This window comes from Dipodomys ordii, unplaced genomic scaffold (genome assembly GCF_000151885.1).
Source record: "Dipodomys ordii isolate 6190 unplaced genomic scaffold, Dord_2.0 Scaffold3, whole genome shotgun sequence".
In the NCBI taxonomy this organism is placed as follows: Eukaryota; Metazoa; Chordata; class Mammalia; order Rodentia; family Heteromyidae; genus Dipodomys; species Dipodomys ordii.
In genome coordinates this window covers 29,870,362-30,012,228 of record NW_012267219.1, presented here as the reverse complement: position 1 = coordinate 30,012,228, position 141,867 = coordinate 29,870,362, and the positions used below count along the sequence as shown (strand labels likewise).

The following is a 141,867-nucleotide window of genomic DNA, read 5'->3' as shown; positions in this document are numbered from 1 at the left end:
CCCCCCCCCCGCCAGGTCCTCTCACTGTCTATCCCAAAGGCATGTTGCTCTACTCCTCTGGTCTATGGAAGCTCTGTATCTATGAGACCCAATGAGGCTGGGGGCCTCGTCAGTTCCACCTGTAGCTCACAGCAAGTGCTCAGTTGTTGAGCAACTGAAGAAATAGGCACGTGCCATTCACCTGGTTGAACGACATACACCACCAGTCCGTTCTACCATCTGTAGTTCATCTGTCCATCAGGACCAAGCTCAGCTCCACCTCAACTGCAGGGGCCACTCTAGCCAACTCGCCCTCTATGACCTCCATGTCAAGCTCCTCTTTAAGGACTTTCTACCTCTGCAGCTCATTTGACATGTGCCCAAACCAACACCAGTGTCCTTGCTCAGGAATCTCCAGTTGCCTTGTCTGCAATAACAGAACAGCTGCTAGCTATGTATAGTGGGGATTGCCAGCTTCCCCTAAGTGTCTTCTTTTCTTCTCTTTTTGGTTCAGTGTTGGGTGCTTTGTACATACGAGACAAGCACTAAACAAACTCACAACTCCCTTTCTCATTATAAAAACTCTGATATTTCACCAGGCCTTTATAACTCAGCTAAAAATAACAGAGGTACCTGTCCCGGCCTCCAGGCCTAGGTCTGAATTCTGAATCTAAAGGAATGAAATATAAGCAACAACTGTGAGCTTAACGTCTAGGAAAGTGTTTATAGCTTTCTCCTCCATATCCTCAGTACCACTGCCAGGAATTCAGCTGTGACTCTGGGACTCTAACAACCATGTTGAACCAGAACACGCCAAGACAGACAGTAAGCTGGAAAGGACCTGGATATCTGCCAACATCACTACATCAGCTCTTCTAGCTGCCTGCCTGTGGATTTACTCTTCACAACACAGGAGTGAACCGCCATCTTGTTTCAGCCACTATTATTTAGGTTTCACTAATATAGACAAGCTGGTATGCCACTGTAAATACCTACCCAGAAAGAAATGCATAAATAACATTGACTATACTGATATGAATAAAAGTCATTAAGTAGATCCATCTACCTACTTCTCCATTTGAGAGAAAATAAGCCATGAATGCATTATGATAGCTTAAGCAGGAGAATAAATTCTAGTATAAGTGACAACATTTTTAATGATAACAATTGCTAATTATTTCTATATATTTTGCCACAAAAAATCTTTCATATTTCCTAGGGACAGAGACTCAAGAACTTTTCCCGGGTAGGGGTGTAGGGGTGTGTGTGTGTGCGTGTGTGTGTGTGTGTGCGCATGTGTGTGTGTGCGTGTGTGTGCGTGTGTGCATGTGTGTGTGTGCGTGTGTGCATGTGTATGTGTGTGCATGTGTGTGTGCGTGTGTACATGTGTGTGCATGTGTGTGTGCGTGTGTGCATGTGTATGTATGTGTGTGCATGTGTGTGTGTGTGTGCGTGTGTGTGTGTGTGTGTGTGTGTTTGACATCCTCCATACAATAGAGTCCTACTATCTGATTGGCTGAAACAAACAGGAGTTTGTAGATCGTAACTATGTTTAGATTCACCACAAATGGTAGAAAGGGGGTGTGGGCTTAAAAGTAAGCTCCTTCACCCCCAGTAACCTTACAATATATTGTAGCCTGAGAATTTGTCCATTTTCTATCACTGGCCCTAAGAGAGAGTCTTATGTTAAGTTAAATATAAGTGTTTGACTTCCTTGCAGCCTGATATTCCCTACCCCATCCTGTCAAATTTAACTTCATTTACAGCTTTAAAAAAAAGTCACTATTTTTGAATTGTAAAATGTTAGTGCTGAATGTCCACAATAACAGAAGCTGGAGAAAGCAAAATAAAGGTATAAAAGGAGCCAAATGACATTTCTTTATACTACACTTTAATTTCTACACATTTCTTTATACTGCAAATTAATTTGAGAGCTCAAATTAATGTTCATCTAGATGTACCCCATTCAAACTTCTTCACATAATCCTCTACATTCAAGAGTTGTGTTCCATACAACAGCATTTCTTCCCATCAGCTATGAAAATCCATTCACAGTTCATGACCTTCACCAGAACATTTTGTTTAGGGCCCAGTGAGAGGTGTTACGGCATAACACAAAAATTTATTGGAAAGACCAACTCCTGTTTATTTCATAATTATGTACTTGACATTTGGAAACTCCTGCTCATTGCTAATCGCTTAATTAGGCACCCCAAAGTTCATAAAAAATCATAGGTTTAACTTCAACTTAAAAGATCTTTGAGCGCCTCTTGATACAAAAGTCTGTCAGCCACTGTACATGTAATTACATCCCTGACAATGACTGCTGACAATAACAGACCTCATTTAAAGGAGAAATCTAAACATGCAATGACCCAATTTTTTTCAACTTTGTATATCCACAGAAAGGTGTAGAACAGATGAATCAATAATAGAGGGGGAAAAGCAATCATTGACTTTACAGTCAGCAAATCATTAAATAAAGCTTGTATTAATGGAGATTTACATAAATAGTCTGAGTGGAGGGTGACCTTCAGGAAAATTGCTACTGGGACAAAGGATTTTGCAGATTCCCTCTAAGATGTTTGACAGGGGAACACCTCTGCTCTACATCTTTATTATTATAAGCTTCACGAAGATCACCAGGAACTTTTTTGGACTTTATTTATGAATTTCTTTTAACTAAAGCTAGCCATATATTTAATGAAATTTGAGAGTCTACAAACACAAAATACACAAAACACCCAAAACCATTATGTCTTGGAGTAAAAACTAGAAAACATTTTTTTGTCTTCTCTTCAGCAGTCAGGGAGAAATGAGGATGATTTTAACTGTGGAAATAAAGGTAAAGTATTACCCCAAATTAGTGTTTTCCAAAGTGAATTTAAGCTCCAGTGAATCTATATACTTCACTTAAAAACAAAAGATTTGTGGTCAAACCAATTATAAAATATAATGTTTACTATCTCCTCTCACAAACATCCACATTAACATATTAGCTGTTATTAGCTTAGTGAGGTCTCTGACAAAAACAAAAAACAATAAACCAGGTGCTAGTAGCTCACACCTGTAATGCTAGATACTCAGGGGACTGAGCTCTGAGGATCACAGTTCAAAGCCAGCCCAGGCAGGAAAGTCTGTAGGACTCTTACCTCCAATGAAACACCAAAACGGCTAGAAGTGGAGCTGTGGCACAAGTGGTAGAGCACTAGCTGTGAGCAAAAAAGCTCAGGGATGGTGCCCAGGCCCTGAGTTCAAGCCCTATTACAAACACACATACAAAACAGTAAAGTAATCTAGGTAAATGTAACTAGATACATTTTTCCCAAAGCCAACTTTTTACTTTGGGAGATCATACTCTAAGTTAATTGTATAAAAGTTAGGCTTTCACTTATCATCAAATCTTCAAGTACTGATGTATTCTGCTATTGTTAAATCACTACTGCAAGTGTGAAAATATAAGGAATAAGAGCTGAATAAAGTAAGATCTTTGATCTCTAGGATCTTACACTAAAAATAGAAAATCACACGTATAAGAATGCATCATGACAATTGATAAGCGTAGGCATCAACTGCCATAGTACACCTGAACGGAAGCCTTCTGGGCCTTTGGCGTTTCAAACTGAATCTTAAAGAACAGATCAGAGATGGAGTTGGGAAATGTAAGACACATGTCTATTAGGGTAGAGTCTTGGGGGTGAACTGTAGGCTAAATGTTGGATAGCTCGCCAGCATTTTCAAAGCTGAAGTAAGATTCAGAGCATGCTTGAAGAGTAAGGAAGAAGACATTACAAGGTAGAGCACCGAAGGCTTCAGAGAGGCAATGATTAAAGCTCTTCACAGAACGGCTTGCTTGCTACCCACAGTAAAGAAGAGCAGCCACCAGGAGTTTATCATCCCTTGCTTGGATCACAGCAATATATAATTTAAGATCTTACACAAATTTGTGATATGAAGGTTCAGAAAGCTGCACATTTTATCAGAAATGTTCACAAACTTCTAAGAGGCTGAAAAAAATGATGCTTTTGGAATAACCAAGAAGGGTGATAAATTTCTGCTTCCTTTCATAAATCCAACCGGTAAACCTGAAATAGCACCTTGTGCTCAAACACTCTAACTCCAGCTGCTCGCCGCAGAAGAGATCTGCAAAGCTGATGAGACCAATGTCACCCCTGCAACTTTTATTGGGGTTGCTTCTCACCCTCAAAAACCACACACTAATCTACATAGAAGAAAAATATTTGGGTCAAGAACATGTAGATCAAATCAAACAGAGTTGTAGAGGGAAAAAAAATGAAAAAGAAAAGTGGTAATGCCATACTCATGAAGACCAAATATGAAAACGATACAATTTGGTTATTTAAACTTAATAACGGTTGACCAAACTATGTCTTAAGTATCAAAGTTGTCTTTGCTTCCACTGGAGTTATTAGCGATCTACACATATGATTGTGAAGAGATGCAAAAGGTTGACTCAAGACAATGAGATTTGTTTCTTTTAACATTTAAAATAAAATGTAAGCAGTCAATGTCTGCAGTACCAAGATGGCTATTCTCCTATGGGGACTATTTCACTGGAATACATCATTTTAGCTATTTTAAAAAGCCTATGAACTTTCCAAATACTGAGGCACAGTATATATTCAAAACCTGCATTAATTATGTTTCATATAACAGAGATGGGTTGGCCTATTTTACTAAAGAACTAAGGGTCATTTTATTTCTTCCTAGTTTTGTTTTTTTTTTATTGTTCTTTTTTGTTTTTGCTAAGAATCTTCCTAAAATGAGTTAACCCAAATTCCTAGCCGGCAAGAACACTGTTCAGGGAACTCCTGAACTGCAAACTGCTTCTGGGCTGGGCAAATCCGAACCATGGAGAGCTTCTAAGAATTGAAGCTTCTTGGCCTGCTGCTATTCCATCTCCATCCCCATTCTGAGTCTGTGAGAGACAAGGTGAAGTTTCAGAGAGTCTTTAAAGATTATTTCTTAAACTTTTGAAAAACACCAGTGTAAATGCCCTCATGTTTCTTAATGGGTTCATAATATTGGAAGGGCCTTAAAAAAAATCTCGGAAGAATTATAGCGATAATGTAGTGACAGAGTAAAGCTAAATGGGTAGATACCCAACTCTATTTCCTTTCCTTTCTTCTCTGCCTGCCTCGTAGGTGAGTTCATGGTACTGGACTGCAGACAGAAGAGCTAGATATATTCAAGTCTGGCCCAAAAACCTTCCCAGAGAATCTTCCCATTGGTTACCTTCCCTTATTTGCTAATCAGCTTAGGGAACTATGGGATTCTAGAAGACTAACAAAGCTAGGGGCCAGACAGAGTTCACATACCTGGTTGAGTGTATGGCACTCAGCAGCAACCACCCAGACCCCCACTAGACTATGAAGTGGGCAAGAGAAGTCATTGTATTGAGATCCTAAGACACAGAATTCTATCAGCCATGAACTCATCTGATACAACGATCTTAACATTTTTAGAGGACTTTGCAGTTGATTAAGTATCCTAAGAAAGGACAAAGAGATGTATTCATATTTTAACACCTAACTAAAAAGTGTAGGACCATAGGCTAGAGTTAACCTTTAAAAGAAATACCGATATGAGCTTGTTTTATGTGTGCATGCGTGTGGGGGGGGGGGAGCTTTCTTCTTCTTAAAGTAGAATATAGGGGATTGAATCTGACTAATTGAGAGTTCCAGATAATAAGATTCCAATTTAAAAAGCTTTTAGAACAGTTACACAGATAAAAATGAAATACAGAAGCAAATAAACCTGAATTTTTCAAAGTCCAAATAGATATAAAAATAAAAGGCTGTGAAACTTTAAGACTTAATAGAATCACACAACCTGAAGAGTATTCAAAAGGTCATGATATTTATTTACTTTTGAAAAAGTCTGCAGGAAGAAATTCTACCACTGAGCTCACCATTGTCATTACTTTTGGAGGAGATTTTTGCATGTAATGTGAGGAGCACAGGGTAAGGAGCCCTGGCTCTTTCTGCTTACTAGTTGGGAAGTCCTGAATAAATTCTCTAAGCCTTTTTCCTGTCTGCACCATGGTGGTGATATTACCAACACTTCATGGGGTTGCTATGGAGTAGGGGGTTCTAAGGGAGTATAAGGCACATAGCAACTACCTAATATTTGCTTAGATCAATATTAATATCGGACTTATTCACATCATGTCTTCTTTTTCAGAACAATCAGTTACTATCTATAGAGAGAGGGGAGACTGGAGAACTTAGGAGCCATCATTAGGTGATTTTTTTTTCTCCCCAGAGAAAGATAAGCATTCTGGTGATGGCTGAATTCTACGTAGGTCAACTTGTAAAATAACTTGTGTGCTAATGTGTATGCATCTTAATCCTTTCTCTGCCAAGCATGAAGATCCTTGATCTTGGGCAAGGATCACTGGTTCTTAAAGCTCTCAGAGTTCTTACAGAGAAGAGCCAGGCAACCTGTCACGGTCTCCCAGCTCAGCAAGCACGAGCTGCCTGCCGGCGCCTTTCATATCATCACACATCTCAGAAAGGCATCGTGGACCAGAGGCTCAGAGGTAACCTGACAAGACACATCCACCTCCTTCTACCTAGCTGGCCAGAGACAGCAACGGAGCCTGCCACCTCTCCTCTTTTGATAAGCTACTGAGGAGACACAGTGTCTTCCCCAGTTTTCTAAGTTTTTAGTTTGAAAATGGAATTCAGGAACTTGTCAACTCTGACAGCTAAGCTTTAAGATTCTGTTCAAAGACAATCTGCTTGTATTTTATATAAATCCGTCTTCTGAGTTCAGAGCAGGAGGGGTTTTTGTCTCCCCTCAAAATCTTTACTATGTAGGGAATGAAAAAACTTCAGTTTTCCCTCTTTCCAATTAAACTTGGGATGCTTTCTTTGAAAAGAAAAAAAAACCATTGCAATTTGTTTCTCTTCCTATAGCAATTCTTTTCCACTCAACTGTATCTTTCAACAGACAGAACTTTGTCCTTCATTTCAAAAAAGCAAAGCCTGATACTTTTGTGTTGTATGACCTCCTTCTCATCGGCACACACTGAGAACAAAAATAGATACACGTAGGATGAATTACAAGCTAACGCTATTTAAGTGACAAGATGCATGACACTTGAAGTCTTAAAAATAATAATAAGCAAAGCCTGGGAAAGAAATCACTCCTTTCCTTAATGTTACAAGAGTCCCTCCTGGCACAGACCCCTCCGACGGTGGCTGTACTGAGAAGTAAAATTACCAGGACTCAAAAGGGACAGGTCAAAACCCTAAACATGGCAGGAAACCAAAGGTAAAACTATGATCCAATGACAGATGGCAAAGGCCTGTCAATGCCGGGGAAATTACACAGTGAAATTCATTTCTGACATTTCATTCACACAAGAATAACAGGACCCTGAAGTTAAACAATGACATTCTGAAAAGAAACACCTCCACGGATGACACCTCTTGCATAGTTCAGCCTCCAGGGCATACACCCAAACCAGATTTCATAAGGCTCAGTTGTATGTGGGAGGACAAGGTGGGGAGTAGAGGGGGGAGGACAGAGAAGTGGGGGCAGACAGAGGGAAGGAGGGAAGGGGGGCAGAAATCAGAGAAAGCAAGCAGGAGAGGGAGAGAATTGATAGCTAAGGGAGGGAGACAAGGCTAGGGTGACAGTTCATTTCTGTCTCTCCCTGAAGGACCCAAAGGCTTCACTTCACAGGTTTTCTTAAAAGTGACATTTGAAAGGTGCTTCGATCAGCCATTCATGTGGGTTCTGTTTGGCCTTTAAATGTAATATTTCAACTGAGAGTTCAAGCTGGAGGGGAGGGAGACGTTGAGAGATGTTTCCATGAGAAATAACCAAACCAGACAGTGCCTATGGTCAGGAAGACCCAGCTAAAGGCAGGCAGGAGGCACTAAAATTAACCACTCACCACCCAGGCACACAAGGCCACCTGTGCCCTTCCAGATTGTTCTATTCCTCAGATCTGGAAGGCAGCTAAGGGAAGCAGTATTGTATCTCAAAAAAAGAAAAGAAAGAAAGAAAGAAAAAGAAAGGAAAGAAAGAGAGAGAGAAAGAGAGAAAGAAAGAAAAGAAAAAACTACCTTGGGAGTGGCATGGGGGGCGAGGAGGGGTCCATTTTACAAATGCTGGAAATGAAGAAAATCTTTTTTTTTTTAATCGAGAACTCACAAAAAAAATAGAGCCCTATTTGTGTCCAGAGACGAGCAGGCTAAGCATTTGTAGCAAATTTCTGCTACTTTGCCTTCATTTCATGATCATTAATTATTATTTTCATTAAGACTAATTTCTAATTTGTTTCAAATAGCTTCAACAATGCTTTTCAATTGAGTGTCACTAAGGCACTACATTAGAAAATGGATGCCTAAACTATAAAAAGCAATCCAACTGATTTCTCACGGCATAAACATACATGCACGTGCACACGAACACACCTCCAAAAATTTTCCTTTTTTTTCTTCTTGTTTCAATTCAGAGTCACCCCCAGTGGCCCAGAACCTGCTCATGTAATACAGTCATAACTATTTCCAAAACGTGATTCAAAACAACAGCAAATTTGCAGATATTCCTCCCATACACACATACCTCACACACTACCCCACCACCACCACCACTAAACACCAGTCTGTGGAGACTCACGCTTCTTCTAGTGACTCTCAGAAACACAAAACAAAACAGGATATTTAATTTGTTTACGCTTCCAGAGCAATTTACTGAAGACAAAATAAAATATCATGGCATTTTGCAGGCATCATAAAAACCACACACACACACACACACACACACACACACACACACACACACACACACACACACACACACACACACACACACACACACACACACCCTCTTTGAGAAGTACAAGGAACCCCATGAGATTTCAGACACAAAACGTCTATTTGTGTGTCCACAGATTTTTTTAAAATTTTATTCTTTTGAGGCCAGTACCCAAGTTTGCCAGTAACTCAACAGACTCAAGCAACCCACCCACTGCCCCTACTCCAGCCTCTGAAATCAAACACGTCTGTTCACTGGATCATTTTCATTTGAGACAAGTTTTTCCAATTTAATGGAGTAGAGCACCAAGCTCAGCATCAGCCCTGAGTTTAAAAATCTGTAAAGAAAACTTCTCTGCCTGTAAGTGCTACCCTCCATGCTGTCATTAGTTTAAAATGAAGCATGAAATGAGAAGAACGTTTTGGTGGTGTTTTTTTTTCCTGAAATGAGAAGAACGTTTTGGTGGTGTTTTTTTCCCAAAGACAATACATTATTTATCTGCAGCCCTTGCCTTAGACATTTATATACAACCATCCAAAGAGGTCAAAAAGGCAGATATGATTTCCAAGATGGTAGGTCACTTTGAGGATTTTTTTTTTTCCTTTCTCAATCCCACACTTCAGGGCAACCATTGACCCCACTGCTAGTGGTGTCTCCTAAAGAACTTGTTATTTCTCTGCTTTGGAGAGAGAACACAGACAGCTGTCAGTCTCTGGATTCTCTTATGCAGTGGTGGCCTGGCTAGAGTCCATAGGGCTCAGGACAAGATTCCCCAGAATGTATGGTGCAGCTTCTGCTTGCTTTACCAGCAGCCCGCTTCTGAGTAACCACAGCCAGGACTTGAAACACACCCTCTGTTTATAAGACACCGTTTGATACATCTATGTGCCCCCACTGCCAGTTACTCCACATCAACGTAGAGTTCTTTGCAAGCAAAATTTAAAACAAAACAAAAACCCAGAGCTGGAGAATCAGGCAGAGAAAATAATAAGTTGGAGGTCAAGTTAGCAGGAACAACTCGGCATTGTAAATAGGCATTGCTACTGGAAGGGCTGCGTTCCAGTCAGGTGTTAATTGTGTGGTTAACATCATATCACTGAAGTTTCAGTCTCAGAATAGAAGTCCCACTTGGGCTGGGTGCTGGTGGCTCATGCCTGTGATCCTAACTAACTCAGAAGGCTGAGATCTAAAGATCAGGGTTCAAAGGCAGCCCAGGCAGGAATTAGAGATAAGACTCTCATCTCCAATTAACCACAGTGGAGCTGTGGCTCAAAGTGGTAGAGCACTTGCCTTGAGCAAAAGAACCCATGATAGCACCCAGGCCCTGAGTTCAAGCCTACAACCTACAGAGGGAAGGAGGGAGGGAAGGAAGGAAGGAAGGAAGGAAGGAAGGAAGGAAGGAAGGAAGGCCCATTTGGCTCCATCTCAGTACAACTGTCTGGCATCTTGAACTAGATTGTAGGTGTGCGTGTATGTTGGGGGCGGGGGGGGAACTATCCAGTGTACTGCAAAGTATTTAGCAGCACCTCCTACTTCCACTTTTGAGATGCCAATAAAGCCCCCACTCTCAAGACAAAATGTCTTGAGAAGCTTAGACTGAATCATAAAACTGCCACCTCCCTGGTTTAGGGAAGGCCAGGAAAGCTGACATACAATCCTGCAAGAGGAGAACAAGGTAGACAGGTGATCACCAGGGAGCTGGGTTACTGTGTGTAAATGGCCCAAGAGTCCTTTGTACAACTACTTAAGGATAATATTTTTTTTAAAAACCAATAAATTCTTTTTTAAAAGATTGGAGAATCATCCATTTCCACAAGAAGTCTGAAGCCCAGTATTCAGGAAACAAGAATTAAAAAAATAAAATAAAAAAGGAGTGGAAGAAGAGTTGGGAGACAGACTGTGGAAAAAGTAATCCATCAAAGCCCTGGGTTCCCAGACAGAGCGGCGGCACTCTAGCAAAGCACCATCCAGGTTAGGAGGCTGCTCTTTTCCTAGTTCTTTTTTACTCAGATTCCCCATGCTTCCCTATCTGTATTTCAAATCCCGCCAGATTATTATTTTTTTCTTCTTCTTCCAATTCTTCGTATTGATGGACTTGCAGTAATTGACATTGGAATCAGGGAAACTGATTCCAAATTGCAGAGGACACCAATGCATCGCTGTATTAATTAGTCAGCTAACTCGGTTGGTTCCAACATGGTGCTAATGAGACCAAAGACACAAATCCAATCCTCCTGCCGTATGGGCTTGGTCAACAGCCAGCTTGAAGCCCACTCCAACCAACCAACTGACAAACGAAGATGGCTACTGGTGAGAGGTGAGGGGCCATGTGTCCAGTCCACATCCCCACCACAGCAAACGACTGCATGCTCGCCAAGGTACCTGACTCAGAACCCTGACATGCCATGCTGTACCTTTTCCATCCCTCTCTCCAGCTCCTCCCCCCTCCTGTTAGGTCCCCTCTTTCCTCCTATGCATTAACATTTCTTAAAAGAGTGGAGTGGAGAAATTTATCTTCAATCTGTGCTAACTGGAAATTCCCTGATCCTGCCATCAGTAGCAAGCCTGGGCCTGTCTCTTCTGCCATGATTATTTCTGACAGCCCCCAAAGAAATCACTTAATATTCATTTCGACCTCTTTTTTGAGACGGTCTTAAAAATCAATTTCAAAATTTTTCTTCTTGATCCTGTCATTTAGCACTGAAATGGCCGAATCTGATTACTTGGGACATTAGCGTTTCTCCCTTTTCTCTCTCCAGGATGTCAGCTTCACTTTATGAGTCCATTCCAGTCTGATTTTAGCTGCCTTTCATTTTAGGTGGTTGTTTTCCACTCAGAAACATGATTTTTTTTTAAGCTATACTGGTAGAACAACTTTCAATTATCTTTCGGGAAAAATAAAGCAACAAAGAATAGGCAAAATACCTTGGCTAAGGGGGGAAAAATCAGATTCACTGGATACAAAAACAAAAAGCCTAAAGATTTAAAATCGCAGTGACTCCAAATCTTCCAGAGTGTCACTTTAAAGCTTCTAATTTGAGATAGAAAAGTAGAAACTGTAACCTCATTTTATTTATTAATAAAAAGACGTGAAAATAGCGATTCACGATCAGACACTAGAAGCAGAAAACAGACACACACACACACACACACACACACACACACACACACACACACCACCCAGAAGCAATAAAGAAAAGGTCTGCACGGGAAGGGCAGTCTTACAAAGAAAGAAAGAAAGTTATTTGTCTCTGCTGACACTCCTGAACAGTCTAGAGACTTCGGTTTCTTGCTCCTGTCACAGCCATTCTTCCTGGCTATTGTTTGGCATTGTAGATTCATTGTCCAGGTCACTCACTGGGGCAGGCAAAGACCACCAGAAGAACCCAAGCAATGGAGAGACCAAACTAAATGAACTATGTCTGGACCACTTTATTTAAAAGTCAGAAATGCTACACAGGTGACATTAAAAGAGGATTCCTACACAGTCCTCGGGCTTGAGAACCTCATCACATTTGTGTTCCTACCAGATTATTATTATTATTATCACAATGTCTTAATGGGGCTCTTCCCTCCTCCACCCCATTCCTGGTCCAGCTTATTTAGAAAGAAAATACCTGCTATCTGTTAAATCAATAAGGAAGCAAAAGCCATGTTCACAAACTGTGAGCTAGAAAAGCAATTGGGATGTTGTTAGAGTTGCTTTCTGGGACGTGGAATCTTTAGACTTCAAAGGATCACCTGAGGAGCAGAGCCCAGGATGTGAGTGAGCCCAGGCTCAAGGCAGCTTCTGAGAATGAAGCCAACTTGTAGGCACCTGCCCGCGTCCCCGCACACATGGAAGCAGGCCGACTTCGAAAAGGCGCCCGCCGAGTGCCTTGGCACAGGGTCCCTGGCACCTTGTCTGCCTGCCAACCAGGAGGCATTTCTGTGCGAGCGAATGTCCTTCCAGCCACCAGGAGGCCCTGAGGTTAAACACAACCGTACATCTTGGAGGGTATAGCAGGGCCCTGGCTGTCAGAGTCTGATTTCCTCAAGTCAGCACGGGGCTCTATTGAACTAAAATCACCCTCTGTGACCGAAGGCAAAAGACATATTGGTGAGGGTTGGGACACTCGCTGACTGTCGATAACGCATCGCACTCCATCTGCAGCGCAGTGAACACTGCTGCTCACAGGCTGCACTGGTCTGTGGAACTAGACAACCAGGAGCTGTTGTGACAAAGAAGGGAAATGCAGGAAGGGCTGAAGTTGGATTTCAATAAAAGGATCATTTTTTTTTTAGAGATTGCTGGTAGGCAGGAGAAAAGAACTTTAAAACCAATCCTGATCTAAGCCAGCCTATGAGAACACTTCACCAGTATCTGAAACCACAGTTCTCTCGGAAGTTTTGCCAGACTTCAAGCAAAGGCTGTAGGGGCGGAAAAAAAATCCAGACTTTTCAGAATGAGGCTATGATTCATTTTGTTGTTGTTGTTGTTGTACCAAAGCCCCATTTATTTTACTAAGGAATTTAGTTCTGATTTCTTGCAAATCTCATTAACTGTCGGCACTTACTCCTAATGGGATTAGAATTATGAACATCATAAACTAGATTCAACAGCCAAGACAGGAACTCTGAACTCCTGTGTCATCCGCTGGGCACGCCGCATGGGGAGGGCGGACTCAAGGGAAGATGCCACCATTCCAGGTCACCCTCACCATCTCCCACTTCCCTCCGCAAAGTCATCTTTGATAGCAATAAGATCAGTGCAATGGGAGCAAAATCAGCTCCACAACATTTCCCTGAGCAGGTGACATCAGAAGTCACCTAACAAAACCTTCCTCCAAGACAGATGGTGGAGGCTCACACCTGTCATCCTGGCTACTCAGGAGGCTGAGAATAGAAGGATCGCGATTGGAGGCTGGGATGGGCAGAAATGTTCTCCACATCCTACCTTGAAAGTAACCAGCACAATGGAAGGGAAAAGGTGAGAGAAGGAGGAGACGGAGTGACAATGTCCAGGAAGAAATGGACTGTTTGCCTGACTTTATAACTGTAGCCTCTCTGTACACCACCTCTATAAAAAAAAAACAAGTTAACAAAAGTTTTAGAGAACCACAAAAAAGTAAGGCTCAAAGGCATGGTTCAAATGCTAAAGCACCAGCCTAGCAAGTATGAGCTGAAACCCCAGTACTACCAAAACACAGAAACAAACAAAAACCAACCTTCCTCCAGAGTCCAGAGAAGCCACACACAACTCAGCCATGGGAAGAAGGCTTCTCTAGGCTTTTGTGTATTGCTCAAGGTCAGCGTTACAACATCTCTTACAGCCAACATTTCCAGATGAATGAGTGAAGCTCTACTACTCTATATTAATGGGGGCAAGGGTAATGCAAACATGTTTATATTCATACATGTCTATACATGTTCATATTCATGTACATTGAGTTTGAGCATGGGCCCTTGGTTTGCCAGGCAGGCGCTCTGCCAGTCAAGCCATTCCTTCAGCCTTTCTTGCTTCTGGTTGTTTTCTAGATAAGGCCTTCTCAGCTGGTCCTCAGACTTAGATTCTCCTCCCTAGGCCTTTTAGGTAGCCGGGCTTACAGATACAGACCACCATGCCCAGTTGGTTTGCTGACGAGGAGTTTTATTAACTTCTTGCCTGAGCCAGCTTGAACTGCAATCCTCCCAATGTCTGCCTCCCAGCAGCTAGGATTACAGGCATGCACCACCTGACCCAGGCCAGAGAATAGGTTTTGTTTTCACCATCTTTGTTCTACTGAAGCCTTTGGTGTCTTGACCCTTCCATTTCAAATACTCTGTATAAATTCACCCTCATCTGAATCCTTTTCATAATACTCTCCTCAGATACAATCTCTTATACATAAGACTACCGCCACCAAAAATCCAAAATGTGCACGATAAACTCCTTGTAAATTTGTCTCTCAGACAGGGGTCACATTTTCACTCCATGAGGAGAAGTGTTCCACAGGCCTTGTGGTGACACAGAAGAGCAAAGCACTTGGATTTCACAAATGCCTTCGGCCTGGCTCCCAGAGTCTGGTACTCTCTAACTGGTCAATAATCACAAAGGCAAGCAACTCACTAGCAGCTATTTGTGAAGGCTGTTTTTGTGTCACTAGGCTAGTTACTGTGACAGAACAAAAGAAAATGGAGTATCTCAGACACGGTTCTTTGCCACCAAAGATTTTCCACTGTCTCACTGAAGAGACAAGACTCAGACCTGGGTCAGACGATAAATCACTCTGCTAGCATTTAGTGTTTTGAATCAAAATAGAAGTGGGATAAATCAGTGGGTTCAATTCTATTTCTGCTCCACACAATACCTTGGCCTGAGTGATTATTCTTCACATTTGGCTACCACCAATTCCTAGCATCATCCCCGCCAGAATATTCTATCTCACTGGCTTCAGTCTTTACCATTTTATATGACACAAACATGAAAGTTAATCACTTTCAACACCTATCAGGTATTCGTTTCCAAATGTTTTCATGCTGATACAGAAACAAGATTCCCATACCTAAAAACTTACAGACCGATAGATGACAGATAAGACAGATGATAGATGGTAAAATAGACATTTTAAGCCATCTTAAATACTTACAGTCTCTGTCACACCTTGTGTCCAGTTTCTTTGTGTGCAATAAGTTACCTAGGAAAAGAAAAGAAAAGAAATAAGTAGCAAGAAAAACAGCCCTGAGTGAGCAGTGAGTGAAAGCTTGAAAGAAAATATAGGGAAGAAATGTATGTAAATTGTCTGCAGGAAACCTTATTTCTCTCTCCTTGTAGATTTTTAGCCTAACACGATTCGATTTCACACTAAACACAGTGGAGAGAGCCAAGACAAAGGGGGAGGGGGAGAGAATGAATTGTTGAATGTACATTCTAGAAAGAAAATAACGTCATTCTTTTCTGAACACAATCCTGTCAACTTTCCCTCCTCTGCAGGATAAATAAAAGCATTTTAAAAATAAAATAGTCACCATAAATTTTGATGTTGCAAAAATAAATCCCCCCAGATGCTTTGTGCAGTTTCAGCTTCTAAGGCATTTATTCTGAACCTAATTCTGCACTCTGTAAGAAAACGTTATGCATTACATCGCCAAATGGTTTTCTGTGGAGAAGAGAATATACTGCACTGTTGCGGGAGACCTGGGACCTCAGATATTGTCTCTCTTGAGAATACAAAGTCAGGCAAATGAAGTTTTGATCATACTTTCAGAATTAGAGTTTCCTTTTTAAAAAACAAAAATAAACATTTAAATAAATTTCAAGGATGCTGCTTGGCTATGTTTGGAGTTGTGACTTAAAAACTAGAAAGATTGCCGGGCGCTGGTGGCTCACGCCTGTAATCCTAGCTACTCAGGAGGCTGAGCTCTGAGGATCGCGGTTCAAAGCCAGCCCAGGCAGGAGAGACCGTGAGACTCCTATCTCCAATAAACCACCAGAAAACCGGAAGTGGCGCTGTAGCTCAAGTGGTAGAGCGCTCGCCTTCAGCTGAGCTGAAGGACAGCGCCCAGGCCCAGAGTTCAAGTCCCACGACCGACAAAAAAAAAAAAAAAAAAAAAAACTAGAAAGATTTCTAAATGAACCATGTTGAGGTTAGCTTTTTTGTAATTTAAAAAGTCATCAAGTTATAAATAGTAAACAAAACAAAGAAAAACATCAAAATATATTGGGTAAAAAAAAATATTTCAAGTTTGGGAGTTTGGGTGCCAGGAAATAGTCAGGAGCTAGGGCAAAACTGAAGGAACTTGAAAAAGAAAAAAGAAAAAAAGCAACGAAAAGATTGAGACATCGATGCCCTCTGGAGGTCGATTTGGGAAATGACACAAAGTGTTTCCCAAACCGGGAACAATGACTTTCCCAAAGAAAGGAGCGCGCACTAGGAAATGCAAACAAGGCTCCTGCGGTTTCATTCACCTTCCCTTCTTTGTGCCAAACCAGTTTTCAATGAATACTAGTTTCGAATTTCCATCTGGTTTTCAAATAGATGCAAACATTTGGGTAGGTGGGATTCAAAGCTGGCATTCAGTACCTGGCTTACACTCGCGGGGATCTAACTGTGGCTCCAAACAAATTACACAGCCCCACCCGTCCAGACGCCCAGAGGACGCCAGGCCAGCAAAGGCTCGGCCCCAGCTTTCCAGAGCACCTGCCCAGTGTGGCCTCTTTCCTTTGCAGTCTGTCTTTGGATATTTGATTCCAAATACACAGAGCTAAATTTCCACCCCCCACCCAGGGCAAGGGAATACATCGTTAAAATAACAAATTAAGCCTTTGTTGAGATTTTAGAAAGAAAAATTGATACAGGTGTGTGTGTGTGTGTGTGATGCGTAATAGAAGAGGAAACATGAGTGTGTGTGTGTGTGTGTGTGTGTGTGTGATGCGTAATAGAAGAGGAAACATGTGTGTGTGTGTGTGTGTGTGTGTGTGTGTGTGTGTGTGTGTGTGATGCGTAATAGAAGAGGAAACATGAGGGTGATTGCGGGAGGCTGATCAATCCCCAGAGTGGTCTGTTCAAACCCATCCAAGCAAACTGGGCGCCAGGGCTTCTATGCCTGTCATCCTAGAACATTCCTATCAAAAAGCCCCAAGTGAAGCTGGGCCTCAAAGCCATGAGGGGGGGGGGGAAACAAAATCTCAGGGACAGCTCCCAGGTCCTGAGTTCAAGCCCTAGTACCTGCGCGTGTGCGCGCGCGTGCAGGCAAAGGGAAACGAAGGAAGGATGAATGCCGGCTGTGTGTGCGGGTGCAGGTGCGGGTCGTTCGGTGTCTTTCTGCAGCCAAGTCAGATAGTAAAGGCACCCGGTCATCTGCTGCACCGGGTAGGCGGGAGTGAGGGAGAAGTCTGGGTGTCCAAGGTTGTGAAATCTGGTCTCCCTGGTGGCTAACCTGCAGTCTGTGGCCAGGAGAGACTTGAACAGAGGCGGCTCAGCAAGAAGCAGATCTTAGCTTCCCAAGGTCTACCCCCAAGGCAACTCCGCCCCCCTCCCCCCGCGTGGACCTGGGTCGCCCTGGCGAGCTCCTACGGGCCTCGGGGTCCTCTCCTCCCTGGGGCTCCCCGGAGAGGCCCAGAGATCTCCCAGAGACCAGAAATCTCAGGCACCCTGAAACTCACAGGTCCCATCCATGGTACTTGCTGGGTTCCCCCCAGGTGTCAAAGCGAACACGAAGACCGAGTGGGCAGGGCGGAGGTCTGCGAACAGAACAGCCGCCCTCTGTTTCTGCTCCAGGGCCCGGCGCCCCTGGGCTAACCTGTGCCCCACCTGCGCGTCCGCTCCTGGACCGCTGCACCTCCGCCACAGCGCCGACAGAGGGCGCCCACGGCCAGACTCGCCACCTGTAACCCTGCAGGCCTGGGCCTTGAGTTCTTTAAGGAATCCCAAGGCCTGGGATGGGTGCGTGGTCTGATGGGCAGGGGGTCTGGGCTGCAGCCAGAGGGGCCGAGTCGCCTTCCTGAGCCTAGGGCGCCTCTGATACTAATGCGGGAGGCACAGTGGTTCCATCCGTGGCTTTCTTCATTCCTTCACGCCTGTGCTTTGTAACTGAGTGTCCATGTGGACATGAACTCTATTAACCAGGCGTTGCTTCCTGCCCCGGGTCCCCAGAGCCCGCCCAGCTTTCTTCGTATTGATAGCTAAATAGGAGTGAGATGAATGAAGGATGAGATTCAAGGACCGCCTAACTCTGGGCCCAGGGGAGAGGGGAAGGGAAGCAAGAGAAGCAACTCCGCCACCAGGGAGGCGAACACCACCAGGGTTGTTTGCCTGCCTTGGGTGAACCCTGCAGGTAACTTTCCTCCCGGGAAGGGCCTTGCAAGCGTGAGGACTGAATGAATACAAATGGAGCATCTCAGTCAGCTAAAAGAGGGCCTGCTCAGGGGTCTCCCTTCAATCCAGGCCTTCCTCGTTTAAAGCTTCCAGTGACTCATTCCTGTAATCTCAGCTACCCAGAAAGCTGCGATCTGGGGATCAGGCAGCTCAAAGCCAGACTGGGCAGGAAAGTCTGTGAGACTCTTATTGTCAGTTAGCCACTGATAATGAACACATGGATCTGGGGTTTAAGTGGTGGAACTTCAACCTTGAGGGGAAAAAAAGCTAAGGTGTGAACATAGCCCAGACCCTGAGTTCAAGTCTAATAAATGGAAAGACAAAAAAACAATCCAACAACAAAAACAACTTTCCAATGAAGGTAGTGTTCCCTAACCCCCCCCCATTTCTAGGGATATGTTAGGGGGTTCCCACTGGCTTCATAGCCCTTAAAACTTCTCTCTCAAGAGTTCTCTCTCAAAGGAGCCGAACAGAAATGACCATGTAACACAACTGTCTATAGAAACAGATGGAAATGTACTTCTCAATTTTCTCTGTAGTTACCTTAAGGTCTTAACGCTTCTGACAGCATGTATACAGCATCTATAGAGCAATAGTGTTTCCTTTCCTCACCCAGCTCAGGCTGGATTTCTTTGTCTTTCAGATGAATTTTAGAAAGATTAGTCTGCCTTCCTATGAAGCAAGTTACTAACAGATTTAGCATCTTAAAGCAGCACGCTTTTTTGGTTTCGAGTTTGTGGATCAGGTGTCCTGACGCGGACCTCTGCCCAGGGCCTCACAGAGCTGTGGTAAACGTGTTCTCTGGCCGCATCTGCATCTGGAAAGATGCCTTTGCCCTTTCCAGAACCCTCGGGCTACTAGAGGAATTCTTTGTTGTTGTTGTTGTTTTGTTTGCTGCTCTGGGCACTGTCACTGAGCTTCTTTGGCTCTAGGCTAGCTGGTGCTCTACCACTTGAGCCACAGCACCTCTTTAGAGTACTCTAATGGACTTTTCTGCCTGGGCTGGTTTTGAACCATGATCCTCAGACTTCAGTTCCCTGATTAGCTAGGATGACAGGCGTGAGCCACCAGTACCTGGCAAGAATTCAATCTCATGGTTGTCTGACCAAGGTCCTGTTGTCTTGCTAGCTGTTGACCAAGAGTCACTCTCGGTATCCAGGGGACACTCTCTGGTCCACTAAGTGGTGCCTTCCATAGATCCTCTCATACTTCCACCCTCTCTTTCAAAACTCATCTGGATTAGGTCGGGCCTGCCCAGATGTTTCCAGATGTTGGTCAATTCAAAGTATTTAAGTCTTGAAAATGATACCCCACTGGATCCACCAGGGAAAGGTTGAGCTGTCTTCGTCAGTTTGGACTGCTATAACCAATACCAGAACTGGATGACAGGAGCAAAAGTGTCTCTCACAGTTCTGAAGGTAGGTGGGAGCTGTTTGGGCTCCTGTTGAGGGCAGAGGGTCACCTTATCCCCACCTGATGGAAGAAAAGTTCATCTCTCTTACAGCTCTTCTTAGCAGGGCACTAATCCCATTCGTAAGCACTCTCCCTCCATGAACCGGTCACTTTCCAGGGCACTACCGCTGACGCCATCTCTCCATCACCCCTCCTCATCTCGGGGTGAATGCAAGCAAAGGCCATCAATGGAATTCAAAGAATGAGGGTGTTTTTAGTGAGTGCAGTGGAGGAGGGGGTCTCTGACATGGTAGCAAAGGACATCAGTTGAAGTATCAGGAGGGCACACCTGGGGCCAGGGCCTGCCCCTGCCATGCTTATTTCATGACCCTTTATTAAGACCTAGTACTGAATGTCCACTTCTGCTTCTGTAAAACAAACAAAAAAATAGTAAGATTTTCCCCCATGGTCTCCAGAAGCACTGAGAGATGTTCATGTGCCATACTTACCACAGCACCTGCATGCAAAGGGGAAGACAGCGGGGAGAAATCAAGCCCACTCAGTATGCTTAGGGGAGGAGTTGCTGCTTCTTGGTGGCATCTACTGAGTGGCACGTGGATGTAGGTTTACAGATTCCCACGAACTCCCCAGTGTGTGCTCCAGACACGCAGCTTGGAGTTGGAAAGACAAGGTCAAGCAGCCTGTGAGCACTTTGACATTCACAGAGAGAAAGGCTCTAAGTACAACACAAGTCTGTGAATGTGAGGTCTCCCCCAGCATCCTAGCCAAGACAGGGTGCTGCTCACCTCCATAACTCTTGCCCGATGCAGGACCCTCCTCCTGATGAGCAGATCTAAGGTACCTCAACTAGCACATGGAAAATCTGTCCGCAAGGCCCCTCTTTCAACGATACCAAGGAAAGATCAAATTGGATCGCTTAGAGGACCTAACGGGAGCACAGTGAGCAGCAGCACTGGTGTTAAGTCCTGCTTCTAGGACAGCACCACACGTCCTGGCTATGAGACACAAAAGTCTGTCATCCTCAGCTGCAGAGGGTCGAAGTCTAAACCGGTTTCGCTGGGCTGGAATCAAGGCCTAAGCAGGAACACACTTCTTCGCTAGCTCTGCAGAGGAATCCATTTCTTGGCCTTTTCTAGTGCTTTGCGGTGGCACTCAGCTCACAGTCCCACATCACGCCAGCTTCCTGACTTCCTACCTTCTACTCAGACCCTCCAGCTTACATTAGGCCCACCTGAATGACCTGGGACACTGTTTGTTAGCTCAAGATCCCTGACTTAATCTGCAAAGTCCCTTTTGCCAGGGAGAAAACCTAGTCGCTGGTTTCAGGGCTTAGGATACAGACATTTCAGGCCCTAACTATTTTGCAGAGTCCCTATTTCCCAGTCAGATAGCTGTGAGTCTCTCCCCCTTCCCAAAATGATTGAGGAAAACAAAAAACCAAAACAAAACTCATCTCCAGCAACTTCCCTCACCTACCTTACGAGATTAAACGCATTCTTAACGAAGTGTTGTTGAACTCTAAGTATGATTGTACCAGCTGCTACAGGTCATGGATAGAACATGTTTTGTAAGATTTGAAAACAGATCCTGTTCTTTAACAGTACTCTTGCAATGGTTCCTTCAATGTTTGCAAACATCTGTGAACATGATCACAAGCCCCTCTGTTCCTCTACCCTCCTTTCCAACTGTTCTCTAAATTGACTTGATACTGCATTTTTTTTTTGACAGTTCAGTGACAGGCACAAATGACTTTGCTGTTGCCATGGTAACCATGGCATCTGCAAACAGAGGGGAAAAATCAGGATTAAAATGAGAGGAGGAGGGAATCATTCAAATTGGGATTAATGAGTCTGCCCAAGTGAAACTGGGTGCTCACTTGCCATGTTTTAGGGGTGTCTCCATGAGAACCTCTTGGTCAGACAGCCAGGCAGCAGCAGAAGACAGCGAAATGAGTGAGAATGTCTGCTTCCTGCAAGGAGCAGTGTCTGAAAGTTTACAGAGCCTTCCACTGTCCCTTCCTTCCGCGTCTCTCCTATTTGGATTGCCTCCTTTGTTTCCATCTCCCCCTGCTCTTCCTCTTCTGAACACATTAGTTACTATGGAAACATTGGTGTGAATGTCAGAAGGCTCAGCTCAGAAATGCTTCATAAAGTCAATTTATAGACTGATCTGACATTTATCTCATGTTTGGGAAATTTAAAGAATTTGTGATATTCATGACCACAGACAGGGGTGGGTGATAAACACAGCTATCCATAGATTTGAAACTTTGTTTTAGAGACAGTGAAAAAAAAAAGTGGGTTTTGTTTTTGAGTGGAAGAATAGCAACTAAAACAGGAATCTGGTTTGGGATTTAAAATTGGATTCATTCTCCCTCAGTTCAGGAATGCGCTCCACCTTCTAAGTTTATAACGTGGACTAGCATCCCTTGGGTCAAAAAAAAAAAATGAGGGGGAGTGATAGCTAGCTTCTTAAAAAAATAAACAAGAAAACTTTAAACTGGTAATAAGACCAATGTTTTCTAAAATAACATCCATAGGGCAATAGGACACAGAGATGGTAATGCCATATTATCAGGATAAATTTTCAAAGTTACAGAATAATAGGTAATGATCCAAGCACACATATTAGGTATGAGGCCTCTCTTTCTTCTTCCCTACCCCATTTATGTATTTATTTCTCTTTTTTAATATGTATTTTTATTGTAAAGAACACTGTACAGAGGGGTTACAGTTACATGAAGGAGGTAATGAGTACATTTCCTATCCAGCATTGCTACCCCCTCCTTTGTTTTTCCCCTACCATCCCTTGCCTCCACACCTCCCCAACTCCTCCCTCCCCCCACAAAGTTGTAAAGTTCGTTTTCAACATAGTGTCTTGTACATCTCATTGTTACAATGGATCAATCTTTATTTCTCTTTTTGGTGGCAGTGGAGCTTGAACTCAAAATCGCACACTTGCCAACTGCACTTGAGCCAAGATTCCAGTCTTTCAGGCCCCATTCTCAGTCCTTTGTATGCATAAAAATCCACGTGATCCTCATGACCGACAGGTGAGGTAGGTCCAATCATTATAATCATTTTACCCTGAGGCACAGATACTAAATAAGCATCAGAAGCAAATTTCAGACCAAAGCAATCTAGCTACAAGACCTATTCTCTAGCAACAAGCACAGGTGCTTCTCTACAACAAAGCAAAATGTTACAGATAACATAGCCAGATAGAGAGCTTTGAGTTATCAGTTCTAGACTGAAAACAGCCTGGAGAAGGACATCTAGTATTGTGTCTCTGAAGACACCATCCAAACACCTTGTGAAGGCACCACTGAAGGTACCATGGGTTTCCAGTGCTTGCAGTGATGAAAAGTACAGTTGAAATCTGCCCTCAGACTCTTACACATTTTATCATTTGTAACAGAGTAAAAACATTTTAATATGTGATCAGTAGCAAAGCTACAAGTGGCTGAGAAAGTCTTGAAACCCACTCCGCTGTACCCCGCCAGAAATTTAATTACAAAGAAAAGCCAAGGTCAATTTGCAAGGCAGTATTTGTTCTGTACTGGTCCTGTTTTCTAATTTCTCTGCCAACAGGTCACTTTGGGAGAGGTTGTTTGCTTGTTTGCTTTGTGTTGTTTGTCTTGAGGAAGCCAGACCAGCTCAGTGTGTGTGATTGACCTACCTGAGCCCAGGATCAGTCAAATATCTCAAAGTCAAAGCCAATCAGAATGTCTCATCCCGCTGGCTCCAGTGACTGGTTCAGAGATAGTAGTTCACCTATTCAAAGCCAATGAAAAACCTACCACTGGACTCAAAGCAGAAACTGACACCTTGAGCACAAAGATAATGTAAGAGACTATATAAAGCCCAGCCAAACAACATTACTGAGCCCTAAGAGTCTAAAATCTGTCCATGAAACCTTCCAATTATTGAGTTAATGTCACTTTCTATTCTTCATCTTCCTTTTCTCTCTCCTCTCTCTCTCTTTCCCCCCTCCCCATCTTTTTTTTCTTTTTCCTCCTTCCTTTTTCCTCCTTATCTACCCCACCCTTTCTCCTCCGCTTTCTTCATTTTTTCCCTAATCAAAACACATTTTATCTGGGCTACAACAAACAGAAAAGGGTCAATTGGACTCAACATGAAGTAATACCCAGCATGTGTATTTGGAGAGCACCAGATCTTGTTCTCCTTGTTCGAAAACAGGTAAACAAGCCTTAGCACACATTCCAAAGTGCATATACCTCTAGACACCAAAAGTCTCTTAGCAACTCATTTGGTAACAAAACAGATATGGCCTTCCTAGACACAAAGCCACACACAGTGTTTACTTACCCCACCTACTGTCCATATTCCTATATTTTCCTGTGAAACAATCTCTGTCATTACAGGATGCTACACAGTCTTTCCCAAGAGTGTACTATAGCCAAGAGAAACAAAAAACTGATATATTTTAAAGCCCCACACAAAAGGTTTTAGATAGAAGACTGTGGACTTGCAGCTACATTGAAACTGAATGCATAAATGGATTTAATCAATAAGCTTCTAATCTTTCAGTAGCTAATGACATTATCATGAGCCACAAAATGAGAACATCTCCCCTACCAAAATCATACTGACAGCAAATTTACATTTACATGTCAGATCAAACACTACTTTCATAAACACCCAAAGTGAAAATCACTACATTTAGGACCAAAAAAAAGCAAAAGGAACCATGAGTATGGGAAACCAGCAAGGAAGAGCTACTAGAACAGAGAATCTACTGCCTGTCTGTGAAGTCACATCACATTCTACTGACTGAACACTAACTCTCAATGTGACAGGATTGCAATGCTGAGTGCTCTTGAAACTGGAATTCCATGTCCAGTGGGGGTTTATTCTAAGCCCACCTCCCTGAGTTCTCATATTAAACAGAGGCATTCAATGTCCTTTACATTTTAGTTATCTCTCCAGCAAAGAGAACTACCATACAATGCAATATCAGAAAGAATATTGGTAATTAATCCCAAATCATGCCAAAGTAGTAAACTTTGGGGTCATGAGCTATCATTTTTCTTTCTCTTATTTAGAATAGTAGTCAGTATGCATCTACTTAATTGATAAGTGGAATAAATGCCACATTGGAATACCTCTGCCATCTGACAACACCAACATATCAATGGGACAACTTCCTAAAAGAGAAAAAAGTACTAAAGAAAAACCCTGAGTTGGTGACTCCACTGATGCTTTAAAAGGCCCCCTGGCCTCCAATCAGCTATAGAAAAATAAATTGAGATTACCCTAGAGGTGCTTTTTAGTCCTTTTTTGAAAGAATAATTTGTCTGCACACGCAGAACAGGTAAAGGTGAGCAGGAAGAAGTGAGTGTGAATTATTTAAGCCACAGACTATCAAGATAGATTGATTCCAGAATTTGTAGACTTACTTGAAACTTGAAAGAAAAATAGAAAACAGAAATGAACTATGTGCCAACTATCATACTATACAAGAAATGGTACAAGCCTAAAAAAATTGTCTAACTTGAAATAGCCTGTAGGATAGTTGAAAACAGTTGAGTCCTGTCTCCCAGTTAATAAACTTTCAATGTCTACCAACTGTAAAAGCCCAGCTGGCTCCAAGTTCTCTCTCTCTGGCCAAACCCAGCACGCTGCCAAATTGCTCTACCTCTGTAGCATTTGCCCAAGTCCAGCCTATCTTTTCCACAAGACTAGTTCTTAACTGCCTCTCCTTCATTCCAGTTTCTCCTCCAATCTTCCTTGCACACAATTGCCAGGTTAATTTTTCTGAGGAGAAGCTTTCATTCCTATCATTCTGTTTCAAAACCTGTTTCCCATTACCCACAGCAGCATTTCAGAAACTTCAACTGGATGGAAGCACATTTTGCTATCTTCACACTTCCCTCCGTGTGTGTGTGTGTGTGTGTGTGTGTGTGTGAGAGAGAGAGAGAGAGAGAGAGAGAGAGTGTAATTTACTAAGGATTGAATCCAAGTCTTTGCACATACCATGCAAGCATGCTACTACCCAAGCTATGCCCTTTTATTTTGTTAATTTTGTTATGTAAGAGTCTAACTTTGCCTGGCTGAGTCTTAAATTGCAGTCCTTCTAACTCAGCCTCCCTAGCATTGGGATCATAAGCATGTATCACCATGGTCAGCCACACAGCCCTTTTTGAAAGTTCAGAATGAATGCACTGTCATCTACCTGTCTTTTGCAAAGTTAAAATTCCTTAAACTTTGGTCAACCCAGACCCTCCACTTTTTCCCCCATCCCCTTTTACGTGACAATGAATCTCAGTTGTCTTTTTTTAAGTTGTGGTAAAATAAACATAAAATAAAATTTACCATTGTAAAGTGCACATTGAATACATCCATAATGTTATACAACTGTCATTCTCTAATTCAAGTATTTTATCATTAACCCAAACCAGCAAAAATGTCAAGTGCCCTTGGTCATTAGCTACAGAGAAAACTCTGCTAACTACTTTGGAATCCTTCCCCAGTCAAGACTCCAAATGAGAACACAGTCCTGGCCCACAACCTTTGATGACACTCCTTTGAGACTTTGCACAGAAGACTCAGTAAAGCCATCCCAGACTCTTGAGCTATAGAAACTCTACAATGACAAATGTAAATGGGTTGAAGCTACTAAGTTTTGGGTAATTGTTTATACAGAAACAGAAAATGAATATAGCTTGGAGTTATTATTGTTATTGTCAGGTATTTTTTATGTTTTTGCCCAAATGACTTAAATATCATTGGAGTGACAGAATACAGTAATTAGAACAAAATGTAAATGTGTTTCTAACCAATTCACCAATCATGTAAAGTGACAACAGCCTGCTTCATGTTGACGTGCTCTACTGCACAGTAGAACAGGTAACTCTTCTATTGGTTGCTGAGATTCTTATTCTTCACAGTTTCTTTGGCTTTTAATGAACCAGTTGCTCTCAGATAAAGGAAAACACTGTTGCAGAATGTATCAGCTTTGAGGATCAGAATGCAGCCATAAAGAAACAAATAGGAAGAGCACATTAACTGCACAGCACACAATCGCACAGAAAATACTCAACTGCTTATTGTTTTTTCCGCACTGTATTCCTCTGCTGTTTGAGTCAGTATCTTCTCATATGAATGATTTCATAAAAAGAGTTGATGATCTGGCATGAAATCAGTCATTGCTTTGACTGATATAGCCAATTTATACATAATAAATACAGAGATGGAATTGAGAGCCTCTATGATCATTTAAAAATGAAAATATTATGCTTCAAGTTATACTGTTCATCTTGATTATAAAATAAATTTACAAGTGTGAGTGTGTGAGGCATATTAGTTAGATGATAAACACGTAATTTAAAAATATAAATGAAACTTTCTTTTCATCTAACTAATATGCTTCATACACATATACCATTTAAGTAGCTAACTCACCATCTATATAAAAACCTAGCAAAGATAATTAGCAATTTTTATATTGCTCACAGAAAATAGAATTCAAAATGAAATAAAGTACAGAGGAAAGAAATGCAACAGTGTATGACATAAAACTAATTCTCTGAGCATGGTACCATCGACCTCCAAAATAAAAAAGACAAGACAGTGATTCAAAAATAATTGGAAACAAATGAGATCTGTGCTTTTGTAAAGGGAAAGAAGGCTCAGCAAATGTGGGAAGTCACCACATTTATGGCTAAAATGCTGAAAATGAAGGTTTTGGGGGTTTTTCGGAGATGTCCAATCAGTAAAACCACCTAATATTTAACTAGTACTTTCTAAATTCCAGTTTGAATCCATTAATTTTAAGGCAAATTTTCATATTTTGCTTTTGGAACTTTCACTCCAAATCTTTAGATAGTTTGGACCCTACCCATTTCTTGTGCATACTACTAAACAATTTCCCAAATGCCACCACTGGCTTACTCCTTTCAGACCCGTTCTCCTCTCTGTGGTCATGGTGGTAGGAGTCGTCTTTCTTTTAATTGATTGTATCACATCCCTGCTTTAAACCCTTGGACTGGTTCTTCTTTGTCCTTAGAAGAAAACATTAGTGCCCTGGAATGCAAGGCCATTGGTGCTCTGACATAACTCACACATAGTTTCTCCCAAACTGGTTTCTGCAGGTTTTGGTTACACTATTTCAAGTCTCTTATCAAGAGGCACCTTCATCTTCCTCTTCCTTTTCACCAGGCCTATTTCTACTCATCCTTAACCCTCAGCACAGGACTTCCAGCTCCTATTTTCCCTCCTAGGACCTGCAATCCTTCTTAGGTTCCACTCTACCTCTTTGAGTTATAACTATGGTCCCCCTTTGCTGCCTCCATGACTTCCTGAATGTATTTCCATCCCCTGGCTCTTAGTATATTATTATTATTCCATTTTATATCTTCCTTTCCTGTCCACTGTGTTTGCTCTCAAGTATGATCTTAGTGTGTAGAACAAAGCAGGCAACTACTGTTCACCGAATGAATAAAGAATGAATGATTAAAAATGAAGACAAAGGATCAAAAGTGAGTTTTGTCAGAAGGAAGAGCTCTACTGAGTCACAGCTTGAGTCTTCTGGGCATGTTGCCTTGGTAGACTATCTACCAGTAACCCTGTGAGAAAACAAAGCCAGCCTTCCAGATCTAGGGTATCTTACAGACCCATCAGAATCACCTCATACCCACATTCAGAGAACAAGCAACTTGAAACAATTGTCGGGTGTATCTGCCTAACAAAGGTGAAGATGGCAACCAGCTATACAGGTCTGCATGCTCTGACAGGGAGGGCAGCGATAGTCAACATTTCTTTTCATAGATTATAAACAAACATATTCTAGGCTGGCCTAGAATTTGAAATCCTCCACTTCAGCTTCCAAAAGCTAGATCCCAGTGTGTGCCACTGTGCCTGGCAAAGATTCCTCTGCCTACAAGGCTAAGTCTAAGCCCCTACCCATATCACACAAAGATCTCCCTGCCTGGTCCACCTTCCTCCCCAGTGGTCTCTGCACAAGCTCCTTTTGTGGACCCTATTCCAGCTGTTCCCTGCTATGAAATGTAGCCAATTCCATTCTCCCTTGAAGTCGATAATTTTGTTAATGAAAGAGAATTCAATGACTATTGCATTATTTAAATATCCAGACATTCTTCAGTTTCATTTGGCAGATACAACTTCAGCGTGATGCTCATTTTTAAATGAGAAAGAAAATGTTTTATTTTTCTTGCATTCAACTAATAAAGGAGGTGTCTTTTGACATAAGATGTTCTTCAAATAAGTTTTGAAAAGTTTGATTTGAATATAAAATGAAGCTGGTTGTCTGGCTGTCAGATTTAACTTGAATAGACCCCACAATATCTACATCAAGGACATGTCAACTATCTCCAACCATTATTGTCCTTTTTCTATGTTCATAAATCTATCTTAACATTATAAAATCTGTTATTTGACATGTGTGAAGAAGGAAGAATTATGGCTAATCAAGTTTGTTGTGAATATCATAGATACCACACAAATCTACAACTCCTACATGTATTCAACATTACTGAACAACTGATAAAATTAGATACATGGAGGAGACATTAAACTTCTGTGGAGGTCAAAGCATCACCCTTGACATTGTAGATATAAACCTGGACACAAACCATCCTTATCCTATAACAAGTATAGTCCTGGTAGGAAATGAGTTTAGGGGTACAAAGAAGAGACTCTAATTCCTTTAGATCAAGAAAGAAATATGTTGGAAAAAGTGGTATGTAAGAAATACTGTGGATGTTTTATGGAGTTTGACAGGAAACAGTGAGGTGATAGCCCAGAGCCATGAAAAGACTCAGAGCCTGTGACAGGCCTACCAGGTACAGAGTATGTGGAAAAGAAATATGACAGCAAGGAAGGGGACCATGATGCCATATGGAAAGATTAGGGCCCTTTCCTTAAAAGCATAGTATTTCAATTTTTGTGAGGACAGCCCTCGTGGGAGTATACACGATGCACAGGAAGGAACAGATGAAAATAGAATGGCTTTCAAAAATCCCAGTAAGAAGCCAGGTTCCAGTTGCTCAGGAATATGGTAGAGATGAAAGACTGTAGACATTAATGCAATAGACTACAAGTCTGCACTCTAGGCCATAGTTACTTAGTTACTTACGTTCTTCCTCTCCACAACCCATTTCCACCTCCATTCAGTATTTCACAACATCACATTAGACTCGAATTTTAGATTTTTCTTTATCTACATGAGGTAATAGTTTCTTATCTACATTATGTAATAGGTTCCTCACTGTAATGGAGTAATTGCCCTTTGTTCCCTTTTTTGTGTATGAGGGATTGAACTCAGGGCCTCAACCTTACTTGGCAAGAGCTTAGCCCCTTGAGCCCCGTATCTAGACCTTGACTTTTAATTTGATCTAGGGTAGGGCAGGATGGGATAGCACTCTTAATTTTTCCCCAGCTGGCCTCCAACTGCAATCCTCCTAATCTTTGCCTCCCAAGTAGCTGGCATACACCACCTTATCTAACTTGATTTTGAGAAATGGTCTCACTGACTTTTGCCTAGGCTAACCTTAAGCTGAGATCCTTCGGTCACTACCTTCTTAGTTCCTGAGATTACAGAAATAATCTTAGTTAAAAATAGGAAATATAAAGCAATTCTAAAATCCCGCTGGCAAATGTTGAATGGGAATTACTACATGTTTTGTTTTGAGACATGATCTTCCTAGGTAGTTCAGGCTGGCATTGAACTCATAATCTTTTGCCTCAGTCTGAGTATTTCACCTTCCTTTTCTTCCTCTTCCCCTCATTCTCTTCCTTTTTGAGATACCCTCTGGGTTTCTATTCCATTATCTTTATGCAAAGCACTGGCTGCTTTTCATTTATGATCATCTCTTTTGAAAGAAGTTCCTTTCCACAATGTTTCTTTGTTCCTTCCCTAGTCATACTGCTACATTTTAAAAAAATGTCCAGTCTGCATCAAGTCCATGAAGAGCTAATGATCTACAAGGTATATTTTGCCTGTGAAATTTTCTAATTCTATCCATGGACAAGAAACCAAGGAGAATCCCTGCTTTGAGAGGGAACTCAAAAGAGGTTTTTAGCACTTCTGGGAGATAGAGACAAAATTGAAGACTCAAAGAAAAACAGACTAGCTTTTCATTAAGACAGTTCTCAGAGTTTGAAGGTGAAAAAATACCTGAAATACACAAGTTTTCTGCAGCTGATGATACTGAGAAGATAAAGATGTGTCGAATCCTCGGAGCATTTTGTTGACATTTCTTGGAGGGCTACAAGAGAGTAAGATGAACCAAAGGTCCAAGGGTCCTCAGGAAATTGACAGCTCCGCCTTGACTCACCATTTTCCTTGGTTAGATCAAGGTCTGTCCACATGCTCTGGCCAATTCAATCTGGAGAAATATATTCATCAGAAGCTTCTGATTTTATGTTCATGTTGCACTGAGTTTCTATTAATAAGTATAACCTTGGTAACCAAATTGGAAAGGTTATTCTAAAAAGAAAAAAAGGAAAAGTAATTCTAAACACTAGCAATGAAAGTCCAAGATAATAAGATTTATTCAGAATGTAAGGATGATTGTGTAAAAATGAATACAAATCTCTAAATAGATTTGAAAAAGAAAGATCTCAACAAGTGAGGAAAATCAACTGATAAAATTCAGTGTCCATTCATATTTGTAACTTTTGTGCCTTCTATACATTTTTCAATAAAGAAGTATGTTACATTCGCCTACAAAATCATGAACTTTGACCTTTTCTTTTGTTGAGTCTACAAAACTTGTTTTATATATTTCAAGGCTATTAGGTGGATGAAACTTTCAAGCTTTTATGTATTCCTGGTGAGTTGAACTTTATAACATTGTGAAATATCTTATCTCCAGCTATGTTTTTTGCTTTAAAATCTAGTTTGTTATTGGGATCACCTTTTTGCTACTTTTTGTATTGTGTATCTTTTCCTTTTTTCATTCTATAGCCTAATATTTAAAAATGTGTATCTTGTCATTATAACTACTTAGTTCTTAAAATCTTGTCTGCCAATTTTTTTAAAATTGGAATATATATTCTGATTGCCTGTAAATTTGGGTTTGAACATACTACCATATTATTTCCTATTTGTAGTAACTATTTCTTTGTTTTTAAATATATTTTAGCATAATTAAAAGTGAACTAGTAGTCATAGATTTATAGTTCAAATTTTACAAAATGAGCATACACATCCATATTCCAACTTTTTTTTTTTTAAGACAGTCATGGGGCCTGAACTCTGGGCCTGGGCACTGTCCCTCAGCTCTTCAGCTCAAGGCTAGTGCCCTACCAATTGAGCCAAAGCGCTACTTCTGGCTTTTTCTGCTTATGTGGTGCTGAAGAATACAACCCAGGGCCTCATGCATGCAAGGCAAGCACTCTACCACTGAGCCACCTTCCCAACCCCCCATATGCCAATTTTAAATGAAAAACATAAACTAGTATTCTATTCAGTATGTACGTGGATTAACAAGATTCAAGGTGATAAGTCACTTCATATTTATATTTACTATAATTATGGATGTTTTGTCTACTTTGGGATGTTTCCTGGTTAAATTTTTTCACTCTTGCCAAATTGTTATTAAAACCTTTATCTTTCTCTTTAGATAAAAATTATTTGACTACAATGAGCTTTGAGCTCAAGGCTGGTACTTGCTCCAGCCCTTCCTTGTGTTAATTTGAGATAGGATCTTGCTTCTTACCCAGGCATTTGACAGGACTGCAATCTACCTGTATTTTAAGCTTCCCACCATAGCTGGGATGACATGCATGTATCACCATGTCCACTGAGATCAAGTCTTTTCGACTTTTCTACCAAGCTGTCCTGAAATGTGGTCCATTCTCAGCCTCCCATGAAGCTATGATTTCAAGTGCTATCACCAAACTCTATGTTGAAAAAGGATCTGCCCAGGCAGGCCTCAAACTGTAATCTTCCACTCCTCAACTTCCCAAGTAGCTACAATTATAGGCACACGTCACTGTATTTTAATTCTTGTGGCTGCTTTAGAGTTTACAGTTTACATTTTTAACTTAGAGTGTAGTTTTCTTCTTTGTTCTTATGTTTATTTCCCTGCATTATGGCCAAAGGTAAAAGTTCAGTTTTCAGATTTCCTGTTTGTTGGTTTTGTTTTGTTGTTTTTTTTTTTGTCAGTTATGGGGCTTAAACTCAGGGCTTGGGCACTGTCCCTGAGCTTTTTCACTCAGGGCTAGCTCTCTACCACTTTGAGCCACAGTGCCACTTCCAGTTTTCTGGTGGTTAATTGGAGATAAGATTCTCAGATTTTCCTGCCCAGGATGGCTTCAAACCACCCTCCTTAGATCTCAGCCTCCTAAATTGTTAAGATTACAGGTGTGAGCTACTGGCACCAGGCAGATTTCCTGTTTTTTGAACATAATATTTTATTGTACGTAACTTTAAAATCCGTGACAAAAAATGTTTCATCTACACAAATAAAATTACTAACACTGTTCTATTTCTCAGACCTCTTTAATACACACATATGTACACCTGTAGTAAAGGGAAATAGGAAAATACTAAAATATAAATATATCATGTAGACAATACTAATCTGTCTTCAAAACCTGTGTGATACTGACATATAAGAAAACTTGGTACAAGTCATAATGCTTTCATAATCTGACAAGAAAGATCACAGTAACACTTTCATATGTGTTAATACAAATGTATTCTCTGAGTCATACTGGGAAAAACTCCCATTTTCATTTTTCAAAGAAATTACTAGTATGTTTAATATCTTATCCCTTTGGAAAATCTTAAAGTTAGTAAGATAAAGCTAGAGATTTCAGTTTGTTTGGGGATTTGTTGTGTTTTGTTTTTAATCTTTAGTAAATATTTTCATCCCAGAAGCCAAAATGAACAGTACAACTATATAAAAAGTACATAAGAGTAAATCTCTGGGCAAGGGACAGCAAGAACACAAGCAAAGAACAGCTCTCCTAACCTTATACCACCAAAAGCACAGATCACAATAGGTAAATATATATATCAAACTATTGATGAAGAGGTATAAACTCTTCTCATGATGAACCTCTACAAATAATCTCAAGGCAAGCAATAATATAAAATGTTTTTCATAGCACCTGAAGAAGACAAAAATGATACAGACAATAGGGCAAAATAATTCATATTTCTTGCTTGGGAAAAACAGGACAATAGTACTGTAATTTTTAGTGTCTAAAATGAAATTTTCATTGATTGTAAATTGACTTAGGGTGATTAAAACTTTATAGTATGATTTTGCCTATCATTAGTATATGAGACAATCAGCAAATATATAATATGCTCTTGTTAGGTCACATAAACACTTAAAAAGATTTTCAGATAGTTAACTAAAGCAATATAAACCAGTAATAGAGCTATCAGAAGTACAATACAGTAACATAAGTGCAAAAGGTACAATATACAATTTAACATTTCAAAAATTATCACATATACAAGTAATAAATAATAGTCATACTTGATGTTATTAACAAAATAACTACTAGCTAACTTGATTTTATTAGTCAGTGGCTTAAAAAATTGCCATTTTTAAATTACGTTCTCCATAAAAATAGAAAGCATATCAAATTTTTAAATCTTCATCTACCTAAAAAAAATTAGAAGGCAATTTGTCAATCAAAAATATAGCTGTTAAAAATGTAATTGTGCATAAGTTTTTCATGCACAATTTTCTTCTTATGAAAAGGGCACTTAAGTTTAGCACTAAAGCATTCAGAAAATAAAAATCCTGTTGACTTTTCTGTTAGGCAGATTATATATTGTACATTTTCAATATAAAAATATACATATTTTTAACAGAGATGTAATAGTGATTGGTGTATAATTCCATTACGCTTTACATGAAAAAAAAGTTTCCACCTGTAGGCCATGAAAATACTGATTCTACATAGTTCTTCGTTGCCAGAGACTTTGCAAATTACAAAATCTTGAAAGTATTCATGAATTTTCAAAAGTGGGCCCGTAGCCTTCTGTTTTCTTCTCGTAATTTTTCAATTTCAGCCACTAAACCTTCATTCACTGAATATCTTTCCAGCAAGGAGTGCATTTCATTCTATAAAAGGAGAGAAATTATTTTTAAATGACTGGATTTTCACATTTATTTGGCAAACTATGGTTTACATAGTTTCTGATATCACTTTTTTCATGCTTAATTAACTATCTGAGTTATAGTTCTTGTACTCAGCCACAAAAATTACTGGCCAAATTAATATACCTAGAAGATGATATCCACACATTTTAGAAGGCTTTTCCTTTACTTATGGGAGGCAGGCATATCTGTGAAAAGTAGCCCCAACTACCACAGGCTTAAAAGGAAGTAATCAGCTAAAATCTATTTTAATTATTAAAATTTCTGAAACGTCATACTTATGTATCTTAGTTAGATAGAGCAATTAAGTAAAATACATTGCCGTTTAATGGATTTCTTTTTTCAGATGCATACAACTGTACAATCATTTAGAACACAATGTCATGTACGTACCATCTGCATATGAAACTGTTTAATCATCTCCACTTGCAAATTCATAATGTCCCTATGGCATGCTTCTCTAAGAAAGAATATAAAATACTTGTTACAATTATAACAATGTAACCCTCATTTAAGAAACTGGCCAAGAAATGAACCCCAAGATAAGGACTCAAATGGTTTTTCTTTCTTGCTATTGTTTCTAACATATTTATAAGATGATTTCTTTGTTGGTTTGCATGTCCCTCCCCCAAGGTATAATCCATTTTCACTGTATTTGATGTTGGTATAATTTGTGGAGGGGAAGGGAAAAAACAAATTGTTTAAATAGGGATACAGGTGGACCCATTGCAACAATGAGATGTACAAGACATTATGTTGAAAAACTAACTTTACAACTTTGGGAGGGGGGAAAGGGGGGATGGGAGGGCAGGGATGGTAAGGGGAAACAAAAGAGCAGGCAACAATACTTGATAAGAAATGTACTCATTACTTTGCTCATGTAATTGTAACCCCTCTGTATGGTATTTTCACAATAAAAAAAACTTATTAATTAAAAAAAAAGAAACTGGCCAAATCTTTCACTGTTTCAAATTATTGGGTATTAGTAATTATTACAATAACAAAAACCAGTGAACCTAGCATTCATTTGCTAACTGCTAGTCATTTTTTCATATAATTTAAAATATAAGAACTCATTTGATCTCCACAATTAGGAGCAATTATTACTTTTACTTTGCCAACAACAAAAAAATTAAGCCAGAGAACAGTTAAAACTTGTCAAAGTCATACACTAAACCAATAGTGGAACTCTTGAGCTTAAAAAGCACATTTGTATAATATGTAATCTGTGGCTCATTGTCCCTTGTTATTTTGTAATTACAGAAAGGATGCCAACCTTGAGCAGCTTATATCTGAGAAATACTATGCTTTAAGTATCATAAAACATATGTTATACTTCATTGGTTTATAGTGGTATGTCCACTCTCCTGTCAATTGATACTGGAGTTGCTTTCAAGTTTTTATCCTGACCATGTTGTTCTAATCACGTATATTGCTTTAAACCACATGCACCAGTGTCCATTTATGATATATCCAGGTATACATACCTGTGTACATACCAGGTATATTTCCAAAGTAGTAGTGGGAATGGATATGTTTACCACCAAAATAAGAGCATTTCTCTTACTCTTTTACCTCAACAAGACTTGGTATTATCACACTTTTTTTTTCTTTTTTAAAATTTTATTTTATTGTAAAGATGCTTTAAAAAAAAACAGTATGTTCCTTGGTAATTGATGTGATATATAGTGTTTCACTACTTTTTCCATTCTCTAATTATGGTGTTATACATTTCTCCTCATGTTCATACATCATTCTTCTATAAAATGCCTATTCATGTCTCTTTCTCATTCATTATAAAAGTTGGTTACATAATCTGATCCCTTGCTGGTGATATGTACTAACTTTGCTAGTAGTGTCTCATAATTAGAATTCTATTAATATACTTAAATTTAACAACTCTACTATTACAGGTAAAATTTGCATCTATTTTATAGATGCTCATGATGCTCTTTACCCTTTTTTAAAAATAATACTCCTACTGTGATTTATAAATCACAGTAAAGTTTGTTACATTTTTATTCTATATATTCTATATTCTAAAACATTTTTTTGTATTTTTTTTTTAGTACTGGGGATTGAACCCAGGACATTGCAGTTGCTAGACAAGCACTTTGCTACTGAGCTACATCCTAGACCAAGAATTAATATTTTTTCAGAAGCATTAAATAGGGATCCATTCTTACCTTTTAATATAAATAATCAGATATCACAACACAATTCAATGATCATCCCATATTTTGTACAGAGATCTTCAATGTAACCCCTGTCACCCATCAAGTTTATATATACACAGAGGTTTCTTTCCTATTGGCAATTTGTATATTCTGTGCCAATGTTACATTACCTTAATTTTACTCCAAAACAAAACAATTAAATCCTAATCAAAAGACTAATAAATACCAAATAAGACACTTTACTTCAAACATTTGATGATCACTCATTGCATACAGAATACTTCAACAGGTAACTCACAAATATTGCCTGTTATATAAAAGCTATGTTGAGTTTACAAGAATCTGTCCACATTTTAATAATTTTAAAATCAGCAATGGCAACCTGTATACTATCCATCTCTGTCAGATTATCTGCTAACTGCTTTAGGTAATTGTGCCTTTTCCTGGCGCATGTACCAAAATAAGATCAACAAAATCTCATCAGGTTTTTTATGGTTTTATGGTCACTAGAACCCAGATTCATGTCATAATTACCAATGTTACATACACTAATAAAAAAGAAAAAAACTAGAAAAATATCAATTTTTCCATTATTACCTAAAGTCATCCAAGGTTTCTTGTATCATGTTCTGAATAAAACGGATTTGTACAGATGTCAGCGGAGCATTTGACCGATTGTTTCCAATGGTGTCCACTATTTTTTCTGAGAGCGAACTGGCAACTCCGGCAGTGACAGAAGATGCTATCTTTGGGTCTAAAATAAAGGACAGAGAAAATATTAATAGTCAACTTGAACTAAGAGACATCAAACATTTCAAAATAAGATTCTTTATGAGAAAACTTGAAAAACTGGCAAAGAACAGTGTTTCCGTGACATTTAGAAAAATTCTGTCTGGAATACAAATTTTAGAAACTTTCTATGACATTATTTCTAATAGTCATTTATCTATCTATATAAACTGCCAACTGCCTAATGTAATACATGTGACAGGGGGATTCATCTTGAGCATCTCTGAACCACTTTTCTTCTAAAAGATGAATGTGACAGGCTGTACCACAAACCAGATAAACAAGACTATTAAAAACCAACAGAAAGAATACAGAAGTAAAGCAGTGCTTTAGGCAAAGCATTAGCGTTTAAGCTAATGTAATAAATACATCAACAGAAAGCTTATAATGAAAAATACAGGTATTTCCATAACAGAATTGTTTCTATATGAAGAGCTCCTTTGACACCTCCTTGCCAATGAACTCTTTAAATGCAACCTTTTAAATGCAACTGAGACTCATGAATGTGGAATAAATTCTACCAGCTAAAGACTTTAAGAAGAAGAAAAAGAAAAAGATTTACAAGATCAAGTAATTAACCAATTCTTTTTAAAGGGTTCGTTATTATAATTCTATCTATACTTTATTACACAAAAGGTGATATAGTTAATTGAGATTAAATTTCATATTGTTGGATAGAAAGAGGTAGGGTCAAATTAATCTTGATGAATTTGCATTCATTGTTCCCTAGCTAAAAATGTAATCTAGAGAAGTATCTATAAACCTTCTGCAAGCCATTTTTTTGTTGTTGTTGTGGGGCTTGAACTCTGGGCCTGGGCGCTGTCCCTCAGCTTTTCAGCTTAGGCTAGCGCTCTACCACTTGAGCCATAGCGCCACTTCCAGCTTTTTCTGTTTATGTGGTGCTGAGGAATCGAACCCAGGGCCTCATGCATGTAAGGCAAGCACTCTACCACTGAGCCACCTTCCCAGCCCTAAACTTTCAACTTGAATATTTTTCAGTTTATAATCACTCTAGCCTTGAAGTTACCATAACTGGAGACTGTTTCAACTTAACAGTTTTCTCAGTCATCAGGACGTTTTTTTAATATTTCTAAAAATATTTTTATTGGGCTGGGAAGGTGCTCATTGGTAGAGCACTTGCCTTGCATGCCTGAGGCCCTGGGTTCGATTCCTCAGCACCACATAAGCAAAAAGAAAAAAAGCCGTGGCTTTTTTTTCTGTGTCTCAAGTGGTAGAGTGCTAGCCTTGAGCTGAAGAGCTGAGGGACAGCGCCCAGGCCCAGAGTTCAGGCCCCACGACAGGACCCAAAAAAATAAAAAATAAAAAAATATTTTTTTATCTTTACATTGTTGTACAAAGGCGTTACCATTCACCGATGCAGTGTATCTTGATTACTGTCACCCCTTTCACCATCCTAACCCAGGCCTCCCAACCCACCCCCCTTCCCTTACTTATCATAATTTTAGGCTATGTGTTGAATTTTTCACCATTTAAAAAGCAGTGTATCTGCGTCACCACTTCAACCCACCCCTTCCCTTATATTTCTCAATGAAGTCTTGCCTGCATTCTTCCTATTTTTCCCCTTCATTTTTCTACCACTTCCATTTTGGCCCCACCTCCCCCCCTCTTTCAAGTACCGATTTCCTGGTACTTATTTTGTTAGCTTTGACTTTGTGTTTTTAAAGAATTATACCATTTGCACTCTCCACAGAGTCTAATACACTTCAGTTAATTAGTTTGTAACCCCTTACTCACCATCCAGTGTGTTTACTTGTAGATTTTTAGGCACATTCTAACTACTACTACAGATGAGGGAAACCATGAAGCCTGTTTCTCTAGGTCTGGCTTACTTCCCTTAACTATCAGGAAGTTTTATGTACTTACCTGGAGTAGAGGAGCCATTGACTGGGGGTTCATATATTAATTGGGTTTCAATATCTTTCTCTGGCTTTTCAAATTTCTCAAGATTTCTTGTTTGGTTAGTTGATAGAGAGGTATTTATATTTCCAGGTTCAGCACCAGAGGAGATCAATCTGGCAAACTTAATATTTAAATTAACAATTACTTCAGTATATACTTTGTTTTACCTAGATTGTGCATTACAATTTTGTCTATTTTTCCCCCAGTACCATTAATAATTAGAATGCATCCATTGATAGTCATTACTTTCAAATGATAACCATTAAGGATAAGTTCAATATCATTTTCAGACATACCTGTTTGAAGGAGTCTTTAGGTTCTGGTTTTCCCAGATATGTCTTCTTAGGATCAGCTGTCAAATCATGATTTTCATTTTCTTCTTTCCCTGGTGATCCCATAAAAACATTAAGAGGACTAGAGTGTAATGCCAAAGTGCCTGAAGTAACTGGAGTTTTTCTTGGAGGAAACACTGAATTTAATTGTGGTAGAAAGTCAAGTCCTAAAAGAGGAGAAAAAAATTGCATGTAATATTTTGCATGTAGTATTTTTCAATTGTGTATACTTACTTGTAAGGACTTATCTTGATGGGAAGATTAATTTGGCAAAAAGACAGGATTTGAATTCAGAAGACTGGTTTTTCTTAGAGATACCCTGGACTTTATATATATTTTTGAACATATCTCTTGAAAGTTGATATCTGTATTTTCTGATCTGTAAAATGCGAATGATATAATTTCCCAGAGTTGTGAGGCTTAAAAATATTATATGTGCCAAGCACCAGTGGGTGGTTCACACCTGTAAATCCTAGCTACTCAGGAGAGGTTGAGATCTGAGGATCACAGTTCAAAGCCAGCTCAGGCAGGAAAATCTGTGAGACTCTTATCTACAATTAACCACCAGAAAACCCCAAGTGGAACTGTGGCTCAAGTGGTAGAGCGCTTGTCTTGAGCTAAAGAGCTCAGGGACAGCCCCCAGGCCCAGAGTTCAAGCCCCATGACTGACCAAAAAAAAAAACAAAACCTTTATTATACAAAACACAGTAAGTGTAGTCACTCTTAGTTTTTGATAACTGAAGAGTATTAATTTTGTATGTACCTATAATAAAGTATATGTTGTGGTAGGCAGCCTATAAGGTAAGTTCTAGTGATCCATGAACTTGACATCTGTACTGTGTGTATTCCCTCCCTTTGAATATGGGCTGAACCTACAGATTTATTTCTAACAGAAAACATGACAGAAGTGGTATGATGTCTCTTCCAGGACTAGGTTATAAACATACTATGGCTTCCATCTTGGATGCCCTCCCTCTCTCTCACTTAACTGCTGAGGGAAGAGCTGCTCTGTTGTCAGCTTCCCTGTGGAGATGCTCCACTGGCAAGGAACTGGTATTTCCAGCCAAAAATCAGAACAATGAGTTTGGAAACAAATTCTTGCCCAGTTGAGCCTTGAAATAGATGCAGGTCTGGCCAATATCTTGATTGAAGCATCAAACAGCTTTCAAGGCAAAGGTATCAAGCCAAGTCATGCTCAGATTCTTAACCCACAGAAATAGTGAGCTAACATATTGTTCTTTTAAGCCTCGAGGTTTTAGTGTCACTTCTTACACAGTAACAGGTAATATGGTATTAAAATTTCAGAAAAATACTTCTTAGGAGTTCTTACCTTCTCCTTTGCCTACAGATTCATCACTTCCCTTGTTAAGTACAGCATCTACAATAAAATAAGATCACGTTTAATATAGTGAAAAATAAACTTCAGCAACTTAGGCTAAACTTTAAGATCTCAGAGACTGAAGACCTTAAAAAAGAAAATATAAGTGAGATCAAAGGTTACAGCTAGTACTCATCAAAACATCCTTTTCATTGCTTCATGTACAGCAGTAAATTCAACAGATATTCAAATGGCCAATAAGCATGATTATCTTTTTTTTTTTTTTTTGGGTCCTGTCTTGGGGCCTGAACTCTGGGCCTGGGCACTGTCCCTCAGCTCTTCAGCTCAAGGCTAGCGCTCAACCACTTGAGCCACAGCGCCACTTCCGGCTTTTTTCTTTTTGCTTATGTGGTGCTGAGGAATGGAACCTAGGGCCTCGAGCATGCAAGGCAAGCGCTCTACCACTGAGCCACCTTCCCAGCCCAAGCATGATTATCTTACTAGTAGTAATATCTATCTTCATTTGTGAAATGACACAGATTTTTGAAATCATTACTTTCTTAATATTTTTATTTAAAAGAACAAAGTAAGGCACAAAAACATTACCTTTTACTGAAAGAGCCTCATCCTTGACATTGAAAGACAAATTTCTTGACAATAAAAATTAGCATTATATTTACTGTCTATGTTTTTCCTTAGTGTTAACAGGAAAAAACCTCATGGAGGACATATGCTTTTAAATTCTAACTAATCACACTTGAAAACACAGCAATAGGTATTAACTTCTCTTAAAAAGTAATAAATATATTATGATCAAAGTATATGTATATGAAAATGTCATGATGAAACCCATGTAAAATATTTAATAAAGAAAGCAACATTAGGCCAGGCACCAGTGGCTCATGCTTGTAATCCTAACTACTCAGGAGGCTGATATCTCAGGATCACTGTTCAAAGCCAGACTGGACAGGCAAGTCCATGAAACTCTTATCTCCAATTAACCATCAAAGAAGCAAGAAGTGGAGCTGGGCTCAAGTGGTAGAGAGCTATAATTAACTTTGAGCAAAGAAGTTCAGGAACAGTTTCCAGGTCCTGAGTGTAAGTCTCAGAAACAGCAAAACAAACAAACAAACAAAAAAAACACCAAAAGGATTTAGATCTAGTTTATAGACTCAAGCACTTGCCAAAAATCCCTTTATACATTCCTTAAATGCAAAAGTTGCTTGGTGGTTGATCTCACAAACCAGCCCCTCAACTCAGTGCTAACCCAGCCTTTCCACTCTCCACCCCACCACCCTTCCTCTCTTCTTAACTATTCACTTCAACTTCTCTTTACCCTGGAAAAAAAGAGAAAGGAATCTTTCCTCTTTTATTAGATGGGAGAACTTGCTCAAAATTTTAAGTAGTTATTTTCAGGCTAAGATAAGCTAGAAGACACTCAATAAGTCTGAACTATCACTTATTAATTTATTCCTCTATTATGAAATGTAAGGAATTTGAGAGAGACCAGAAATGGAGCTGAGGCAACTCCACTGAGTTCAAACCCCAGGACTGGCAAAAAAAACCCCAAAACAACAAAAAACAAAAAAACACCACCACCAACAACAAAAAAACCCACGGTGAAAAAACTATTTTAAAGTAAAAAAATGAAATCTTGTAAGATCACGAGTAGATGCAATTTAAAAACCTGCTGTTTGACATTTAGAGTCTGTCTACCTTTTCTCAACTATAAATAAAACAGCAAACACACAAATCTCTATGAGCTTCTCTGAATATTTTCTGAGGTAAATTTGTAGAAATGAAATTATCAGGCCAAAAAGTATGAATAATTTAACTTTGCTATATTAGCCTCTAGATATTTATTCATATCATTGATAATTAAGAAAATGGTATAAACATTAGGACCAAAAAAAAAAGCACAGTTAAACAATGTACTAGTTCATATACTGTAAACTACCACATATAGTGTATCCACAGTTCAAGTTGGTAAGGGTTTTTCTTAATGGCAACATCACAGGATGTGTGTTTCAGATACGTTGTACATGTGTATGTGTCTGTGTGTGTGTTACATATACATATATACCACAGCACAGATATCTAATACTTTCATACCCAGCCTAAGAGATGGGGCAATCTATCACCTATCTATTTGATATATGGCAATTAAACATTAATAATCTTAATTTTTTAACTGGCAAGACACTTTTTGCATATCAAAAATTTCAAGATTTTAGGAAGATGTATTTTGAAGTACATACCTATATTGCCTAGGAAGGTAATATTTCTTTTAAGAAACTTTTATGACAGGGAGCAGGTAGCATAACTCAGTGGCACACTAGTCTAGGCTGCAAGAGACCATGAGCTTGAACTTTACTACTTAAAAAAATGAATTTTTTATAGAAATTAAAATACTGTATTTTTAAAGCTATTTGCAATTGGAAATTACATATATATATATGTAATTTATATATATATATATACATATATATAAAATTACCAGTGAAAATTAACAGCATATTTTGGAATTGTTTGAAATATCAGGGTAAAGGAAAAGGCATTACCTAAGAGATGAGAAAATTAATAAACTGCCATGTCCAGAGCTAGTCTAAAGCCATTACTCATACCTTTTAGGTTCTAAGTGAACACACCACTGATCTGAATATACTTACCATCTCTGATAGGTGAGAACATGTCACCTAAACTACTCTTGCTAGTATCTTCAAAGCTAGAGAAGTCCTGACTTTTTCCACCATCTGTTTCCTTAGGTAAAATTTCAGTGTTTATGCTTCGTGACAAACCTTATAAGAATTAGACACAAAAATCATCATTACTATATTTAAATACATTTGATCATCAGAAGTGAAGTTGTAAAAATTAATTCAATGTCATATTAATGAATTACCCTACTACAAGCCTCAGGACAGGAAGCAGAATAAGCCAGCTGTTAAGCTAACCACCACTCTCAGGAATGAAGGTTTCTCAAAAGCAAACAGTATATTAATTCATACAGCAATACCTTTTTTAGCCACTGATAGGAAATTTCTAAAATAATGTATTTGCTTTGCTTCCCTCTTAAAATACACTGAATATAATTTACTTTTCTAACTAGTTCTTATGATCATCTATCAATGATTTTTTTCAAGTGTGCTAGGAAGAATGTGATACTTAACATCACAACAGGATTCAATTAACATTAGTTCTTTTTTTATTGTGAAAATACTGTACAGAGGGGTTACAATTACATGGGCAAGATAATGAGTACATTTCTTATCAAGCATTGTTGCCTCCTCTTTTTTTCCCCTTCCCATCCCTTCCCATACTCCCCCCACCTCTCCCCACCCAATCCTCCTCCCCCCACCAAAGCTGTAAAGTTCGTTTTCGACATAACAACTTTTACGTCTCATTGTTGCAATGGGTCCACCTGTATCTCTATTTAAATGGTTTGTTTTTTCCCTTTCCCTCCACAAATTATACCGACATCAAATACAGTGAAAGCAGGGGTTATACTATGGGGGAGGGACATACAAAGCAACAAAGAAATAATCTTATAAATGTGTTAGAAACATTCGCATGAAAGAAAAAAAACATTTGAATATAAATCTTAGGGTTCATTTCCCTAACATCAACCTAACTGACCTTTTCTGCTTGACTCAGACAAATAAGGAACCAACCCAGATGCCCCTCAGCAGATGAATGGATCAAGAAAATGTGGTATATATACACAATGGAATTCTAACATTAGTTCTTCAACATGCAAAGAATGGGTCTTTAGTCCCTTTTCTGGTTTCTTGTTTATTCCCCCTAACTGTGGGAGCTTAATATTGACTTCAGCATTTTCAGCCCCAATGACTTCACTAACTTCTATAGATTACTAGGAATAAGAAACCAAAGACATCAAACTCATAAATAGTACTACAACAGACAACACTAAAGAAGGTGATATAGTTTACTTGTTTTAGTAGTATATAGGGCATGGCTTTAGAGCATAGACTTTGTATGAGAAACTGAAGGCTCAGTAGCTTCTTGTGTCTGGCACTTAGATGGAAGTCTAGCTTCTGCATGAGTAGCATATTTCTATACTGTATTTCAAAAAGTGTTATATCTGACATCTCAGTCTCAAATGAAAACTGAAGGATCTGAGATGACAAAAAAGAATAGATTATTATAATTTGAAAAATGTCCAGGCCTGGCTAATGAAATCAACTTTTTATTAAATAAACCGCTGCTAGAAAGTTAAAACATAATCAAATCTCTAGTACCACAATCATTGCAAAGCTTTTTACACCAACAGTGAAGATGTTATAAAGAAAAAAGAGAGAATCTGAGTATATAACTGTATCTTTAGAATGTTACAAAATGGAAGTGTGGTCTCACTGAAAAATACTGCTAAAGCCTCTTAAAGTATCAGTACTGAAAATGAACACCAGCACCAAGTCCACACAGGTTCTTTGTATAACTAAATCAGGACACTTTCAGTGAAACAAATTAGATTAAAACACTTAAATAATACCAATAATTATGGTAATGATTGTGATGATACAGATAACAGTTTTATGCCATAATTTTATCACCACAAGCCTACATGTGCCAGAAACTTGTGAAATACTTTCTCTGACTTTCACAAAAATGCTACAAGTTAAATATTATCTCCAGTATACAGAAACAAAAACAACTCTTGGGTAAGGTAAGAAAACTACCCACAACTAACCTGAGATTTGAGTATAACTTATCTCAACTCTTCTAAGAGAAAACCCTGTGTGTATGCCTTTAAGAAAAGCCAAAAGCAAGTAAATGTAGCAAAACTTACACAGTAGTACATTAGTACATTTACTGAAGGATAAAAGCTTGGGAGTCTATAGGGCCATTCTTAAAACTTCTCTGTAAACTGACAATTATTCTAAAATAATGATTTGTGGAGCAAATCAAACATCATTTTGCCAGAAATTTTGGAAATCTGACAGGTTATTAATCAGTGACCCAGCAAACCCGAGTCTTTCATTCCCTAATTAATGCTGTCATCTTTAACAAGACACCTTATTAAAACTGAATAAATAACAATAGTGTTTAGACTCTACAGAAATAAATAATATTGTTTACATAGTAATAAACATTATAAATTCATTATTTAAATAACAAATCATAAAAATTATAAAAGTACTTTTGGAAATTTTCATAGTATACTTAATTCACAACTGGCTGATATTAGCCAGTTATATTTCAAAATCAACTTTTAAAAGTAAACAATAATGCTGTTTTCTCCAAGAATTCTCAAAGAATGGCTATGAGCTGGTTTTCTATAAGAATAACAAAAATATTCTAGGAAACTGATAGTGACTAGATGCATTATTTACAGTTTACTCTATTATTAAAAGTTTATTTTATTATTTAAAGATTTTTTTGCTACTTTGAAATAGTAAATTCATACTGAGGAAAAAAACCAACAAATATTTTTGTACAAATTTGTCCTAAAAATGAAAAAAGAAATGTAGACATATATTTCCATAGAGCACAAGGTTTAGAAGCACATTGGTATGCCGTGTAGACTTTAAAGAATATCTGTTACAAGTTAAAGAACAACATAACCTCTTAAGTTAAAAAAAATGTTTTCAGCAATTTACAGATCTTTGCTATGGGCCCATCATTAATAACACCTTCACTAAACAAAATGAATTTCTGTTTCAGAACTGTTTCATCAATGATTACCAGAATAAATCATTTTAGTTTAGTGAACTACTAATATGCTGCCTAATATATACCAGACACTATCCAGTACATAAAAACATTTACTTTATCACCTGACTTTCTTTGTAGTATGAAAAGGCACCATTAGTAACTTATTACTTTCCACTTATGATATCAAATCATAATTGACAGCACCAAAGTTTTCCATTCTCTACACACAATGGAAAGTCACAGTCTGCAGTATATTAGACAGAAATTATTTCTAAACCAGTATCATTCCATTTTTAAAATAATCACTATTTCTCACAACATAATTGTAGCTGAACTTTTCAAAAATGTATAGCCAAAGATAAAAGCCACTTGTGTTCAACAATATCTAATAAATACTAAATGAATCAGAGTTCTAGTTTCTTGAAAAAAGTGTTACTTATTCAGGAAGACAGAACCTCCAAATCCCATGTCTATCAGCAATGTTACCTGCTTTGCTCTGAATGGCACTTGTTCCTTTCCCCACAGCTGGTGCCACAGGCTGTGGCGGAACTGTGGCAACAGACACAGTGGCTGCTTCTCTGACAATTCCAGAGTTCTGAACCCCTCCACCAGTGCTCACATTGACGGTTCGCTTGTTCACTGCTGTGGCCTTATTTGAACAGCCTTTATTTGAACTGGACTGAAATGTAATGGAATATTTAAAGCTCAGGTTACTAATGTTTCATACACACATTAATATTTTATAGACAGACTGTTAGCTTTTTTCCCCCTTATAAATGGTATGCTTACTGGTGGATCTGAGTTTTACTTTGAACAAGAAATGTCTTATAAAACACTTATAAAGAATCTTATATGTGAAAATTGATGACCAAGAAAGTTTTAAAACTATGTATTAGATGGCTTTTTACTAAGATTAGTTAAAATGCTATCATGATTATTTCTTTGTTGCTTTGTATGTCCCTCCCCCACAGTATAACCCCTGCTTTCACTGTATTTGATGTCGGTATAATTTGTGGAGGGGAAGGGGAAAATCAAGTCGTTTAAATAAGGATACAGGTGGACCCATTGCAACAATGAAAAGTACAAGCTGTCATGTCGAAAACGAACTTTACAACTTTGGTGGTGGGGGGGGAGGATTGGGTGAGGGGGTAGGGGGGAGGCTGGGAAAGGATGTGAAGGGTAAACAAAGGAGGAGGCTGCAATGCTTGATAAGAAATGTACTCATTATCTTGCCCATGTAATTGTAACCCCTCTATAAAGTATGTTCACAATAAAAATAAATAAATAAAAAAGAAAAAAAGAAAAATGATTATGAATACAATTTTTAAACTGACAATGTGTAATATTCACATTCTAAGCTAGATTTTAAGCAAAAAATCAACAATGCTGAAAAGAATCTATCTCACCTTAGTAAGAGTAGTGGAGTACTGAAACGCTATACACTGCACAGATGTTTTGTGAGCATTGATGGTTTTCACTGGGGATTTTAGCATCCTTAAATCATACTGATATATTTTCCCACGGGAAGATCCAATAGCCAAAGTGGCTCCATCAGGCATGAAATCTACTGCAGTAAGAGGAGCCTCAGCCACCAAAGTTTTCACTAGCCTTTGGAGACAGGAATAAAATATATTACAGGAATGTTAGTGTATGAAGTCATATAGCTTTAAGGACATGTTTACACAAGTTTCTGACAACTGGGTAAATGGCATAAATATCCCAAATATTAAAGCAGAATTCAGAATTTGCCAGTTATTTTTAATACAATGATAGGTAAAGAACTTCTGAACACTATCTTATCTTTGTTTTCATTTCTATTCTACTTCATTACCAATAAGAACACCTCCGTTGAGTAATTACTAATTTGGCAGTGTATGCAATACAGTTTCTCGAGCATCAGGATGAAGGAGGTTCTGTGCATCTACTTTCCACTTAGTGACTCACTTAGGTCTCAAGAGCACTAGGACCTTTCACAGGGGAGCAGCTGTTACTCTGCTCAGAGCTGTGCCATCTCTTTACCAAAAAGCTACAGGGAACAGAGTCCACATGGCTTGATACTCAGGAAGCTAATTCACGGGGATCCTGATTTGCTGAAGCTGAGCTCTTTGCTGGTATATCTGGCATAAGAGAACAATGGCTTACTGACTATTGGGGCACCCAGTAAATTATTTCAAAAGGAAAGAGTAAAATAAGTAACAAAAACTCTACCACCATAACAAAGGTTATGACACTGGAATCCATCCCTGACAGCACTGACATTCTGTGTGAGCTTTAGATACTTCAAGACCACTCTCTTGCTGAAGAAGGAGGTAAATGGTTACAAGACTAAGCACCCTACTTGGAACAATTTTGCTCCCTGGGGATATTTGGCATGTCTGAAAACAGTATAAGCTATCACAGTGTGTGGAATGCCATTGGGATTTAGTAGACAATGGCCAGGGATGCTGCTAAATAGGCTACAATGCCCAGGGTAGGTCCCAATGGTTTCCCAGCCCAAATATACTAAGGCTAGAAATTTTGCTGTAGAAATAATTTTACACCAAATTTAAAAAATACTTTAAATATACAGATGTGCTTTTAAAAAGAAAATGAACACTAAGAATGTGAAGCATAAGAAAAACAAAGCATGTGAGACTGACATTGGTGACTCACACTCGCAATGCCAGTTACTGAGGACTGGGATTTGAAACCAGCCTCAGCAGAATCATCCATGAGACTCTTATCTCCAATTAACCACCAATAAAGCTGAAAGTGGAGGTATAGCACAAGTAGTAGAGTATCAACCTGGAGTAAAAAACACCAAATGAGAGGACGGGGCCCTGAGCTCAAGCCTAGTACAGGTACACACAGGCATGTGCATGCACATGTACTCTGTGTGTACGTGTGTGTGTGTGTGTGTGTATAATAAAATCAGGATGCTATTCCCAAACTATCATGTTTCAAATGTTTCTAAGTAATACTCGTGCCCCAACCACATTATTCTGCAGGACAATAAGAAAGAAACTTCTCTTTTTACTAGATACAAGAAGTATACAGCTCCTAGCTCCTAAGCATTAATCTCAATCTGTAAGAGTCACAAATAGTCTGTTGATAGGGAAACTACCAAATTAAGGAACAAGCACATCACACTTACTTCTTACTTGAGGTGTCATAGAGGATGATCCTTTTATCCAAGCCTATGGTTACAAACAGCAATTCATTGACAGGAGAGAAACAGATGCCGGAAGCTGGAGCTTTATGTGTGCTATCGAAATTATGGTGTGAACTCTGACTATTCACATCCCAGAGAGTTACTATTCCATTATCTGAAACACTGCCCAGTAATGATTTCTTAAACAAGGAGTACTTCAAGTGCCGAACAGACTATAAAAATAAAATAATAAATTTTATGGAATTGTAAGCATTCACAGATATACTTTATATAAATTACAAAAAGCAAATCAACTTTACATAAGATTTAGAACTTCTCTTTTTTTAAAGAGCAACAGATTTTTGCCACAAGAACCATAATATAATTTAGTGGACTATAAATCGACCCTGAAACATACAAATAGTCTATTAATTGGATATTTGTCATGATTTTTATCTTGGAGTATAACTCAAGCACACCCTTTACTGAGAAACTTGCCATACACTGAGATTGCTGGGTTAGAATATATACTGTAAATATAGAGCCTTGTCTCAGGTAACTACCTGGGAACAGACAACTACAAGGGAACACTGGGAGAAGATAATTAATGGTTCATCTTTGTTTCCTCTATTATTATAGATATTTGGATATATTTGTTTGAACTTGAGCATGTGATGATCTGGCAGTTCTAAGACCTTCAGCGTAATAAAACTGGAAGGACGAATTGGCAATGCTCTAAATGGGGATAAACTATATCCAGGCTTTCAAAGGCATCCGTCAGCCTAAGGGCAAGCTGGCCTTTCTCTAAACATTAATCACTGGGGCAACAAAGATATTCTCCCTTTCCAGTTTCTAATGGTCCAGAATAAACAAAGATCCAAGTTTAATAAACACATCTAAGATATTACTTTAGCTACCTTTGCTAAAATACTGCTTTCAAATTTTTTGATATTATAATTAATTTTCAAGTACTTTATATGCAAGTTAATTTTCCCCTGCAAACTTACTTTACTTAATTCTCAGTTTTGAAATAATATTCAACATAAACTCTAGAATAACAAAATATCTGTTATTAAAACCTCAGCTAAGATAATTACAACTATGGTCATCCATTAAATTTGATGCCTTATTTTCAAGTAAGGAGCCCAAACATGAACAAAAAGATGCTGGTTTATGCAATTTTTATTTTTGTTGAGAAAACATACATTCACTTGAATAGATAAACCTTTCTTCTGGACTACATTTAAGAAAAAATAAACTACATAAATCTTTTGTTTTTGAGCCAGGGTCTTGTTCCATAGTCCAAGCTAACCTTAAATTATTCACAACTCAGAGTGCTAAGATTACAGTAATATTTATAGAATCACGTGCTAGCCTGTTAAAAGGCCAAACAATAATTTTCAAGATTTCCTGTAGCACTAGAAGGAATGATTTATAATCCTTTACACATCTAAATTTCGATGAAATGCACAATTTCAGAAAACATTATAGCATCTGAGAAATGGTATACTGTCAAAGTTGGTAGAGATCAATCTAGAAATAGGCACAGCAAGAATGTGCCTAAAACAACTTTAAAATATAGCTACCCAGTATCTGATGGGAATACACAATACTATTACTTCTCTGGTGTCGTTGTATACACCTGTAACCTCAGCATAGGAGCAAAGGTTCCAAGGCAGGAGGATCATAAGTTTGAGGACAGCCTAGACTACCATAGCAAGCCCCTGTTGCCAAAAAATAAAAAAAGTATTCCTTTATTAACTCAAAACTTAAATTCCATATATTGTTTCAAGTTCTTGGGACCTAAATGGCAACTCATTAAGAATAGATCATCTTAAATATTCCGCTCAGAAAATCTAACTTCAGATGGAGGATCAAACCCTTTGTGATTTAGATAAATTCTTCAAAACTCTCCAAATCTAAGTGTTTTTGTTTGCCAGTCAAGACTATCTGGAAGCAGGATGCTGGTGGCTCACGCCTATAATCCTAGCTACTTAGGAGGCTGAGCTCTGAGGATCATGGCTTAAAGCATGTCAAAAACGAACTTTACAACTTTGGGGGGGAGGATTGGGGGGGAGGCTGGGAAGGGATGTGAAGGGTAAACAAAGGAGGAGGCTGCAATGCTTGATAAGAAATGTACTCATTATCTTGCCCATGTAATTGTAACCCCTCTGTACAGTATGTTCACAATAAAATAAGTAAATAAATATTGAAGAAGAAAAAAAATAATAAAGCCAGTTGAAAGCCAGCCCAGCAGGAAAGTAGTAAGACTCTCATCTCCAATGGAACCACTAGAAAACCCGAAGTGGCACTGTGGCAAGTGATAGAGCCCTAGCCTTGAGCTGAAGAGTTGAGGGACAGGGCCAGGCCCAGTTCAAGCTCCACAACAAAAACAAAAAGAAACAAGACTATCTGGAGGATTAAGTAACATTTTGCAAGATCCTGGTACACAGCAGGTATTATGCCTATCTCACAAGGGCCTAGCTTTCTTGCTCATTGTTGCTATGTACCTGTCACTTAATCATCCTATTTTTTTTCCCTGTGAAGGTACTTGGACTCAGAGCTGAGGTCCTGTCCCTTCAACTTTTCCCTCCATTGCTGGCTTTTTGGTAGTTAATCAGAGATAAGAGTTTAACGAACTTTACTTTCCTAACCAGAGGCGTGAACCACTGGGGCCTAGGTCAAACATCTTCTATAAATATTTTAAGACTCTTCAATAAACACACTAACTTCTTTAGCCCTTTGATAATATTAACAAGTTATCTTTTCTGACTTTCTACATCTATTAAATTATCATCTCTTTAGAACAGCTAGTGACTGAGAATGAACGAAGTACTGATCTATTAAATTATTTAAAATAAACCATTAATTCATTTTGGTATCAGTAGCACTTAAGTTATGATACATTTATCTTATTAAAGAATAAACTATTTCCAAGAGTTAAATAAAACTATCAAGAAGCTTATGGGGGAAAAATATTATAGCGCTATAAGAACACATGTGAGGTTCCCTTCTGGCCACATCCCCTCCAGCATCTGTTGTTATTAGAGTTCTTGATTCTAGCCATTCTAACTGGGGTGAAGTGGTATCTCAATGTTGCTTTGATTTGCATTTCTTTTATGGCTAGGGAGGTTTAACATTTCTTCATGTGTCTACTGGCCATCCTTGTTTCCTCTCCAGAGAAGTTTCTCTATAAGTCTTTAGCCCACTTATTTATTGGGCAGTTGTTTCTTTGAAGATTTGTGTTGGGGGATTTATTTTTTTGAGTTCCAGGTATATTTTAGATATGAGACCATTGTCTGTTGTATGGCTAGTGAAGATCTTCTCCCAATCCGTGGGCTTTCTATTGATCTTGCTAGCTATGTCCTTTGCCATGCAGAACTCTGCAATTTCATGCAATCCCATTTGTCCAACCTTTCTTTGATGTGTTGTGTTTCTGGGTCTCTATTAAGAAAATTTTGGCCTGTGCCAAAGAGACCTAGGGTTTTTCCTATTCCATCCTGTAATGTTTTCAGAGTGTCTGCTTTGACTGCGAGGTCTTTGATCCATTTGGAGTTGATTCTGGTGCAGGGTGATATATAGGGAACCTTACTTCATTGTTGGTGGGAGTGTAAACTTGTTCAACCACTTTGGAAAGCAGTATGGAGGTTCCTCAAAAGACTCCACATAGAGCTCCCCTATGACCCAGCAATCCCACTTTTGAGCATTTACCCAAATGTTCACAAACAAGACCACACTAAAGCTACCAGCACAACTATGTTTATTGCAGCATTATTTACCATAGCTAAGAACCAACCCAGATGTCTCTTAGTAGATGAATGAATCAAGAAAATGTGGTATATAGACACAATGGAATTCTATGCCTCCATCAGAAAGAATGACATTGCCCCATTTGTTAGGAAATGGAAAGACTTGGAATAAATTATATTAAGTGTAGTAAGCCAGGCCCAAAGAAACATAGGTCCCATGGTTTCCCTTATATGCAATAACTAGTATATGGCTGAGTCAAGCAGAAAAGGTCAGATAAGTTGATGTTAAGGAAATGAACCCCAAGATATGTATTCAAATGTTTTTTTCTTTCATGTGTTTGTTTCTAACACATTTATAGGATTATTTCTTTGTCCCTCCCCCATGGTATAACCCCTGCTTTCACTGTATTTGATGTTGTTATAATTTGTGGAGGGAAAGGGAAAAAACAAATCGTTTGAGTAGGTATACAGGCGGACCCATTGCAACAATGAGATGTACAAGTCGTTATGTCGAAAACAAACTTTACAACTTTGGTGGGGGGGGAGGAAGATTGGGTTGGGGGCAAGAGGGAGGATGGGAAGGGATAGGAAGGGGAAACAAAGAAGGAGGCTACAATGCTTGATAAGAAATGTACTCATTATTTTGCCCATGTAATTGTAACCCCCTGTACAGTATTTTCACAATAAAAAAAAGACCAAAAAAAAAAAAAAGAACACTTGTTAGTGTGAGAGTTTGTTTCTAAATATATAACTATACACTCAATCTAAGTAGGGGGGTTGGCAAACATTCTTAAAGGACTACACAGAAAATATTTCATGGTACTGTACTGAAAGAGTAGCTAAAGGTAATGCATAAATGAATAAGCATAACTGCACCAATAAAGTTTCATTTACAAAAGTAAGCAGGCTCCTAGGTATCAGTTTGTTCACCTCTACTATAGATATTTGATTTTTTTTAATCACAAAGCAAAGAAAGTTCACCTAATAATTCTATCTAATAATTTCGAAACATTTTTTATGCACCTGTATGTTTGTGTGGTTTCCACAGATTATCAACCAAAAACCTGGGATCACACTTTCCTACTGAAATAGTCATGTCCTATGAGAATGTTATAATGAAGCCCATTATTCTGTACAATTAATACACTAATAAAGTCATCATTAATATTTCCTACTGTATAACAGACAATATGTAGATGCATGATTATATCAATTTATTTCAATACTACAATGTTAGATACTGATGTTATTTCTAATTTCTAGGTAGTACACTTTTTTTCAAACTACTGATTTATGAAACAATTTGTATTTCATTGTTGTTCAAGCTTTATAAGTCTAAGCTGCAAAAATACTACATGACTATTTATCTTTCTTCTTTATTTTCTTTTGACCTATTAAGAACTTTTTACATGGTAGAGTATGCCTGGAATACAAGATTCACAGGAGGAAGAGATAAGAGGATTATAGTTTGAAATCAGCTAGAGAAAATGTTAGGCCCTATCTGAAAAAGAAGCTGGGTGTGATGGCACATTGTATCAATCCCACCAACTACAGAAGAGTAAGACTAGCCTCCAGAGCAAAGTTTTCTTGAGACCCTATCTGAAAAGCAAGCTAAAAGAAAAAGAACTGGGCCAGGCGCCAGTGGCTCATACCTTATAATCCTAGCTATTCAGGAGGCTGAGATCTGAAGATTGTGGTTCAAAGTCAGCCTGGGCAGGAAAGTCCATGATACTATCACCAGAAAACCAGAAGTGGCACTGTGGCTCAAGTGGTAAAGTGCTAACCTTCAGATGAAGAGCTCAGTGATAGTGTCCAGGCCCAGAGTTCAAGTGGAAGAGTGCTTGCCTAGCAACTACAAAGCACTAAGTTCGATCCTTGGTATTACAATTAAAACAAACACTTTAAAGATAATAAAAAGGAAAGAAAAAATTAGTACTAATTTGTTATTGTTCTAAATTGGGTAATTACTGACACTAAAGGTCACCACTACACCTGCTGGACAGCTTTTATACCTATTCTGAGTGTTGTTATTGGGAAGACATTTCTCCTAGCCAGTTAGCATTTGTTCTATGGTCTGTTCTCAGGACCCATTCACCTCCACCAAAACTCAGACCTACCCACACAAAATTATTACAGCCCTCACTCCCTCTCTGCTTTGAAGAGGAAATTTATAAGTTTCAAAATCTCATTTGGCTATTAGGTTCTCACTAGAGTTGTGAGGTCCCTGTGAACTTCCATGTCATGAATTTGCATACTTTCTTCAGTTACTGTACTGTCAGTTTACTTCAGCAGACTCAGTTGCTAAACTTTCAGAGGACCTTGATGCTGCCTTGTGGGCTAACTTGGCCTTTGTATATTTGTGTTTTGTATTATTTCCCTTTGCCAGACATTTTAAATTCTAAACCTAAATTAAGATACTGATAGAATCAGCTACTCTAGGAAAAAGTAACAGGAAAATATTAGTCATAAGACCTCCTAATAGGTAATCTTTCTTTAGATTTACAGAACTTAGACCATCTGGTACCCATTAGTTCAAATAAGAATATGAGTTAAAGAAATGGGCCTCTTTGGATTAATGATTATTTTGGTACTCACTGTTTGACTAAAAACTCAACTTTCTCAACTTGCTATATAAGCTCTTTACTTGGAATTGTTAGCCTAAGATAGGCTAACTTCATTTGGTCATCTGTTCAGCTAGTTTAATAAAGTTATTCTCTGCCTCCAACTTGCCTCTAGACTAACGTCCTGCAGCCTGTGCACATGGCAAAAGGAAGTTCCCTTAACTCCTATATGGGCATGGAGAAAAGACTCTTGGAAGCTCACATTCAGTTTCCTATGTGTTTCAGCCCATGCAACTTTTTCTCTCTTTGCTAATTTTGATCTATATATAGTCACTGGAATAAATCAGATATATAAATGACTGAACATAGACTCTTATGAGTCATCAAGTGGAGACACCCAATAATATATGTGTATGTTTAACAAATTATAAACTAGATAGCAAAACTAAAATCCCATGGACAATAACTGCAACAAAACCACACTCATAAGTGAAACACCTAGTCATGAGTCCTTCATAGAGAGAAATAAATAACAAAGAGTCTGAAACACATCTGCAAACGGGAGCCCCAAACTGCCAAAAGTATTCACAGAAAACCAGAGAGGCCAAATTCGTAAGACTTGTACAAACCAGAAAAACCTACAGCATTAGCAGGTCTGTACAAGGTCAGATGAGTTTAGTCCCAGTGAACTCCCAAACTGACCAGGCAAGTGTTTCCCTCCCAGAGTGGAGACACTGGTGGTAGTAGAAATACATCAGTAGTAGTAGAATATGGAGCACCAGAACCAAAGGAAACAAGGTTCATATTCAGGTGGAAAAGTGGAACAAGTCAAAACAGCCTCTACTTTTTGGTTTTGGTACTGATTTTTAGAACTCAGGGACCTGCCATTTAAATCACACCTAGAACCTTCATTAATTTTACTTATTTATTCATTTGGTGGTACTGAGGTTTGAACTTAAGGCCTTTGCTTACTAAATGAGCATAGAACTACTTGAACCATAATCCTAGCTCATTTTGCTTTCATTAATTTTTAGGAAGTGCCTCAATTTTGCTCAGGACCAGCCTCAAACCACAATTTTCCTACCTAAAAAAAGAAAATGAAAAGAAAAATGTAGGTACTAAGGGGACTCCGTGGTAGAGCACCTACTTGGCAAGCATAACATAAATTCTTCAACATTGACAATAAAAATACCACATTGGTGATTCAGACAAGCTTTTTAACAGTTACAAAAAAAAAACCCCTACACAAAGATTATCAAAACTTCCACTTAAGAAAACAAATGAAATACATTCTATTTAAAAATCGCAAAGAATCTCACCTCTTAACATTTTATAATGCATTTTTTTCTAAGGAATCAATAAAATATATCTACACTTTTTGATTGCTTTGTTAAAGGCAGAAGTTTGAGAAGGGCAATCTAAGTTAATTTATTTGTAAGCCCAAGCTGCTGAATGTGCCAAATAGTGACACACAATTATAACCCAAAAAGTCTGTTAGCCAGGAAGTTCTGCAGAAGCAGCAAAGCTCCTCTCCCTTGGAGAAAGGCACTGTGATCCACACAACACTAATAGCTTCAATTCAGCACAGACGTTTCAAAGTAAGATTCTAAATATATTCAGGAAATTTCATTCCTGATAAGAAATTCAGTCTGATGTAGACTCAGTGAGATGCCAAGAATTTGTCACTCTGACAAAGCAACCAAGTTGATAAATTTTAAAGACTTCACATGCTTTAGTGTTCATAGAAACAAAAATAAGGAAAACTTCAATATAATCATGGACATGTTCTACCTATTTTTTTTTCCTGAGTAACCCAGATCCTATCTAAAGTAAAATCAACCAACACAGAAATAGTAGCAGTATAGTTGAATTAAAAAATGTCAACTTTTGACAAACTAGATATTTGTTATGATGATTTAAATTTAAATGAATACTTAATGTATGTGAAATCTTAAAGGAATTCTGGGAAAATTTAGCAACTTTTTAAAATACAATTTCATGTAGCAATTTTATAATCTTTTGGTCAAAATAAGTAAGCTGTAACTTAATTGTTCACAGGAAAAAAACTAAATTAAAAAAATTTAAATTAAAAAAACCCTAAAAACTAAAATTAAAATAGACTCTAAATATTTCAATTATTTGAAGGAAAGTTTATATATATAGAATCATAAAGTGTGACTTCCCTCACTAAGATAACTGGGACAACCATCCTGATATATAGAGGCTAACTCCTATTTCCTAGTCCATGTGTGTTTATTATCCCCCTGGCACAGGGATTTGAACTCAGGCCAGGACACTTGGTCAGCTTACTTGTTCAGTTGGCTTTCTACAATTTGAACCATGCTTCCATCCTAATGTTTTACTGGTTGTTTTGGAAATGGAATCCTAGGGAATTTCCTGGCTTTGGGATTAGACTGGCTTTGAACCTAAATCATCTGTATCATAGCTTCCTGAGTAGCTAGGATTATAGAGGAAAGTCACCCTAGCATCACTTATACTATATACCATCCTTTTAATAGTATAGTTTATCAAAGAAAAATGATAATACAGTATACAAAAATTACATAAACATTTGTCTCAGGGAAAGGTAAGAAAGCTAAATAATTTGAACGTCTTTAATGTTCTCATCAGTCTAATACAAAAAAAGAAACCTGTATTTGTGAGACCAAGTTAAAACTGATAAATCAGCATGAGTGTGAGGAAACATATTATATTAAAAATATTCAAGCCAATAACCAAAGCGATTTTAATAGACTGATTTTAATAGCTCACAACAGCAGCTAACACTCTTACTAAATGATATATACTATGATATATATCAGCATCTCAGCCATAAAAAGAAATACTGCTGAAAATATTACTATTATTATTATCACTTGGCAGGTAAGAAAGGGGACAGGATTAAGAGTTAACTGACTTGATCAAGTTCATCCAGTTGGCTGAATGTTTTCCTGGTAATGTTTTCCAATGAAACATGAACTTCCCAGAAGAACTATCTGAAAAGATCCTACAGAGATGCAGACTGCCCAAACAGGAGGCAGCATATTCATGAAGATCTTAAGTTCTGGATTATCTCACCTTGAATGAGGCACAAAGCTTTAATATTAATTTACTATGTTCCAAACCAACAGATAAACCTAATTTAGTTTACCAATGCAAAGTAATCAATGAATATTACATGAAAATCAACAATGTATCAACTTATCAGTTAGTATTTTAAGGATAATTCTCTTAGTGCACAGAAGAGCTAAGAATAAATGTTGTACTTATGCACAAGGTAACAAGAGATCACAGCAAGATTTCAAGAAGCTCTGGATCATCCAGGTCTTATAATTTTATCTGTCTTGATCTAGAAAGACATCCAGAAACAAATGATGGTGGCATTCTAAAGACTGGACTTCCAAAGCAGTCCATTAAGAGTGATGGGATAAGCCAGGCAGAGGTGGCTTATGCCTCTGTAATCCTAGCTACTCAGGAGGCTGAGATCTGAGGACCATGGTTCAAAGCCAGCCTGGGCAGGAAAGTCCGTGACTCTTATCTCCAGAAAACTGGAGGTGGCGCTGTGGTTCAAGTGTTAGAGTGCTAGCCTTGAGCTGAAGAGCTCAGGGACAGTGCCCAAGCCCAGAGTGAAAGCCCCACAACCAACAACAACAAAAAAGTAATAACTGGAGCAAAATCACACAGATCAATGGAATAGAAGGCCCAAGGCCCAGAAATAAGTTCACACAGCAACAGCCATCTCCTTTTTGACAAAGACACCAAAAACATACATTATAAAAGATAGCCATGTTAACAAGTTGTGCTGAGAAACTGAGACTCTTATATCTCATCCTGTACAAAAATCAATTTAAAATGGACCAGAGATCTTAATGTAAAACCAAAACTTTGAAATGACTACAGAAAAACACAGGTGTCACATTTCATATATATGGGCATAGGCAAAGAAGACTTTTTTAGTTGGAATCCAATAACACAGGAAATAAAAGCAAAAATTGACAAATGGTTTGTACCAAAAAGTTTCTAAACAGCAAAAGAAACAAATAGAGTAGGGGGGATAGCCTACAGGATGAAAAATATTTGCTAGATATTTATCCAATGAGAAATAATATCCAGGATATATAAAGAACTCAAAAATTAAACATTAAAGTAATAAATAATCAAATAAATGAGCACATAAAAAATACACACTTTCCAATGAAGAAATACAAATAGCCAAGAAGAACATGAAGAAATACTACACATCTTTAGACATCAGGGAAATGAAAATCTGAACAACATCTGAGATTCCATCTCACCCCAGTCAGAAATGGCTTCCATCAAGAAAATAAACAACAAAGGATGGCAAGGCTGTGGAAAATGGGAGTATACTCCAAAGGACCCTTACTCATTTCTGGTGGGATTGTAATAGTACAGCCAATTTGGAAATTATGCAAATCACTGTGAAGGTGCCTCAAAAAAGTTAAAAGTAGAATTCCCACATATGATCCATCCACACCACTACTGGGTATATACTCAAAACCATCAAAGTTTTCTAGAGAGAGTCCTATATACTCATATTTATCATGGCACTATTCACTACAGCCAAATTATAGAACCAGCATTGTTGCCCATCAATGGATAAAGAAAACAAGGGAGTTTTACTTGGGCATAAAGAAGAATGAAATTATGTTATTTGATGGAAAATAAATCGAACTGGGAAACATATGGTAAGTGAAATAAACCAGTGCCACAAAAACAAGTATCACATGTTTTTTCTCATTTGTTGAAACTACAAGAAAACAAAGCAAAACAAACAACCAAGGTTATAAAAGTAAAAGAGGGGACTACAAAAAAGTAGAAAGGGAAAAGAGAAGGACAGGATGACAAAACTAACAGAGGGGGGTAAATATGGTCAGAGAACCTTATATACATGTTTGGGAATGCCATGATGATACTCCCTACTGTGTACAATTTAATACGTGGCAAAAAGAAAAAGTTACATGTAAAATGAGAATAACAAAGGATCAAAGATTGAATGAGAACAGAATCAATATCACAGTGCTTAAAACAAAACAAATGAAAGATTTCCATTAGTTTGGTTTAGCAAAATACAATGAAAACTGAAGGGTAAGAAAACATAGGGTGGTATCCCAACTAAATTTTGTTACTAAAAAGCTGGCCCAAAAAGTATAAATTTATCTGCTTCTAATATACAAAAAGAACTGATGACTAGATACAATTACTCACAAGAGTTCCTAAGACTATGGGATTAGGCTTTATGTTGTCATAACTGCTAACTCTCATGTGACTATGTAATGCTAACCCTAATACACATTAGCATCAGATAACTGGCAGAGGCTCGTCTATAGTCGTAGTAAAAGCAAACAAGCAAGAGTCAATTGAGCATTAACCCAGCTAAGAGAACTCCTTCAATATTCAAGTTTTCCCTCGCCTGTTAAGAATCACAGTGACTGCTGCACAAGTCACTCATATAACTTACAAATACATCACCTTTAGTGCTAGCACAAAACTTGAAAAAGGACTTTCTTATTATATTTTGAATATCCATTAAAATTTCCTTAAATAATACATATTAGTCAAGCAACTTCTTAAAAACTGCTTTCAAACAGTGAAGATTTCTCATATTTATGAGAATTTCTCATATTTTCAGCCAAAGTACCTACAATAAGATACAAAATTCACCATTTTTCCCCCCTCTCTCCTCTGAGGCTGAAAAGCAAGATTTCATCTTAAAAGAAGATACAAGTTACTGGAAATTTGGTAGAGAATTTCATGAGAAATTAGACAAGAATTAAGATTTCTTCAGAAACCTTTAAAAAAAAAACTGGGGAGGCAGCAGGGAGTTAAATCCAAGTTGGGCCTGAAGCTTGTTGGGTAGGGGCTATACAGCTGAGGCCTAACCAGTCCTGTTTTCCCATGCTTGTTTTTTGTCTGGGTTTTTGTTTGTTTGTTTTTGAGATATGATCTTGCTTCCTGCCCAGGTATGCACCTGCACCAAGATCACCTACTATCAGACTTCCATCAGTGCTGAAATGACAGATGATACTACTATGTGTAGCTTCTCTTCAATGAGATGGGAGTCTCAAGGGCTTTTCTGTCCAGGCTGGCCTCAAACTATGAAGTAGCTAGGATTATAGGCATGAGCCATGAGTGCCTTACTAGAAACTTGTCATGCTTTTAAGAGAAAGATTAATGGGCTAATATTTGTAAAATAACATATATAATTATCTAATTTTTAAAGTTTTTTCCAAATAACCCTGTACTAACCTGAAACATATTAATAAGCTTTGATTCATCATATACTTAAAAATTTTTAAATGCAAAATTCAATTACCTTCTGCCTAAACACTTAATTATCCCATGTCCACCAAGCAGTATTTATGAACATAAATACCTGTCTTATAGCATATATATAGTTTGAAATAACACTTCCATAATGGAAATGTCATAGAAAGATTAACACTCATAATAGGCTTACTCTATTACCAACTAGCTGCACTTTATTACATATACTTATGTTCTAGGTGAGAGATCTATTCAGTCATATAACTTGAGTTTGTATAAGCACTAAATCTAGTATATCTAGTTTAAAATGTAATAGATAACCATTAACTACAAAATTTTCAAGCAATTTAGATATAAATTAAAAATATTTTTTCAACTTAAATTCACTGTCTTAGTAATTAAAATCTTTTTTTTTTTTTTTGGTTTGTGTGCCAGACCTGGGCCCTAAACTTCTCTTGCTCAAGGCTAGTGCTCTACCATTTGAACTTTACTTCCCACTATTTTGGTAGGTAACTGGAGATAAGCATTTTATGAACTTTCCTGCCCAAGCTGGCTTCAAACAAAATCCTCATATCTCAGCTTCCTGAATAGCTAGGATTACAGGAATGAGCCACTGGCACACAGCTAAAAATCTATGTTATCAACTTTAATAAATCCATACTATACCTGGTTACTACCATGGCCAAAAGGAGTACTAGATATGTTAGTGGTTACACTGTGCAAAATAATTTCTCCACTTAGAGATCCAGAAGCAATGTAGCAATCATTCCAATTGTATGTTACACAAGTTACTTCATCTTTATGATCCTGAAAGAGAGAAATCCAATTAAGTACAGTGTGCTATAATCTCTAAACAGCCGATTTTCATCTTTTTCAATTTAATATTTTCATTAACATTGTCCTTGAATAACTTTTAAAAATTATCCCAATGAGTAAGAAACTATAATCAACACCAAATCTTGGAAACACATTTTTCATAACCATTATATTAACAGCACAAGTGCTCTGAAACAAGACAGTATGATAGGGTAATTTGCTAAATGTCTCCCAAAACTGATTCCCACTGACAACATTTATTGCACATTAACTATTAGGGGAGTGCTTGCTCTTATGAATATGATATTCACTTAGAAAAGACTTAAATGAACACAAAAATGATAGAGTGAATGTTAAGTGAGTAGTAGAGGCAAAGTGTCAGAGCAAAACAAAAAAGCCATCACGTGACCTGAGTCAAGTCTGAGAACAACATAAAGCCACACACCAACTCTAAAAAAGGGTTAAGTCCTGATACACACCAGGACTCAGGAGATTGAAGCCAAAGGATGTCAAGTTCAAGACTAACTGGAACAACTCAGAAAAGGATAACTTAGGGAAGAAGAAAAGAAATCAGACACTGCAAAATGAAGAAAAAAATAAATAAGCAAATCATGTTTGAGAGAACATATAGCAGAGGTTTATATTTGCCAAGCACCTATCAGTGCCGGATATTACTATTTAATCCTTAAAAAAAAATCCCAAGAGGCAAGGGTAATTTTGCCTATGAATTACTGAAATACATGAGGCATAGAAAAGTTAAGGAACCAGTAGTAAGGTCACAAAACTACCAAATGATAGCACCAGGAGTCAATTCTACATCAAACTCCAAAGCCTTTCTTCCCACTATACCTGACTTGCTACTCAAAAAAGAACACACTTTGAGGAGATAAAAAGTGGATTGTACAGGAGGACTGCTTCTAAATATGAAATTAGCAATGCCTAGCAGGAACACAGAAAGTTGACCAAGGTTAGGATAGTTCTCACTGATTTGGTGTCATTTTAAGATAAACTAAACTTGGTACCTAACAGTTCATATACTATCAAGAATAGTAGGTACAACTCAGGAGGCTGTGATCTCAGGATGGCGATTCAAAGCAGATCAGGCAGGAAAGTCCATGGGACTCTTATCTCCAATGAACCAACCATCAAAGAGCCAGATGTGGAACTACATCTCAAGTGGTAATAGCTATAATATTCTGCCTATAACTTTTTCTATGACCTTAAAGCATTTTCTGTACATTTTCCTGCTGATTTCTATCAAAGAAGGAATACAAATAACCAACACTTTGTACATTGATTAATCCCATTATATGGGATTATCCCCATGTGAGAGTATTCCTAAAGAATTACTATGATTTAGTAAGGGAATTAGTAAGGGAATTTAGTAAGGGAAGCTCCTAAGTGTGATAAAACTTCCCGTAGACTAGTTTCAACTTTGGAAGATGCTCCCTATTCAAAGTAGGCGCAGCTCTTCAATAACTTTCATACAAATATTTCAGAATTTAAAAGACTAAAGAATAGTAGCATCTGTACTTGCATCTCATCTTTTCCACTACTAAGTTTGACACAGTTTGACACAAACAAGTTCTTCAGGATCTATGGCTCAGTTCCTCCATCTGCCCACAGAAATAATACCACATGCTTTGCAATTATTGAGATAAATAGAATAAACATATGCTAGTACAGTGGATGACATATTGAAGAGCTCAGTAAGTTAACTGTGTTCATTAGTGATGACTTTTAAATTATTTTTCCAGTATTAGATTTTAGAGTATGCTTTATAAATAATGAACTTCCAAAGGTAGTATTTAAACCACAGTCACAGGATTACATTTCAATGTTGCAAAAAGAAAACCATTCTTCAACATACCCCTCCTTAATAAGAAGTGACTCAAGGGCTGGGAAGTTGGCTCAGTGGTAGAGCGCTTGCCTTGCAAGCCTGAGGCCTTGGTTTGGTTGCTCAGCACCATATAAGCAAAAAGAAAAAAGCCGGAAGTGGCACTGTGGCTCAAGTGGTAGAGCGCTAGCCTTGAGCTGAAGAGCTGAGGGACAGCACCCAGGCCCAGAGTTCAGGCCCCACAACCGGACCCCCCCCCAAAAAAAAAGAAGTGACTCAATAACATGAAGATATGTACCAGTAATGTCTGGTACCTGCTACAAAATACAGAAGAAATGGAGGATCAGAGAATGAATAAGAACACAGAGTACCATGGCCAAGTTTTGACTTTACTTTGAAACACAAAAGGGGTTCTTGGATGATGGTATTCAGTCCAGTAACCACAGCTGCGATTGACCTTCTGAGTTCCCATAATGCATTTAGCTGCTGCTATTTGTTATTTTGACATGTGCATTTTCAACTTCAAAGTATCTTAAAAAAATCCTTGGGATAATAACAAACCACACTTCAGAAACAAGTGAAGAAGGCAGTTCCCTCAAACAAAACTAGAAATAAGTAAAGTGCTAAACACAGAAAATAAGTAATAATGGAGGAAAAGAGACAAAAAATGTTTAGGCTAGATAGTGCCTATATTTTTCCTAATAACTCACTTAAATTCTGAAGCATTTCAAGCATTTCAAGTTTAACATAAGAGTTCAAATTCAAAATCTTTACATTCTGTAAAGATTTAAAACAAAACTACTTACCTTAAGAGATCGATGAATTCTTTTAGATTTTAAATCCCAAATATTAACAGTGCTATTTAGGCCTCCGCTTACCAAATACATAGATGAAGAATTTAAATCAACACATGTCTGCTTTTGCTATTATTAAAACAAAAACAAAAAAGGTTAGTTTCAACAGAGCCCAGAGCTATTGAGTCTTCATCTAACACTTCGTATGTGATAAATATACTAAATTATGTTATAAAGATGCTAATATTCATAATTCAAAACTCATCTCTCATCTTTCATATGGATCTACCAGCTTGCAAGAATTTCAAGATTTCAAGGATTTCAAGACTTCAAGGAATCAAGCAGGTTAGTGTTTTTCACTGAGTTAATGGCAGAAAAGGCAGAGGAAACTCCTGCAAGTCTTGACTTCCCATCAGGATTATTTGCCCTTAATAATAATAATAATAATAGAACCTCTCCCAATATCTAAAAAGTATCTTAAAGTACAATCAATCCTCAGCTCAGAAAATACTGAAGAGACAGGCTTTTAAGGAACTTGTAGTTTAGATTTCTGATTTTACAGATAGGAAAAGCCTTTCAAAAGGTAGTATTCTTAATCTGAGAAACAAAGACTAGATCTACTGTTCTTAAGTGTGCATCTTCAAAACCTTTTTCTGTTCCAAAGAGTTTTATAAGGATATAGTTGGTCCCTTCCCCCATCCTTATTGGCCTAGTCAAGATTTCTTTTAACTCTTGACCAACAGTATCAAGTATCACATATAAAAATAGCAGTATACACATTACATCAGTGTTTTGATATACTTGCTACAATTCTAATTAGGAACTAGGAACTAACTTTGGTCTAAAGCAACAAAAAAAGTTGTCACTGCTAATCAGGACAGTCTGCTAAGTACCATCAAAACAGCCTGTAAAGAAAGGGACAAGGATAGTATCCACCAAACATATTAGGTAGATATTTTAGGATGCCAACTGTCACAGCTACATTTATTCTTATGGGCTCACAACAAAACACATTTGGCTTACTCATGAAGATCATTCCTTGTCAATGTATTATTAATGTAGCTAATGAACTTAAATAATTAATAGAAGTTGCATGATTATTGTAGGAATCCAAAACCTTCAAAAACAAAAAATAAAAAGACATAATTTTCAAAATCTAAGCATAAGACCTGGTCAGACATCTAGATTTTTTTTAGTAGCCTATTATATTCACTATAATACTGCTAATATCAATCTGTCTACTTTAGAGGCAAAACATAAAATTAAAATACTACTCTAAGAATAATTTTAAAATAAGTAGGGTGGAATCTTAATTCGCCATGTGGATAAAATCTAGTTGTCTCAAAAAGTACATGAATGACGAGACTTGCATCCCACCAAAAAATAAGTTATCAATAAGCAAATATGTCACACGAAATTCCTAATAAAGGCTAAGAAACTGTTTGCAAAATGTTTTTATAAGTAAATTAAGGAATATTCAAAATCAGAACCAATTACCTTATAATTCTGAAAGATGAGAAAGAGGGCTAACAAAATCCTTATGTTCCACTTGTGAATATTAAAGTGTAAGATATGATTTATAGTACAGAGTATAAGATATTAAAACAAAAAGATCCCAGAGAGTAATTCACTAATTCTAAAACATAATGCACAAATGTGCACTTCTAAAACATAATGCATAAAAGTACACATAACAGTGATGAAGGTAGAAGAAACTGTTTTGGTACTGATAAATTGTTGGCTATCTCTGATGTCAGGATCCAGGGTGATGTGGCTACTCTGTCTCATCTTGAAAAGTACAGTCTGCTCATTAACAAGGGCATTTACGGTCTCGGTTCTACTTAGCTCCATCTGAACAGGCAGAGTGCCTCAAACTCCATTTCTACCCTGTTTAGCAGACATCTTTCCTGCCAAGGCACTATGTCTAAGCTGGAAGAGATTAAGGCTATAAAAACTCTGAAACTAAGGAAAGTACAAGCTACAAGCTATTTATACTCTTCTTTTTGTAATATGTATACCAAATTTTATTTGGGATTATTAATATATGACATCATAAAATAGCATTCATCCTTATTGTGCTTTAAATATCAACTTTATTATTTAGCTTTAATTTTTACAATTAATTTTAAAATGTTGGAACTACTTAAACATGTAATTAATATGATTTATATCATAAAATATAGGATTTTCTTTAAATTCTATCTTATTTTATTGTAAGGGTGATGTCAGAGGGGTTACAGTTACATAAGTAAGGTAATTAGTACATTTCTTGTTGTATTGTTACCCTCTCCCTTGTTTTCTGCCACTTTCCCTCCCCCTCAACTCCTCTCCCCAAGTTGTAAAGTTCATTTCCAACATAGTGTCTTGTGCATATTGCTAACTTACTCTGTTTAAAAGAGCTATCAAGGAATATATGTGAATGTAAAGATAAAGCCAATGTGATCCTGAATCATTCAGATGAATTTATAAAACAAAAGGGTAAGGAAAAAACACACCATAAGAGCTTCATGTAAAGGTCGCTCAGGCAGGCACTGTAGTCCAAAGCAGACAGAATCTGAAGTAGAGGGCTACTATCAGGGCTATCATGGTCATTTTTCTGATGGCTCTGAGCCCACAGTCCATTAAAGGCAGTTATAACATTACAGATTATATGGTCAGGCAAACATAGTAACCTAAGGCATTGCAATGCACAGAAGGTTAAAAAAAGAATAGGCAAGGTAAGCCCCTAGCAAATGAAATCCAAGTCCTCAATTGCTCCCCTACATGTCAATGTTATTTTACTTAAAACATTTCAACAAGCTGGACACTGGTGGCTCACATCTAACTACTCAGGAAGTTGAGATCCAAGGATCAAGGTTATCTCTAATTAATTACCAGAAAACCGAAAATGGAGCTGCAGCTCAAAAAAAAAAAATCTTTAAATGCCATTGTATTGCTAATAGTTTAGGCTAATAATGACTCTTGTTGGGTTTTGTTGTTGTTGTTTGGTGGCACTGGAGTTACGAACGCAAAGGCTCCTGCTTACTAGGAAAGCAGTCCATGGCTGAGCCATGCCTCCGGCCAATAATGACACTTTTAAACAACTTTACATTTAGCTACAAGCTTCCAATAAATAAGCTATGGCCACTCAAGCAAAACTAAAATTTTAAATAAAAAGGTTATATTTTAAATAAATCACTTACCCCTTCAGCAAGTTCCAAAAGTGGAACAGGTTTACATTTGCAACTTGAAACAACTATTTTGTCACCACCAGAAGATGCTGTCACTAGAAAGTTATCTAAATGAAGAGTTAGGGAGCATCAAACAATTCATGAGCACCTATAACCCTAGACTATATAATGAGAAAGCACTTATACAAGCAAACACTAAGACAAGTAAATGAATATAACTTATATGTTAGCTTTCAAAAATAGCTCCAGTTACAATTACTAATTCTCTTTCTTACCATTCTAAACAACAACTCTTCCTTCTAGCTATGTGATCCCTTGAAGGCCATTTAACTCATATAAAATAATACTTCCTTTTCTGGGTAAGTCAGAGGTCTAACTTTAACCTTTAGGAATGAGAGCATAATAAAAGCAGCATCAGTAAAAAACAGAATTTCCATGCACAAAAACTTTCAAGATACATTTAACAATCCACTGCTTCTTATTACAAACTTACACTAAGAGTCAAGCATTATATTACTCTCCCAATTTTCCCAGTTAAGAAAATGAAGATTGAAACTCTCTCATAACTTGAATATTTGTGGTAGAATGTTTTTATCTTAAATATACTAAGAATGAATATCATAATCACTATAGTAAATATAAGTATGGTTAAATTGTAAATCCTAACTGTCTATAGATTTTATCCTTATTTTAAATTATAGTCTTAGAACTATAATTATCTTATTTTACCTAAATTATACCGAGAAATGAGTAAACACAAAATAATGTATTTTAAAGGCAATGTGACTAAATATAACATAACCAAGAACAAAAGTCTGATTCTGAGTCACAAATTAAAAGATCTAGGCCAGCAAGGTCTACGTATAGGAGCCAAAAACTATAGAATACAATCTTTACTACAATGTTTGCATAGTTTGTGATAACATATTTTATGACTAGAACATGGATTGTAATTTTATTATATAATTCAAACAAAATCATATTTTACATGACTTTGCTAGTTTTATTCATATCTGAATTCCATTGAAGTCAAGCATAAAGTGCCACCTTGTATTCCAAAAATGTTTTCAGGTAATGTCCCAGGTGTTCTTGAGTTAATGGTCACCATAAAATGTGGGCCCCAAAATGTCTTTAATTAGAAGTCTCTGGTTTTTGGAACCATCAAATAAATCACCATGGTACTAATATTCACCCAGATGCCGTTCCCTTTGATGCTAACATGCGCCTCATTTTTATATTTCAGGTACATTTAAATATTGTAGTAGGCATAATACATGGGTGTCAGGTGGAAGTTTCATTACTAATTATAAAGTAATCTGTGTTCCTACCTAATTTCTGGAGAAAACAAAATCATCCCTACCAACACAGTACAACATTGTCAAACAAAAATAAACCATTTGCCTTTTTTTTTTTTTGCTTTTTCCCTCTGTTTACCACTGCTATTCCTTAAAATGGAAGAAAAGAAGATAATATAAAAAGAGTACGCTATGTACTTTTTAATTTTGGCTTTAAATTTCACCATGAGAAGGTGAAGAACACAATCTGAAGGAAGGAAATGAAGGAGGGAAGAGATAAGAAAGAGAGAGAAAAGAAGGGGAGGGAAAAAGAGAGGAGAAAAAAGGGGAGGAGGGAAAGAAAAGGGAAAGAAGGAAAGGAGTAAAGGAAGGGGAAAGCAAAAGGGAAATGAAAGGAAAAACTACAAAAAAGAAAACTATGCACACAAATTCCATCCTTGGGATCTATGATATTCGACTCCAAGTCTCTGAACCTGGGAATCTTTGTGCTTCAGTAACTAACCTCCATGGAAGAAACCAAAGCTTCATTAGGAATACAATACACACTCACTTATTTCTAGAAATCACACAAAACAATGACCTCCTAGTGACATCAGTTTGTTGATAAACCACTAATATGTATGTATGTATTAATATGTGTGTATGTATTTTGGTGCAGGTTCTGGGACCAGGGTCTGGACACTCCCTGAGCTTTGTTTTGCTCAAAGTTTGTGCTCTATCACCTAGGCCACAGTTACAGTTCCACAGTTTTTGGTGGTTAATTGGAGTTCAGAATCTCATGGATTTTCTTGCTAGGGTTGGTTTTTGAACACAGACTCTTAGATCTCAACTTCCTGAGTAGCTAAGATTATAGGTGTGAGCCACCAGCACTTGGCTATTTATTCTTAATAAATATTATTAATAATTATTTTTAAGTGCCTGGACCTTGCTACCACTTGTCTCCAGTTGAAAAGGCAAACACTCTGCCACTAAGCCTCTCCTCCAGCTCTTTTGTTTTTAGTTTTTTAAATAGAATCTCCTATTAACTTTGTCCAGGCTGGTCTCAAACTATACCCAAATCCCATTCTCCTATCTCCACCTTAGAATTGTTTCTTTTTTCTTAACAGTAACATAACGAAATTAAGCTCTAAGCATAATGAAAATCTAAACAGAAACAGAAACAACTTTACATTTTTGCCAATCTCCGTAAGACATTTTCCCTACTATGCCTTGAAGAGTCCTTTAAAAATTTAGTCACTTCATGAGTTTGAAGGGGCACTAAAATAATTTATTTTACTACTTCAATATAAAATCAAGGAATGATATAGATGCAACTTCAATAAGAAAAGTTGTACAATAACTGTATACAAGTTAAAAATATCTGTAAGGTGTTGGGCATAAAATGTTCAAATATTTTTGTTCATGAATCAGTCATATTTTAAAACTCTCCAATTTTTTTCTTTATAGGGAAGAATGTTAATACTCTGATTTTGATAAGATTGGTAAGAAATAGTGTAAGTTTCAGAAAAGCACAATTGTTGTACATCAATGATATAGAATGTTTTCTTAGAGTGATGAGAGTACTCAAACAACAGTGGGCCTCAACTGCGAGCAATTTTGGCAATTCTGGGGACATTTTTGGCTGTCCTAACTAAGGGCTATTGGCATCTAGTGGATAGAAGCCCCCAAACTTACAAGTATCCTACAATACTTAGAAAAGCTACTACAATAAAGAATTATTGGGTCCAAAATGTTAACAGTGTGAACTTGTTACAGGCTTTGCTTCCACATTTACTACATCCACACTTTGGAGCACACCAAGACAGGGAAAGTTATCAATCAGAAAAACTTATAAAAATTCAGTCTAAACAATTTTATTATTTGTTTGGGAACTGTTATAGAACACAAAGAGAACATCAGTTATGATGGATGATAGACTCTGCCTTTGAGTCATTCATGTCTAGATCATAGTCACAAATATCCAAATGTATATGCAGAACGTCATTCTAAAACCATTGGAAGTTTGCTTAAAACTCTCTGTACTATTCCATTTGGTTAGATAGTAAACTTTTGATAATACAACTAAGTCTATGGTCTTGATCTAGAGAACAGATATTTTCATTTCACAGCACAGACATTTTTTCACCAACAATAGTATTTTTAAATGACTTACACTGTAAAATTTTTTCAAAAGGGAAAAAAAAGAGTTCATTTATATGTACTGTGTTCAAAAAGAAAAAAAACATGTATTTTACTTTATTGTAGCTACACAAAATATATTTCTTATTGTGGATCATATGCATAACTTTTAATTTTACTAGTTGTAAATCATAAAAAAAAGGTAGTTAGTTAAAAAAAAAGGATACTATTGCTGCTCCAACACATTGAACTGATTCCATGTGGTGCCGTGTGAGGGTTGAAGTTATCCACCAGTGTCATAGATGAAGCATCCCATATTTTAATATCATCTCCTGATGAAGCAAATCTGAGGTTTTCCTGCATGACTGAGCCTATAAAAAGTTTACAACATATTTTAAAAGCAACAAATAGACAATTTTTAAAGTTAAAATGATGCATTTAGTCTGAAACAAGCAATTCTACTTTGATTTTTATTCCAAACATTGTACTAACCATAAAGTAGTTGAAGATTCAAAGTAGTTGAAGCTATCTAGCCCACAGATCAGATTACATACCTTAACTGACCCTTTCAATAGGCCCTCAAAGCAATTACAATATAATCAGGCCTCCTTAGCTTGTCTTCCATGACAGACTATCACATTCCTATGTAACTCTCCTACCTCTCTTCCCTGAGACAACAAATGGGACAGTGGCTTTCTTTCTGTCTCAGACAACAAGGCAAGGTTATTCTCACTTTAGTCTCTTTTTATTTGCTGTCCCCTCTGCTTTAAAATCTCTCCCCAGATTCCCCAAGGCCATCTCCTCTCATCATTCAGGTCTCAGCTCAAATGTTTCTGCTTCCAAAAGGCCTTTCCTGACTGATCACTGTGACTAAAGATCTTTAGTAATTATCCTATATTTCAACCAGCCAATTTTGTTTTTCTCATAGCATTTATTATCTGAAATTCTTACTTGTTCTCATAACAATGTCTGTCCCCTCATACCAGTCTTGAAACATTCGTAGTACATAGTAGGTACTAAAAAAATTGATAATACCACATTTTCAAGAATGACATTGCCCCATTTGTTAGGAAATGGTAAGACTTGGAAAAAATTGTATTAAGTGAAGTAAGCCAGGCCCAAAGAAACATAGGTCCCATGGTTTCCCTTATTTGCAATAACTAGTATATGTCTGAGACAAGCAGAAAAGGTCAGATAAGATGATGTTAGGAGAAATGAACCCCAAGATAAGGACACAAATGGATTTTTTCTTTTTTTGTTTCTAACATATTTATAAGGTGATTTTTTTGTTGCTTTGTATGTCCCTCCCCCACAGTACAAACCCTATTTTCACTGTATTTGATGTTGGTATAATTTGGGGAGGGGAAGGGAAAAAACAAATTGATTAAATAAGGATACAGATTGACCCACTGCAACAATGAAATGTACAAGACTCCAAGTTGAAAAACGAACTTTACAATTTGGGGAGGGGGAGGGAGTGTAGTCTAGAGATGGGAGGGCAGGGATGGTAGAGGAAAAACAAAGGAGGGGGCAACAATGCTTGATAGGAAATGTACTCATTACCTTGCCCATGTAATTGTAACCCCTCTGTATGGTATTTTCACAATTAAAAAAAATGTACTCATTACCTTGCTCATGTAATTGTAACCCCTCTGTACAGTATTTTCACAATAAAAAGTTTATTTAAAATGATAAGTTTTTGACAAACTAGCATTCCTGCAAGTTTGAATCAAGTTATGCATGTTTTCCACAAAAGCAAAATTAGCAATATGGCCAAAGATGCCATTACATTTGTATGCCAATTTTTGGTCTACGATGCCCTTATTTTTATAATTTATTTACAGTATGTTCTTTAAACACTAATTTTAACAAGGCAATTTCACAAACCAAGACAGACTAGAGCACTGCTCTGGGTAGACACTTTAAAAAGCAGCAAGTACCATGGATGATGGGTGAGAAAAAAATACATACTAAAAATACATGGACAGGAGGGCAGAGAAATACACTCCCCAAACCTGCCTATAACAGATAGCAACAAAAATAGTGGTCATGGACAGGTCCCCAAGTCATCAAAGTATCACACTGTGTTTAATATATTCAGAGGACAAATTGAAAGCATCATGCATTGTATGTTAAAGGCATAATGAATTGTCAAAACCTTTCATGGTCAAAAGACAAAAAATAGTCATATATTTATGAATAATCCAACTTTTAACAAGTAAACTCACTCATATACTTCATTATGCCCCTTTCATCAAATAGCACAGTGCTACTCAAGCAACTGTCACCTGTTGAACTGTGCACAATACTTCAATATGGTGAGTTAATTATGTGTACCAGATGCACTGTTGGTGGGCTACTCCAGAAACAAAGTTCTGGAAAGACAATCTCTAAGTCCAGAGAACACAACCGCAAGATGCTGCCTACGTGAAAATGGGATGCAGCTGGGGTTATGGGCAAATGGGCCCCAATGAAGGTGTTACCTTTGGTCATCTTACATCATTTAACTGTGCGTGGGACAGGGAAGGGGACCCATCTGCCTGTCTTGAGATCTAGGCCTGTCTAGAGAGGGGCATTACAGCCGTCCCTAAAAAGAAGGGGTCGTGCAAAGAGAACTGTCAGGATACCAGGCCATGGTTAGGGCAGAGCAGCAGCTCTGGGAGACGATCAACCACCAGCGAGCTGAAAGAGTTCTCCAACTTTCCCTGGGCAGAACGCACCGCACTGGCTTGAGACCTGCTCACCTGAGGTTACTTTTGGATCTCACGCTCGTGCACTGCCAGAGTCTGGGTGAGATTTATAAAAAGGAGCCAGACTTGTGCGGCACGGGCGAACTCTGTGCGGGAGGGGGGGCGGGGGGGGGGGTCATCGCGCGCGCGCACGCGCACACGCGCGCGCACACACACACCCCGCCCGCCAACCCGGCCTGACTGGCCGTTCCTCCGGCCGGGACGAGGCCGGCTCCACAGGCCCGCGGACCCGGAGAGACTTCCGCGCCCTGCCCAGCAACCGCCCGGAGCGCGGAGCCCCCTCGCCCCGGCCTGCCCCGTGAAGAACCCGGGAGGGTGACTGGGATTCAAGAGAGGGCTAGGAAGCGAGCGGCGGGGGCCGACTGACCCCGGAACCTCACCTCTCCGCCGCGGCACAACAGGGGGCCACGGCGCAACTGGTCCCGCGCTGGGCTTCCGGCTCCCGCCTGAACTGTTAAACTTCGGCGGCCGGAAGTACCGCCCCCGGTGACGTCACGGGCGAGGCTTTGGCCCCAGGCGGCAGCCAGGGCGGGCTAGGCGGAACCGCGAGCTGTCACTCTGGCGGGGGCGGGGCTGAGCATCTGTAAGGGAAGTTATCCCAGCTCCAGGGCAGAGACTTAGCATCTGTGGGTTCCCTCCACCCGGTCAGCTCTGCCTTCTGCCCCGGCATTCATGTGTTTGGTGTCTATTGTGTGCCAAGCACTAGGTTAGACTCTTGAGTGTACACTTTTAGCCTAGCGGGACCAGAGTAGAGTGAATGTTCTTAGTCCTTGGCCTGGTGGAGCTTAAGAAGTTAATGTTAACAAATCATAACATAAATGAAAAAGAACAGAAAAGTGGAGCAGGACTGCCAGTTCGAGCTCAGTCTAGCCTAAATAGCAACACCTTGTCTAAAAAAGAAAAAAATCAAAAGAAAAGTACAAGATGTATGAAAGCCCACCATCAGGCAAATTACCGTAGATGTGGGTTTAGGAAAGGGTTCCCCAAAAGCAGCAGCTGTGGAAAGTAGATCATACAACCTGACAACTATAAATCAGGCAACACCCACATGCTAAGTCACCCAAATACTAAGCATCTGTGGTAACCAACTTCAAACCTGTGATCTTTCAGAGAGTGCTGTAAGGTCAGGAACATCAAACTCCATCTGCTTGGGAATTCTTTTAAAGGGAATGCTTCTCAGTGTGGAAAGGCAGGTTGCTGAATTCTTGTCAAAAGTCCCTTGCTATAGGGCCGTTCTGTAGTGGAACAGACAATATTTTGCAGAGAATACTGATAAGCCATCATTTCTTGTGCTAAGTGTTAATCCTTCAACTCAAGTACACACTAGACGTGTTTCTGAGCTATAGGCAAATCCCATTATTTGTGCCGTGGGTCAGTAACTGGAAACTTAATAAATCCATATTTTTTCAAGGAGAAATTCAAGTTCTAATCAAGTTCTAGAGTATAATGGGAGCAGCAACAGGGTAAATATTATGGGCAGCAGCTGCCTTCATTGTATAGTAGGCAGTTCTTGAGGGTAAATTGATGGGATACAAATTTGGGCACAGCAAGAGTAAGGAAATGGAAGTAGGAAGAATTGGGGCAAATGAGGAAAAGAAAGCTTAAAAAGAGGAAAGACAAGTGAATCTCTGAAAATTGAAACCAGCAAGAAAGTTGAGAATAGTCTATAAGAAAAAATGAAGGCATCAAGAAAGGACTATTTCTGGGAAGTGGGGAATGTTTCATTACTCTCGAACGAGACCAAAAGCTACAAGAAATGCCAGTTGTGCTAATTATAAATGTATATGTGAACATCAAAGAGTTTCTAAGTATGTAAGGGAAATCATCAGAACTAAGGGTAGGAAAGGGGATGTAATAACCATTGTTGGAAACTTCAACAATAGCCAAAAGAAACTTAATAAGGAAGGAAAATAGGAAGGAAGGGAGATAAAGAAAAAGAAAGAAATGTAACTCTTTTTATTTACAGATAATATTGTGCAGTAGAAAATCAAAGGGAATCCAGAAAAATAGAGCTTTTATAATAATAAGTAAATTAAATAAGTAAATTTGGCAAAACTTGTATTAAATCAATATATAAAATTAGAATAGTATTTCTTTTTTTTTTTTTGTCATGGGGCTTGAACTCTGGGCCTGGGCACTTCCCTCAGTTATTCAGCTCAAGGCTAGCACTCTACCACTTGAGCCACAGCACCACTTCCGGTTTTCTGACCCTAAGATATGTATTCAAGTGTTTTTTTTTCCTTTCCTGCGATTGTTTCTAACACATGTATAAGATGATTTCTTTGTTGCTTTCTATGTCCCTCCCCCACAGTATAACCCCTGCTTTCACTGTATTTGATGTAGGTATAATTTGTGGAGGGGAAGGGGAAAAACAAATCGTTTAACTAGGGATACAGGTGGACCCATTGCAACAATGAGATGTACAAGTCTTTATGTCCAAAACGAACTTTACAACTTTGGGGGGGGAAGGGAGGGGGGAGGATGGGAAGGGATGAGAAGGGGAAACAAAGGAGGAGGCTACAATGCTTGATAAGAAATGTACTCATTATTTTGCCCATGTAATTGTAACCCCTCTGTACAGTATTTTCACAATTAAAAAAAAAAAAGAGCCTCATGGACTTTCCTGCCCCGGCTCACTTTGAACCACAATCTTCAGATCTCAGCCTCCTGAGCACCTAGGATTACAGGCATGAGCCACCAGGGCCCAGCAGTATTTCTTTTTATTGTCTTGACAATACTTGGGTTTGGACATAGAGCCCTGCAGATGCTCTACTATTTGATCTATGCTCCTTTTTGGCTTAAGTTGTTTTTCTGATAGGGTTTCACTTCAGACAACCTTTCTCCTAACATGTCTGACATATCACTGAGATTACAAATGTTTGACACCATGCCCAGCTTGTTCTTTGAGATAGGAGTCTCACTAACTTTTGCCAAGGATGGCCTTGACCCTCAACGATCACAATCTCTACCTCCCAGATATTGGTATTATAAGTGTGTTGCCACCATGCCCAGCTTTTTTTTAAAAAAATAGTGTTTTATATATTAACAATGAACAATTGAAAATAAAAATGACAATTCCATTTTAATAACCTCTAAATTTGATCAAAAATCTGTGTGATAACTAGTCATTGAAAACTATAAAACATGTCAAAGAATAAGTCAGAAACTGTTTAATATTCACTAATTCAAAGTTTCAATATTGTCAGAATGTCCATTTTTTCCAGATTAATCTGCATATCAATGTAATCTCCCAAAAAATTTAAAACACTTTTCTGGGAAACTGTATCTGATGTCAATCTAGATTCAATACAAACTATGCCCAGGTGGTAGAAACAGGTGCTTGGTGTGGGGAGAGAAGTCAGGGCAATAGTTAGTAGTGATGGAAATGTTACTGATTGTTATAGAATTTCAGGTTGGTTTCAATATATATTGGTCAAAATTCATAGAGAAGTGTATTTTATGTTTATTTTTTCTTTGTATTATTATCTTTAAGAAGATTTACAGAGGAGCTGCTATTTAATGAAGCAGCTTATGAATACATATATCTTGATCAATGTCACCCCTTTCAATATTCTCACCCATTCATTCCTGCTTCCCTCACTCTTCTTAATTTATAAGATGTACATTGGATTCTGACTGCATTCTCCTCCTTTTTTATTGATACATTTTGCATATTAAGAAAGATTCTAGAAACTAAGAGCTCTTGGTCATTAGAGAAGAAAGTGGCATCCTTCACTTATAAAAGAAAAGCAAATTAATATTTTAAAGAATTACAAACTAAACCATAACATGGTCAAATCTCAGAACACTGGCTTTGAAGAGTAGAGTTTAAATATTCTCAAAACTCAGTGGGAAAAAATGTGACAGTGTTTATTATTCCCATAATCCAAATGGCTTCCATGTTAAGGGTAACAGGAGAATGTTGATACAGTGGATCAATAAATCTCTATTTCTGAGCAAAATGTGTACTACCCTAGAATTACCTATCCATATCATTACTCAGGTTTCAGAGAACAAATTTAAAAAAAGAATGCACTAAAATGAAGGAGTAAAAAAAAAAGATGGCTTCTAGCCTGAGAGAAGTAAACCGAGTCCCCACAATGTAAAAATGTTGGTGTAGGAAAAATCCAGGATAACAGATGAGAGTAAGCTAAAGTAAAACCAATCTAAACAGCAGTTAAAACACTCCAGAGAATGTATAGTCAAGAACATTCATATGCATGCATGCACACACACACACACACACACACACACACACACACACACACTTTCTACTCTGCTACAAATAATAGCTACATAGTCATGTGCTCATGAAATACTAAACAGAATTACAATATCTTTGTATCGGGTGGATAGGAAGGTCAGAAATGCACATGTTTGTGTGTGTGTAAGTGTGTGTGTGTGTAACTGAGGTGGAAATAGGTGCTAAAAAATTAATTCCTCATCTTCTGTGGTGAAAAGTCAATAAGTAAACTCTAAAATTGGAAAAAATAGGTCATATAGAGATGGGGATGGATACCTAAAGTACATACAACTACAGAGCTTTAAAATATACCCTAAAAAAAGTAGTCCGTCACTCTTCACCATCACCACCCACTAACCACCCCTGCCAAAAGCACATTTGTCATTTTTGTTTTGACAACACACATTTGTAGACCAAATTCCTTGAAAACCATGCAGGTTACTGTAGTCATCAAGATGAACAGCATTCTAGTTCAGAAAAGTTATCAAAAGAATAAAACTTGTGATACAAATTGCCATGGTGTTTATCAGGCACTGGGAAGTCCTAATGGAGGAAGGAACTTTTCCTGGCTAAGGGTCTAAGGATAGCTTTAAATGGAAGCAACTTGACCTGTGCTCAAGAAATACAGTGGCCCCTAGGGAGGTGGAAAGTAGGAGGAGGGAATAGAGAAGGAAAGGGATGAGAAGGAGAAATAGAGGGGCTGAATATGATCAAAGCACATCTTATACATGCATGGGAATGTTATAATAAAACTTACTATGTACAATTTAATACACACCAATAAAGCCTCTAAAATCTAAAACAAAAAGATTGAAATACAGGGCTCTTCTCTTACCTGAAGAGGATACTTTTCAAGCCTTCCAGTGAATGTTTGAAACTAAGGCTAGTACTAAATCTTGTATGTCTTTGTCTTGTTTTATTCCCCTATGCATATATCCCTATAATAAAAGTTAATTCATACATTAGGCACCAAAGGATTTATGACACTAATAATCAACAGATCAAGTACAACAAAATATTGTTTTAAAAGTTATATAAGTATGAAAACAGTTATTTAAGTATGATCTTAGCCTTTCTGTCTCTCAAAGTATCTTCATGCACTTTCCTTACCCTTCTTGTGATGACATGAGCTAATACTTAAAAGCAGCACTTTACTGATGTCTTCTCTTTGGCATATTTGAATTGCCACCATCACTATTCTTGTATTTTGGGGTTATTATTAAGTAAATAAGGTTTGCTTGAACACCAAAGACTGCAATACTGCAACAGCCCATCTGGGCAACTGATACGGCTACTAAGTGACTAACGAGTGGGTAACCTATGCGGTGTGAATACACTAGACAAAGACATGATTCATCTCCCAATATGAGATTGGGCAAAACAAGATTTTTATCATGCTACTCAGACTAATGCACAATTTACAACTTATTTTTCAGGCCACATTTGACCACAGGCAAGAAGAATGTAGAAAATGGAAACATGGACAGTGGGGCCCTCAGTGAACGTTTTCAAGTACTGTTTATTAAGAGGCTTAGTGATGTGAACATCTTTATCCTCTCCCCTTCCTCAGGAAACCACTGCCCCATTGCAGTGATTGCAATGCTTTGCATCTGCTTCCCTTGTACTTCCCTGTGGCTTCCTTTAGCACCTGAGGTTTGTGCTCAGATATTACCTCCACACTCCATCAAACTCTCTCTCCTCACTTTACTTGTCTTCAAAGCACATACCATCCTAGCATTCTTCATTGAATCACTTGTTTGGTTGATTTAGTGTCTTAACTGGAATGGAAGCATTACAAGAACAGGCAGTTTGTCCTAATTGCTTCCCACTGTGTCTCCTGGTCCTTAGAACACACCATGCCATACAGTGGACATTCAGTACCTACTTGTTTGATAATTAAATGAATAGACAGTGAATATCTCCAATCCAAACCTGCAATCTGAGTCCAGGCCCACCTACCCAAGTGCTACCATCTTTCTCTGCCAAAGTATCCCCCTTCCAAAGCTCCCCAAAGCAATGCAAGGCTTCAACTCACTTATGAATTCCCCCCTCCTTCCCACAAATAACCAATTAGACAAATCACAAGACCCAGTCAATTGTATTGCTGAGTTAACCCTCAAATCTGTCCTATCTCCACCACCACTCTTATCACCTCTTACTGACTTTTCCAAGCTTCCATCCCTGCTACCAGCCTCCAAAAATCCTAACAAGACATGTGATAACATGCAAATCTGATCACATGACTACTCTTCTTAAAACTGTTCCTGTGGGATGAAGTCTAAACTCCTTGGTGTGGGCCCCAAGGCCATGCATTGCTGCCTCATGCTGATTTTCTTAGATCTTCTTTGACAGCCAAAAGAGCCTTACTGACCAAATGCACATCATGCAGCACACTGTCTAGTGACCAACCTTTCACTTTTCTGGTGCCTTGACTTACATCTTCCCTAGCTCTTAACTGGTTCTCGCCAACTGGATGAGATGAGCAGATTCTGAGAGATGTTCCTCTCTGATGGGTGCTGCCACACCACTCTGTTCCCACCTTCATTGGCTGCAAATCATGTGTCTACACATTGACTGGATTTCATGCTCCAGGAACCCAGTACTAGCCCATGAACACAAAGTCTCTGACCCTAGTTCCTAGCAGGCTATCTGACAAAGAGGACAGATCTAAGGACTGTTTAAGGAATGAATGCATGCATGCATGATTTTGCATTTGGGAATTTGTTTTTAGAAATTTAGCAGTAAAGTGGAAAATGGATTGCCAGCAGGGAGTCTTACTAGTGTGCAGCTTAGTTAAAGGCTAATTGACATATTCCAGACAAGATAAAGAGGGTCTGGACCGAGGCAGAGGCAATGGGAATGGAAATAAGGAGTCAGAATTAAGAGACTTTTGTTCTAATAAACAAAAGATACTTTAGAAAGAAATGCAGTTGATAGAACACTGCACATTTTCTGAAGGATGGCTCTGGAGTTTTAAATTTAGACAAAGGACTGGAAAGCCAGACATAGAGCTTGAGAAGCAATCAATCAACAAACGTCATGAAAGTGAGAGGAGATGATTGAAGTAGACAAAGAGGTTAGGAAAGCACAGATACAGAAATGAAAGAGAATGTTTTAACTGCCAAAGGATCAAGGGGCTGAATGCAGAGGGAAGATTTCCGTGTGAAGGATAGCGTTACTGGGAAAGTTTGCTTGAGTCTCTACTAAAGCAATAACATTTACAGGCAGTCTACACAAACTACACAGGCTAGGACAATATACAGTGTGCAACCTTCCATTTTGAAAGGACGGACTGATATTATGGGGTTTATTGGGGGAAGGTAACTAATTTCTAGAATATGTCATATCTTCACCATACATCTCTAGAGCCATACATGGCAGTGATGAGTAGAGATCCCTGAGACGCTGGAGGATTCCATTAGGATGCCTGAGCTATTAGCACAGAGACAAAAGAAACATATATTTCCTAGGTGTTTACCCTATCTGTGCAGGAAATCTTGGTTAATACCTTAAGTCTACATGTTTAGTATAATAAGTAGATAGAGTGGGCCAACAGCTCTGAACTGGGAGAGCTTAGAGTCTGTGGATGCTACATTTCCTTCTGAAGAACACTGAACAGATTGAGTTTGCTTCTCCCTTACACAGCAGGAGTGCTTTGATTCCTGACTCTAAGAGCTGGCTTGAAGGGCAGGTATTCTAGAAGGAACACTCAGAGTTATATTTGGAGATGAAGGGGGGATAATTCTGCTTCCTCTGTTAGATTAGATCCCCTTACCTTCTTTCTTCCAGACCTTGAAATATCTATTGTCTTGGTAGTTCTGTCCTAAGCCCTTCAGATTTTCAGCCCTATGCTTTTCATCCTGTGAAGAAACATCAAAACCTATGGCTTTAATAACCATTTCTGAATCAGAGATTTCACAGGCAGTCCAAGCCCAAGAAGGTTGGAATAAACAGGTTTTTTTTTTTAACAACAAATGTGGTCTTACTGCATTTTCCTGTGTTCTGCATCTCATTCAGTTGACCCATCACTAATCTAAAAGATGAAAGCAGAATCTCAAGATCAGTGTGAGGGTCCTCATTACCCAGCTTCTCTCTCCCTCCACATTCCAGCAAAGCCTAGGTCATATAAAGTGTTCTTCCTAAGTATTCTTCAAACCAGTTCTTGCTTGTCACCTTCACATGCCCTTCTCTGGCTCCAATGATAATTTATTTCCTTATGGGCCATTACTGTTGTCTTCCAGTGAATCATCTTGCCTCTGGGTCTGTCCCTTTCAAATATATGCTCCCTACTATTGCCAGACAGGTCTGACTCCTTCAAAATAAATCTAGTCACATAACTCCTCTCTCAAATGTGCTTCAATAGCCCCTCATCTCTTTAAGAATGAAATTCCACACAGCCATTTGTTTAGGTGCCAAATATTTATTAACCATTTATGAGGTTCAAAGAGCTGTGGTAGATACTGTGCTTGCAGGAAAAACCAACAAGCGTGATTTCTGCCTAAGAGGGCTACCAGTTTTACTTACTTGAATATAGGTTCGGTGGACAAAGTCATAGGACACCAGAGAGGCATCATTGATATTTTTAATGTAAAGGCTGTGATGCTGGCTTCTTCCACTTTTCAAAATCTATAGAAAAACAACATCAAATGCATGATCCAAGAGATCCCAACCCAAGGTGGGTTTGTCTTTCTTTCTTCCCTCCCTCCCTCCGTTCCTCCTTTTCTTTCTCTCTCCCTCCCTCCCTCTTTCCCTTCCTTCCTTTTTGCCTTTTTTTGAGGGGAGGGGCCTACTGCAGACCTACTCTGATTTTGTTTGAACTGAGATGAAGCTCTTCAAAAGATTAAAGGAAGATTCCTTCCCCAAAAGTGACTGTTTGCATTTCTTGAAGCTACTGATTGCTATTAACACTCAAGGAGATGTAAGCCCTGAGCTCTGCACTTCTGTATCTTGATGGAGAATACTTTGTCTATAGCCAGAGAGGTTCAGATAGCTAGGTCAGATAGCTGTCCTGTACTTTCTAAATAGGAAACAAAAGATGCTCTATATCTCTTCATTTCTAATTGTATGCCACAAGCTTTGATGCAGCATTATGGGGTCATAGTACAGAACTGCTTCCATGCATGCTCTCTACTCCAGCAAAGAGAGGTGCATTATTATGTCTACAGCTGGATTTTGAATAAAAACAGTGGAACTCATTTCAAACTTGAGAAAAGCTCAGGAACTATATCAGAGGAAATAATCCTTCACCTGATGACCTAATGGATTGTTTTTTATCTTTTGATTTCCATGAGTCTAGACACATCTTTTGTGGAGGGTAAAAAAAGGGAATGTTCTCTGAGTTGTTAATTTGACAGCTGGAAATTTCTGCTCTGGTTCATGTGGACTTTCATCACTGATTTCAGCTGCTGGGAGGGGGACTTTCTCAGAGAAACTATTTGGGAAGGCTGGTGCTTAATGGTGGCTCATGAGACAGGAAAGTCTATATTTTAAGTGCACTATTGAAATACAACCATTAAGAAGTTGTTTGGTCTATTTTCTCCTCCTTGACAAACTTTAGACTAGACAAGAGCTTTTTGGATGCTAGTAAAATTCTGTTAGAGGTAGAGTCAGTTTTAATAAACTTGCTTAGCACATATGCACTTAAGCATTTATTCACTAAAAACTTATGCAATTTTGTAAGTTCAAAAAAACAAAGCCAACCCATAACATCCTCCCTCCTACCTGGAGAACAGACATTTGTGCCCACAGTCAAGCACACACAAATGTGTTTGCTTTTCCTTCATTCAAAGTGGTTATTTTTTCTAACTATTAAGTCTATAAACTCTGTTTCTTCTTTATAAGATTCTAAAATTTTGGTTAATAGGACCAAAGTCTTATGTATCTTGTACTCCCTAATGGAGCTCGCACATAATTAACACAGATCTAGCATTTGACTTCATAAATATATGCTGAATGAATGAGCTAGCCCAAGGATGAATAAATGACACAACTAAAGAATTGAGTTACCTGTTATATGTGTACATAGCTCTTAGGCCTGTGAAGTGGCCATGAGTGGCTGACAGGTTTGGACACAATCCTTAGAGCAGGAAGGCCACATACATATCCATGAGACTTTCACAGTGCTGGCAGGTATTATAAAATGACAGGAAGAGAGGAGAGACAAGCCACAACTGGAGGCCATCTTTCCTCATGCCGCTGGTTTCTGTGCAGGACAAGGAATTTAGCAATCTTACATTATAGTCTGGTTTTCCATGTCATTTTCTTTTTGAGATACTGAGATTTGAATTTAAGGCTTGGTTCTAGCAAGGCAGGCACTTTACGACATAAGCCAGGACTGGCCCCTCTTCACCCCCAGACCCAGAAAGTGTTTTTAAATTAAGAGGACATGATCTATTTTGGTGGGGAAAAGAAGAGTGTATAAGTTTGATTTGTAACTGTTGTTGTTTTTATCAATATTGGGATTTGAACTCAAAGTCTTGAGCTTTGTAGACTTGTGCTCAACCACTTAAGCCCCCACTTCCAGCCCTTGACATATAACTTTTATGTATTTAGATATTTGCTTCATGTATATCCACATGTAGCCTGTTTTTTCAATTATGATGATATTGGAGATTTGTTTTTCTGGCTATATTGCTGGCTAAACAATTCCAACTTTTTGCACTCTTAGAAATTCTGGATGAGTATAACAAGTACACTCTCAAATTACAGCTGAGCTTATAAAGAAGAATAAAAGATCCCCAATGAAATGAAGAAAAGAAAAATCCAAGGCAGAGAGCATATAAACCAGTAGAGCAGCTTCACTGGATGAAAATTTTGGGTTTATCAATTTAGGGGCATAGGTTTCAATGCCTTGAGGCCTAGCACTACAGAGAGTTAACTGCAAATTAGAACTGAAATTCTTAAACAAAGCAGATGCTCCCAAAAGACTGTGGGAGACAGAATAATTGCTCCCTAAGAACATGCACATTCTAATCTCTAGCATCTATAACTATGTTACCTCGCAAGACAAAGTGCAAGTAAGTTTGCAGATGGAATTTAAAGGCTGCCTTATGTACTGACCAGGTCATAATGAGATTTCCTGGGTTATCCATGCAGTGCCAATGACATGACAAAGGTCTTTTTGAAAGTGAGAGGGAAAGGCAGAAGAAGTAAGAGTTGTATGACTTGAAAAGACTTGACCACCATTCCACCAGTCAAACAGCAGGTCAGAGTCAAAGTGCTAGGAAAGATAAAGGTTTGGATGCTCTCACTTGAGCTTCCAGAAGGAACTAGACTGTGATTTTAGCCCAATGGGATACATTTTGAACTTCAACCCAAGAAACTATGAGAAAAGAAATTTCCTTCCCTCCTTCCTTCCTTTCTTTCTTCCTTCCTTCCTTTTTTCCTTCCTTCCTTCCTTCCTTCCTTCCTTCCTTCCTTCCTTCTTTCCTTCCTTCCTCCCTCCCTCCCTCCTTTCTTTTCTTTTTTCTTTTCTCTCTCTCTCTCTTTCTTTCTTTCTTTCCTTCTTCCTTTCTTCCTTTCCTCCTCCTCCTACACCTTCTTCTCCTTCCTCCCTCCTTCCTGCCTCTTCCTCCTTCTTTTTCTGCTTCCTAGGCCTTACATTCTTCTTTCTCCTTTCTTCCCTCAGATTTGTGTTGTTTTACGCTAGGGTGTAGTAATTTATCAAGCAGAAATAAGAGAATAATATAGGTTTTAACCACCATAAAATAGTAGACTTGAAGACTATTCATTAACATGGGTTAAGAAGAAGCAATCTTATTTAATTATTCTGGGGTGCTAGCTAAAGTCTCCCTTGAGAATTTGTTTCCATGGTCCTATACTTTACTGCTTGTAAAGTCTGCTTCTCCCAAACAGAGAAATTATCCAAATAATTGCTCCCATGGAGAGGTTCCTAACAAATTCAAAATCTCCTTCTGGAAAGATCTACCCTGGCTTAAGCCATTCAACATTTATATAGATAAAATTCTGATATAACCTTATTCAAAATAACAATCTAACTTTAAACAAGGAGAGAGAGAGAAAGAGAGAGAGAGAGAGAGAGAGAGAGAGAGAGAGAAAGATAATCCAGATCAGGACCCTGAGAAAATCATATAAAAGAAGATTATAACAGAGAAAAGAAAACAAATATGGTGACATAATTGGCATCATAAAAGAAATAATAGAATCATAAAAACAAGACATTGAGAAAAGTACAAGTAGATTTAATAAGAAGCAAATAGATATTCTGGAAATTTAAAAATGTAGCCTTTGAAATTAATTTTTTTGGTCAGTCATGGGGCTTGATCTCTGGGCCTGGGCACTGTCCCTCAGCTCTTCGGCTCAAGGGGAGCACTTTACTACTGGAGACACAGTGCCAGTTCCTGAAATTAAAAATTCTATGAATAAGCGAAACAGTAGATGTGATAGCATTAAAAAGAAAAAAGGAGAAAAATGATAAATAATATGAGAAAGATTATAAAACAGAACGAACTCAAGAGGAAGATCTAAAACATGTATAATAAAAGTTCCCAAAGGAAAGAACAGAGTGGACAGGTCAGAAGAAATATTTGGAGAACTTCTTGAATGTAGCTTAAATCCAACAGTCATGTCAACCAAAGACAATAAAGACAATGAGATAGAACATTATCTTGACTCCCATTTATAGAATGAGTAAAGTCAATAAAACAACAAACATTGAGTAACAATTGTCATTCTTTTCTACGTTGCATTCTATTTCCTGTCAAAGTATAATTGTCAAAAATTAAAAATTATAATTAAGCCGCTGGTGGCTCACTCTTGAAATCCTAGCTATGCAGAAGGCTGAGCTCTAAGGATTGTGGTTCAAAAGTAATCCAGGCAGACACATAAACACCCATAAAAGCCAGAAGTAGAGCTGTGGCTCAAGTGGTAGAGCACTAGCCTTGAGCAAAAGAGAAAAACAAGGCTCAGGAACAATGTCCAGACCCTGAGTTCAAGCCCCAGGACAAGCATAAAAATTTATAACCCATAAAATTAATATGAATCAATGGTTTTATTCAATTCATTAATTTACTCAAAGAGGGAGGCTATAAGATGCTAAGATCTTTTAAAAGAACCATTCTAAAGGAACAAAACTAGTTGCATCCAACAGAGAAAGAAATGGCAACTTTTGGAATATTTTCTCCTCATTTATATCCTTTTAGGGTAAAATATACTCATATTATTGTTTACATTATTTGTATTAATATCAGTATTTTTTTAAATCTAACTTCTATTTTTTTTCTAACTTCTATTTGTAAAGAGACTGCTTGATGAGAAATATCAAGCAGTGGTTGTTAGAGAATCAATCACACAATGCTTATGTTGACTATTCTTAGTCATATAGGCCTTGAAACCAGGAGACTGGATCAAACAGCAGTGTAGACATGGCCATGAAGGTATTTTTCATTTTTAATATGTTTTTATTGTAGAAATACTGTACAGAGGGGTTACAGTTACATGAGTAAGGTAATGAGTACATTTCCTATTGAGCATTGTCACCCTCTCCTTTGTTTTTCCCCTACAATCCCTTCCCTCCCACCTCCCCAGCTCCTCCCCCCACCCAAGTTGTAAAATTTAGTGTCTTGTACATCTCATTGTTACAGTAGGTCAACCTGTATTCTTATTTCAGCATTAGAAAAATGTGTATTAGAAAATTAGAAAATTTTATATTCAAGATGCAGAGCACCAGAATCAAATACAGTGAAAACAGGTCTTATACCATGGGAGAAGAACATACAAGAGAAACAAAAAAATCATATAGTGCTTTTTACATTCATTAAAAGCAATAGCAGGAAAGCAAAAACCACTTGTGTCCCTATCTTGGGGTTCATTTCACTTAACATCATCTTATATGGTCATATGTACATAGCTTTTGAACTTTTCTGCTTGTCCTAAACTTATACTAGTTATTGCAAATAAGGGAAACCATGGGACCTATGGTTCTTTGGGCCTGGCTTACATAAAGGTATTTTTTAAGGTGAGATTTAGCATTTAAATCAACAGACTTTGAGTAAAATAGACTATTCTCCAGAACACAGGTCAGCCTTATTTAATCAGTTGAACACCTTACTAAAAGAAACTGCGGTCCTCGGGGAAGATGTGAGTAGGCTTGAGCTACGACATCAGCTCCTTCCTGCATCTTTGTTCTTAGTGCTCTCATCAGTTGAATTTTCTGTCTGTCTGTCTGTCTGTCTGTCTGTCTGTGTTCTATTTCTCTGGAGAAATCAAACTAATACACACACATTCAACATGTGAGACAACACTCATCACTAACATGAAAACTGAAAGAACATCAAGGATCCATTTTGCCTAGTGCCAAGTTTAAATTTTTTCTTTCACTACCCCTATAGGTATGGGTAGCGAATGGCTCCCAATAAATTCCATTTAAATCTTCATCAGCACCTCTCAAGTACAAACTGTACAACAATTTAGCTGAAAGACCTTAGTTAAATTTTTATTCAAGGAAGTGGCACTATGGCTCAAGTGGTAGATCATGCCTCGAACTAAAGAGCTCAGAGACAGCGCTCAGGCCCCAGAGTTCAAGCCCCACAACCAACAACAACAACAAAAAAATTATTCCAGAATCAGGCAAAAATCTCATTCCATAAAATAAATGCTCAGATTAGGGGAGTGGTATGGCCTGATATTAGACAGAAAAGGGCTGGAAAGGAAGAAACCAAGAATGATAAAGCAGAATAGTCATCTAAAGTTGCTTTCCAGGATGGACCAGTACAGGAAGCCAGAACAATGGAAAAATGACTGCTTGGTTAACATAAAATGAGTTTACTTCTTTTTCGTACAAGGGTTAAAGCTGAAGGAACTTCATTACTGAACTGAGCAGATCGGTCCTGTATGGGAAATGTGAGACTGCTCTTTTTTCCCCCCCTCTTTCCTTGGTTTCTTGAAAGGTCTCATAAGAAGTTTAGTTACATATGGTGCTATGGGTTACTGCATTGAGTCAGCTCCTTAATTAAGGTCCAGTGCAAAAGCATTGCCCAAACTCATGGCCTCCTGTATATAATATTTACTCAGCATACTAAATTCAGCCTTTCATTCTGCTTCTTGAGCCTTCCCACAGTCACCTTCTTTTTCTCTGTTAGGGACAGGCTCTCTCTATATATCTTAGGCTGGCTTCAAACTCATGATTCTCCTGAGTTCTGGGATTACAGAGGCCCTCACAGTAACTTCAACTAGATTTTCTATGCTTGGCATGGTAATAAGACATTTGAAGTATTTAATTAAAGGATGTATGGCTAATATATGCAAGGTACTTGCATTCAATCATAAAAAATTGACACTAATACCACAACCCGAAGAAACATTTAACAGATTACTGCCAAATTCCCAGCCCACTTTCAACCTGCAAATCTTTGTTACTCCGGTGACTTATACCCGTCACTAGCTTCCCAGATACTACCCAGCCCATCCCTAATTTGTGTACCTCTGTAGCTTCTTTTATCATAGTCTCTACACTATCACTCCAGCTAAACCTAGCCATTCTTCATCTATTTCTTCAAAAATCTACTTCAATGGGCTGAAAGCATACTTCCTTCCAAAGTGCATGCACTGAACCCTCATGGGGGTGGAAGGAGGAAACAGTGCTCTTGAGGCTAGAGCCTTCACTACTGAAAGTAGTGCCCTTACCACCAAAACCTCAGAGAGCTAGTAAACCCCTTCCACCACAAGTAGACACTGCTAAAAGATGCCCTCAATGAAGCCGAAGCAAGCCTTTACCAGATACTGAGTCTGCCTGCACTTTCATCTTGTACCTCTCAGCCTTTAAAGAACTGTGAGATTTTATAAGCCATCTACTTTTTGGTGTTGCATGATAACACTCCTCTGAGCAGACTAATATAAAAAGCCACAGTCCAATTTGCCTTTAGGTTTCCAAATAATATAATTCTTTAAATCTAGAATACGGTTCTCCACCTCCACCAGGATGTTTCTTACTTCTGTATCTGGTTATTAGTTTAAAAGTTGTCATAGGCCAGGTTTCCTAGACAACAGAGCCCAAGGCAAAGAAATCAGTGCTGATTCTGTGTGGAGGGGCAGATGAGGATAATCTGAGGGCAAGGGAGTCAGGGAGGGAGGAATTGAGCCAAGCGAGAAAGGATGCTAAATGTGGTACCACACTGGCCATGGCTTCACAATGAGCCTCAAAGACATGTTAAGTTTTCTCAGCAGATATTTGGTGGTTCAGGCTTTTCAGAGTAACTAACCATCTAGATGAACCATGTTTCCAGATGGGAAGATGGAGAAGTGGAATCTATCTGTCTCATCCCACCTAGCTGTGGTTTCCTATTGGTTAGTGTGTGGGAGGGAGTGAAGTATACTGACCTACAGATGGCCTGGCCAGGGTGAGGGCATCTGAAAGATCCCCATTTGAAGACCTGCCACTCCGAGAGCAGGCAAGTATCACGTAACAATGAAGCTTTGACCCTTACCTCACCAAATCTTTCCCTGGGCCTCACGAATGTAAGAGATGAGAAACACATAGAAGCAGCATGATGAAATTAGAAGAGTCAAGAAAGAAGACCTTGCCCTCTTCCTCACTGCAAAGTCTAGGCTTCTTTGGAGAGGGGAGAGGGGGAAGATCTTTGAAGTGGATGGAAAGTTGAACTTTTTTTTTCTTTTTTTCTTGTAAAAAAGTTGTACAGAAGAGTTACAGTTACATGAGTAGGGTAATGAATACATTTCATAGCGAACATTGTTACCTCCTCCTTTATTTTCCCCCTACCATTACTTCCCTCCCTGCCTTCCCAACTCACCCCCCATCACTGTAATGTTCGGTTTCAATATAGTGTCCTGTACATCTCATCATCACAATGGGTCAGCTTTCATCCCCATTTAAGCATTCTGCAATATCCCCTCCCCAAATTACAAAAATGTGTATACAAGGTGCAGAACTCTGGTATCAAATCCAGTGAAAGCAGGGGTTATACCATGGGGAAGAGCCTACAATAGAAACAAAAGAATCACATAGTGCATTGTAAATACATTGAAAACACTAGCAAGCAAGGGAAAAAACTCTTGTGTCCCTGTCTTGGGATATATTTTTGCTTAACATTATCTCATGTGGTTGTATGTACATGGCCTTTGACCTCTGCTTTTGGGAGACTGCAAACAAGGGAAACCATGGGACCTATGTTTCTTTGGGCCTGGCTTACTTCACTTAATATAATTTTTTCCAAGTCTTTCCAATTCCTAACAAAAGAGGCAATGTCATTCTTTCTGGCAGAGTCATAGAATTCCATTGTGTGTGTGTGTGTGTGTGTGTGTGTGTGTGTGTGTGTGTATCACATTTTCTTGATCCATTCATCTACTGAGGGGCATCTGGGTTGGTTCCATATCTTAGCTATAGTAAACAATGCTGCGATAAACATAGTTATGCTGGTAGTTTTGGTATGACCTTGTTTGTGATCAATTGGGTAAATTCCCAAAAGTGGGATTGCTGGGTCAGCAAGGAGCTCTATGTGGAGTCTTTTGAGGATCCTCCATACTGCCCTTCAGAGTGGTTGAACAAGTTTACATTCCCACCAACAGTGCAGAAGGGTTCCCTTTTGGCCACATCCCCTCTAGCATCTGTTGTTACTAGATTTCTTGATTGTAATCATTCTAGCTGGGGTGAGGTGGAATCTCAGCGTTGTCTTGATTTTCATTTCTTTTATGGCTAGAGAGGTCAAGCATTTCTTCATGTGTCTATTGGCCATTTTTATTTCTGGACAAGTGGGATTGCATGAAACTGCAGAGCTTCTACAAGGCAAAGGACATAGCTAGCAAGATCAACAGAAAGCCGACAGATTGGGAGAAGATCACTAGCCATACAATGGACAAGTGTCTCATATCTAAAATATACTTAGAACTCAAAAAACTAAATCCCCCAACAACAAATCCTCAAAGAAACAACTGTCTGATTAACAAATGGGTAATAGAGAGACTTCTCTGAAGAGGAAATAAGAACGAACTTTTGAATTAGACTGGATTGGCCCTCCAAATACTTGGAAGTGAATCTGAGCTCCCCAAATGAACCATGTACATGCTTCATGTACTGAAAGTGTCTGGAAAACAATGAAGAGGAGTGAAATATCTCCTGAGTTGAGAAGGAGAGTCAATGGAGCTTGTCCACAGGGAGCAGTAAAGACTAAAAAACAAACCGAGCCTCATGGAGGATTCAAAAGACAGAGGAATAATAAGAAAAAATGAAACATTTTTAAAAAGTTGCTGTTCAAATTTCCACTCTAACCACCAAAATGTAACTTTTTATTGCATTAATAAAACACAATTTAAAATTACATAAGTGGTTCTTTCTATTGGATGCAAGAATTTTTCTCCCAGAACCTTCTGAAGTCATGTCCTTACAAAGTAGGATGAGGCATCTGTTCATTAGAATTCACAGATATCTTTTAAATATAATTGAGAGCTAAGTTTCCATTGTCTATGGTTTGCACAGAATAGGCAATTCAAAATGGAAAGGCTAAGGTCACGTGCACTGTAGCAGCCATGTGAAAATGAAAAAGCAGCATGGAATAGGAGATTCAGTACGTACTAGGAGGTGAGTCACACCATCAAGGAAGAACAAATGTGGCTGTAATGGTATCCCAAAGCAGAATCTTTCCAGGCACCTGCTCTCTGGTTAGACTTTGAAGGTTGATTCAGGGACTCGAACGCTGTTTAGTGTATTGATAGCACCTTTGATTCTGAGCTGCTATGACTATGATTGGTTCAGTTATACATCAGCTTCCTTCCCCTGGCTCTTCCCTGACTCACCCCAAATGGGCCCCAGTAGCCATTTCTTGGCTTCACACAGAAGGCCTCTATGCTTGCCTCCTGCTACTCACAGTTCCCCCTTCCAGGCTCTTTCTTCTATTTTCCCTTTTCTATCATCTCTCCAAGAAATGAGCTGCCCTGTACCTCAGCCTGTAAAACAGTCTGCAGGAGGCTTCCATCCACCTTTTGTGTACCATGTGCAGTCAACACTGGGTCATTTTCTCAAAAGCTTCATCCTTGAGCAACACCAAGAAATGTCAGAGGATTTGTCGCTTCAGCATCACTCTCCTTCCTCTGCTACAGATTCTGAACTCATTCAGCTGAAACAAAAGATTCAAAGATAACAACCAAAAAAAAAAAAAGCAAAGCCATTTTCCTCCATCTCTCTTCCCTGTTCACTAGAGAAGCTGGTGAGGGTTACCATACCTCCACCGCATGGGATGGGTCTCTAGGCAACCTCAAAGGGGGAATAGAACAACATAGGTATTTCCCAACTAAATGTTCAAATGTTCTCTCTCTCTCTCTCTCTCTCTCTCTCTCACACACACACACACACACACACACACACACACACACTTTTGAAAGCAGAGGCTGCTAAATTCAACATTAGTTTTAAATAAGGCATTTTTTGTCTTCTTCATTTCATATCTGTCACGTGACCTGTGCTGGAACACATTTAATAAAGAGCTCTACTTTAATCATTAATTAGGATACCAATATACCAGTTGTATTGTATGCTGCTGTAACTGGCACTTGTGGAATTCAAAGAGCTTCCCCAGATTTAATTAATCTTCAGCTTTGCTAATGAAAAGCATTGCTTCTACCTGGCATGAGTTTGGGTTTCTAATCTGTTCCTAAGGTCACCTCATTTTTCTTGAAAATGTACATTTATAATTTAACACTGCAGATCTTTCACATTCCCTATTAAGCAATTATTTTGATTACTTCATTATCTTTCTTTTTTTTCCCCTAGACTATTTAGGTTGGTTTCTGCCTACCACAAGTGAAGTGTAATTCCGACATTCTCCCTCGCTCCCTTTATTAGCACGCTCTGCATTAGCAAGGGATTCATTTTCATTCCAAAGACTGAAAACAATTTCATTATCTGATAAAAATTATCTTCACATACACCATAAGAAGCAATTCTCCTCATTTATAGTCTCATTAGGCATTTCATCTACCCAATGCATCTTCCCAATACTTCTTTCCAGAAGTATTTGTCTTGTGACTCAACTAACAATATTTTGGAAATGAGGGTTCTCTTGTGGATTTTTCTCACTTTCTTTTCCCTGTTTCACTTTTAAAATTTTCCTAATGCAATCACTCCATCATCTCCTCGGTGAACCCTTGCTGCTTCGCTCTCCTCCCAAACCATTTTGTTCAGGCTTCATACTAACCTCTACCCTGCTGTTCTGTGAATTTACATTTCTGTTGCCCTTTATATAATGTGAGCATCTTCCAGACTGGAAGATGATCTTTGGGTCTTTGGATTTGGAAAATATAAATGGAGTATTAAATATCATGTACACTCCTTTTTTAAAAAAATCAGGATGTAGTTTTAACTTACTTGAAAATGTGATCCTTTTGAGAACACAGGAGAGAGAATGAGGAAGCCAAGGTAACTTGACAGTGGATCTGTTGAACACCATAAAAGCAACCCAAAGAGATGCACAGACCTGTTTGTAACAGGCAAGAAAGGAAACAGCCTCTATGGGTGCTAAAACACCTCTGAAGTTTCAGGAGGCCAGCTGAATGGCAGCTACACCACAAAGGAATATCTGGAGAATTTGGATACATTTTGTGCTTAGACAGGGTAAATCTGACCTGAAAATGGTCTGTGCAAACCAAACGCAGAATTATAACTGCTTCTTCTCACCACATTTACTAAAACTGAGAGATGCTACTGGAAAACTCCTTAGTCTAAAGGCACACTTAATATTGCTTCCTGAGCTTCATTCATTACTAGAGGAAGTGAAAAGAGCAATCAGAATACTTTATTTCACAGCACATGATTCTGTGGTGTTGAGACTACATCCATACTGTACCTCTCTGTCTGCTGCTAATTAGAGTTGTACCTATTTTTAAGGAAATAGTTCCTGAGAGGTTTTGATCATGGTACATTTAAAATGCCACTTAACTTGTAAATGGAAATATTGAGTAGGCAGGTGGCCACAGAAGTCTGGAGATAAGGAAGCAGTTTGAGTTGGAGATAAAAATTTGAAGGATTTTGACATAGAACTGTTATTGGTAAATGTAGAGAAGGGAAAAACAAATACATATCGTCAGAAGCAAAAGAGGTAGGTTTCTTTTTTTTTTCCTCCTAAAACTGGCCAATCTCTTGAGTCAGGAGACAACAAACTATGGCATGGGGAGGGGTTGCAAATCTGGCAAGTAGTGGACCTGCTTTTGTTCAGTCCTTGAGCTAAAAATGACTTGCATTTTTAAATGATGCTTGGTGGGGGAAATTCAGAGTAACGCTTCATGGCATATAAAACTTGTGTGAGAAACTGATACATTCCATTGAAACCCAGCAGACAAGCCTTTCACTCACCTGTTGCTGGTAGATGTTCTGGTGCTAAACTGGCAGAGTTGATTAGCTGCTAAAGATGCAAAGCCCAAAACAGTTCTGATCTCTCCTTTTACAGTATATAGTTGCTGATCCTAGGTGTTATATGAAATCTGAGTCCTAAAACTGGTAGGTCCACTGTGGCTGTGAGGAGGGAAGCCAGCCTGAAGAGGAAACATGGAGGAAGAGGACCACTGAGGGGACTTCTGAGAAACAGATCACAGTTCAGATGTGATTGTGAACCTTTGCTTGAATTAAACTGGAAGTTTATGCCACCTCTGGACCTGTTATCTACCTAAATTGAATTAATTCCTTTTTTGTTTTGTTTGTGTTTTGGTCGGTTGTTGGGCTTGAACTCACGGACTGGGTGCTGTCATTTCAGCTCAAGGCTAGTGCTCTACCACTTAAGCCACAGCACCACTTCCGGTTTTTCTGGTGGTTAACTGGAGATAAGAGTCTCAAGGCTGGTTTTGAACCAATCCCAGCCTCCTGAGTAGCTAGGATTAGAGATGTGAGCCACCAGCACCTGGTGAATTAATTCCTTTTATTGACTCAGTTGGAGACAGATGTTCTCTCATGCAAATTTTTTTAAATGGTGGAGAGCAGCACTGGAGTTTGATCCCAGGACCTCGCACTTGCTAGGCAGGAAGGGACTCTATTACCTGGGCCATGCCTCCAACCCAGAAAATTATGAACTAATATAGTTGTAAGATCCAGATGTACACTAATCTCTGTCATTTTCACTTCAATACACCAAAACTTGACTGAGATCTTCTACTTCATAGCCTATGAAGGTCCAAAATTATTTTCATCATTTTGTACAAATTCTTAGGTATTATTGCCATTTTCATTGCCCTATCTATACCATTATGGTTCATGCTGATTTCACCCACTCTACCTCATTGTTAGCTTATCCCCACACATAAGATTTTATAACTATTATTTTTGTAAGCTTAGTCATTTTACTCCAGGTTTGAAGGATTATCAAAAGAAATCATTTGATCTAGTATATAATTCCATGTCATTTTATGACTGTCCACTTTTTTCTTTGTATCTTTACTCTTTTTTTCTTCCATTTAATGACAAATTAAGTCTTCGTAGGATAAGTAACTGTTCCAGATTTCCTAGAATTGTTTTGATTTAGGGATAATCTTGGTACTACTGTATTATTACACACACTAGGTGTGTACTAAGTATATTTTGATGATGTTTAGGCAATAATGAAAATGCCTAACAAAGCACTTCTCAGAACACATTCCTGTCATCAGACAACATAACTGGAGGAGGAAAATGCCTGTCCTCAGGAAAACATCTTTCCAAGGTGGATCTCATCTTGTTTGTTCCCATATTTCAAGGATCAAATTTCCTATTTTCAGTCGTTCCCCAACAACTATTTTAATTATGACTTTATAATTATTTGCCCTAGTTTTCCTTTTGTTCTAGAGTTTAGATGGTTATTGGTGGACGATAGCTCTATAAACATTTACCCTGTTAATTCCCAAAGTGAGCTCTCATCATTACTAAAGAAAACAAAGCAAAACAAAACCTTTGGCTCTTTTCTAGGCAGAACTTAGCTTCCCTGAAAAAGTGAATGCAATAATTCAAAAATGTAATTGTAACTGCATTTAGCATTTGCTAGACTCTGTGCATGCTTTTTCTGTCACAAACTTACAGATGAGAAACCTGACATGCAGAGAGGTTAACCCAAGCTCACATGGGTAGGGCATCTAGGACTCCAGCTCAGATCATCCAACAGCAGAGCTCCCTCTCTTCGTCACCACAGTACACTGTATAAGTATAGGCTGACTGTTTCCTGCGAGAGATCATTTACAGGGGGTTTAAACCAGTAGCAAAGAATGACCTGAAGAACCTGTATGGTACAAATCTAGTATACTATAAAAATCACAATCCCAAATGAGTTCAAGTTACTTTCTCCCCATCAGAAATCCAGAGAACATACACCTAAGATAGTATTTCCATTTATCCTGTGTTCCTACAGAGCCATTTCTCTCTTCTCTACTTTAGAATTTGACTTGTGGCACTTCAGGCAGAACTATGTGGCTGTGGTTACCCGGCTGCTGTAGCGCTTAGTTGTATATTGTGTTCACTCTGAAGTCAGTGTCAAGATTGATCAGCCAGCTTACTTTGAGCAATTCAAAGCATGAGCCTTTGAAGTCTTGAAAAACAGTCATTTGGTATGTTGCTCCATCCACCTCAAATATATTTGAAAAGTATTTCTTAACCAGTGAAATGGGTTCCAAGAAAAAGGCTGCGCTGAAGTGTTTTTCCTCATATAAAAACGAAACTCTCAAGGTCAATAAAAAATATTTCCACCCTCCCTTGCAGCACTCATTCCTATTTTAAACTACTTCATAAAAAATGGATATTATTTCACAAAATTAAAATGGCAAATTCTTGAGCAGGAAAACGAGTATATTGTCTATGTCTCGCAACACTGTTGATCTTGTAGTATGTTACACTTGCTCCTTATCACATGCTACCCAGGAGGAGGTGGCCAAAGCCAAAGCTGTGGCTGACCTCTAGTAAGTACAAAGAATGAATAGCAACTTTAAAGAAGATTCAGCTTGCAGCTCCATCTTATTATCTTATTGTAAGGTCTGCACAGGGACACCTCCTTCCCTCTTGGCTAAATCTCCACCCAGTATCTGTTACCTAGGTAACTGGCAGGCCTGGAAGCAGTCACCTTCCCCTCCTGCTAGGTCACATCCTGGGCCATCTCTGGTCACACGCCTCCCATCTGACCTTAGCTGGGTCTTAGACCCTGAGGTCACATCCAGATCCAGTGTGGCCACACCTTTCCCCCACCTGGCCACACCTCTTCCTGTCCCTGGCTTAGATAAATCCTGGCCCAGGAGTGAGTCCCCCCACCCCTTTCCTTTTTAGCCATGCTTCTCCACCATGCATGGTCGGGGCAGCAGTTCGGTAAATAAACTTCTTTTCCTGCCTGAATAGCTTGTGGTGTTCTTTTCATGGCTACCTAAGAAACCTACCTATTTAATATACCTTACACTTATCTTCATTTGTTTCCTCGACCTAATTTTTTCCCATATACCTTTATTAATCTTATCTTTGTATGGAAGTACATTTCTAAGTACCTGAATTCCTTTTCTTGAGCAAGTCTGAATGTAACTGAAGAGTCCTGAGTCAAGTTCCTCAATTTAAAAACAAAGAACTGTAAACAAAAAAGAAAAAGGAAATAAGAACACAAAAAGCTCACCAAACAAAGAAGGTTAATAACCTTGATATTTAAGAATTTTAGAAATCATTTTTAATGTACATACAAGTAGACAAAATGAAACAAGCATGGTGGCTCACATTTGTAATCTCATTTCATTGTATATAGATTTGTCATTTCTTTACTACACAATGGAAGATAGGTGAGAGGATTATTGTTTGAGGCTATCCTAGACAAAAAGCACAAGATCTCACCTGAAAAGTAAACCTAAAAATAAAAAGGGCTGGAGGTTTGGCTCAAGTAACAGAGTGCATGTGTGAGGTCCTGAGTTCAAAAAGGTCCTGGAAAGGCAGGAAAACAGAAAAAAAAAAAAGGACCAATATTTGATGTTGGTATAATTTGTTGTGGGGAAGGAAAAAAACAAATTGTTTAAATAGTGATATAGGTGGACCCATTGCAACAATGAGATGTACAAGACATTATTTTGAAAAACGAATTTACAACTTTGGCGGGGGTAGAGGGAGTTGGGGGTAAAGGGGGGGAATGGGAAGGGATGGGAAGGGGAAACAAAGGAGGAGACAACAATGTTTGATAAGAAATGTACTCATTACCTTGCTCATGTAATTGTAACTCTCTGTACATATTTTCACAATTCAAAAAAGTATAATAAAAGAATATATAACCATTGTGTAGTAAAGAAATGACAAATCTAAATACAATGAAAAGCTGAGTACACAAAAGGAAGATTAATACACTTATTTCCTAAATATCGGCCAACTTTGCTTCTTGTTCTCAATGTGGAGACAGATAAAGATGTGTAACTAGCATGGCTGTGAGAGGTGTGCATCAGGGAGGAAGTGGTCAAGACAGGCTCTGGGACACAGAAATGCTGGGGCTGAGGTCATTAGATGTAAACTTTAAAACATTTTAAGTTAAAAAAAGATGTATATTTATTAACTATGACATATGGTTTTGAAAACTAACTATAGCATGGAATGGCTAACCCAAGCTAATTAACACATTATCTCACTACTTACTTTTTGTGTTAAGAACTTAAAAATCCATTCCTGGCAATTTTCAAAAGTCCACTGTGATGAACTACAATCTCCAATTTGTGTCATAAATCTGATAAGTACTTTTTATTTTTGTGGGTATACATGAATAGCATTGAATATAGACAAGATAGTTGCTCTCTAACTAAACATTTACATGCTTCACCTGACACCCCTCAACTACCCTATTCCCACAATACTGTAAACACTATCCTCCATACCCTTGAGATGCCATGTTTTGAGATGCATGTATATATGCCGCCATGTATTTGTTTCTCTGTGCCTGGCTTATGTCACCTAACATAATGTCTTCCAACTTCATCCATATAAAGAAGGCTGAATAGTATTCCATTGTGGATATAAATCACAGTTTTCTTGCTTATTCCTTAATGGCCGGACATTTGTTCCCACACTTGGCCATTGTGAAAAATATTGCGATGAACATGGAGTGCAGATGGCTTCTCAGCATAGTGATTCTCTTTCTGTTGGGAATTAACCCAAGATGGGACTAGGTAATCAGATCTAAGCTCTTGAAAGGAATGCCTAAATGGCCTTTCCTGTCTGCATAGTCACTGGCATACAGTGGACATTTGATGAATACTTTTTAAATAAGGAGAGGGAGGAAGAACATTTTTTTCAGGAAGCAAAGGCACAGAATAATGAATAAAATCTATCAAATGAAAAAAATCCATTACATGGACAAATACATGTTTGAATGAATGAGCTGTTTGTCAGGGAGCAATAATGTCTCTATAAAAAAAAAGATTAAATGACCAGTCTCCTAAAGACAAAATGAAAATTTCATTTTTTTCCTTCTATGGATCATTACCATATACTTTATTACAAGGAAGAACTCCAGACAATTCTTTTGGACCTAATTACATCTTGATAATTCTGATACATTTCGTGCAAACCACCAGGTCTAAATGCTCCCTACTTGAGCATATTCCTAGCCAATATGAACTGAAAAGATCCATTTTGTACCTTGAAGGGAATACAGATAGTTGGCTCAAAACTTGAGCCTGACAATTGTTTATACACCGTTTGTTTTTCCTGGATGTTGGGGAAGATTAAATAGGCTGTAGGATGCATGTCTAAATGTTAGTACTGGTTACTTTTTTTTGGGTGGGGGTCTGTCTGGTCGTGGGGCTTGAACTCTGGGCCTGGGCACTGTCCCTCTGTCCGTGGGCTAGCACCCAAGGCTAGCGCTCTACCACTTGAGCCACAGAGCCACTTTCAGCTTTTTTTGCTTATGTGGTGCTGAGGAATTGAACCCAGGGCCTCATGCATGTGAGGCAAGCACTCTACCACTGAGCCACCTTCCCAACCCAGTACCGGTTACTTTACAGTTGTAGATGTATGGCTAATTTGTATTTTCTACTTTGCATCTTTCAATATTGCATCTTTCATTATGCAGATTCTCTGCATTTGCTCCAAATTGCTTTGATAATGATGAGAAATCAAAGAATTCCTTTGAGTATTGGGGGAAAACATTAAATTAGGAAAGTTAAGAAACTAGAATTATTTAGAAAGCTATTGAGTTTTCACCGTGTGGATTGTTCAGAAGGAAGGTTTAAGGTTGTTTGTTCTTGGGCAGATCTGGCTTTAGATATTTCTCATTCTTAGGTGTTGAACATAAAATGTATATGAGCTATCTTAAATATCAAACTGAAGCAAACACAATTCATACGCAATTAATTTTGTCGTCACCAAAGTTCCAGTTGAAGATCTACTTGTAATAAAATTTCTATGCCTCTTAACCCAGCTTTTTAACTAATGAATTTAATTAAGAAGAAAACTGCTGTCAGTAAAGCTTTGTTCTTAACCATGCCTGGTTTTATGCCAAAACTATTGGTTGCCATGGAAATTTTAGTGTCAAAAGTTGCAATTCATAAGGCTCAACTGAAGTGGAAAGCAGCAATAAGAAATGAGGTTTTAGTAAAGAGAAATTTGTTAATATATATTTAAAACATTACAATTGTGGATGCTAGATGGGTTTTCTATATGAAGCTCATTTTGCATTACAAGTAGTCGTTAAAATTTCTTCATATATCTAATTCTGGAAAACCAAATAATTTAAAGTGTAATGAAGGAACTTACAATTGATAGGAATTACACCAGAAATATGCCTCAATTTAATTAAACATTATGGATTTCCTATCTTATATTAAAAATTAATATTGTCACAGATTGAGTTTTCTAAAATTAGGAATATATATATATGGTAACTTTAGTTTCAAAATGATTTTTAGTTGTCCTTAAAATCCAGAATGAATGGAACCCACTCAGTCGTAATAATGAGACCAGAGTCATACTCTCATTTAAGTGTTGTTTATTGATAAATGAGCCAATAATTGTACAGGGTTTGCTGGCCAAGAAGATGAGGAGGTAAGCAAAGTGTTGTTTTTAATTTATGACACACAGCATGCATGCAAATTAAGTAGAGAACTACACAACAAATAATCTGGCTTAAGAAAGAACATCTTCACTTACAACATGTGTAAACCAAACTTTGGTTCACACTTGTGTTATGGAAATACAATCCCTTTGTACAACCAAAGTACATTAAAAAGTTTAGTATAAACGCATTCATCCAGAAAGACTATGTCATTTTGCCTGCTTTTAAACTTTATGCAAATGCTGTCTTCCTTTATATATCCTTTTGCAATACTTCATTTTATTCTTGTTCAACTTGTTTTTGAAATGAATCTTGATTGATGTATGTCTAGTTTATGAATGTGGTTTAGTAGTCTATTGTTCATTCTTTCATAACTTCTGTATAATATCCATTCTCTATCTGACAGAGGGATATTTAGCAGGTTTTCTCTTTTCCCTTTTTTTGCAATTAGAATATTTTGCCCAAGTGTCCTTGGGCACAAGAGTAAGAGGTAGGAGCTTCTTTTGTGCAATATAATACAAATTCTGGGCTTGGAACTCAGGGTCTGGTGCTTGGTAGGCAGGCACTGTATCAATGGGCCATGCCTCTGGGTCCCCTATACCACCAGCATTTCAAATACAAAAAAAAAAAGTAAAGAATTGTTACACAGTAGCTATCTGGATCCATTGTTTTCTCTGCAACCTACATTTGGGGATACGTCCACATCTATGCCCATACAGACAATATTGATTATAAATGTTAATCTATTAATCTATTGTATATTTTACATATTGTATGTAAATTGTATAAATTTGTATATATGTTAGAATATCTTTGACGGAATTATGCATATTTGACTTAAGTTCTCCAGCTCTAATGGACACTCTAAATTCCAAAATATGGTTTAGAAACATGAGACACCAAGTCACCGATTGAAATAAACCCAAAGAATGTGGGGCAGGCTCACACACTGTGACAGTCTCGAGCTAAGGTTAGAAGACAGTTCTGTAAAAATCTCACATAAGGCTATGTGGCAAAGGGTACCATTAGAAGCCAAGTGAGCAGGGCACCCTGAAGAGCTCTAGGAGTTCAGGGAGCCTAGTCATTTGAATGGGAATGGGGAGTCTGCATGATGTTGTCAAGAAGGAAGGAAGAGAGGGAAGGAGGGAAGGAAAGGGAGAGAGGGAGGGAGGGAGGAAAGAAGAGAGGGAGGCAGGCAGAAACCACCTTTCTACTGCTCTCCTGAAAAGTATTATTTCCCAGCTCCACTTCAGTGAAGGAGATCAAGTGACCTGGGCTGAGGTGTGTGTGAACTGCCCCCACCCACATGAAATGAACTAAGACCACTGCATTTAAGCCTCTGAGTAGCTGGCAGATGGTCAATTTCTCTAGCAATATCTTGGAGATTAATAAAAAGCAAGATCTAGGAAACAGCGGGTTTCATTACTTATCACTTAGCGAGGGTCAGAGGCTCTTCTTCCCTGTCATCCTCTCTCCTCCCCTTTCCCCCCTTCTTGCCCCCTTGTTTCCCTCCTGTCATTCTGTTATAATTAACACAAACAGAAACACTACAGGCATCTGTAATAAAGCATTTGCAGATACTATATTATGCAAACAAATAAACAAACAAACAGCAGCTGAAGATTTTTAATTTGTTCTTAAAAATAACCTGAATAGACATTTCTGGAAATAAACACATCACTCATCCTGGTAGATTTTGGATTTTTGTTTTGCATTTGCTGCAGCCCAGTTCATCATTTCCACAATGCCTTGCACAGAAAGTTCCCGCTTTAACTAGTGCTATTTTAGAAAAGAAGGAGAATTTCTAGAACCATGGTTTAAAATGAGGAAATTGTGATTGCAGGTGTGGGGCAGTCTCAGTGTTTTTCTCAGGCAAAATAACACCAAGAATAGCAGCATCTGTAAAGAACTATAAATGGAGAAAAAGGTTTTAAAATGTACTATAGAACTGGGCACCAGAAGATCATGCTTGTAATCCTAGCTACTCAGGAGGCTGAGATCTGAGACTCCTGATTCAAAGCCAGCACAGACAGGTAAGTCCATGAGACTCTTACCTCCAATTAACCACTAAAAGCCCAAGATGGAGCTATGGCTCAAGTGGTAGAGTGCTAGCCCTGAGCAAAAGCAGCTCAGGGATAGCAACCAGGCCCTGAGTCCAAGCCCAACACACACACACACACACACACACACACACACACACACACTTATCTATAATAATTGGAAGGAATCTACTTTCTCCAGAGGAAACGAATATACCAGCATATATACACATCACTGCCTCTCATCATCATGATTTCTTGTGTTCTATGTTCCGGTCTGCAAGCCATTTTAACAAATCAATTCCAAGAGTAGATGATAGGCATTGTAGTCTCAGCTTGAGATGTAGGTATTTTTTAATTTTTATTTTCTCTTCACTTAAAACATCTCTCAGCATTGTAGATGAGGTTACAAGGGCAGGAGAAGCAGACTTAACAATGAGAAATACAGATTCCCCAAACAGAATTCAAATTCTGGCTCTGCCTCTGTGTTCACTGAGCTAATTACATGTGCTTGTTTTATGAGCTGTGTCCACTACTGAAGTCAGTAATACTGTGTGCACCGTAGCCAGAAGTCTGGGGAGGACACAGGGCAATAATGCCTATCATGTAATGATTCATACCATACTTTACAATGGTAGATGCTCCAGAAAGGGCCGACAATAATGACAGTAGTAAGGACAGTGGAGGAATTAATGATATCTTTGCCTTTTTTTCATGGGCTGTAGTGCCTGGGTCACACGCATTCCTCTCTCCATCTGTCCATTCCATAAATATTATCTACTCTGTGCCAGGCATTGTCATAGCATTCTACAAAACAGTACTTTATATTTACTGATGTTCAAAATAAAAAATGCAACTAATATAAACTTAACAGGAGTTAACAGGGAAGAATGGAAGGTGGACATATACAATCTTGGGAAACTACTGAATTCATTAGGCTGAAGTGTATGGCATTGGTTTTTAGTCATGTTATACTTCCAGAGCTGTGGTAAGTGTATATACAAAGCCAAGCCTGTTATTAAACTTTCTCTATTAGGAAATACAAGCCTTTCAAAGCACGCTGTATCTTAGCAGAGACATTTGCAAATCTTACTCATAGGCAAAAGGCCTTGGAAAGTTTTACTGTATCAAGGCTATCACTATCCAAATGAATTTTGTGTTTGAACCAAATTTCATATAAGGGTAATAGTCAATCAGAAAGGACTTCTTTTCCCAAAGTCACCAGTAAATGTTCCATTCTTTTGTCTCCCATTGTGACATTTGCTTTTGTAAGTCTTCTTACCTTTATTTCTCTTCCATCATATCTTGTATGCTTATCTTCCTGAAGACCAGGGCATTGTTCATTCTGCTCATTGCATTTACTTATCTACTATTTATTGACTGTCTACCAAGACAGGAACTTGTCTCTTCTCTCCTTAATCACATTTTACTGTACCCTATCATCTGTTGATTCAGCCCAAGTCTTCACTGTAGTTCCTCTTTACACAAAATCTCATTTTCTATTCTATCTGTTCACATTGTCTGTATATAGTAGGGAAGTACTTTGACCATACACCCTATGCATGTCTTCCTGCTTCCATTTAACAAAAATTGTTTTTGAAGAAAGGTCTTAATATGTAGCCCAGATGGTCTCAAACTCATGAGCATCCTGTCTCAGCCTCCCAAGTGCTAGAATTACAGGTGTACACTACCAGGTCTGGCTGTAATTCTAAAAATCTTTTTTTTCCAATACTGGAGTTTGAACTCAAGATTCTCATACTTGGGAAGCAAGCATTTTACCACTTTTTTTGGAGGGGTCCAGTTGTGGGGCCTGAACTCTGGGCCTGGGTGCTGTCCCTCAGCTCTTCAGCTCAAGGCTAGTGCTCTACCACTTGAGCCACAGCGCCACTTCTGGCTTTTTTCTTTTTGCTTATGTGGTGCTGAGGAATTGAACCCAGGGCCTCAGGCATGCAAGGCAAGCGCTCTACCACTGAGCCAACTTCCCAGCCCCCACATTTTACCACTTGAATGCTATTTTGCTTCCTTCCTGTGTAACAGGGATCATAGATATATGCTACCATTCCCACTTGCTTGTTGAGATGGTATGTCTCAATAACTTTTTACCTGGGATGTCACAAACCTTGATCCTCCTGATCTCTTCCTTCTGAGTAGCTTCCTTCTGACATACCTATCTGGCCTCACTAGATATTTTTATAACAAAGTTTTGACCACCAAAATGATTCTTATCCTTAAAGAATGTCTTACTAAAGACTTATTTCCTGGGGGCTGGCAAGGTGACTCAGCAGTAGAGTGCTTGCCTTGCATGTATGAGGCCCTGGGTTCCATTCCTCAGTACCACATAAGCAGAAAAAGCTGGAAGTGGCGCTGTGGCTCCAGTGGTAGAGCGCTAGCCTTGACCTGAATTGCTGAGGGACAGCGCCCAGACCCAGAGTTCAGGCTCTATGACCGGCAAAAAAAAAAACAAAAAACACTTATTTCCTGTGTAGAGGAAAACTCTATTTCACCTGTTCTTAGACTTTTGGATTTTGTGATGTCTACATTTACAGTATTGGGTTCCAACTTACGGTTTCTCATTTTCCCCTTTATATTATCAAGTGAGAATAAATGCCAGTACCTACCATTACTATTGTTTATTTTTAAAAAGGCTTTTAAAAGTATCAATAGGAAATTCATAATCTGAGAATAATGGTTAGAAAAACACATTTACCTCATTTAAAAAAATGCATGGGCAGCATGTGGGAAGCATTCACATATGGCTGCTAGAGCGGCTAAAGAAGGACAGTGAGAAGTGCGTGGCCCTCAACAAGGGAGGCCATTAGTGGTGGTCTTAGCCTCTCTTACTACATCAGGCCTCCTGTGAAGTACCTAACTGTACCAATTCATTCAAGTCATAGAGTAAATTTCCTCCATAGACAAGGAAATAAAGGCTGAAGAATTTAAGTCAGTTCTTTAAGGTAACAGAGCTAGCAAGTGGTGAAGTTACTATCCACACCCAGGTCCACGTGATTTATAGGCCAGTGCAATAAAATTCTGTACAATGGTGCCGCTCAGATGTATGAAATATGGAAGACCTCATTTGCTACAAGCTGAATAGGCAACTTCCAGAGTTGAAATTACCACAAGTTGAAGTTTGCTCCAGGGATTCTCAACATGACACTGTTGACATTTTGGACCGTACACAGCTGTTTGCTGCAGGGTTTATCTTGTATACTGTAGACATTTAACGGTACCTATGGCCTCTCACCAGATGCTACTAGTGCTGTCCCCACAATTACAACATTTAAAAATGTGCCTAAACGCTGTCACCTAACATCTAAGGGGAACACTGCCCACAATTGAGAACCACTAGTTTAATTCAGTCCTGCCATACAGACACATCTAAAGGCAATCCTATATACACTAACACAGATTTGAAAGGGCAGCACTGTTCACCATCATCTTTTCTGTTTGCAGCTCTGTAAATTGCTTTAATAAGCAATAACACTGTCATTTCATTCAAACACGAATTAAAATATCTCTTGAAACATTAGTTTTAAAGAACTTTAGCTTGTGAAAAAAGAATTTTATTTTGATGGTTATGAGGGGAAAGTTCCAGAAATTTACTTGAAACTAGGAAAACAATAATAATTAAATTTCTCACAAGGTTACCATGTAAATGAAATTAAGCTAGTCGAGAAATAAGTGACACTATCCAGTTGTAAAGGCTTCCTCCTGTTACAATACAACCAGTAGCAAGATCAAAAAGTCTCTCAAGATTGAATACAGCAGGCCGGGAGACTTCAAATGGAACCTGGGGGAATAAAGCACATACACATTTGTGAAATGTTGTTTCAAACTACGGACTGATGTAAAATTCTTAAAATACCAACTACAACTTTTATATAATATTTTCGTGTGTCTGTGTGTGCCAATAGCAGGGCTTGAACTCAAGGCCTGGTATTCTTGCTCAGCTTTTTCACTCATGCTGGTGCTCTACCACTTGAACCATCCACTTTCAGCTTTTTGCTGGTTAACTGAAGAAACGAGTCCTAAGAATTTGTCTGATTGAGCGGGCTTTGAACTGTGATCCTCCAATCTCAGCCTCCTAAGTAGTTAGGACTCTAGGTGTAGCGCTAGAGACCATATCATATAAGTATTTTAAATCAAATACAGTTAATTTTGTGCCTAAAGTAAGACACAAAGCTTGATAACTCTATGCAGCTGGGCACCAGTGGCTCACGCCTGTAATCCTAGCTACTCAGGAGGCTGAGATCTGAGGATCACCGTTCAAAGCCAGCCAGGGCAGGAAAGTCTGTGAGACTCTTATCTCCAATAAATCACTAGAAAACCAGAAGTGGCATTGTGGCTTAAGTGTTAAGAGTGCTCACCTTGAGCTGAAGAGCTGAGGGACAGGGCCCAAGCCCAGAGTTCAAGCCCCACTACCGACAAAAAAAAAGTCCCATATGCCATTTGATATTCTATAAAATATTAATACTTCTAAAACATAGTCTATATGTAATCTTCATACATGCTTCTAAGCATGGGGCATGGGGCTTTTGGCTCTGTTTAAACTATTGCTTTCTTTTACAGAATGGCCAGTTGACATTTTGGTCTGTGTCACCTTCCTTTTGAGTCTGCCCACAGTCACAGAAAAAACATCAATAAATTATGTGCCAAGATTTCTGTATCTGAAAAAGATGCTGAGTTGTCATGACCAAGGGGCAAGCGCTGGTGCATCCACATTTATCCTAAGCAGGCTAAAATTTAGAAAATAAGGATTACTCCTGTGGTCTTAACATTGGTTTAAATGGAGGAAAATCCATAGAGATGGAACAAAAATGATGAACAGGAAAGGAATGTTTCCCGGGGACCCACTTCATGCTGATCCAGATACTTTTATTAATGAATGCACACATGCCATGTAAAATGACCACAGTAAATTAACTCCTTTGGGGGCTGAAAATTACAGGACAAGTTTTATTAATTTCTTATCTATTTAATAAATGAACCATCCATTCTTTTTATTCCTAAAAAAGCATAAGGAACCTTCATGTGGAAGATGTTTTTGGTAACTTTTTCTTCAAATTAAAATGGCCAAATAAATAGTGCTTTCTGGAACTTCAAGCAATACAGTGGCAAGTACATAAAAAGTTAGTAACATCTCCCTTCTTTGCTCAACCCTAATGTAATCCATGTTTCCAGCCTGGTAGGATTTTTGCATGTGGTTCTTATTTTTCTTTTGTAAACAGAATAATTTCCAGTATTAACTTATTCAATTAACAACATGCAAGAGAAATCTCTTCTTAATTAATTCAGGAAGGTAGAATAACAACATAGAGTATGCAAGCATTCTAGAGTAATACAGGCAGATTCAAATTCAGACCTCACAACACACCAGCCCTTGGAAAGGCAGAATATCCTGTTTATACTTTAACTGCATCATTCATAAGCAGAAATGACAATGGTCCCTGTATCATGTTGTCCTTACAAGGACTGAATGAGTCTATTCAAATAAAATGGAGTGGTGTCTATCAAATAATAATTATATATTATGATCAATATCACTATATTTTTTTCTGTAGCTAGTCTTTTTTACCCCTAAGGTGAAAGTGTATTTTCATTCAAGGTTGAAAAATTGTCCAAACATGAAAACATGTAACATATTTAAATTAATTATATAAAACTTATTGTTTATAGTATCCCCTTTGCAAAGATCCACAAGAAATTGTACAAGTAACTAATATACATTAGTCCCAACATAATCCTGGTTGCTCATGCCCACACCCAAAGCAGATGCTCTTTTCATTTCAAACCCATGATCAGAGACCAAGAGAAAGTTTTCATTTATATAAAACAAAAATCACATGGGCCAAAAAAAGAACAAAAAGACTCATGAGATTAGTTTTCATTTGACTAATTCCAATGTGTTGATGCAACTTTTTTTTACATTTTTATAACTTACATCTGTACAAAGGGCTTTCATTGAGACACTTGCATGCATATATGCAACACATTCTACCAAATTGTCTCTCTCCATCGCACGCCCTCACTCCTTACTCCTTACAATAATCTCAACAGGCTTGGATTTTCTATTTTCTTAAAGATGTCTATCCATTGCCCCTCATCACTCTTGGGGGTATCTATTTCCCAACAGAGCCTATTTTACTTTCCTCTCATTTTCTTTTAGTGTATTTTAATTGTACAAAGGGATTTGGTATGTCAATCAACCCGAGCACATCCTTTGATGGATATATATTAGTTCATGGTCTGAACACCCCTCCTGAATTAGTGACTCATTCTCCAGAGACTTTTTTCACTTGTGTACATGCTTAGGTACAGGAGCTCTTTTGTAATAAGTCCTTAAGTTGGTGTTTTTTCTGTCGGTCATGAGGTTTGAACTCAGGGCTTGGGTGCTGTCCCTCAGTTCTTCAGCTCAAGGCTAGCACTCTACCACTTGAGCCACAGCACCACTTCCAGTTTTCTGATGGTGAATTGGAGATAAGAGTCTCATGGACTTTCCTGCCCGCACTGGCTTTGAACTGTGATCCTCAGATTTGAGCCTCATGAGTAGTTAGGATTACAGGTGTGAGCCACCTGAGCCGGGCTACCTAAAGTTGTTTTTTAGTCAAAGAGTGCCTATTTTTTACATTTTTTATTGTGAAAATACTGTACAGAGGGGTTACAATTACATGGGCAAGATAATGAGAACATTTCTTATCGAGCATTGTAGCCTCCTCTTTTGTTTCCCCTTCCCATCCCTTCCCATTCCTTCCCATCCTCCCCCACCCCACCGAATCCACCTCTCCCTTCCCCCCCTCACCAAAGTTGTAAAGTTCGTTTTCGACATAACGACTTGCACATCTCATTGTTGCAATGGGTCCACCTGTATCCCTATTTAAACAATTTGTTTTTGCCCTTCCCCTCCACAAATTATACCAACATCAAATGCAGTGAAAGCAGGGGATATACCATGGGGGAGGGACATGCGAAGCAACAAAGAAATCATCTTATAAATGTGTTAGAAACAATCGCATGAAAGAAAAAAAAAACATTTGAATATATATCTTAGGGTTCATTTCCTTAACATCAACCTAAATGTTAAAATGTAAAGGATATCAAGGTCAGATAAGTTGATATCTTTTACATTTTAACATTTATTGCCAGAATTACTTTCCCAATAGGTGGTGGCAATTAACATTTCAGCCAGAAATATATGAGGGCTTCCTCTAAACCCAAGCTGCACATTATGGATTGTTATAAACCTTGATTATTGTTATATTTGCTTTTTCATTGCCATTTTTACTTTAAAAAGGGAAACAGTTGGTGATCTAATACTGTTTTATTGATTTGTTAATAAGTTCTATGTGCTTAGCATGATTATTTTGGTTGTATCTCATCACTATTTAATGGCACTGAACATTTTGTATTTTATAGTGATGAAACATCTAATGCCCAACTCAAATTACTTTAACACATGACTTTTCAAAGCACACACACAAAAATATAATTAGTATGAAGGTATTTATATCATGTTATATCTCTCATATGTAATCCTTGCCATACTAAAGACAGGAATAGTTTTTTAATCTAAGTTAATTTTATTTAACATTAGAGTTACCTTCATGGCATAATTTATAGAAAAAACAGAGCATTTAAAGTTCTGAACCTTGTCAACGAAACTCTAGAAACAAGTGTCCATTTGTCAAAGGGTGAAGATTAATTGTTGAGTTTATTTATGGAGGTCACAAGTAGAACTTTCACATCACAAGGATGAAATAGAGTAGCTGTCACTCAGAAGCCACTAAATTGTGTTTGCCCTCAGGAGAAAACAAATTACTCTAAACTGTCCCCCCCTCCAACTTTTCTAGATACTCTGGACATTTAGATACCTTCCCTTTGGTAGACAAGCCTAGTGCTTCAGATTACATATATCTGAATCATGATAAAACACAAAATTCTATCGTTTTATTGTTGGGTACATTTTTAAGATAAATTTCTGAGTGAGTTAAAACAAGTAGAAAGCTGAGAAATTACAAGTATGAAAACAGATATACAATTTTAAAAATTAATATATTTAATATATTCATGTAACTATTACTCATATTAAGAAATTAAACATATACACAAAAGTGGGGTTACTGGTTCATTGGGCAATACTTAGTTCTAAGCCAATTCTATTAATGTTTTTTTCTTTCTTCAGAGGATTGAACTTAGGGCCTTGCCCTTGATAGGTAAGCACTCTACCATTTGAGCCATACCTGAATATCAGTTGTTTTTCTAATTTACTTTCCCTTTTAGAGAACTTCAGTTGTTCCATATCCTCACAAATTTTGATAAATTTCATCTTAAAATTTCTACCAGTCTGATGTATTTTGTGTCCAGATAGCCCGATAACTAATACATTTATAATTATGGTATAGATTTGTTTGACGAAGTTCAGGTATTTGTCCTACTTTTACTGATATATACAGCAAATTTACTGTTTTTTTTCCTAAACTAGTCCATTGCTATATGGACCCATTGCAACAATGAGATGTACCAGTTGTTATGTCGAAAAGTGAACTTTACAACTTTGGTCAGGTGGTGGTTGAGGGGGGGATGGAGGGGGGGCAGGGTGGGAGATGAGAAGGGATGGGAAACAAAGGAAAAAAATAAAAGTACCCCAAATAAATGACTATAATTGGACTGTGTTTAAGACATCACTAAGTGTGTGAAATGTAGTCATGAAGCACATATATATATACTTATATATAGATGAATATATGTGTTTATATATGTATGTGAGTATATATAGGTATATATATGTATATATATATACAACTCTTTCTATATATATGTATACACACATATATAGTGCTATTTATGCTTCTACTCCATAGATTTCTATTTCACACATTTAATGATGTCTTAAATACAATCCAATTTACAGTCTTTTATTTGGAGTACTTTTTTTAAAGAAAGTCTTATTTATGAAAGCTTTGTACTACAAAAGTCATAGTCCTTTATAAATTCCTGTAGATTTACAGTTTTATCTACCACATTTACTTCTAAATCAATTTGGGATCTTTTTTGTACATTCTGTAAGTTAAGGGTTGAGATGTGTCACTTTTCCATATAGCTACTCAAATGACCTAGGTTTGTTTATTGAAAAGATTGTTTCTTGCCAACTATACTGAAGAAGCCACCTTGGTCATAACTCATGGGACTTGTAGTTTGGGTCCCTTTCCAGACTCTATTCATATGTTTACAGACTAGATTCATTTCTGTTTGTAATTCCGTATTGTTGTCATTTCCAATAAGACTCTGAAAGCTAGAAAGTTTATGAGTCTTGGTTTTTTTTCTGACGATCACAGCCATCCTAAGTCCTTTATACATCCATGTAAATTTTCTGAAACTATTATAAATGACAGTCTTAAAATGTTCATTTCTAATTGTCCTCACTTCTGTTATACGGGTATAAAATTTACATTTACATTATAATTATATATAGCAACATTGTTAAGTGCACTTCTATATCCTAATAGTTTATCTGAAAACTATTTTGGGTTTTCTATGTCTGTGAGTTATGACAGCTTAATTTCTCCTTTTCTCACACACCTGTGCCATTTTTAAATTCTTCCTATCTTTCACTGGCTAAAAATGTCCACAAATTGTAAATTAGAGTAATGATAGACATCCTTAACTTATTATTAACTGGCTTTTCAATTCAAGGAGGAGGAGGAAAGTTTATTCATATTTGGTACTATTCTACCACAGGTGTATCTTTATCTTTACTTATATCCTACTCTATAGTTGTCAAATTTATTCCCAGCCTTTTGTAATTTTGCCAAATTATAACTACAGGGTTTTAAATTTCTATCTTTTCTTCCAAGTACTGGATGGGGCTTGAACTTAGAGCCTCAACCTCAACTAGCTTGCTTGTTAATGGTTGGCACTCTGCCACTTGACCCATGCCTCCAACTTAGCTTTTTGCTAGTTAATTGGGGATAGAGTGTCACAAACTTTTCTGCTGGGATTTCTTTGAACCATACTCCAAGTTTCAGCATTCTGCATAGCTAAGAATACAGGTATGAGCCACTGGAGCCGGTCTTAAATTTCCATTTTAAATTATTTTTCTACTAGAACTAGGAAATCACCAAAAAATGGTTAGAGTAATTTATAAAATAAAAATCGTGACAAGTATTAAAATTAAAAAGCCACTATAATCAAAACCATGAAGGCCAGTATTTTAAGTGCTAAATTCAGAAAAAAATGCTAGATTTCTCTCTTAGCAAAAGTGCATAAATGTCATAAATATTAACATACTTGAATGTGTATTGGGACATCACAGGATACATGCTTTCCCAAGATGTACAATATTTTAAAAATGAGATCTGGGTGAGGGAAGGGATGATAGGGGAAAAACAAAGAGGGGGTAACAATGCTCGATAGGAAATGTACTTATTACCTTACGAAACTGTAACCCCTCTATACACTATCTTTACAATAAAAATATATATTTAAAAAAGAATAACTTAAAAAATAAGATCTGTAGAACTTCAAATAAATTTAGAAGTCTCCAAATATATCTAAAGGACTTCGCATGTTAATGGACATCCAAATTTTTCCAGCTTCAGCTTTTGGAAGCAATATCCATAGGACATTTCTAACAAAAGTGAAATTATTGCATTTTTTCATATTAAAGTTTGTAGAAAGATATTACTTGAGGGGAGATATTAGTTCTCAATCTTCTTCCTGCTCTTCTTAAACCTCAAATTCTCCTTCTCATACTCTAGAGGGGACAATGTTCCTAGGAGTGAGTGAATAGAGTGACTAATATCAGTGATGCGGGAAATATATTAGGTTTGTTATACCATGGCCCAGAAGAGAAGCATCTGGAAATGTGGCATCAGAATTATTACTTTAAAATTCTCTTACATTGGCTCACACTGTTCTACAGTCAACCACTCATTAAACAGTGATGCCCCTCATGACTCCCACATTGAGCCACACAGAGCACCCCTTGAAGATTGAGAAAAAAATTCTCAGCTCTAGGAATGTGTTGGCTCATAGCCCTCAACTTTTAGCCCTCCCTAGGAATGGCTTTCAGCTAAAGTTTACAACCTCTTCTTGGGGAGAGGATACATCTAATTACCAATGATATGGAAATGTAAAGAAGCTGAGTCTCTAGCTTAAAGCAATACAACTCTGAAGGGCCATCCCAGTTTCAAAGCTTTTCATGAAGTTGCTGAGCCCTTTGTTGTGACTGTATTTTAGCTCAACTTCACCCTCTGCATAGCCCTGCTTCCCTCATTTTCCCAGAGATGATTAATCCAAGGGAGTATTTCCTAACCCTAATAAACTTCCTGAAAACTAAATTCAGCCTTGGAATCTGCTCTTTATGTATTTTAGTTAGCTTTCTGTCACTATAAAAAATACCTGAGGGCTGGGAAGGTGGCTCAGTGGTAGAGCGCTTGCCTTGCATGCTCAAGGCCCTGGGTTTGATTCCTCAGCACCACATAAGCAAAACAGAAAAAAAACGTAAGTGGTACTGTGGCTCAGGTGGTAGAGCACTAGCCTTGAGCTGAAGAGCTGAGGGACAGCGCCCAGGCCCAGAGTTCAGGCCCCACGACCGGACCAAAAAAAAAAAAAATACCTGAAATAATTTACAAAGAGAAAAGACTTATTTTAGCTCACAGTTTCTGAGAGTCCAGTCTATGATCAGGTGGCTCCATTGCTTTTGGTTGTGGTGCAGCAGTACATTTTATGGAAGCAGCACATGGCAGAGCAAAGCCATTTACCTCAGAATGAACAAAAGGGAAAAAATAGGAAGAAGAAGAGGCTGGACTCTACTACTCCCTTCAAATGTGTACCTCCAATGACCTAAAGACCTCCCACTTTCCCTAACCCTCCCAAAGATTCTGTCACCTACCAAATAGCGCCAGTCTGAGACCAACCTAATACCACATAGGACAATCTAGTACCACATATTACCACACTTAGGACCATATAAAATCCAAAATGTAGCACCAGAAAATGGAAGCACCAAGAAATTACAACAATGACTAGAAAACCTGAAAATGAAGGTTTCCTGACTGATAATGAATACTTACTATCAATGGTTTCATTCTTATTTCTTGGAACTAGAAGTGTCTAAAGAAACTAATAATATACTAGCTTACTTTCACATGTAGAAGAGGTCACATATATGCCACCTACTCACAATTTTAAATACTTGTACATTATAACCCATAGTTCAACAATCATTTTCTTTTCACCTTCATTATACTAGTTCATTTACAAATGGAACAGACCTCTATATAACAAACACACCAGGCTATATCCAGTTCTCATTAAATGTAGTCTCTTCCTCTCTCAGGAAAAAAGAAAAGAAAAGAAAAGAAAACTAGTTTCCTACAATATAAAAACGTCTGTCAACCATTTGCAAGTCTAAGGCTTTTTATGATATACAAAGCTTTAAAATCAGTTGCTGAAAAATAAAGGTAAAGTGAAATATAATCAGGTCTAAATACCATATTAGAATTTATATTTTCACTCTCCCTTGATAATGTGAAATGAAGTTTTATAATACATTCTATAAGCTTTTCTGTTAAGTTTTATATCCAAGGAACCATTCCCTTTACCTCTTCCTTCCAACTCCATATTAACCATCACCGGGCCTGAACTTGCATCTAACCTATCATTCATGCACCATGTATTTTATTGTTAGATTACTAGATGTATAACTCTTGCTTCCTGCTCTACTTAGAGCCTTTGATATTTTAAAGGACTTCTCTTTGCTTGGGACCCTTTATTATTCTTTGTGTGATGAAAATGCCTTTCTGGAACAAAGCAAAAGCTGTTCTCTCTGCCCAATAGGGTGTCAGCAAAGTTTCTCTTTCTTGGGCAGTCAGAGTAACCTGCATATATACAAACTAGACCTTTAGATTGTCTTGAAGAATTGTTTTCTTAACAAATTTTGTACAAAAACCTTACCTCTGTAAGGTTTCTCATCTACTTTTCATCAAGTAGAGCTCCTTGCCTGTGTTTACAGTGGCCTTTGAAGTGCTATATGTACAGAATGGGTGCCTAAGAAGGAAAGGGTTTTTTTTTAGCCAAGAGCACAAAGATCACAGAGACAGTTACTTGCTGAAACTCTGCTTTAGTTTGCATGGTGCTAGGGTTGACTGTTATGTGGTCTTCCCAACACTGAACACTATAATTCCTTATCACCACTTGGGTGGGCAACGGTTCATTTCAATTCTGACATTAACTGCCCATTCACTTCAGATACCAGTTACAAATGGGATGCCTGTAGTACTGGCTTCTTCCTCTTTGGCCAACTACAAATTTGAGGGTTCCTATGGCTATCCCTAGAACTCAGAAAGGCAGTTTATTTATGACTATCAGTTTTTATACAAACAGGAAGAGAAGCATGCATAGGGCATGGTTCACACTTGTGAGAAAAAGGAAGAGGAGCATCTTCAATGCTTCTGCAGGTGCCAATTTCTAGCACATCTGTGCCTCCACCTGGAAGCAACTCCAAATTATGGAGGTTTAATTACATAGACATAGTTGTTTTAAGTCATTAGCTATTCAGGGGCTGAGGTTATAGCTCAATCATAGAGGTGATGATGATGATGATGATGATGAAGGAAGACTCTATTCTTAGACAATCTGCCATTTGAACCAGTTCTTTGCACAACTGCTTTCTCTCTCTACTACAGCTTGATTTAATTTCTAATTTTCTTATTTGCAAAATTCTTTTTATAGTAATGTTACTTCTTTAAAATGAAATAGTAAAAGATTCATGGCATCTCACCAATATGCCCATTTGATCTCCTATTACACAAAAAAATCCTTTCTGTCATATTAAAAATTTTATTAACACAAAAATTTAGAGTGATGAAAAGATCATTTCATTCTCACCAAAGTGTGAAATTTCTTGAGCTCCAGTAGAGTTGTATGAAAGCCCTTCTCACCTTCCTAAGAGTTGGGTGTTGCTTCTGTTAGACTGGGAGAATAATATCTATTTGATGGCAGGAGAATGACCTACACTATACAAAATACAGTGGGGCCAACGGTGTCTAGTTCTTTCCATCTAGAACTTCTATGAGATCGTTCACTAGTCATTCATGATAGCAATTTTGAGGTAGGCTACTACTATACTATCTTTTCGCCTTGGAACTTCCTGTCTTCTCCACTCTAGAAAAAATAAATTCAATAAAACATTAACTTCAGACAAAGGTGATATATGATGAAAAGGTAGAAAACATGGCAGAATAACTTACATGTGAGGATGCTGGGTGAAGAATTCTATTTCTTTTCTCCTTCCGTCATCTCTTTCTCTTCTTAAGGTTATAAATCTATCCAAAATTTGCTCTCAGTGGTTCAAAATCCCATTACACATTATAGCACAAGAATTGGCACACTAACTGGTTGGTGAAAATGTGACCACCCAGACTTTATTTTGTCATTTAACATTTATAATCAATGAAAAGGTGCTGAGACAAGTAAGAAGAGATTTCAGAATAGGTGCTTAGTGAAAGTTTGGTGAATTAAGAAAAATCATATCCAAGGACTGACTGTAATTCTAGCTATTTGGGACAATTAGATCTGAGGGTAGCGGTGCAAACCTAGACTGGACAGGAAAGCATGTGAGACTCTTATCTCCAATTAACTACAAAAAATATATGGAAGTGGAGCTGTGGCTCAAGTTGTGGAGCATTACCCTTGAACATAAAAGTTCTGGGAGAATGTCCAAGTCCTGAGTTCAAGCCCTAGGAGCAGCACACCACAAGGGGGGGGGACAGGGAGGGAGGGAGAGGAAGAGAGAGGAAAGAGAGAAAGAGTGGGAGGGAGGAAGGGAGAGAGAGAGAAGTAAGGAAGGAAGGAAGGAGAGAGAGAGGGAGGGATGGGAGAGACAAAAGGAAAAGAAAACTCACAAATATTTTATATGATTTTTCTGTTGTGTGAGGAAAATTACTGGAAAAGATGAGCACAAGTAATAAAATCTTCATTTCAATGGAATCTACTTTTCATGCAGAAACTCATAAAATACAGCATTGGCAAATAACCTTTAGCTCTCTAATGGCTTTCAAAACCCCCAAACAAGTTCAAATTCAGGCCAGATTTTAATAAACTCTTTCAATATGCCCCTATTTGATTAAATTCCTTTCTCTTCTTTTTACTATTTCAGTCTTTTATTCTCTCTAGGCTGTTAAAATCGTACATCATTTCTTTAATATTGCTCCTTAAACTTGAATGAATTTAGTTACTTGTTAAACTTTTTTCCCCTCCTTTCTCTCCAGAAAGCCTTTTCTGTGATAGGAAAAGCAACAGAATTCATTGCTATCTTATCAAGGACAATCTGGATTCAAAGCTATTTACCAAAAAGGCTAACTGCCAACAACAAAAACACAATATAACACAACAAACAAAGAAATGCAGTGATTTATTTATTTATTCATTTAGGTTGTGAGGCTTGAACTCTGGGCCAGGGCTCTGTCCCTGAGCTCTTTAGCTCAAGGCTAGCTATCTACCACTTAAGCCGCAGCACCACTTCCAGTTTTGTGTTGGTTAATTGGAGATAAGAGAATCAAGGACTTTTCAGCCCTTGCCTGAGCTGGTTTTGAACCGTGATCCTCAGATCTGAGCCTAATGAGTAGCTAGGAATAGGTGTGAGCCACTGGCGGCCGGCAATGCAGTGATTTTATTTGAAGCCCAACTTTACTCAGAAATTCTATGGAAGTCCTAGTCTTTCTACAAATTTTCAAAATGTGAAACTGGAAAAGTATGAGTGTCCCAAGGATCTGAGGGATTCATTGAAGAAGCTGGAGAAAGAAGTCAGGTGTGAGGGAGAGAGTACAGAGCAGGAGAGTTTCACAGAGAACCTCAGGCTGGCCAGTGGCTGGCAGACATGACAGAAGGGAACTCAGAGGATAGGTGGGTACTAGAGGAAAGAGATGGTGAGAGAGTGAGTGGTTAGAAGTGTGTTCTGAGTTGCTGTCTGCTTGGGTGCAGATTTTGACCCTAACACTGACTAGCTCAGGGATGTTAGGCAAGTCACTTACTGTCTTCAGGCCTGAATTTTCACATGCAGAAAATGATCATAAAAGTAGCTGTCTTAACTAGAAACAGAAATCTGAAGCCACATGTTTAACTTCAGAACGTACTTAAATATTAGTTTCTTGTTGCTGCTGTAACTAATTTCCCACAAGTTTAGTGATTTACAACATGGATTTATTTTCTTATAGTCCTGCAGGTAGGAATTCTGAAATCAGTTTGACTGGGCTAATATCTTGAGGGGTGGGAAGGAGATACAGGGAGCCCCATTTTCCATCTTAAAAGCCTGAAACAGTTCACCACTCCAGTCTCAGCTTCTTCTGCAATTTGTCAAATCTCCCTCTGACTTCCTCTTACCAAGAAACTTATGATGATATTTAAGGTTTCTCCGGATAATGCAGAATAATCTAATATGCCCTAATCTAATATATCCTTAACTTATTCTAGTCACTGCAAAGTGACCATTGTTACAGAAGATAACAGATTCTGGGGATTAGATAGTGTACTTCTCTGGAGTGCTATTTTTCAGCCTACAATGTGTGATTAAATAAGATATTTATATCTTATCTTCTCAACAGAATTTGGATAACTTTAAGTTATTGTATAATTTCTATTTGAAAATCCATGGCATTCCTACAGAGACCTACGATGTCAAAATTTTTTAGCATTAACTGAAATATATATTTGCTTCTCTGTGTGCTCTGTATCACACCCATGCATATTAGGTGAGAAAGGTGAGCAGGCACTGTGAAAACCACTCCATGATAGCACTTAGAAATTACCACCCAGAATAGAAGGATGCATTTCAGAAGAAAAGCATATGACTACGATGTATCACTGCAAATCAGCAAGTGTAAATGATACCAGGATTTATGGCAGTCCCACAGAATTCTGCAGCCTAGTCTTCTGCAGTGATTTCTTTGATGGTCAAGTAGCACAGACAGCACCATTCAGAATTGTAGGAGAGGTGTCTAATCTTCACTAGATGTAAAAACAAATAAATCCTTATGGCCCTGGGATTTGGGGTTTCTTGTTAGCATGGCATAGTCTGCTCTACGCTTACTAAAAGTTCTTACATTCTGGCAAACCTGTTTCCTCCTCTTCCCCTACCACCACTACGGCATTTCTGAAGACAGGAAATTCCATCAGAGTAAGAGTTTAACTCCACTTAAAGGTCATGGCTTTGAATCTCAGCAGCAAAGTTAGAGCACAAAACGCTGTAGTTAGGTATACCCTGTAGCTGGGTTCCCTCCCGAGGGGCTCTGTGGGTTTTATCTGTGCACTTTTGACCTGAGAAACACAAATGAAAACTGGAGTTCTAACAACACTTGGCATTTCTTGATGCCTTTTCATGAGAAAGCTCACTGGGCTTAACTTCTGGCAACTAGGAAACAGAGGTTCTTTTTTAGAGCAAATGCTCTATAAAGAACTGAAGTTCGAATTTTGTTCCAGGGACTTTGTTGCTTAGAATCAAAGTGTGTTGGGCTTTGTTAGTTAGCAGCTCCCACTGCAGTAGCAAAGCAGAGGGCAGACCTTATGTGCAGAATGTGGAAAGAAAACCTGCTCATGCTGACTTCTCTATTCACGTCAGAACACACCACAAGCAGCTGCAAATCCTTCTTATAAGGCAGCCAACAATGACTGGCCATTTCTCATAGAAAAGTCTAACAGTGTGCAATTTACAGATGGTTCACAGCCATTATTCATTTAACTCTTTTTAGTATTTCTAACTAGAAAGATTAGGCATTTCTTGTTAATAAAGGGTTGTGGGGAAGAAAGGGCAAGAAAAAAGTGGGAAAAGGAGGAAGAGAAGGGAGGATAAGAAGAGTAGGAAGATGCCTTTCAGTCAGTGCTCATTTGATATATACTGTATGTCATTAAGCAAGCACTTGGGGTCACTAATTCTCATGCTGAAATCAAATGTGTCCATTTTCATGAAGGTTTTATCATCAAAAGGATAGTTTTGCCAGATGCCAGTGCTCATGATTATACTAGTTGCTAGAGAGGTTGAGATCATTGATATCATGGTTTCAAGGACAGGTTGGGTGGAAAAAGTTAGCAAGACTGCTTATTAATGAACAACTGCACGAGGTGACACATGCCTACTATCTTAGCTATGAGGAAGCCTAAATTAGGTGGATTACACCCGGGCTCATACCTTAGCAGGAAGAAGACCCTATCTCAAAACTAACGAGCAAAAATCAGGACTGGAGACCTAGTATAGTGAGAACACCTGAATGACAAATGTGAAGCCTGGAGTTAACTCCAATACCAAAAAAGAAGAAGAGGATAGTTTAATAACTCTGTGAGATAATGCTAAATAAATAAAACCGAGTCTCAAAAGGTTACACAGTGTATGATTCTTTTTATATAACATTCTTAAAATGACAAAATTAGAGAAATGTAAAACAGACTGGTAGTTTTCATGGGTTAGGGAAGAGATGATCAGAAAGGAAGTATGTCTGGCAGAGGTCTTTATGATAATAAAAATGTTTTGAATTTTGAGTGTGTCAGTGTCAAGATGCTGGCCATGATGACTAGTTTGGAATATGTCATCATTGGGGAGAATTAGGTAGAAGATATACTGAATTTCTATAATCCCTCTCACCCAAGAACTATACTCCAGCCCTTTCTGATTTGCTTCCTACAACTGCATGTTAATTTTAAAACCATGGTTGAAAATAATATTAAGATGTGTCTGTTAAATGACCATTTACTCTTTGAAAATTAACAAATTTATGATTCAGTTCACACTGTTTAAGGTTAGGAAAAATAAAGATAACCACAATGTACTGATTACCTCCCACAGAAATTGTACTGCAACTGTAGTAAATGTGTTAGAACATTGTTTCTACTGCAGTCCCATGTGAGAGTAGCTGTTAAAGAGTATAGATAAGAAACTGAAGCCTAGAGACAAATATTAACTTATTCTTGGCCAAACAACCAATAAGTAGTCGCAGCAGGAACTGATATTTTTCTGATCACTGAGATCATTGCTTCTGAGACTTTTAACACAATCTAATTGTAGGGAGCTCTTTGAGGATCAATAACTTGTTTGCAAGGGCAGACCTGGAACTAGAACTTGGGTCAAACATTCTTCCAACACACTGTTGCTACCACAAAGGATTGAGAATAGGACATACTGACATTTGCTACCTATGTTACAGGCACAATAACTGACAACTTCTAAAACAGCCTGTGTCCAAAGTAAACAAGGAAAATGGATAAATTTACACCAGCATATTCTTTGTGCATTTTATCTAAATTTAAAGAACATTTGTTAAGGGAATTTCCAAAGGCTTGCCAATTGATTCAGCTCTATGAGGCAAAATGTAAATATTTTCCTAAAATGAACTTGCTATTCTGTTGTTAAGGGTCCAGTTTTTCAAAAAGGCAAAATCATTTAGCAAACCAAATGAAGAAAATAAAACTCAATATTTCACTGTAGTCTTAGAATAGAGAAGAATGAAAAAATTTACTAATGACATTCCTATCTCTCCTCTGAACTACACAGGGTCACTAACTCTTTAGAAAATTGGTTTTTGAGGTTTCTTTTTTGTTTTTTGTCTTTTTGAGATTGATGTGCAGTTTTATCCAAAATGAAGACAGGCTTGTTTTATCAAGTAGCACACCCACACTTCTTGTTACTTTTATAGGAAATAAAATTATCTCAGGTTCATGATGATATCATGATTTAAATTACATCTAAGTATCATTATAGCCACAGACTGCACATCTCATGAAAGTGGGACTGGTACTTTGAGCACCAACAACACAAAGACTCAGTTCCTAGATGAATGAGAGTATATTTCACCTTGACACTACTGCTGGAAAATCTCAGAGAGATGAGCATTTTGGAATTGCTATAAACAACTTAGCCTTTTCTTAGCATTTTGAAGAGCACATTAATAGCCTGGCCTTTTCTTAAGGGCTTTCCTTTTTCCTCAGCCAAATTTGACAGTTAGAAGCGAACAGTGAGTGGATGGAATCAAAGTCAGTGCTTTGTTTTAAAAGCATCATGGAACTGATGTCATCTGGCATTGTCTTCAAAAGAATATAAGAATATTAAGTGGATGGCTCATGAACTTACACACAAAGGATACTCTCCACTTGAGGATGGAATTAGAATGTCTCACAGAAGAAAGATGTAGTTCTAGATGCCCATAAAATCTATTTAGACAGGCTTTGCCTAGGAGAGTAAGACAGACACACAGACATGGGTACAGAGAGACAGAGATGTAGAGATGGAGATAGGAAAGAAAACGTTTTAAAAAAAATCTTTAAGTAGTTGTACAGTAGTTGCCATTCAACAAAGCAGTTTATGAATACAATACATCTTGATCAATGTTGCCCCTTTCAACATTCTCACCCAAACCTCCCAACCCTATGCCTTCTCTCAATTAGTTTTGTAGAATATGCATTGAATTTCATAACTTCATTCTTCCCCTACCCCATCCTCTCTTCATTCATCTACCTCCACTTCCTTTGGTGTCCTCCCTTATGAATACTCAATTCTTTGTGTTTATTTTGTTGGAATGTGCATTGGCCTTCTAAGGAATTACACCAACTGAGTTCTCCCCTGCATCTACCATATTTTAGTTAATACACAAAGAAATTACATTAAGATGATTAATTTTTCATATTTCATAATATTCTGGAATAAATGAATCTTTTGCTTGATAGTGTCATTATTACCACTATAAGTTCTGTTTAAAAGAAAAGGAGAAGACAGGCACTGGTAGCTCATGCTTGTAATCCTAGCTACACAGGAGGCTAAGGATCTAAGAATCACGGTTTTAAAACCACCCAAGGCAGGAAAGTCCATGAAACTCTTATGTCTAACTAACCACCAAAAAGCTAGAAGTGGAGTTGTGATGCAAGTAGTAGATCAATATCCTTGAGCAAAAAGCTTAAAGGCAGCACCCAGGCCCTGAATTCAAGCCTCAAGACTGGCACATTTAAGGAGAATTGCTGACCAATCAAGAACAGAGAGAGAAAGACAGAGAGAGAGAGAGAGAGAGAGAGATCCCAAGACAAACAGTGAGAAAATACTATTAGCCAAAGGAAATTAAATAATCTGGCACAATCCTAAATTTTAATTTCCTTAAAAAGACAGTGGACACTGTTCCATGAAAATAGGAGAGCACATGCAACCCTACCCACATAGGTTATGTGCTTTGAGAATCACCTAGTTTATCCTCTACTGTATGAGCATAAACAATCAGCAACTCCATGACCATCACCTAATACTTTTAGGGAGGATTGCTAACCAATCATAAAAATTGCCTGAGCAGCAAACTAGAAGCAGCTTCTGCTAAGAGGAGAAACAGTTCTCAGAGTTGTGTTGCTGGATGCTGTGGCAGATTACATTTTCCCAAAATACATGCAACAACAGCTTCCAACCTACTTGCCCTTCTTATTAGACTTCTTTGTTCTTCCCACAAAGGGGTGGAGTTTATACCTAACCTTGAATCTGGGCAGATCTGAGACAAATAGGAAATAGTCATTATAGGAATTGCAAAGGTAGGACATAGTGATACAGCCTTTGACTGGTTCCCTTGGGAGAAATACAAGCCACTGTGCTTTGAAGAGGCCCAGCCAACAGCAGGAGAACCTTGGGTTGTGCTCTTGGCAGAGCCCCAGCATGTTCTAGCATCCAGCTGACATGTCAAAACCAGGCCATATCAGCCTTCAGTGGTCCCAGCCCCCAGCAGTGAATTATTCCCAGCCAATGCCCCCGATGCTAAGGAATCCAGACAAGTTGTCCCATCCTACCCTCCCCAAAACATGATGCTCATAATCCTTAAGTCAGATATAATGGTAGTCATTTTATGCCACTAAGTTTGGGATATTTTATTAGGTAACAGTAGTAATAGGAACATATAAGAATGGGAACATTAGTGATTAAAAGTGATACATACGGTCATTCCTAGTATTGCATTATCACTCCAGCCTCTTAAAAAATGTACCCAGGCTTGCTTCTCACATAAGGTTATTCTGCTTCAGCCACTTCTTGGGAAAGTTAATATATTTACAAGGTTTCATGCAACATGAACCCAGGTAATGTGTCGTAATAACAGGAACTATTTTGTTTATATATGTGCCAGGCATTACTAAGAGTTGTATATGAGTTGACTAAATCCATTCAACAACCCAATGTGAAACTGGTTGGGATAAAAATGGAATAACTGGGTAATACACTAACAAAATAAGAAATAAAGCTAGGAGCCTCTGAAGGAGGAGCTCTGATGAACATATGCCTAATAACAAAAACTATAACTAAACCTTCTTCCAGAACCACAACTTTGACAAAGGCTACCATGACTTCACACATGAAGTACCTTTGCAAGGTCATCTACTCATCAGCTACATCTTCATGCATAGACTGAAACCACTCTTGTGAATTATTTTTGTAGCCAAGAATTGTTGTTTCAAAGCAATTTAGCACAGTCCTCCTCATTTTGCAATGAAAACTTCTAATCGTGGACCACTAACATAAATTTCACGGAAGGAACATCTAAGAAGTTACCAAGTAAAGTTTATTACCTTAAGAACTATGATGAAGACAGTTATGGGAACTAAGGGGTGGATTCAATTCTCACGCTTCTGTTTCCACTCTATATAGTAATTGCTTCAGTAGATGTCTGTCCCCTGAACTGTCTGTACACTGAACTGTAGGCTTTCTTGAAGGCAGAAACTGTTTTATTACTTCTACATCCCAGTGCCTCCTTCAATTGCTGCCACTAAGAAAGCTACGTGTTTACTGTACAGATGACTGAAATTGATGGTTCCAAAGTCAATGGTAATGGCAGGGCCAGAACTGCAATCAAGGCCTATCTCTAGAAAATGTATTATGAGCCACTCATTCATTTAACATTTATTGAATACCTGCTGGGGACCATCAGACACTAGGCAAAGCACTGAGGATAAATAATAAGACCCACTCTTATTGTAGAAGACCTAATCAGCTAGTAGGGGAGATAAATATGGAAGCACACTGTTGTAACATATTTTGATTAAAACTATTAAGTTCTGAGCTATAAGCCACGGGCATAGGAGGGAAGTGATGAGGAAGCAGGAGTGTTAGGGAACACAGGTTAGATGTGTTATTCCCCATTTCTACATAGTAACTAATAAGACACTAGTATTGGTTTTTTTTCGGGGGGGGGGTCCAGTCATGGGGCCTCAACTCTGGGCCTGGGCGCTGTCCCTCAGCTCTTCAGCTCAAGGCTAGTGCTCTACCACTTGAGCCACAGCGCCACTTCCAGCTTTTTTTCTTTTTGCTTATGTGGTGCTGGGGAATCAAATCCAGGGCCTCATACATGCAAGGCAAGCGCTCTACCACTGAGCCACCTTCCCAGACTGAAACTAGTATTGTTGAACAATTGTTTCAGCTAAAATGCAGGAGTCATAAGAGATCATAAGGGGTGACAAGACAGAGGCAGTCATATGATGTAACCAATACATTAGTCATAAAGCAGCAAATGACTAAACAAAGGATGTTAACCTAGGGAAAGAATAATTATTGTAGTCACTGGCAAGTGGTTGATGTCAACATATTATCATATACATATCAAAGTTGTAAGAAAAAATAGAACATAGGCAAATTAAATTAAGCCAGATGAAAAAGAGTGTATATTCACAATGCACATAATAACATTGTAAGTAACTCAAATCTGTCATTTAGAATTTGTAGGTTAAATTGGTTCAACAGGAGCCTGAGAAACAATGGCAGATATCACACTGTTGTGGTGTTTTCTCCAAGTGAAAGAGAGGCACTTTGATGAGCTATGAGACAAATTCAGAATTGCGCTGACCCACCTCAGACTCATGAAGGCTGTCACTGTGTCACCAGTACTCTCTTCCCATGTGTCCATTTTCCTCTCACATTTACCCAATAAGTAAGTTTCTATTGGATTTCCTGTATCAAAAAAGCTGTGTGCGCTGGAGAAAAACCATGTCAAGAAGCCTAGTGCCCTAACAAATTCCTGACTTTTGTATCTCAATGTGGTTATCTTTTATTTGTCCTAACTCATCTTTCATTACCATGAAATAAAAAATCCTCAATCTCTCTCTTAGAAGAGGATGCCCTCAACCCTCCTCCCTCATTAGAGATAAACTTGCCTGTACTTCAATGGGAAACTGCCCCAGTCTCCCCTACCCTTTTCTGATAAACTCATTTGTATTCCTCTCCATCTCCATCTTCTACCTGGAATCCTAGAGGATGAAGTGTTTTTCCTGTTTCCAGTACTTTCTCATTTGTGTTGATGAGCTCTTTGTGCTCTCTACCTACCATCTCTCGGCCCAGCTTTTATGCTTATAGGCAACCTCTATTAGTCCTAATTTCTTGACATTATGACTTCTCCTATCTGATCTTCCTCCTTCTTGGACATTGCTTCCCTTGAGCTGTGTCCTACACTGTCAAACCATCGTCAGGATTAATCAGCAATGGTAAACTTTATGTTTCATCTCACCCCTCAACTCACTGTAATATCTGTCCATACTCTTATAGTAAAACACTTTCTGGGGACAGTTAGTTAAAAATGTTGAACCTGGGCTGAAGGTGGCTCAGTGGTAGATTGCTTGCTTTGCATGCTTGAGGCCCTGGGTTCAATTCCTCAGCATCACATAAACAGAAAAAGCCGGAAGTGGCACTGTGGCTCAAGTGGTAGAGTGCTAGCTTTGAGCTGAGCTGAGGGACAACACCTAGGCCCAGAGTTCAGGTCCCACTTCTGACAAAAAAAAAAAAATGTTGATCCTGGATTTAAGCAGATCTGTATTTTACTTCTGTCTCCTCCACAAAAACTTCCAGCATGCAATTAATTTTCCTGTGAATCAGTTTCTTCATCTCTAAAATAAGTATAGTAATTGTAAATAATTTTATAGTATTCTTATAGCATTATTGTAGTCACTGGCAAGTGCTAAGTACTAAGTGTATTGTGACTCAAGTGATAGAGTATCTACTTAGCAAACAAACAAAGAAAGCCTTGATCTCAAGCCCCAATAATGATGATAAAAATACATACAATATATAGAAATATATGATCATATGTTTGTATAAATTGTATATTTATAGTAATAAATTCATTGCAAAAAATTGAAAAAAACAGCAATGTCTTCATGTGCCATCATGATTGATAAATATTAACTATTATTATTGTTACTAGTAGAGGTATTTGCACTTCAATGACAATTACCATTGTTAGGTACAATGCTGAGTCTAGCTAAAATTCTAAATGAAAACAAATCTTATTAAAAATAAAGAAAAGGACTTTGAAATCTCTCTATATCATACACCTGATCTTTTGGTCTAGGATCATCTTCAAACCAGTCAGGAACCAAATTGTCCAACAAGGTCTCATACTGTTGACAAAAAAGGCTTCACAAAGCTGGCACTTTTATTTGTCTAACAATTTCGTTTGGAGGGTCAAGGTCATCAATGCCCATGTCCCATTCTAGCACTGTTAGGTTAGTCTTCCTCTCAGGACAAAGCATAGGTTCAAGTGGAAGCACCTCTGCTGGATGGGTGCGGTCATACACCACTGGCATTTTATGTTGGGATCCCATAGATTTAACAATAATTTACATTACAGACAAAGATAATGACTTGATTTTTCTTCTACTTTAAACACTTTTCAAACCAAACTTGGAAAGTAAAAATCTGACTAAAATTATTTAACCAGGAGATGAAGTTGGTCCTCACATCTACCACTGATGGGAGAGAAAACAGGAGCAAAATTTCTTGAGGGCTATCATGTGTCAAGATGTACCTACAAAGTAAAAATTGGGCAAAGAACAGAACAGACATTTCTAAGGAAGACATACAAATGTCTAATAAATACATGGAAAAAATGCTCAACATCATTAGTTGTTAAAGAAATACAAGTCAAAATCACAATAAGATACCATTTCATACCCATCAGGAGAGCTACTGTGAAAGAAAGGCAAGCATTGGAGAAATTGGAATGATTGTGCATTACTGTTAGGAGGATAAATTTGCACAGCTTTTGGGGGAATAAAGTTGGGGAAATCCTCAAAAGTTTAAAAACAGAATTACATGATCTGGTAATTCTACGTCAAGAACACCCAAAAAATTGAGAACCAGGACTCAAGTAGATACTTATACATCTGTGTTTATAGCAACATTATTTACAATAGCCAAAAGGTAAAAAAATTCAATTGTCTATTAACTGATGAGTGGATTAATGTAGAAAACAGATATAATGTGATTTTATTCAGAGTTAAAAAGGACAAAATACTTATATATGTTACAACATGGGTAAGTTTGAAAGCACTGTGCTAAATGAAATAAGTCAGGCATAAAAGGGTATTTATTTATAAGCAGTTTACCTGAGGCAAGAATAGGCAAATTCAAAGAGACAAAAGGTAGAACAGGGGTTTACCAGGAGCTGGGGATGGAAAGTAGTAATCTAATGAGTACAAAGTTTCTGTTTGGGATGTTGAGAAAGTTTTAGAGATAAATGACAGTAACAATTATGTAACATTGTGAATGGACTTGTGTAAAATTTCTAAATATACTGAACTGTACATTTTCAAGGTTAGAACTATAAATTTGTATTAGCTACATTTTACTATATAAAGTAAATATAATAATGCAGTATTTATAATAAATTAAATTTAACTAAATATACATTGTATATATCTATTCACACAATAAGCATGTGGCTATGTAAATATCACCAGATACAAAAAAGTCATAATAGAGACTCTTACATAAGTAATAAATACAACAAAGCAGACTTCATTGAGCAAGATCATTGCTCAATGAACAAAGTAAGGTACAAATGCAGGTAAAGAGGGGGGAGGTCAAAGGGAACAGAGTGCAGACAAATAGGGAGAAGAAGGATGAGTGAAGATAATCATAATGTCCATGTATATATGTGAAAATGAAGACAGGTAACTTGAAAGGATGGGTAGGATTAGGAGAGATGGGGAAACATGAGGAAAAGGGATGAGACTGGTAAGAGATGCATTGTAGTCATTATGCATGTTAAATTGAAACCCCTTTGTACAGCACTTAAAGATAATTTTTAAAGTTTTTTTCTAAAGAGTGCAGGTAAAGCAAAAAATTTAAAAATTCCAAGGCCTGTCTACATACGGAGAAAATTCTAGATATTCTCCAAATGTTAACTAAGTTTGTCCTCTGAATGACAAATTTGAGGTGATCTCAAGATGACCTTCTCTACAATTTTCTGTATTTGTTGAAATTTTACAAAGAATATTTTAACCAAAGTAATATATTATTATGAGTTCTGATTTATCACAGTTTCACATTAATTTGGGGGGGTCTTCTGTATTTGTAATTAGATGTTTTCTATCTTTTCATCTCCACAGCAAAAAAATAACACCTGTGAATGAATCTAATACAGTTTTAAAAGAGAGCTACATACCTCAGTTAGTGGTGTTTTCTCTCCATCACTCACAAATAGAGACACAATTTCAGAGCAACATTCAATAATCATGTTCTACAAGTAATAAGAAGCAAATGCATGAGGTTGGTATTATTGGCTCAATATTACATATTTCACTATAAATTATTTTGTCTAATGTTTGCATAAATTAACCTTAATCCCAGGATGTGATAAACAAGATCAGAAAGCAAAATGTGCTTTCTTTCCTTTTTCTTCCTTCATTTCCTTCTCTTTCCCTCCTTCCTTCTTTCCTTCCTTCATTCCTTCTTGCCTTTCTTCCTTCCTTCCTTTCTTCCTCCTTTTCTTTCTTTCTCTATTCCATTCTCTCTTTCATTTCTTTTCATTTTATGTTTTTTCACAGTATTGAGGTTTGAACTCGTGCCCTCCAGCTTCCTTGGCTTGTTCATTGAGCCAATGCTCTACCACTTGAGCTACAACTCAATTCTGCTTTCTGCTAGTTAATCAGTGATAGTCTTACCAATTGTTCTTTATAGGCTCTTTTTTTCAAATCTCAATCCTCCAGATTTCAACCTTCCATGTAGTTAAGGTCATAGACATGAGCCACTGGTGCCCAGATAGAAATCACAATTTGAAGAAAAACAGGTTGATGTACAACTAAATTAAATGCCAAGTCAACTGTGATCTAAACATAAATAGTTATGACATGTCATTGAATCCTAGAGGTGGGAGAGTAATTCTTGGTATGATGATTAAGAAAGACTTCCTAGAAGGCTCAAATGACCTGAGTTTTAAAAGAGTACTAGGATTTCAACTGATGGAAAATGGAGCATCCTTTGGAAAGTATGGCAATGAGAATGGTAACAATTGGCTCACGAAGTAAATGTATGACATGTCACATGAAAGTAAGGAATTTGGATTTTATTGTATAAGAAGTTGAGAGGAAGTGGAATGGGGGGAGGTAATAGTAAAGACTGTCTTTAAAAATGTATTTCTGACCACAGTTTCAAGGTAAAGTGGTTTGGCAAGAGATAAGAGGATAAGTCATCAGCCAAGAGTCCCTCAAATCATTTGGGCAAGAAATGACTTTATAGAAGTAGACAGAAGTATGCCAACTTCATGGGAGTAAAAAGGAGGGAGGTAAGAGGCCCAGCATTGATCATGTAATGCGCCATCCAGGTTTCTAGACCACTTTACTGGGTAGAAGAGAACCCATGTCCACTCATATACTTGTCTGCCTTACCTATATTTTATCTCTCTCAGTTCTTAGGACTGGTTAAACTATGTTTTTTTTCTCTATAAATGAGGTTTCAATAACATCTACGGTGGGTTATTCTCATGATTTCATCAGAAGCTATCAAACAAAATGACAGTTTATATCATTAATCATTTCACATAACAGATGAAGACAGCAATGTTACTTGATAAATGTCTTCCACTGTCGGTCTCAACATTTATCACACAGAACTTTACCTCAGCAATGCCTTATTGCTCTGGCATTATTTGAGGTAAACCTGTGAAACCTGCTGATTCAAGGTGAGGGCTGGGAGTGAGACCTGGCTACTGCAGAAAAGAAGACAGACAAGGCACAGAGCTCATCAATCCTACTCAGAAAGTAGTTGGAGGCATGCTATAATTGGTAAGGGACAGAGTGTAGAATGACCATTGTTCAGATTTTTTTGCTACTTTCCTCTTAAAAGAAACACCTATTGATTCTATGAAGGATGTTCCTCTGAGTTCAAGATAAGGCCAATTCTTGTATTTATGTTAAAATTCTTGACAATTTTTCACCTATAACACAGAAAAAAAATGCTAGCTGTTTTCTAGCCTTCAAACTCCTGCATCCTTCAGTTCTCTGTCACCTACCACTGAAGCAGGATAAACAGATGAGGAAAGAGGGAAATTACATCATTTTAAACCAATATCAAAAAAGCCAGATTCAGAAGTCAAAGCCACAAAGTAGACTGAAAAATCAGATAAGCTCCATCCAATTATACCTCCAATGTACAAGGTTGGGAGACAAAGGAGAGGCTATTTAAATCTGCTTCCTTTGAAATGGTAAAAAGCTGAGAACTCTTGATAGGTCAGATAAGACAGAAAGAATGAATGGCCTGTCTGGCAAAATGAAGTCCTGAAAAGTCAGCTGGGTTTTGGGTAAGCCTCACCCAACTTACCCACACAAAATCTTTGTCTTAGCACTAGACAGTGATTGCTAGACTGACTTGATTATGTTTATTCTGTCTGCTAGAAAAGGATAAAAGCTACAGATAAGAACTACCATTTAGTCTTTAACTCCTATTTTTTACATGAGTGGGCAATGTTTCTTTTTTCTCTCTTCTTTAACTGTTATACTAAAATAAATCCTTGCTAAAACTTTTCCCTTCTAAAACTCATTTTTTGTGAGACACCCTGAAATATGTTTCATGAGGGGATCTCAAGGACTTGTGTTTTTGTGTGGAAATTGGGAAGCTGAAGGAACTCTTCACTTATTCTCCAATGACAAGAGGACAAGGAGAGACAGACTCCTCCAACACTATACAAGGAGATGTGAGAGGAAAAAAAACTCTTAATTCTAACCAGAGGCAGAAAAGATAGATGTGGAAACAGAGAGATTATATTATTACCAAATAGTAAAAACTTCAGACTTAAAAATCACAATGAGAAAGTAAACAAACAAACAAACAAAAACGAATTAAATTCTTCTCTCACCACCCTTACAATATGTTAAGTTACAAAAGCAGAAGATAAAGGGAAGTTACCTAAATCTTCTGGGAGATATTAAATGGAAGGGTTGTGAAAGGAGACCTCTATGTGGTTTAGGCAGGAGAGAGTTTATTAGGAGAACCAAACCTCCAGCCAGCACCAGATGGAGGTGTGCAGAAAGAGAATTTATGGCAGAGAGAGATTATATAGGGAGGGCAAGAAGGAGGTATGGCTGCAGCAGATGTGGAAGAGACCTCAGAGCTTGGGGAACCTCTCACTGTCTGGAGGAGGCGTAAACAGGGTGGATGAGGAAGTAACCTCAGAGGAGGAGGAAGTGACCTCAGAGCCTGGGGTCCTTTGCTGCCTCACAGTCAGGTGACTGACAGTTACAGGAGAATACTGGTTTCCAGCAGATGCTTTCTAGTAAGGCTACTTGCTGTCCTACACGTCGTCGGTGTTTTCTCCTGGGCAGACCTAACATTAAGAAAAAGTCACAAACAGTTTATAACAATGCTGGGCCCTGCTGCCTGCCTGTAATCCTACCTATTCAAAAGGCTAAGATTTGAGAATTGGGATTCAAAGTCAGCCCCTGCAGGAAAGTTTATGAGACCCTATCTCCAATTAACTATCAAAAAACTAGAAATGGAGCTATGGCTCAAATAGTAGAGCATTTTTTTGCTCCTTGAGCAAAAAACTCAAGAACAGCACCCAGACTGAGTTCAAGCCCTGGACTGGCACCAGAAAAAAAAATTTAAAAAGAGAAAAGCCAAACTAAGAGAGATAAATATTGCATATTTTCAACTCATATGTGGAATCCAGACCTTTAAAAAATGATAAGGCATTACTTATAAAAGGGAGATTGTTGAAGGGTGAGGGGTGCTAAACAATAGGAGGCAGAAGGAAACATAAGAATAGAAGTGAGGTTGACAGGGGAGGTGAATATACTCAATATTACATTATATATACATATGAAAATACCATCAAGAAACCCACCAGAAATACAGCAAGGAGGGAGGAGGAAGGAGTTAATAAAGAGTAACAGGTGGGGTGCACTTAACCAAAACACACTAGATATGTGTATATAATATTACAGTTAATTCATGACAATAAGTTTTCTTAAAGTTCAAAAACAAAGGAAGAGGAAAAAGAAATACCAATTACTAAGAAAGCACAGTGAAGGCATAGGATATTGGGGGAATAAGGAAAAATAGCCTTTACTCTGTGGATGTTATAAAATTCTGCATTTACTTTAGTACAAAGTCTAGCTCAGCTTTCTCTCAGCTTACACACAAACATATGCCCATGCACACACTTGCCATATAAATTGAATTTTTAATATAATTTTTTGTTAGCAATCCTGCTATTTAAGAAAGCAGGATTCCATCTTACACTTCAGTATAGTATAAAATCTAGATAATGCGGAAACAGGAAAACTGGAAGTTAGAGACACAGCACTGAACTATACAAGGAAGAGCTGAGTAATGGCAGGAAGGAGAGGACAAACAATATTAGAGGGTCAGTTTTAGGAGTGTGCACCAAATGAGACAGATGAAGGACTGCTGTGGATGCCAGAGGATGTAAGAGCAAGAGTATAGTTAACTATGTTCCCCAAAGCTTCATGGGATTGTAGATTTAGTCCCATTGTCAATATTAGGAGATGTGTAGACTTTTAAGAGTAGGACTTTGTGGAAGGTCCTTAAATATGTTTGAGGACAATGGTGGAGAATCACATCTCACTCAGTAGGTAGTTCAGTTGTACACCTAGTATCCTCTAGAGAGGATTGTTAGAGAAGGATCAAACTAGCCCCATCCAGCTTTCTCTACTTTGGAGTTCAAAATGTGATCCTCTTCAGATCACAGGCCTCCATCTGCCACCCACCAGGGTTTCAAAGCCTACATATTTGAATGTCACATGTTCAAAACATAGCTATATAAATAGCTATATCAGGTATTGTATAACAGTTTCAAAAATCAAATTTAAATGTAAAAAAAACATTGAAAGGAATGTTTGTTATGCCAAGTTCAGTGATGCATGTCTATAATCACAATTACTCAGTAGACTGGGGCAGGAAGATGGGGATGTTACTCAGTGTTACGCACTTGCTTAGCATGTGCAAAGGCTCACTACATTTGCCTGCTAGATGTCCTTACTTGTGACCCACTGCTTTTTTACTCACTCTACTGATAATGCCAACAAATATGCCCTGAAAAATCAAGAAAGTTTCCAGCTTTCCATTTTCACATCATAAAAGTATATAGATAAATAAGCAAGAAAACCAAGAGCTACATGAATAATATCATTTCAGAATTAAAAACGTTTTGTCATTGGTAACCAATGAAATACTAATGTAGCCAACAACAACTTTGAAAAGATCAGAGAAGTGTTGCCATGGTGCAAAGTGGTAAGAGTGCTAGCCTTAAGAAAAGAGTTCAGAGACCGAGCCAGGGACCCAACCAAGTTCAAGCCCTATAACCAACAATACTATTGGATGAAAACTAAAGAGAAGATCCTCAAAGCTTTCAGACAAGAAAAGCAGGAATGTGCCCCAACTTTCTGGGAACTCAACCAGAAAGCAGCAAAGGCATCGGAGGCATGAGCTGAGGCACTTAGAACATTCAGGTTTCAAGTGGAATGGAAAAGTTTAGAAGAAAAATAGAATTGAGACATTATATGATCTATATAAACCCTTGAATTTTTAAAAAAATCTATCAATGAAGATTCTGACATGAAGAGTCTGACATAATGAATGTGGGAAAGTTAAGGGTAAAAGATAAGTCAAGAAAAAATCAAACAATGATACAAAGACACATATGTAATCCAGCTACTTGGGATGTGTAGGTAGGAAGATCATGGCTAGAGTATGGCTCAAGTGGTGGTCCACTTGCTTAGCAAACACAAGACAATCTCCAGTACCACAAAGACAAAAAATAAAATGAAGGAGAGTAAACAGCGTATCACCTGACATACAGCCATGAACACCATGTACTAGATGTTAATATAACCAGTTCCAGGTGTCAATGTAAAAACTAAGGATTACTTTAACTAAATGTTCTGATACTGCACCACTTAAGAGGGTACCAGACAAGACAAGTTGGGGGAAAGTACTAAGTTAGCACATTCAATATCTATTCTCTGAGGAGAAGACCAAGAGCAGACTGTCAGTGGACCCGCTCAACAATGGTGTTGGCCCAAACTAGCTCGGTTGGAATTTATTCATTACTTCACTTTTCATGAGTAAATACTGGGTATTATTTATAGGTGTTGAAGTAACCATGGGAACAGCTATAAGAATTGAAAGTGGTCACCTCTGACTGTGGAGTGAGGACAAGCTGAGCTACAATCCTTTTTCTTTCAGACCTTTTAGATCTCATTTTTTTCTTAAACTTGCACAATAACTACAGCAGAAGTGTTTGTGTATGCGTATGTGTGTGTGTGTGTGTGTGTGTGTGTGTGTGTGTGTGTGTGTGTGTATTCTTATCTCTACCATGGAGAGTAGGGAATTTCTATTCCATTCCCAAAGAAGGAAGGCTGCTTTTGGACCCATCACTAACTTTTTCCAAAAAGAGAGGACTGACTTACCTCATGGATGAGCATGAAAAACACAACTGATCATACTAGCTCAGCCCCTTATAATCCATCTCTGTTTATAAATTTGGGAGGCATCTTACCCACAGGACTATTATTCTCTGTTTCCCAGGAGCAGTAAGCTTGTCAGGAGGCACAAGGGGCCAAAGTAGCCCTGTGGTTGCAAGTATGTACTAGGAAATTGTGTGCCTAGGTGGACAATCTGGCCAACTCAGTAGTAAAATGTTAATGAACTCATTTGGCTACAAATCTAAAGCCATATTTGCTAATCAGCTTTATCAGTGATGATGCTGATAGGTCCATCCCCATCTCTTTGTCTCTTGTGCTGTTTCTCAGTAGATTATAACCCTAGAGAGGTAGAGGGAAATGATGTTGTCTACCAAAACACAGATACCAGTGGGCACAAAGCCACTCAGCCTTATGATTGCGTTAATAGCATACTCTTTTATTCACACACTTTGGTAATAAAAGTATTTAAATATTATAGAGAAAAAGTAAAAGTAATTTTATAAAGTTACAAGGCACTGTCTCTTGGAATTCAGTCATATCTGTGCATATCTTTGGAACAGTTCTTTCTCATCTGCTGTCAGAGTGCTGCAGTTAGGGCACTTTTCAGGAGTTCTGAAGCAAGCACACCACCATGTGTCAAAAAGTTGGCTCATGGCTGGCATGATAAGCAAAGAAGATAAGAGGACAGAAAAATCACCAAGTTCAAGTTTACATGATTTTGCATCAATAAAGAGAAAAAATAATTTTAATAATTATGTGAACTAGCATCAACTTGCAATAGCAATGCCATTTTCCATTATGTAATGAATACTTACTTCCATATCTGTGTCAACAGGCTTCTCTTCTACTTCTGGTGACTCAGATATATTTCCCTTTGAAGTACTTTCAGGAACAGATGGCAATGATATTTCAGCAATTTGTGCAAGATCAGATAGTTTCTCATGAATTGAAATGACTCTGAAATGTCAAATATATATAAATTTTATTTGAGAAGTTAGGAAAGATATTGATTTAGTTTTAGAGCCAAAAGTATATACAGTATGCCTTCCCTTCATTCAGTTAGGCTTCTGACATCCCCAAACATCACCCATTCTATCATCCCTTCCTTTAAGAGCCATGAGCAAAGAGAAATAGTCCTACTCTTATCATGTGTATGGTCTACTTAGACACCCAAGCGGATATACATTACAAGCTGTCAAGGGCCAATCTCATCCAGATTACTGAGAGTGAAATAAAATCAGTACCTAGACAGCAAGGAAATTCTGGGCAATAAACAAAAGATTTTCTCTTGCCTTAATGGCATGCTGTGATTGTGTAGCTGACCTGATGCAAGAGGGTAGCAAGTTAGCAAAGCCTTGAAGAAGCCAGTCAATGACCCTACAACACTTCAGAGTGCTGTGTGCATGTATGGGAGGGTAGACACAAGGAGGTAGGAATGGAAATCAGAAAAGAGGCACAAATAAGAGTGAAAGGATACAGAAGACACAGTGTTAGTGATGCTAAAGATAGAAACTCCAGAGGCCCAGGCCACTGGACAGTGGATGTGGAGGGGAGGGCAGGACCAGCATAGTGGAAGCAGTAGGCTCCAACTGAAAGAGAAACAGCTACTTCACACTCTCAATGTATACACATTTGTGTGACGGATTCTATCCAAGGAAGGAGGAGGAAAAACATCGGGAGTATTGAATAAACAGCTTTACTTGTCCATGGCATCACACCCACAGCATGGCATCATACTGGACGCTCTTGGCAACAAAAAGTGAAAACATAGGAAGATCTTTATTTTATAAGAAGCTTATAATTTACATAGTATAAGCTAGAAACTTCTATTAAGAGGGCAACATGCCGGGCACAGGTAGCTCACTATAATCCTAGCTACTCAGGGGGCTCAGATCTGAGGATCCTGGTTCAAAGCCAGCCCGGGCAGGAAAGGCCTGGAGACTCTTATCTCCAATAAACCACTCGAAAACTGGAAGTGGCGCTGTGGCTCAAGCGGTAGAGCACTAGCTTTGAGCTGAAGAGTGCAGGGACAGCGCCCAGGCTGAGTTCAAG

General features: G+C 38.1%; 2 protein-coding genes across 3 annotated transcripts in view; both read right to left on the bottom strand.

Annotated features, from left to right (window-relative positions):
* Positions 1–20,304: 20,304 nt before the first annotated feature.
* Positions 20,305–76,301, bottom strand: Nedd1 (neural precursor cell expressed, developmentally down-regulated 1). Of its 2 annotated transcripts, XR_001175309.1 has the most exons (19): positions 76,225–76,301; positions 73,322–73,465; positions 69,694–69,788; positions 66,524–66,640; positions 63,731–63,871; positions 50,473–50,702; positions 48,746–48,947; positions 47,826–48,018; positions 44,336–44,464; positions 41,679–41,726; positions 40,313–40,515; positions 39,981–40,137; positions 37,905–38,061; positions 35,524–35,590; positions 34,876–35,094; positions 31,339–31,490; positions 24,350–24,434; positions 20,510–20,671; positions 20,305–20,428 (listed from the first exon to the last, which is right to left on the bottom strand). XR_001175309.1 is itself a non-coding variant. In XM_013022820.1 (15 exons), exons 2-15 carry the CDS (start codon positions 73,455–73,457, stop codon positions 34,990–34,992), a joined length of 1,980 nt encoding a protein of 659 aa, XP_012878274.1. In that variant the 5' UTR covers positions 73,458–73,465; positions 76,225–76,301; the 3' UTR covers positions 34,789–34,989. The 2 variants fall into 2 exon arrangements, 1 of the variants encoding a protein (XP_012878274.1); XM_013022820.1 differs by lacking the exons at positions 20,305–20,428; positions 20,510–20,671; positions 24,350–24,434; positions 31,339–31,490 and having other exon boundaries at positions 34,789–35,094.
* Positions 76,302–109,752: 33,451 nt separating this feature from the next.
* Cfap54 (cilia and flagella associated 54) overlaps positions 109,753–141,867 on the bottom strand; it is a 269,955-nt gene continuing 237,840 nt past the window's right edge. Inside the window, 3 exon segments of the mRNA XM_013018973.1 lie at positions 109,753–109,894; positions 133,539–133,613; positions 140,631–140,772. Coding sequence (XP_012874427.1) covers positions 109,766–109,894; positions 133,539–133,613; positions 140,631–140,772 — 346 coding nt within the window. The 3' untranslated portion in view covers positions 109,753–109,765.

What these genes read in the sequence shown, in the direction of transcription:
- Nedd1 (XM_013022820.1), bottom strand. Translation starts at nt 73,457, where the DNA reads ATGCAGGAAAACCTCAGATTTGCTTCATCAGGAGATGATATTAAAATA. An exon ending in TATGACACCTCAAGTAAGAA is followed by an intron (nt 48,948 to 50,472) that starts GTAAGTGTGATG and finishes CTGTCTCCAAAG; the next exon opens with GCTAGTGAAAACTTTGGTGG. An exon ending in CAATGGCTCCTCTACTCCAG is followed by an intron (nt 38,062 to 39,980) that starts GTAAGTACATAA and finishes CCTTTATTTTAG; the next exon opens with ACCCAAAGATAGCATCTTCT.